The sequence below is a fragment of the Euprymna scolopes genome, chromosome 2, assembly GCF_053919585.1.
Source record: "Euprymna scolopes isolate OS-2025 chromosome 2, ASM5391958v1, whole genome shotgun sequence".
Lineage (NCBI taxonomy): Eukaryota > Metazoa > Mollusca > Cephalopoda > Sepiida > Sepiolidae > Euprymna > Euprymna scolopes.
Window position 1 is genome coordinate 27,725,382 of NC_136483.1, and position 110,736 is coordinate 27,836,117.

Here is a 110,736-nt window from a genome sequence, read left to right on the forward strand (position 1 = left end):
ACCGATCAACAATATGGATTTAGGCAAGCCTGTTCTACAGCAGATATCCTAACTGTAATCTCTGAACGAATATACCATACACTGAACAAAATAGGGGAGGGTAGAATGGTAGCTCTAGATATATCCAAGACTTTTGACAGGGTATGTCACGATGGTTTGTCAGGAAAATCAGATAATACGGTATTACTGGACGAATACTTAACATTCAATCCTTTTAAAATAAGAGAGTAATCCAGGTTGTTCTCAACGGTCGTACATCTAAAAAATATGATATAAATGCAGATGTACCTCAGGGGTCTATCTTTGGGCCTTTATTATTCCTAATATTCATAAATGACCTCCCTGATAAAATTGTCCCTGAGATGGGTATATTTGCTGATGATACCACGCTCTATAACAGGCATGAGGGGAAAACAAATGAACATATATTTGAGGAAATAGCAGAAACCCTAGAGGAAGACCTCCAATCTGTAATGGAATGGGGACAAAAATGGATGGTCACATTCAATACTACCAAAACTAAGCTTGTTTGCTTTAATAATTACAAGAAATTTTCTCAACCACAAATAGCTATAGCTAAAGATACATTACCTGAAAGTACTTCAAACTCCTTGGCTTAACGTTCACAGGGAACATGAGTTGGAACAGATACATTGTGAGCATTGCCATGGCCACTCTCTCTATCGTGCTAGAAAGGTAATCATGCCTGAAAGTATCCTGTACCTCTACATGTCCACAATTTGCCCATGTATCGAGTATTGTTGTCACATTTGGGCTGGTGCACCTGCTACTAGTCTCTTGCTCCTGGACAGCATTCAAAAGAGAGTCGCCAACCTGATAGGTCCCGAACTGTCATCTAAGCTTCAACCTCTGTCGTATCGACAAAATGTTGCATCCTTCTGCCTGTTCTGCAAGTATTTTAATGGTGGATGCTCTGACGAACTACAAGCCCTTGAACTCCCTTGACGTAAATACTCCTGACAAACTCAACAATCAGCAAAATCCCACCCCCACACAGTAGAGATCCCTAGATGTAAGAAGGCCTTCTACTCTAATAGTTTCTTCCCCAGAACTGCTAGACTCTAGAACTCCCTTCCGGGTTCCTGTTTTCCCAACTCTACTGACATGCAGAAGTTCAAGTGTAATGCAAACAGACATCTTGGTACTCAACTCACTACATAGTATCCTTGCATGTCCCCGATAATAGCCCCCTACATCAAAGTGGCACTGTACCTTGTTTGCAGTTAAAGAGGAATGAAAAAAAAAAGAAAAAAAAAGGCATATTGCTACTTGGATGTAAGAGGTTACTATTTATAGGGAGTTGAGCAAGAAGATGTTGGTTTGCAGATTAGTCCAAGCAGGAAGCAGAGAGGGAATTATAATGTTCGACATTTTGAGGGAATAAAATATTAGAGTAAAGGGTTTTCCAGAATCTAAGGACCTAAACAGGGAAGGGGTTAGATTTTGCTGCTTGTTGGGTTAGTTGGGGGTAATTTTGTCGAGGGAGTGTAACATGCATCCAGGAGATAAGCGCCCGCGTGTTTGCGTGTTGTGTGGGTACGTGGGAGAGACGGACGAGGGGAAAAGACTTACCTCGAGACCAGCTCGGCGTCACCGACCGAAAATACAAAAGAAAGACCAAGATGGCGGCCGCCGTCTTTTGTAAAGTACGATGTCTCGCAAAGTCACACGAATTCTCGCAATATGCAAATTTAGCCGGCCTACAACGACGATAAAAGCGGGTGATGAAAGAGACGTGAGGAGAGTGACGATTAAGTTGGTCGGGAATCCTGTTGCTGTTGCTTCTCGTGCCATGTGAGGATATTTTACCGTTGTTGGGTCCGGTCTGAGTAACTGTTCGCGTCCGTCTAGGCACCTTGCTAGTTGGATTCCGTGTAGAACCGGTGTATAATGGTTATTGAATTGCTGCAACATTTATAACATCTTTTCCTGAACTTACCATGTTAAAGAGAGAGTCGGGCGCCATCTTGAATTTTTCCTTATACATCTACAGAGGGCGCAGTAATTCTTTTTTTTTTTAAAGGACTTTCCTTACACATTTTTTTTTTTACAAGCTATTTCGGCAATTTGGCCTCTAGGACTATGACCGAGTCGAAAGTCGACTTAAAGCTCATACCCGAGTTTGACGGGTCCACGTCCATCGTCGACTGGGTTGAAAGGGTCGAGCTGACGTGCGACCTTTGTGAGGTGAAAAGGGTACACACTGTGATTACCCTGAGATTGGCTGGGGGTGCCTTGAGTGTATATCAGCAACTCAGTGCTGCCGAAAAGGGAGATGTCACCGCAATTAAAGCTGCGCTGTACAAGGCATTTGCCATGGATCCTTGTACGGCCTATGAAAAATTTGCTTCCCGAAAACTTCTACCGGAGGAAAGCGTGGACATTTTCTTCGTGGAGTTAAAGAAACTCGCAGTCCTGTTCGGTGGAGGGGTGTTGGAGCGGACGCTCGCGTACGCGTTTGTGGCGGGCCTTCCCACTCGGGTGAAGCAGCTACTGAGAGCCTCAACCAGCGTTTCAACAACAACCATGGAACACTTGATGGAACGTACTCGAGCCATCATCAAAGATGAGGAGGACCTAGGGGAACCAGTTGTGATGGCGACACAGACAGGCCAGATTAGCGCTCAGGAGATTCCGAATCAGAACCCTGCAAGCAATGGGAAATGTTTTCGCTGCGGCCGACGCGGACATTTTGCAAGGAATTGCACCAACAGGGGGCGTGTGCGCTGTTTTAATTGTGCCGGTTTGGGGCATCTAGCCCAAAACTGTGTGGGAAACGTATCAGGGGAGAGGACGTCAGCGCCGCCCTGCTCCCCGAGCAAAATTTGAACAAGGCGCAACCAGTGATGACCGTCTACGTAAACAGGATACCCTGCTCAGCACTTCTCGACTCAGGCTGTTCGCATACTATAGTGAGCGCCAGGCTGTGTCCAAGTTGGACTAAGAGAAAGATCAAAGTCACCACGATAGGAGGCGAGACCCAGACATGCTGTGGAGCTGGAACTGTCGAGATCTACACGGACACCGGTGCAGCCACTAAGATCAATGTGCTCGTGACCCAAGGAAATCTCCTGGGGTTTGACCTGTTGCTCGGATACGATGCCATCAAGGTGCTGGGGGGAGTCGCAATTCATCGGGATGGAAAGGTACGATTCTTGGAGGCCCCAGTGTGTGCAGCGCTCCATATCGATCGGCCGGATTTTACAGTGGACTACGACTCTCGCAAGAGGGCCTGGATTGCATCTTGGAAGTGGACCAAGGGAATGGCACCGACTAAACTCAAGAATGGGGTTGCAGAGTACCCTATACCCAGTGAGGCCCGAGCAGAATACGAAAGGGAACTAAAGGCGTGGATCCAAGATGGCTGGTTAATCCCCTACCCTGAGGACAAGCTTGGGCCTCCCAAGGGTCTAATACCCTTGATGGCAGTAGTCCAGCATAACAAGTCGAAAGTACGGCCCGTGCTGGACTATAGGGAGCTTAACAAGCATATTGAAGCCTACACTGCCGATGCTGACGTATGCGCCAGCAAGTTGAGGGAATGGCGTCAGAAAGGCACTAATGTCTCGATATTGGATTTGCGAAAAGCCTATTTGCAGGTGCGAGTTGATGAGACGTTGTGGCCGTTCCAGACAGTTTGGTTCCAGGGGCAGAGGTACTGCCTTACACGCCTCGGCTTTGGCCTAAATGTGGCACCACAGATCATGAAGACTATTGTCAACACAGTATTGTCCCAAGAAAAGCCCATGAGGGACTCAACGTCAGCTTACATTGATGACGTATACGTCAATGAAGATGTACAGTCTGCGTCGTGTGTCAAAGAAAAGTTGGCTCAGTTTGGTCTGGAATGCAAGAATCCCGAACATTTAAGGGAAGGAGCACGTGTATTGGGATTGGATGTTTATGAAGAAGATGGCACCCTACAATGGAGGCGTGGCAGTGAAATTCCAAGCATCCCCAACCTCGTTACAAGGCGGACCGTTTTTTCTAGGTGTGGAAAACTTGTTGGTCACTTACCGGTCTGTGGCTGGCTCCGCGCAGCTGTTGGTGTAATTAAACGCAGAGCAAATTTAACAACCACGGGTTGGGATGACATATCCGATGATGTCCTACTAACTCTGATGATTAAAGAGACACTGGAGAGAGTGAACAAGAAGGACCCTGCCTGTGGGCGGTGGTGTGTTAACGGAGACAACGTAGGTGTGTGGGTTGATGCCAGTTCTTTGGCGTTGGGAGTATCGTTGGAGCAAGGAGGAAACGTATTCGAGGATGCATGTTGGCTGCGGCCCGGAACAGATTCTCAGCATATCAACCTGGCAGAGCTGGACGCTGTTGTAAAGGGGGTAAATCTGGCCCTGCAGTGGCAGTCTAAGAAGTTGACCTTGTACACAGATTCTCTCTGTGTCTACCACTGGGTGTCTGACACACTTTCAGGACGGACACGAATCCGTACCAAGGCAGCAAACGAAATGTTAATACGGAGAAGGCTAGACATGCTAAAAAACCTGCTATCACTAAGAGTCACTCTGGTGCCATCACGTTGTAATCGTGCTGACCAACTGACCTGAGTACCTCACAAATGGTATGAAGCCGCGAAGATGGGAATGGAGATTACTGCTCGATCTTGTGCAGTTGCAATCGACCCATGTCAAATACAAAAAATTCATGCACAGAGCGGACATCCGGGTATCAAGAGGACTCTTTATTTTGTGAGGCGCGTATACCCAGCAGTGACCAAGATAGTGTCAGACAGATCGTCAGAAATTGTGAGGCTTGCCAGTCTATTGATCCTGCACCAGAGCGATGGCAGAAGGGTCGCTTGGAAGTTGAGTGTGTGGCAGCGGCTGGCCATGGATATTACCCATTAGTGGCAAGCCCTTTCTAACTCTCATTGATTGCGGGCCTACAAGATTTGCGGTGTGGCGGCAGATGACCAGACAGGATTCAGCAAATGTTGTTCGCCACCTATCATCCATTTTTTTTGAGCGAAGTGTGCCGGAAGAGCTCCTGACTGACAATGATGCAGCGTTTTGTAGCCAGCAAGTCCGGCAGTTGTTAGATGAGTGGGGCGTCCGACTACGGTTGCGATGTGCGCATGTGCCGTCAGGAAATGGCATTGCTGAAAGAAGCCATCGCAGCATCAAGAGAATTGCTGCCAGGAAGCGATGTACTATTACGGAAGCCACATATTGGTACAACATTACGCCAAAGGACGGGACGTCCCCTTCAACCGCACCTGCGAATGCTATTTACACGTACCGAGTCGGAGTGAAGGGAATCAACACTACGCAGCCAGCCGACAAGGGAACATATAACAGATATGAAGTGGGAGATCCAGTGTGGGTGCGGCCCCCAGGAAATCGGTGCACCGACAAGTTTAAGCAAGGACAAATATCTGGAGTGATTAGCCAGCAGTCTGTTTTGGTCGATGGAACCTCATGACATGTGCGAGATCTTCGCCCAGCTACCGAGGTGCGTCACATCACTACAGAAGAAAGCAGTGAAGCGTCTAGCGATGAGCTGCCGATGCACGGATTCAGTGAGCCCCCTCCAGAGACTGATAGCGATACTTCATCTGATGAGGCGGAACCAGATCCAGAGCCCGAATCTGAAACAGTGAATGTACTTCTTCGCAGAAGCACACGCACTAAAAGGCCCCCCCCCCCCCAGTGCTCTCTATGTGATCATTAGATCAGGGGGGAGTGTAACGTGCATCCAGGAGATAAGCGCCCGCGTGTTTGCGTGTTGTGTAGGTATGTGGGAGAGACGGACGAGGGGAAAAGACTTACCTCGAGACCAGCTCGGTGTCACCGACCGAAAATAGAAAAGAAAGACCAAGATGGCAGCCGCCGTCTTTTGTAAAGTACGATGTCTCGCAAAGTCACACGAATTCTCGCAATATGCAAATTTAGCCGGCCTACAACGACGATAAAAGCGGGTGATGAAAGAGACGTGAGGAGAGTGACGATTAAGTTGGTCGGGAATCCTGTTGTTGTTGCTTTTCGTGCCGTGTGAGGATATTTTACCGTTGTTGGGTCCGGTCTGAGTAACTGTTCGCGTCCGTCTAGGCACCTTGCTAGTTGGATTCCGTGCAGAACCGGTGTATAATGGTTATTGAATTGCTGCAACATTTATAACATCTTTTCCTGAACTTACCATGTTAAAGAGAGAGTCGGGCGCCATCTTGAATTTTTCCTTATACATCTACAGAGGGCGCAGTAATTCTTTTTTTTTTAAAGGACTTTCCTTACACATTTTTTTTTTACAGGGAGCACAAGTGCTGCAAGTTCATTAAAGTACCTGCAAAAGAGGCACAGGGATACAACATTGCATCAATGCCACAGAGGTTAAGAGCTTGGTTGTTAGTATTGGACCTATTAGATTGGAAACTCTTTTTGGACCCTGTCTACGAGGGATAGATGCACCACCAGCCCAAGAGTTTCCACAATACTCCATTCATGGACGAAATGTGGCTTTGTAAAGATATAGGGCACTATCTGGTGTGAGTGATTGTAGATTATAATTTCATTTTATAGTAAAATTACAAATAAAATATCCACCTCTTAATTTTTATTCATTTTTCTTCAACAAAATTTAATGAATGAATTACTTGGTTAAAACTTTTATAATTAAATTAATTAAAAAAAATAAATTGGCATCTACTTACTACCACTGTATAGAGTTACATCTCTTTGTATAATTATTAGCAGCATTACAATCGTGCTAACTAATTAGAGAGGGACAAGCAGAATTATTATATAGAAGATATTTGAACGAATGAAATCTTACTCCAATAAGCAACGTGTGATTTGATTTGATGGTTAATTCACTTGAATTCTATTCACAGAAAGAGACTAAACAGACTTTGGTAAAATGACTAAAACTGCCTAATGGCACTCATCCAGTTTTACCATAACATCTGTCTATATCCTCTTAGTCCGATTCAAATATCCCACCAATTGCACTATGAACAGTAAACTTCACTTGATTATTAGCGACTTCGTTCAGTACGAGATTATGATCACACCAACAAAGAATGAGCTCTATCCAATGACATAACCATACTGAAACCATACTGAACAAAGCCAAGGGTAAAGCATCTTTTCTCAGCACATGCTGAAAGAAAAGTTATAACCATGACATAGTATTTGTTACTTCCAAATTCAAACATGATTTCAAGAAATACTCAGGACAATCAATACTTAAGTTCCAGCACCATCCCATCGTAGCTGAGGTACAACCAGTTTTCCAGTTTATCACCACCAAGCCGAAGCTTCTATTTAAATATCTTAAAGCTAACTGGAAAAATTTCTTGTACACCTAGACAATAACATTGTCACTATCCTCCCTGTCTCAAGTGGATATGAATCATTTCAATCCTCTGTGTGGCAGTGTGCGAAGAATAACATCCCAGCTAGCAAAATGGTTAAAACATCCCCATAGTCAGTATCATCAAACCTCTTCTAAAAAATTGTCAATTTTATGTAGAGATGGTGAGGTGCAGAAAAGCAGCCTCCCACAGAGAATTCAACATGGGATATATATATATATATCTCACAGAGAATTCAACATATATATATATGATATGCCAATATTTTGCAATGTTCATAGGTTCATCTACGCAGTTGACATGTACCTTGCAACCAATCAAATGACTTTTGAAGATCAATTGATGCAAACATACAATGACAAGTGACATCTCAGGTGAAACTAAGGTATCTTCATTCTATTTTTAGAACCACCTAGCACAAAGAATTCCCAATATCATCTGAGGAGGTAAAGTCTTGGGAAACATGCTATACATAACTTATACTCAGTGTGATATTCGACAGGACACTGTCATACAGGACCCATTAAAGAGCTCTACAAGAAGATATTGATGCGTAATAACCTGCTCACAATTCTGGCTAACAGCTTTTGAGGAACAGATGCTATGCTTGTCAGCTTTAGCACTGTACTACTCGACTGTAGAATACTGCACAGCAGCATGAGCTCATGCTGCAAAGGTCAACATAAAGCTCAACAAGGCATGCAAGATGATTACTGGCAACCTATCAACCGATCTGCCATCTATCTATGGACTGTCTGGAATCGCTCCATTGTAGATTTGTCCAGAGGCGATAGTGTGACAAACAGAGCAATGACAATCACCATCCCCTATATAGATATCAAGAGGTGCCACAGTGACTTCCATCTCACAAGAGCTTTGTCACAATCACAGGCCTTGGACAAACTAAGTTTGTCAAAGACGAAAATAAAGAGGCTCACCTGGCACTGAAAGAAGATTTCCCAGCCAGCATTGAACTCACCCAGAAATTGTGAGTAACACTTAACTGGGCCTGAGTGAAAGTTGCCAAAGCACAGGACAACCTACACACAGTGCCAAGTGTAGACTTTCACACATCCCATGGGCTATCTCTTGAATAAGGCATGCTCTGATGTGGACCTGCAGGATAGTTTTTGAGATGGAGTGAAATACTATGATGATGACGATCCCAATAATAAAAAATCATAATTGCATATAAAACTTTATCATGTACCTATTAGGTTACAAAAAGGCTATACACCAAAATTCATGCAAATTTATTTAGTAGTTTTGTTTTTATAAAATAAAATCAAGTTTGATCGGTAAATGATTTCTAGCCGATATTATTATGATGAATGCGTGTTAAATTATGTCATGTGACATAAGTACATAAAGTTTTGTACAATTTTGCTTATTTTCTTTTTATGAATAGTTTTTAATATTTGGGTAAAACTGAATAAGCATTCGCCTAAATTCTAACTCCCAACCTTATCTAAATTCATTTCTAAAAAAAAATTCAAAATGGTTTGAAATAAAATATCTAACACATAACTTACAAACTCTTATAACAAAATTAAAGCTGCATCTCTAGTATTGTTTTCAGAAAATCACCTTTTTCTTGTTTTGATGGAATGTTTTATAAAACAATTATCGTAACTATCCACTCTTATTTCAGTGAAGATAAGGCAATTGGAAACTGGACAGAGGAAATTATTTCTTAGATAATCTTGTAAGACATATGTATAAAAAATTTAAAAAAAAAAAGTGATTCTTTTTGTTTTGATAAAAATATTGAAAATTAAATTTTATTTATTTTCTTCCGATAATTTGACTTTCTTCCATACGGGTTCGTTGTCGCTGTCATCATCGTCATCTTTCTGTTTTGACTGGGACTGAAAAATGGCTTTCGGTTGAGTCCTGAATAATATAAAATAATGATTTATTAGTTATTACTTGTTAAAACATAAAAAACTTAAATATATATTAATTGGACATTTCTAATAAAAAAGCATTCAAGGATTAAAATAAGATATTTTAAAATTTTCTTTTCTTCAATCATTCTATGTAGCCCAACCACATTCTACTATTCATACTGTGAAGTCAGATTCAATTTGTTGAATGTAGTAAATGCCTGTACTGTTTTATCATGTAGCTAAGTCAGGTATCAAAAATCTCAAATTTTCTATGATTATGATATAAAAAAAATATAGTGAAAAGTCAGCCATTTTAATTTAAGAAATGGCCTACCTGTTTACTGTGACCCTGTGAAATTAAAATCTAATTTCAAGCTTTTACACAGTTATGGCTTGAATGAAAGTTGAACAGGTATGAATCAAGTATTGTGGTTCAATTGTGCTTCCAAACTGGGAGAAAGCATTCATTTTCACATGTAAAATAAACCAAAATTGAACCCCAAATACTTTGAACAAAGCTGTGTTGAAGGTTTTTGTTAGAATTTGAGTTAAGCTGTCATACTATTTTTGTTTATGGCTTAATCTCATTTAAACTACACTCCAATCTCTGGTTCCTTCTTGTAAGACATTCATAGCCAGAACTTGCTTTGCTACCACAACAATATAAATGCAAGCTTTCCTTTCTTTTTCTACTTGCAGATTATTAGATAGAACTTCCACAAACAAAGCTTTGTCACAAGGGATTTCTGTCTGTAGAACATGTTGCCATCTTATCTGTATATTATGACAGGAACATAGTCATCTTTAAATCCAATGCTGCTGATAACTGTCCCCACTAATAATTTGAGCTTGGTCCATTCGATCATTTTTTCCAAATCCTCTCACAAAGTTCATCATCACTCAACTGGCAATCATTTCACCTTGTTTAACCTTAATCCTCGAGTGATTTTTGGCCTTGATAAGTGGTGATCATAAAAAATTAACAACAAAAAGAAACACATACACTGGAACTCATTAGCTCACCGATTGATAATTAGACAGGTGACCATTTGGGAATAATAGGTGCTGCAAGTAAAACACTCCACACAATTGTATGCTTGAATACCAGTCTATAATCAGTACAACTGGTAACAAGTTAACATTCTGTCACTGGGATGATAAAAGCTATTCGTTCTGCTAAATGCTATTAAACTTAGCTCAAAAGATTTACTTTGTTGATGAATCTTTTGTGGCCATGTCCAGAAATTTATGCAATATTTATGCTTTTGTTTTAAATCAATTTTTTATTAGGAATTGAAAAAAGAAAAAAATCAGTCTTTGATTTGAAAAAAGGGATAAAATTTTTTCCTATCAAATAATTTTTTCTGGAAATGGAAATCTCTCCAGACAAGGAATGAAGCCACTTGATGTAAGGAATGAAAAAAGAAAGAAAAGTACTACTTAAAAGTAAAAAAAATAGTCAATGATAAGTGTAAAATGGATACATTCCAACTCAGAAAACAGTAATTTTTCACCTTTTGTCAGAAACATCACTCACGGAATGTTAGAACTAAATGACAAAATAAGGGGAGCAAGAGTTACAAGGCTATCAAAAGTTAACCCAAGGTCAACTTTCTATTCTCCTTAATGTTTTTATTTTTGGTTTTTCCTTTGTTGTGTTCGGAGAAATTGTGATGTCAGGATTATTGGATATGCACAAGCAGACAAGTTCATTATAAATTAAACACAATTTATTCATGGCAGAAACCTTAAATTATTTACAGACGATATTGAATGTCCAGCCATACCCACAATATTGCTTTTGATTTTCTTGAACACTCTAGTCTTTTCACAAATTTATAAGGGGAAATAACTCTTTCTTTATTTAGAGTTATTCCTCCCCTTATCACTATAACAGCTCCCCTTTGAAATATGATGCTTGTAGGATGTTTGATGTGGGTCTATTTGTAGAGGTGAAGTTTGTTTGTACCTTTGTTGCCTCCTTTGGGTTGGACTTTTTGGTGCTTGTCTATAATTGGGCCGAAAACTTTTTTTTCGACATTTAAGAAAAAATTTTAAAAAGTCGATTGTCTGCCCTTGTTGATAGTATATTTCCGACAGGTGTCGTTAGTAGCGTATCATTCGAAAACAAGATGGCGTGAAGCAATTCTTCACTAAAATGTGTGATAATATTTGATTTTCTTACATAAAAAAAAAACTACTTGATTGATTTACATTATTTTTGGAATATGACATCTTCATGCAGTGACAAGTACGTACATTATGAAGATTTTTTTCGGATTTTTCTTGTAAAAATTTTTTTTTTTGCCCAATTATAGACAAGCATTGACTTTTCTTCTCCGACTTGCTTTGTTTATACCATGTTGCTTGAACACTTTGAGTAAATTAAAATATTTAATGGAATGATTGTGTTATTTGATTGTTTTTTTTTGGAAAATATGAGTGATGAAGTTGATTTGCATGTCTGACCCAAATAGATGATTCTACATCCACATCATAGATTACATTGCCAGAACGACATACTATGTTATCTTGTGTCTATTTTTATTTACCATTGTGGGTAGTCCAAAAATAATGTAAATCAATCAAGTAGTTTTTTTTTTATGTAAGAAAATCAAATATTATCACACATTTTAGTGAAGTCTTTTGCTAATACAGGTTGTCCTGGTAGAAATTTACGTGACTTTGCTCCTTGATGGTGATTGAACTGGTTTTCCATTGTCCTGTTTCAGGAAAATTATTTGATGATGGGTGAATAGCATCCATTAGTAAACATATTTTTCTGTTCATCAGTGCTTCAGCGGGAGACTTTCCATTCGGTCAATTTGGATTTGGAGTAGTTCCGTAGCTACTTAGAAATATTTCTATGATCTCTCGAGTAGTTCTTTCCCCTTTTAAACTTCAAGAGTGCTCTCTTAAATGTGTTGACAAAGCGTTCGGCTTGGCCATTTGATTGTGGATGTAAAAGTGGAGATCTGAGATGCTGAACATTGTTTACAGAAGTCAGAAAATTCTGTTGAGGTAAATGCAGTACAATTATTAGAAACTAAGATTCCCGGAATGCGCAACTTGCTGAAAATTCCTTGTAGTTTCTTTACAGATTCATTTGAGGTAGTATGGTTCATCTGAAAGACATCTGACCACTTACAGCAAGTATCAACCAATATTAAGTAATATTGTCCATTAATTGGTCCTGCAAAGTCCATGTGTAGTCAGGACCAAGGCATTTATGGAGTAGGCCATGCATGCAATGTTGTTTTTTGAGGAGACTTCGCAACCAGTTGACATTTGGCACAACTTTTTACAAGTTCCTCTAACTGCCTGTCCATATTTGACCAATACACATAGCCACCTGCCAAGGCTTTCATCTGATTAATTCCTTGATGTCCATAGTGAAATTGCTTGAGAACTCTATTCTGAAGTTTGAATGGGACAACAACACATTCTCCAAACAGAAGTCTTCCATTGATCTCAGATAAAGATCTCTGAAAAAATGGTTGAAGTTGTTGGTCAGTGCATATTTTTGGCCAGCTTGTGAGATGAAAATGTTCAACTTTCTGTAATAATGGATCTGCGGCTGTAGCTTCCTGGATCATCTTTGTAGTGACAGGTAGCGATTTCACTGTGGAAACAAGTGCAGAGACAATTTCAGGTTCCACAGATATAGCAGCGATGACTGTGTCTTACACTACTTTTTGATGAAAAGAAATGAGTCTGGATAACGTATCTGCTTGGCCAATTTTACTACCTGGTTTATAGAAAAGTCGTTATCAAAAAGCATAGTTGCCCATCTTTGTAAACGGTTTGCTGTATAAACTGGAATTCCTTTCCTGGAATCAAAAATACTTATTAAGGGCTTGTGGTCTGTGATCAAAATAAAATGCTGGCCACATAGAATCTTGTAAAATTTCTTTACCGCGTAGACAATTACTAGGGCTTCTTTCTCAATTTGGCTATACTTTCGTTCAGTAGGCGCCAATCACTTTGATGCATGTGAAATGACTTCTTTGCTTCCCTCAGGAAAAATATGTGATATTACTGCTCTGATTCCTGAGGCATCTGTCACAACAGTAATGTCTAATGATGAATTGTAGTGTGTCAGCAATAGATCAGAACTAAGAAGTGTTTTTTCTCAAATGATTCTTTGCATGTGCTTGACCAGTTACATTTGGTATTTTTTTGTAAAAGATTATTCAGAGGTCTCCCGTAACTTGTGCAGTTCGGATAAGAAAGAACCATGATAACTTACAAAGCCAAGAAAGAATCATAGTGTTGCAACATCCTTAGGAGCTGCCATATGAATCCAAGGTATTTCACAGAAGTTTAGAAAAATTTGCATTTGTCTGATCTTAAATGAAATCCATATTGTTGAACTAATCCAGCATGGAAGTAAAACAATGCAGGAGTTCCTCTTGGGATAGACTTGTAATGATATTATCATCAATGTAGGCGGAAACTCCTGGCAATCCTGTGAGTATTGTATCCATAGTAGTAAACGTAATTTCCATACGTCATCCACGGATGCAAACTCGTGTTGAAATGTATCCTTCCATCATCCATAGCAAGCAGTAAAAGTTTATTTTAGATCCAGATTGAATGAAAAATTCGTTATTGTGCTGGTTATGGTGTTCAGAAAAATTGATTTTGGCATTTCCATTGTTTGTGAAATTTTGCGGTTAAAGTTTCAATTAAATTGTCTTGAGCTTTTAAAAATTTAGCTTGCGAGTTAAGCAATATTTTATCTAAAAAATTTTGATCCATGACATAAATAATTTTTCTTTTTTCTTTTTGTTTCTGTACAAAATTTTCTTTTTTTTTTGTTTGTTCACAAAAAAAATTTTTGGAAAAGTTTTTTTTTGTGTTTATGCAGAAAAGAATTCTCCGACAACATTATTTTTTCTTTTTTTTCTAACCCATGTGCGTTTTTTGTTTTTAAGATCTGGTATTTAATCTCATCGCCAAATTTTGTTGTGTTTGGAGAAATTGTAATGTCAAAATCATTGGATATTTTGATAACAAGTAGAAAAGCTCATTATAAATTAAACACAATTTATTCACAGCAGAAACCTTAAATTATTTACAGACAATATTGAATGTTTGCCATGTTACTTTTGGTTTGCTCAAACTCTCCAGTCTTTTCAAAGATCTATAAGAGGTAATAACTTTTACTTTCTTTATTTAGAGTTATTCCCCCTTTTATCGCTATAACACCCTTTATTTAAATTGCTGTGCTACTCGCTAGCAAGGATTTTCAAACTGACATCCGATTGATTGACCAACCAACAGCACCATTTATAAAGATGGATAAATACATCTAAAAAAAAATGAATACCTAATCCCAAAACCGCTTCATAGCACTATATCTTCTCTTGAAGAAGTGCAAAGCTCCAATCTAATTCTTTGGAACAGTAAACATTTATATTTTTTATCATCCCACTTTCAATTGGTCATACAATTATAAAATCTCTTCACCTGACAAAAAAAAAAAAATTTGCATCTTCCACTCCCAAGGAAAAAAAAACAAAAAAAAAAAAAAAAAACAATTCCATTTACAGAAAATCTGATGTAATTTCATCCACTGGTTTTAATTCATCCGAAGACGTTTTATATTAAAAACTGTTGATGTTATTTCATACGAGAGACGCAAGACAACAACAAAAGATTCTTTGTTCACAGAAAAATCAAATAATTGTTTAGAAACACTGGAATGCAGGTTACTTACAAAACCATATATAATCTATTATTTTTTTTTTTACCTTTTTTTTGCCACTTGGATGTTAGAGGCTACTATTTAGGATTATGACTAACAGGAGTCTGTGAGGAGTTGAGCAGCAAGATGTCTATTCTCATGAGATTTAAACTTCTGCAGGTTAGTACAGTTAGGGAAGTAGAAAACAGGGAGGAAATTCCAATGCCTAGCAGTTCAAGGGAAGAAACTTAGAGTAAAAGACTTTCCAACATCTAGGGATTTCAATAGTTAAGGGGTGGGATTTTGCTGCTTGCCGGGTTAGTCAAGAGTATGTATGTCAAGGAGTCACAAGTGCTAGGAGTTTATCAGAGAACATTCCATTAAAGCACCTGCAAAACAGGCACAGGGATGCAAGCAAGATTGCGACGATGGGACAGAGGTTAGAGTTTGGCTGACAGTGCGGCACATTTGATTTGAGATTATTTTTCTGTCTTAGAGTAAGAGGCTAGTGGTAGATGCACTGGCCCAGATGTGGCAATAATACTCCATGAATGTACAACCTTTATGTCACCTTGCAAAGATTAAAATCAAGATATAATGCTGCTAAATGTATGAGACGATTTTGATTCTAGAAAATGTTTAAAATTAATGCATGAATTTAGGGAGTCTTAAAAAGAAATTGAAATTCACGGAATATTACTTAACTAGCATTTCAGCCCGGCATTGCTCACACACGCACACACATTGCATGCTGCACACGTGATGAGTAAAAACTTATAATATACGTTTTATTATTTTGATTAATAGTTGAGATTTCTTCACATTTGTCAAGAAACAATGGACAATCCACATTAACCATTCTAGTAACTGTGTTTCAATATTCGTAATGATTGATTAATTAGTTTAAAAGTGAATCTTATACATAAAAATGCATAAACAGGTACTTGTACAGTTTAATCAAGATATTAAAAAGTGAAAATATTGAAAAAAAGTTTATATTGTATGTATCCGTTATGGAATGAAGTTTCCGAAAAAAAAAAAAATTTCACTTAATTTGATCAAGTATTTTTTTTTTTTTTTACAATGAAAAAACAATTTGTTAGGATACCGAGCAAAAGGTAGTCATGTTTGGATTTTTAGGAAGAAAAGCTAGTATTTAAGAGTGGGAGAGAGTGTCGATGCTTTAAACTGAGTTATCTCCCCGTGGCGTGTTCTAAAGATCGAAACATGGCTACCTTCAGCGTGCTGTCATAAAAACATGTTTTTTACTGTAAAAAAAAAAAGAACAAAACTACTCGATCAAATTAATTTTTTTTCAGAGATCTTCAGTCCAAAATGGATACGTACAATATAACTTTTTTTTTTTTTTTTTTTGATATTTTCATTTTTTAATGCCTTGATTAAACTGTACAAGTACCCATAAACAAATACATATACATAACTTTATATAAATAGAAATAACACAAAATATATGCTAAAATATACTTTAGTTTTGGGATTGAGTTATGTTTTAAAAAATTATCTTCTAATTAACCATAATTTGCACATGAATATGTCTCCTATTTCTTTCATAGTTATCTATGTAGTTTTTGTGTCCTCTCATCATATATATAAAAAAAATCACATCCCTTTGAATTATGCTAGAATATATATATATATATATATATATATATATATATATATATATATATATAGTACTTATAGAGATATAAAGACCTGTATTATGCACTGTAATTTATTGGCTGCCAGATTTGTATGCATGCATGATAAACAAATCTACTTCTCTCCTACCGACACAGCCAACCCTCAATTTTTTTTTAAGCATTTGCAGGTGGGTATTCTGACAACGATTATCACGGTTAAATTTAGGGGAATTATCCCCCACTCCCCATCCCCAATAAAAAGGGGGCTATCTACTCTAAAACCCGGGATGTTGAGAGTGTCTATTCCAAACGCCGTTCTTAAGATGGGGAGGTTGATGATGTCTATTCCAAACGCCGTTCTTAACATGGGGAGTTTGGGATGTCTATTCCAAACATCATTCTTAACATGACAATACTCAAAGAAATCAAGTAAAGTGAAAAAAGTTGTAATTGTTTTATTTTACACGTTAAAAAAAGATGACATAAAACTGGAATTCACTTTAATACAATTGGTGGAAGAGTTGAAAAGAACAGGAAGACTGGAACAACAAACAGAAACAGCTAGGACTGCTACCACTGAGTTTGAACACTCTAAACAGTTCATATACAGTGAGAATCCCTAACTTCTAAAACTTCTGTTTTTACTTTCCATTAATATTCTAATCGACCAGTTTTCGTACTTTTATTAATTCATACTGATTTACACATTCCCTTAATTGCTTTTTTTTTTTTAAATTCAAACAGTACCTGTATGTTATCACCCCAATCGTCAGTGGAAGCCAGATTATTTCATTTCGGCCACAGTTGCCACCAGTGTCTGCAATTGTTCAGGAACGCCAGTGGCCACCAACAACAGCCGTAGTTTACTTTTTTGTGAGAAAGGGGGGGGGACTTCTACCAGGCAATGTAAAATTTCTTTATTTCTTTCTCCCAAGTTTTCAGGGTGTTTCTACGAAATTTCCCCAAATAAGAAGAATCTAATTGGGGAGAGAGAGCATAAGTGAAGTGTGCTAATCTACAATACCTTTTTATATATTTGTATATTGTAAGTATTGACGGATATGTTTTAACTTCATTTTTGCTTTCAAATTTGTTAAATTCTGTTAAAATTTTGTGTAAAAAGAATGTTCAGTTTATTTTGAAGAAATCTATATAATTATTAAACTCTGTGAACCGTGTGCCCTTGGTTGAATCTTGTCTTCGGTGATCGGGTGATTCCATCTTTTAAAAAAGGGATGACAGGTGAATATATATGTGTATGAGCATGGCTCAGAGGCTAAAGAATGAAGGTGGACAGTTGTGTTTTGGTTTCGATTATAGTTGATGGCACTTAGGTCATATATACATATATTTTTAATTTTGATTTCATTACTATATATTAGGCTCAATATAATAATCAATAGAAACTTGTCTCTATAATAATAATATGTTATTAAATGGATTAAAATATCATATTTAAGCATATCTTACGACTGAGCAACACCAGGCGGCCTGCTAGTAAATAAGAAAAATATATGGCCATTAGAAAGACTAAATGTTTATGTGGAAATTTGCTGGTGACAGTAAGTCACTTTTTGATGAAATAAAAGTCTTCTACCTCTCCCTACTATCATTATGAATTGTTTTAAGTATAGTGTAGGACAAAAGAAACCCAGCTGATGTGGAGAGAAGAAGAAATTAAAAAAAAAAAAACAGGAAAAGAAAAAGAAAGATGAGACAGGAAGAAAAAGAAATAAAATCGAGGCAAATGACAAAAAAATGATTGATAGAAATTTATTTAAAAAACAAAAAAAACTGAAATCAAAGAACAAGCGGAATTCTAATTTTTTGATTTGCTAAAAAGCATCAATTTCACATCGCTGATATATAAAGAAGCGTAAGGAATTTTCCCATCATTGATAAGTATAGATTTCTTAATAAAAAATTCTCATGTTTCGACCAATGTAATCTCTGACCTTCTCTAGGTAGATCTTGATAATGGGTTTTACTGGTAAATGCTAGAAAGAATGTTTTTGTTCTTTCTTCCAACAAATCATAGTTGTTAGAATGTAAAATCTGTGATTTGTTTATGAAACAAAAAATCAAATCATTTCCATTTTCATATTAATTCAGGTTCGTATTGATTTCTATAATCTTTCTGAATTTTTGAGATGAGGATTAATAATGCGGATTGTTTGGCCTACTATATCCCTGCACCTCCAATAAAATTTAGTGAATGACGTCACCGAATTTGGCTGTTCAGGATCTTGGTTGGTCTCTTGGTGTTTGGTGCTTACTCTGGCGAAGGCTCTGGATATTAAAAGGTCCTGTCTGGCGAATTACCATTTTCTAACCACTTTTTTAGATATTCGTGTTTGGGCAGAACTTCTTAATTAAGTCTGGGCGATTTTCAAGTTCGGTCAATGACTAAGTCTGAGTGTCAAGAAGAAAACAGAGTTATCTAGACGATTTACAAGTTCAGTTATTGAACTTAAGTTTGCTAGTCAGACTTTCAACAATGTGCAGTTTGGGTGTGGAGTAGAGGAGAGTCTCTCGTTTGATGGTTCTCAATCGCATTCTCTGACTGTTTCTCTCTTACTGTGTGGTCCTGTCTCAACGGGAACTCTTTTGTTCTCTCTATCTGACTGTCTTGTGGGATATGGTGGGGAAGAAAACAGAATGGTCTGGGCATTACTTTTTATCTTTAATGGTGATTTGTTCATTTTTATTTCATTAATGGGTTTTATATTTTATATATATCCACCCTCTGTCAAACTACTTCCCTATCCCCACTATTTGATAAAATCAAAAGTAAAACTCTTAAACTTTTTGGCCATGTCAAATGATCACCCACGTGCCTGTCAAAGTTATGCTTTGAGAGTATGTTAGAAGGCAAAAGAGGCAGAGGAAAACCAAGGTTTGGTTGTTTTTGTTTTACGGCATATCAACCCTTTTCAGGTTATTTAATGCTGAATCCAGTGATTTTGAAGAAAATTTTTTAATAGAATGTTTTTTTTCAAGTCGGTTTCTATTTAACCCATACTTGGGACCCTAACAGGCACTACCACTCAGGGTCAGAGTGGACCTGGGAGCAATGGCAATTAAGGGGTGGCTCCACACTCCCCAAAGCCCACAAGCTGGGGCCTCACCATCGGATATAGTTTAAAATCATATCCAGAACTCGGAAAACCAAGGAGAAAGTGGAAAGAAAATAGTTTTGATTGAACATCTCTCAACAGTTGAGCGTCCATCAACCAACTTGCCCTGGATGGGAAGGAATGGCAAAAAATAAATTATGTGGGTTTGCAATCTGCACCAAGCGGAATATGCAACTCATGATATTGTATTCTATACTCAGTCTGCTTAGCACGACATTGTCGCTCAACATATGCACTGCTTGTTTTCCACCATTCTAAATAATACAAATTATCAATCCACATCTAGAAAATTTAGAAACATAAGAGTAAAATATATAAAGAAATAAAAGAAATGTTTAATTTTTTTACCCTGTGTAGATGTTCACTTTAGCTAGTGTACATATTTGCAAGTATCTTGTAAGAAATCAAATGTAAATTGTTTTTGTTTTTGTTTTCTTATCTCCAATGACAAACTGTCCTCTCACCACAAATTGCCTTCTCATATTAGGAATGCTGAATCAAACAAAGCAGTTATTTGTAAATGAAAGGTCACACAAATACAACAATGTGAGTGGCCAGTAGCAAAAACGTCTGAAATCATGCCCCCCGCCTCCCAATTCACAAACCCAGTCATGTGAGCATTAAAAAAAAAAAAAATTCTTGTACATATGATTCACTTGGACAACTTTTCGTAATAAGTTGTAAGTATACAACATAATAATAAATAATATTTTGAAAACTTTTTCGTTTGTGAAATGTCAATGCAACTATGGACAAAACTACTGATAAAGACGATTACAGTGCTTGAATGAAATTTTGGTCAAAAACCAATTAAAAAAAAAAGGTTTTGTTTACTCCAAACAAGGCATATTGCCACCGAAATGTAAGGGGCTACTGTGATGGAAGCCACATTTACAGCAAGCAACCTGTGTAGGGAGTTGTGCGCCAAGATGCTTGTTCATGTGACATTTAAATTTCTGCATGTTGGTATGGTCGCGGAAACAGAGAGTAGGGATGGGATTTCAAATGCATGTGGTCAGAAAACAAAAAAAAGGTAGAAAAAAAAGAGAGAAAATCTTCCAACTTCTAGAGTGAAAGGGTGGGATTTTGTTGCTAGTCGGGTAGGATAGGGGTGTTTACATTTAGAGTTTACAAGTGTAGTAATTTCATCAGCACATTCCACTAAAGCAACTGTGGCAATGAGACAGGGGCTGGAGCTTGGTAGACAATGTGGTACCTGTTAGGTTAGAAATTCTTTGTTGCACTCAAGAGGGACAGACTAGGGGTGAGTGCACGGGTGAACCGTGGCTTTATGAAGACATAAAATACTGACAGGTGTGAGAAGTCTTATAAATAATTTTCTACCTTCTTTGCGTCAAACAGGCAAATTTACATGAAAGTTAATCTTAAAGATTATATAAATAGATAAAATTGACTTACTCGGTTTGAGAAGGAAGGCGGTGACAGGAAACTTTTCTTTGATAAAACAGTCAAAGCCATCTAATCCCTACTTTTATATTAATTTCTACATTAGTTACGAAAAAACAAAAAACAATTGAAAGCTTAGCAATATAGAAGTCAGCCAACTTGTCACAAAATTACTTTTTCAGCTCCAATGAAAGCAGAAAACGTTCATCTTGTCGCTTGAGAGCAAGAGAAAAATCAGTGTTGCATCCAAATAATAAAAAAAAAGAAACGTGCAGGTGATGTTGATAGAAAGTAGCTTTTGGCACTTATGCAGACTAAGAACTTATTTCATGGGTCCAAATTCCCTACATATAAAGTTTCAAGTCTGTAAACAAAAAATGGATAGAGTAGTTTGGTAGAGACCATTCCTCACACAGACAAGGTCACTTTATATATCTATCTATCTATATACATATATAAAATAGAAACTGAAATCTTGTTTTTAATGAGAAAAAATTGTTGTGTACCTGTTTGCTGATAAATTGCTGAGCCAATGTTATACTGATATGAGTGGATAGCCAGTGAAAACCTTTTTTTCTTGCCAATCTACAGAATCTGTGCGGCAAAATGACTTATGTTTCTGATTTTTTGAGATGAAGATTGATTATTTGTACTATTTGGATTGTTTGGACTACTTTTCTCATTTTGAGTGTTATTTGCAGGACCTATGGCATCATGGATAAAGTACTTGGTAAAATTCAGTTGCAAGTCTGGAGGTTGAATGTTCAATTCTAATTCAGGCGATGTTGCTAGAAATCTGCTTTTGGTACTTATGTAGAATAAGAACTGTGCTATCGCCAGAGTTCAATTTACATTGAAAAAAAATATAATTTTTGTTATTATGATTAATTTATAGGATTTAAATATCATTAACAGGAGAACCTGATGTTGCCCGGGATTGAATGAGGATCATCAAATGTTCCACACTTTAAATACTTTTATTGTCATCGAAAACAGTGAAATTGCTCATTTTTCAATCAAATTGATTGATTGCGTGCTCTACCTGAGAACCCTCCGTGGTGCACCAGGTAGAAGCTGCATATGCCTCCTCTCAGTGACTTAGTTTACAATACATTGTAGTCTACATTGCACTGTAGAGAAACTACTGTTGATTTTATAAAATTATTTTTATATTATGGTTTGAATTAAAGTTTAAAATGCAAAAGTCAAGTATGATGGTGTAATTGCACTCTAAACAAAAACATTAATTTCGAACACACCCCTGTCTTATCAAAGAACCTAATGTTGATTTTATATGCATGGCCCTTCTGCTTGTGTGGTGATAATACTTCTCAAATGCACTTGAGATATTAGACTGTATAAAGTATTAAACTTTTGTAAAAATCGAACTGTTCTTTCTTTAATCAGATTTTTTGGATTATCAATTTATTTCGATATTTATTGAAGGCATAAAAGTATCTCTAAGGACACATGAAGTACATGTAGCAAAACAAAAAAGAAAAGGTCTAATGAAACGCAAAGTAAATTTCACTACACGGGTTGTATCAAAAGGTCTGATGAGACGCAGAGCACTGTTCACGGTACACAGGCCTGAACGCTTCCCCAACTTCCTCCCAGCAACCTGCTTTTATCGTGTCTGGCAAGCCTCATTAGCACGTGTGTCATGTGACCATGCGAGAACTGTGCGAGACGAGGGCTTTAAAATATCACAGACTTCATCTGGGCTCTTTTTGATTCTTCTTTCTTCTCAGTCCATAGGACAGAAAGACGTTTCCGATGGGAGTGTTGATTAATTAATTATCCTTTGTACAACCACACAAAGCACAAATGTGTGGTCGCTTGTTTGTTTGATGAACATCACAGTACATTTGTGTGAAATTAAAAAAATAAAAAATCAGCCCAGTTGTTTTGGAGTCTTTAAGGAATGAATTCATATGCACAGAGGGAAAAATGTACCTTTTATATATAAGTAGAAATAGTGCTCCCTATAAATCTAGCTCCTAATTCTTAGTAACCGCTTACATGTCAGTAGCTATATGCTTTGAATCAAAGTTAAAAAACAATAACTGTACAGTCTATAAAAATTTCTACTTTATTTTACACTCAAACTTAAGGAAATGGTTCTTGTCCAGAATTACTGAACATTAAAAAACAAAAATAAAGAAAAATCTGTATGATGTACGTACTCGTGATGAAATGAAAATATCACATTCCAAAAATCAAGTAATTGTTCACGTAATTTAATTTTTTTTTAAATAAGAAAATCAAATTTTATGAGTATCCGAGGAGTAACTTGTTTCGCCTGTCATTTTGAAAAATCCTAAAAATAAAGGGAGATAACTCCACTCTAATTCATACTTACTAGATTTATGTTTTCCCATTAATCGCATAAAAATGAATTCCTTTCAAAAACAGAACTACTTGATAAATTTGTGATTTTTTTTGTTACATACAGATTTTATTTTTGTTTTTCAATATAAGGGAGATTCTGAACAAGGAAACTAGTCTTGAAGGAAAGCTTATCTATCATTCACTTCAAAGAAAATACAGATGTTAAGGAAACGGTTCAAATAACTAAGTTAATAAAATAAAACCAAAAATTAAATTCTTTTGGCTTCCTTACATATAAGAGCATTGTTCCTTCTACTGACTGAAAAGACAACACTGATCTTGAAACATGAGTTGACAGAAGAAACAACCAATGATCCCAGTAAAGGGTTATACAACATTGTGAAAAATATCGACCAGAGTAAAAAAAATGAAGTAAAATAAAAAGTTACATGTCATAGAGCAAAACTGTTTAAAGACTTGAATTTACCACATATGTTGGAAATATTCTTAACAAGACTTTTTAGGGCAATTTGCATAAGTGACTTTATACAAATTATCCACTATTATTTGAGGAGAAGCTAAAAGAACGTTCTCCAGAACAACTGTTTTGGAAACTACCAAACTTCAAACTGACAGAAGTATTGCCTTTAATTATATTTGTAATTATAATTGAATATAATTTGTTTTTGAATGCAATAACTTGGTTTTTAATTGCCTTCGTCCAAAAAACTGAAGGTTGTTCTGCTACAAAAGATTGTTCTTTTCTATAAACCAAAAAAAGTGTTATAAATAACTCAAGAAAATTTCTAATATTTGCAGCAAAGGAATCATTGTTTTAAAACCTGTATCAATACTTCTGTATTAGCAACATTTAACTTTGTTTTGACACCAAGTAGAAACAAGCAGTCAATTAATGTTAAGCAAGGAAGGCCTACTTTGTTTTATTTCAGTCTTCTAATTAAATCTTGTTATTGTCATTATCTTTGAAAACAAAAGATTAATTCATATTTATATAAGGTTCTTTTTTCCCAATGTTGAAATATGTCATGAACTCTTTTAATCTAAGAATATGTATATAAAGTAGTAGTGTGTGTACAACTCTCCCACAACCCACATCACTCGACCAATCATGACCAAACTTGGCGTGATGATGGTCTCCCACCTAGGAATGGTGTACACTATTTTTTAAGATTAAGGTCAAGGTCATAGTGTATGTATATATACTCTCCTGCAGCCTACAGTTATATCTCATAGGATTAGCGAATCCCTCGATGGAGGCTACCTTTCTAGGGCAATTGCTCTTGATAGAGTAAGGCATAAAGGTTTACTTCACAAGATCTCCAGCTATGGTATAGCTGGAAATGTTTTCTCAATTATTAAATCATTTCTCTCTGATAGGTTCATAAAAGTAGTGGTTGATGGGCAGAAATCAGAAGCTCTTAATATTAATGCTGGAGTCCCTCAGGGGTCCACCCTGGGCCCTATTCTCTGCCTGATCTATATTAATGATTTTTCAAATCACATCCTTACATCATTCGTAGACATCTATGCTGATGACACTACTATGTATGGTAGCACATCTAAGACCGTAAATGACCAAGTTCTCTCTGATTCTCCCTCCTCTGATCTTGAGCAAGTGGTACAATGAGGAAAGAGGTGGCTTGTTACTTTTAATGCAGCTAAGACCAAGCTTTTATCTTTACATCATCAACGCTCTGATCCCCATCTGGTATCAATTGAAATGAATGGCTCTCATCTTGGGGAGGCCTCATGTTTTGACAAGCTTTTGGGCTTGACCTTTACTCCTGATCTGAAATGGAACACGTACATTAAATCCATTGCCAAGGCTGCTGGAAAAATGGTGGGATCCTTCTATCGATCCAGTAGATATCTCACTGCTGATGCAATTCTCTATCTATACAAGAGCCAGGTACGTCCAAGGATGGAATACTGTTGCCACATCTGGGCAGGAGCTGCTAGAAAGGACATCCTGCCTTGATAGAGTTCAAAATAGACTTCGTAGCCTTGTGGGGGATGTCCTTTTCTCTTCCCTGCAACCTCTTTCTCACAGAAGAGATTTTGCGAGTTTGTCTCTGCTTTAGCGTTATTTTCATGAAAAGTGTTCGACTGAGCTTCAGTCTATGGTCCCCCCCTCGCCAAACTTTCACAAGAAACACTCGTCTAGCAGAAAACATTATCACTAGTTTCCCCCCACTCTTTATCTGTGCCTAAACCTAAGCGTAGATTCCATGAGCAAAGCTTCTTTCTTAGAACTGCACGCCTGTGGAATTGTCTTCTGTTTTTCTGCTTTCCAACTGACTACAATATGGTTGTCTTCAAGTCTAACGTAAACATGTTTTTGATGAACCGTTCAATATAAGTTAACAAATTTACCGAATCTCGATTACTAACGGTTACTATATTGTCCAATTTCTATTGTACACTCTTTAACCCTTATCCTCGAGTGGCCTCTTGGCTTTGATAAGTGGTGATGCCTTTGTTAAAAAAAAAAAAGAAAAGAAAAAAAAAAGCCCACACCATTGGAGTGATCATGACCAAACCTGACATGATGATAGTCTCCGATCTAGAGATGATGTGCACTATTTTTTAAGGTCATGGTTGAGACTTTTCTGTATGCTTGGGGAACCACGAAGCGGGTACTCGAACATACAGAAAAGTCACATGCAAAGCGCGGTTATCTTTGCTAGTTGTCTAATATTTGACACTAAACTTTAAGCTCATTAAAGCCTGGAGTAAAATAGCAACTTGTGCTTAACTAATCAGACACAATAACTTGTTTATAATAAGTATTGGATTCTATTATTAAATAAGCTAAAAGAGTATAAGATGATTATTTATGGGTGTTTGACAGTTCTAATATTGATTGTTCAACCACATAGAGAGAGAAAGGGAGATAACCAAACTGGTTTAATAAGAACAAAAAAAAAATCATTGGTATAATAGGAAGTTCAAAAGTTCAATATCATTTTCTTCTTCAAACTTATTTCTTTAAAAACTTGATAGGTTGAAATAGTTATTCAAGAGTATTGTTTCAGAATTTTTGAGAGGATTGATCCTTCGTATTTTTTAGATTATTTGAACTACTGTTCTCATCTTTGATCTTATTCTTGTAACGTTTTGGCCAATGTAATCCCTTTAGGTGTGTGTTGTCAAACTTGGGAATCTGTACCTGGAACTGTCATGCAACAGATAAAGTGTTAAGGAGTAATCGGTTCTAAGTAACAATCAGTTGAAAGTTCAATTCTCAGTACAAACAATACTAAGAATATAATTAAGACTTTTTTTTACTCCTATTCACCCCAAAGAAGGCACACAGCCACTTGGAAAAAAGGGACTACTACTTAGGTATATATCTACATGGACACTATGTAAAGAGTTAAGCAGCAAGATGTCTATTCAAATTGCATTTAAACATCTGTATATCAGTACAGTTAGGTAAATAAGAAACCAGGAGGAAATTCCAAAGTACAACAGTTCAAGGGGATAAACTATTAAAGTAGAAGGTTTTCTGGCATCTAGGAATCTCCATAGTGGAGAGGTTAGATTTTGCTGCTTGTCAGGTTAGTTGTGAATATTTACATTGTGGAGGCACAAATGCTACGAGTTCACCAGAATACTTGTAAAGCAGATGTAACATGGTTGAAGATTAGTTAATAGTGCAAGATCTATTAAATTGGAAAGTCTTTTTTTTACCCTAACAGTAAGAGACTAGTGGTAGATGCCCCAGTCCAGATGTGGCAACAAGACTGCATGAATGGGCAAATGGTGGCTTTCTTGCAGTTGACGAAATAACAGGAATCTATTCCTGTTGATTAAATAAAGAGTTCTGTTTGAAATTCTGTATAAATGTCAGCGTTCGACCAGATGCACTTTGAATCATTATGGGAAAAACATTGAAGACGAGAACATAAAGTCTGAATAACCTAAATGCAAATTAGTTATCATTTCAAATATCTGAAACATCCATTTTCATATACGCACTTTTCATATACGCACTTTTCTAAATAAATCATGTTTATTACTAAAGTAGATTCAAGTAAAGATAAAAAGTCTAAATGATTTTCTTCATAAGTATATTTCAAAATTTATCAATTTTCAAACACTCATAACATCATAATTATGAGAGAATATCAAATAAATCACAGATTTCAACATTTTTTTTGCAACAATGTAAATAAAGTAAGTACATATGTTAGACAATCTGCTCCAAAATAAAAATTAAAGAGCTATAGAAATAACAATTTTCTATAGCGTTCAATGCATAAAAACTGCACAATATGCACACATTATAAAATATATACATTTCATTTTATTAAAAAAATGTTTTGGTACTTGTCCAGAATTCCTTCTATATTAAAAAACAAAAATAAAGAAAAATCTGTATAGTGTATGTACTCATGATGAAACAAAAATATTCTAAAATTTACGCAAAGTGGTCAAATAGTTTTATTTTTAAATAAGAAAATTCAATTTTATCAGAAGAGTGACTATTTTGCCCACTATTGAAAAAAAAATTTTTTTTTAAACAACAAAGGCGATAACTCAACAACAATTTAAACTTGCAAGACTTATGTTATAATTCCTACAAATTCTCATTAACTGCTTAAAAACTATTTTCTTTATATATATATAAAAAAAAACTGCTTTATCAATTGACATTTTTGGAATATGATATTTTCGTTTTGTCATGGATACAAACATTTTTTAAGTTTTGTTTTTTAATATAGAGATAATTCTGGACAAAAAGTTTTTTGATGCTGTATCTGCATATAGAAGTATGTTTTATAAAACCTGTATAAATGAAAGAATGCTATCCAATTATATAAATTTATAAGAAAACAAAACTGGTTCAGTTGTAAAAAAGAAAGATGGATGACCAATTTTTAATTTAGATTTTAAGGGAGGTTTAACTTACTTGAGGTAGGCTGGTGAGACCCAATATGGGTTTTCTTCTGCTTCTTTGGCATGTCTCAAAATGGCTTCTCTTGGGTTGAATTCACTCGGATCTGGTTTCTTCAGCACAAGTTGTTGTACAACATACTGGGACAATGTTGCTCCCTGAGCACCAACACGGCCACCTTGACCTATGAAGAGACATTTTTTTTTGAAAATCATATCTTTTCTTTTCTTTTATGTTCTCTTAGGTTTCTAACATATTTAATTCAATATTCTAAAGTATTAATAATGATAATCAGTTGTAACTTTGTGAATACATAACTAATGTTGAACGATTAAGGCAAAAAAAAAAGTTAAAAAAAAATGCAACTTATATACCAAAATAGGTAAAAATAATTACCCAAACAGAACAGTTTTGCACAACTTCACAAAGATTAAAATCTCTACTATTATATGAAAATCACTTTGGGATGGGTGTGTGTGCTGACGACAAACAGACACGACAGGAAAACAAGTGGGCACATATCTGGGAAAATGGCAGAAACACTAGAGGAGGACCTCCGATCCGTGGTGGAGTGGGGACAGGAATGGATGGTCACCTTCAATGCTGCGAAGACTAAACTTGTTTCCTTCAATAATTACAAGAAACCTTCCCTACCACCAATAGCAATGGCCAATGACTCTTTGTCTAACACTGTTGTGTGTGTTCTTTCCTCATAGGTTCCGAAACGGCTGAGCCAATCTTTTGCAAATTTCACACAAAGCTAATAATGTCTGGCAGTGTTCTTAGATATGTTTTGTACAAAAATTTATCTGATAAGTATCAAAAGTCGAAAAAAAAATCCAATCTTAAAAATAGTCTTTTTCTCTTATAGATAAAAAAGAAGAATTTTTACAAGGGAATATTTTAATGTTACACCGGCCGAGGGAGATAATAAAATTTCAGTAGATTATTTCTTTTTAAAAGATTTATTATAATCTGGAGATATAGCTCAGTAGTACAGCATTCGATTACAGACCAAATGATCCTTTGTTCAAGCCCCGGTGTACCTCACCATTTTAATTTTTTTTATTAATGAGTTCAATTTACAATAAAAGAAGAGGTACTATTTAAAATCGACACAAATCATTTCTTTGTTTACATATTTTAAAACTAAACATTAATCAGAAGTGACTTTTCCAGGGCATCCATTGTTAAGCCTAAATATCAGCTGACATGATGTAAATAAATAACGGAATTTGATGAACGACATTATCATTATTATTTTTTGATTATTTTCTGCGAATTAGTTCATCGGCCAAATTATTCTTTGTAATATATAATAATCAATAGAGAATTGATTCTATAATACATACATACACAAACATATTTTAATTTATGCAGATTAAGTGTATTGTACGATGCCGGGCTGCCAGCTAGTCCACATATAATTATAATGCTTATATTTAGAATCCTTATTCTAATTTTGTTCAAAATCCATTACATGATTCTGATTCTAGAAAGTGTGTAAAATTTAGAGCATAAGGTTAACGGGTTTTAAAAAAGAAATTAAAATTCAAGGAATATTACTTAATTGGTGTGTAATGAATATGTATCAATTTTAATGCAAATTTGAAATATTTTAATTTTCAAATGGGAAGTTGTGCCCATATTATGTCTCCTGAAGCAACATGTAGAAATTTAAATGTAATTTGAATAAACATCTTGCTATCCAACACCCCACCCAGATTGCCCCTCTATAAATCTGGCCCCTATAACAGTAGCTCTTCAGTGGCAATATAACTTGTTTGTGTGTAAGAGATGTTGCAAGCCTGTCTCTGCTCTATCATTTTTTTCATGGCAAGTGTTTGACTGAGCTCCAATCTATGGTCCCTCCCCCCCCCTCTCGCCAATCTTTCACAAAAAACACTCATCTAGCCAAAATCACTATCAATAAATTCTCCCACTCTCTGTTGGTGCCTAAACCTAAATGTAGATTCCATGAACAAAGCTTCTTTCCTAGAACTGCCCATCTGTAGAACTCTGTTCTGGTGGTCTGTTTTTCAGCTGACTACAATATTGTTATCTTCAAGTTCAATGTAAACAAGTTCTTATTGAACCATTTTCTTAAATAATCTAATTATACCAAATTTCCACCACAAACGATTACTATACTACTGTCCCAATGACTACAATACATACATTAACCCTTATCCTCAAGTGGCCTCCGGGTCTTAACATGTGGTAACTCCTTTGCAAAAAATAAATAGTTTATAAAAAAAGAAAGAAAAGAAAAAACAACACTTAAACTTATAATATACTGTGAGTAAGATTAAAAAAAAAAATTACACTGAAATTTATGAACTTGTAATATAAATTAAGTTGAAGAATGACAAAAATAAAATATCAATGGCAATCATTTTCCACTTACCTGGTCCTGAAACAGGAAGGTCGGGTCTTCTGGTTTTCAATGGATCCTTTCGCACTTTCTCTTCTTGTTTACGTGTGCTTATTGGGCGCCCTTCTCGGAACATGGGCAATGCGTATGCTGAAATAACCAAGAAAAGAGAAGAATATGTTATACATCCAGAAAAATAAATTTACGTGGACATTTTTTGAAATTCATCATCATATTCAGCCCAACATCTATTTTACCTGCTGACATGTGTTGGATGGCTTTTAGAAACTGACTTTACAACTAACCTATCTCAGGCCAGGTCTTTATTTATCCTTCTTTCTCTCAAATTCATTCTTATTGCGTCTTTATGTGTTTTTTCCTTGGCCTTCACGTGCCAACAGGCCCTGCTACTTCAACTGTTGTACATCTAATTCTCATCCATTCTTTCAATATGACCATACCAACAAAATCTCCAACCATGCACACATCTATACTGTCCTTACTTAAGTTTCCTCCAAAGTCATTAAAATTAAGCCTGTCCTTAAAACTCACATTACATATTCATTCTCATATCATTTCTCTTCATGCAACACATGTCTTCAACCATCATTACTCTGCATACACATGCCTAATACACTCTTACCTCACAATAGTAATGCTCTATTGGTTTGAATTTACTCTATCCTCTCTTAACTCTTGCTATCATACCAGCATCGGTTTTTCCATGTGCATTAATCGTATCACTAAACTAACTTTTGAACAACATCAATAGCCTGACCATTCAAATATACCTTCTCAATATCCAAGTTCTCATCTGTTTCCATTGTCTTATATTCTTGCATGCAAACTGGTTATCATATCTCAATCAATTTGTAATTTCACTTGTCTAACCAATTCTTATAAGAACCACAAAAATAGAGATGGTCTTAACTACATATATTCATATTATATATTGTAAAATTATAGATACGGTTAAACCCTAGGATATGGTGGCCCTAGGATACAGTTTTTTCAGGTTATAATGTGAAATACAATGTTTTTCCGACCCATGGTTACGGTATTTGCCCTGCCCTATGATGTTATTTATAACGTTATTTGATGATATACATGTATATTATATACTGTACTGTACTTTGTTACTAATTTCTAAGGCCATCTCCCATGGTTCTACTGTAGTTTATATGTAAATGTGTATGCATGTGTAATGAAAAAATATTTTGTTCATTAAAAGTTCAAAGTTCATTATTGGTTAAAAGAAGAGACATGATAAACAATATGTATGGCAAAATCACGTTGATACACTAGTTTTTGTTAGATCTGCTAAAGTTAAGCAAAATTGAGTTTAGTCAGTACAAGATGAGTGACCATTTGAGAATATGAGGCATTGTAGGTCATCTACCCAGACTGGGATGTACATGTGACTGGAGATTGCATGTGAATTTAATATTCCTAGAAACATCATCTTTCAATGAAAGCTGGATGCTTACCCAGGACATATACTGCACCAGGTGTTACTAAAATAGTTATTAAATAAATAAAATTAAAGAATTAAGAAAAAAAAAAAAGCAAAATTTTATATTTTTATTTTTTTTTTCATCTTTCTTCCTCATTCTGACGTTACATGTTTTGTGAATAAGAAAGATGGGCATCAGTAACTGGATGATAAAAACACTGAATGAGAACCTTTACTACCCTGATATCAGAGTTGCAAGGATCAACTTCTCACTGCCAAGGCCCGAGAGAACCTAAAAAACTCTTCAACAAGGTTATATATTCAACTGAATTGAGAATAGTCCAGTTTTTCTCAGGACAATTTGTACAACGCGCAATACAACAGGGAAGGGATTAACTAATCGTGCACCTCATGAAGACCAAGTTTCCTAAAACTGTAATGGTCTTTGGATGCGTTTCCAGCAGACATGTTATGCCATCCCACATCTTTGAAAAAGGACTCAAATTCAATTTTGATGGTATACTGAATTGTTGTCCACTTTTGTCATGTGCTAATTGGAAATGGTTGCTGCAAGAAAGCCATACATGTGGCAACAGGACTCAACTCCATGTTAAACCTCTGGGAAAACCTAAGTGTCGTAGAACTTCCATGGCATCACTAGTCCCAACATCAACTAGCCAGATTATTATGAGGAAGTTGAATTGAGAAAGACACCAATCATAGTGCCTTCAACACCAAGGATAAGCTGATGTCAGGATCAAACTGGTTTTAAGAAACACCAGAGAAAAAGAGAAAATGGGAGAATAGTATCAGATATGCAGTTAAATAAGCTCCAATTTTTACATAAATCAAACTTATTTTAATACATTTTTTTTATAAGGTTCATTTTAACATAATAGAAGTCTGGAAGAATCAACCAATGCAGAATATGAAAATTTGGTATTTTTTGTCAACAAGTGTCCTATATTTTTTAGTGAATGTGATGTATGCTATGAATCGTGCCAAAGAATCATTTGAAATTTATCAATGAAAATATCAAATAATATGTATTGAATGCTTCTTTAATCTCACAGCAAAAAATAACCCAAATGTATTTTAAGATAAATCTTAAGTTTTAAAACATTTTTTTGTTAAACTGTACCAAAGAATATTCAGTTCTTATTTAAAATTCGACTTAAAAAAAAAAAAATACAGAAAAATCTTTATGATGTATGTACTTATCACCGAAGGAAGATTATTTTATATAGATAATCATTTTGTTTTTTTTAAAAGTTTGAACTATTTTAAGAGTAAATTGTATCCATTACAAGACTAATTTTGATCTCGATAGGTCGGATTGAGTTATCTTCCCCTTATAAAAATAGCAGAAAAAAAAAAATCTCGCATCATAATAAAATTTGATTTCCTGATTTAAAAGAAAATATTTGATGATGTGATTTTTTGAGTATGACAACTTCATTCTCTGATAGATACCGTTATCAAAGATTTGTCTGTATTTTTGTTTTTTTTAATTTAGTTGAATTCTAAATAACAACCGAATATTCTCCCATTATCAAATTATTAGGATATTTTACCAAATTATTTTATTAGATATACTTAATATTTTTGATAAAAGATGTCATATTTACTTATTTGTTTGTTCGTCTAATTTTGTTATTTTTAGCAAGTTTTAGCAACTTTATGTGCAAAAAAGATTTCCCAAATCTTTTTTGCCAAAACTGTATCTTGGTCCATTAAATTCTGGATGTGATCTAGTTGAATTTATGAATCTAGGATTTTTTTTTGAAATTTGGAAAATCTCTATCTTTCATTGTTGTCAAATTAAAACAAAAAAAATCACATATCAATCAATTTGCTGTGTATTCATTTGAAATTTGGGTAATCATTAAGAAAAAGGGGAAATTTATAAAGACTACTTACGCGTGATGATGTGTTGAGCTGTGATCATCTCAATTTGTTTAGTTTTACGTTCCTTCTTCACAACACACAGCATAGCACCTCTACAAGATAAAGAGACACAAAAACTATGCTTTTAAAATTATAGTAAAAAAAAAAAAAAAATGAAGCAAAATACAAAAAAAATGTAAAACAAGTTCGCATTAAATAGAAGTTACTATAGAACAATTGTGCAAGTCATTAAAGAGAAAAATGAATGTGTTGACATGTAAAAAACCTTAAGACTTTCATGGATAGTTTTGCATAAATCAAACAACAGATGTTGACATTAGCATGTTACTTCATAATTATTATCTATATTAACCTTTGTGAAACCTCATGTAAATAAAAATTGAGGAAAAAGTAATATAGTAATATCAAACACAGGTCATGTATAGAGTAAAACAAAATAAGAAAACTATGGCAATAGAAAAACAAATAATATAGTAATAGAATACCGAAAACTAACTGACCACTTCAAATGTCCAACTCCAACAGGCTTATCACTCCTCTGGAAAGTCAGCCTTGACTGCTTAGTCTTCTCATCTGAAATCTTTTCACTCCTAACTGATTCTGGCCTTTGTTAGTGGTTACCATTCGACCACCCAGAAGCTGACTACTCAAGATATCCACTGAAGACAACAGCTAGACAGTCTTAATTCAAAGCGGCTTAACTCCAGATAATCTTGGACATTGATTTTTCTCACATAAGTTGATTTCAGCAGGATTTCCTAGTCAATGAGATTTTTTTTTTTTTTTTCAAATAAAAAAAATCTGCTGGGTGATATTTTCAATTATCTCTGACTCCCTCACGCCTCACACACAGACACATTGGTCAAGCATCTTGGAAAGTTTGCCATTCATATGCACTACCAAACTATGGCACTCATCGCATGGTTACAAGACTTTCAGACAATTCTGTATGATAATTAGTTTAGGAATAATAGCTATCTTAATGCATTTGATGGCCATCTTGGGCACTATATTGAAAAAGCACATGATAGAAAATTTGGGAGATTTTGTGTCATAACCATCTAAAAAATCAGCTTGTTAAGAAGTTGAATATTATAGTTACTGCCATCTTGAAAATATTTTTTATAGTGATAAACAACAAGTATGTTGTTAAGTATTAAAAAACTTTTCTGTGTACAATGAATATAATTGCTCATTTTACCTGTGACTTTTCTTTTCATCATAATAAAGAATGGCATCACCATTTCCACAACCAACAACAATCTGGTTTAGTTTTGGATGCCATAAACAACGAATTACACTCTGGAAAAAAAAAGAAGAAAGTCAAATGAAATTGATTAATATAAAATATATAAAATATAAAATATATAATTGATATTTGAAAATGAAACTTAGAATGCGTGCAATGCAAAATCAAGATAAAGGATAAAACAATTCATTTATAAAAATAAGTTGGAATTTTTAAGTTTAATTATTAGATACATTGTTACATTGAGAAAATTGCCAAGACTTCTGCAAAGAAGGTGGGCTTCCTCTACCATGCTAGAAAGTTATTCACACCTGAGAGTATCCTGTATCTCTACAAAGCCACCATTCACCCATGCATGGAGTATTGTTGCCAGATCTGGGTTGGTGTATCTACCACTAGTCTCTTCCTTTTAAACAAGGCCTCAAAAAGAGCCTCCAATCTGAATAGATCCAACACTATTGCCCAAGCTCCAACTCTTGTCCCACTGTTGCATCCCTGTGCTTATTTTACAAGTATTTTAATTGAATGTGTTCTGATTCAGCATTTGTACCTCATCAATGTACGAAATTTTGACTAACCTGACAAGCAGGAAAATCCCACCCTGCTGAGGTCCCTAGATGTCAGAATGCTTAATACTTTATTAGTTTCTTCCAACAGACTGCTAGATTTTACAATTCCCTCCCTGTTTCTCGCTTCCCTGAATGTACTAATATACAGATGTTTAAATGTAATGTGAGCAGACATCTTGTGGCTCAACTCCCCAGTAGTCCCCAGTAGACATGATCCCAATTAGTAGCCCCTCACGTCTAAGCGGCAATACACTTGTTTTGGAAGGAAAAAAAAAGAGAGAGAAGAATTTGACTTCTAAGCTGGGTACTGATAGCCGCAAACATTTAACTGATTCTTATTTGTGTAATTAGAAACAATCTTTCATGTGAACAGAGATAGGTACCAGTGTTTATAAAACATTATTCTCCTTCTTTCTTAGCCATGAAAACGCACAGCTCTGTGCATCATAAAACTCTTCTCTTGACCTGCAAACCTCCCAGCGTTAGCAATGGCAAATGGCTTCAACAAGAAGACTCCCACACTCAACATGGTAATCAGCTGCATCCACATGGTTTTCTAGCATTGAAGCACACATTCTTACAAACCAAACATGAACTCAGCCTGCCCTTAAAAAATTAATACATACTTATGAACTTTCTCCTAAAACATTCGCTTAATAGAAACTTTTTGCTACAAATAGGACATCTATTTACCATGAAAACTCTCCAACCTTATTCTCCAAACACCTGAGGTTATATTCTCTTCTCCTATTTTAATATTAACTTTTTTAATGTTAGCAAAGATTGCCTAATAAAGTTGTTATAAATATTATAAATAGATAAATTTTCTAAAATTGAGGGCATATTTAATTTTATTAAACATATGCTTTTTATTCATGTTTTTAAAAACAATTTTTTTTTAACAAGTAAAAATGCTTGTCCTGCTTATTTTATATCATGGGAAGCAACTAACAGGAGCTGAACAAACAAGTTGAGTTGTTTCCCTTAGACTCAACACTTTTATACAGTTAACAGGTTTGATTCAGGTCGATTATGTATATTTCACCGGCTAGATATGATAAAATATCGATTTGGCAATGCAATGAGAATTCTAGAAGATAACTTTATGTTTAGCATTATCGGTTGAATCACTGGTCATGGCATCAAAGACATGTTTCGCGTTTTGACCTTCGATCTCATCCTGTCAACATTTGTATCTAAGAAAATATCAAAATTGTTTGAAATCCTAGCAATATAATTCATCCTTACCAGAGATTTAATATTCTTAGTTAAAAAGCACAAAACTAAAAGAAACTGTTTTTTAAATGCAGAAACTCCTTGACAATATGGGTGAGGATTTATTTTAGGTAAGATATGGTAGTGACATGGGAGGGCTAGACAGTCAGAAAGCAGAAACAGGTTTTTAGACAAATAACAGAGAAAAATAAAAGATTTGGTTCTTTTTATTACCTATATCAAATCTTAAAAAAAAAAAAAAAACAAAAAAAAAAAAAAAAACGATTTTGCTTCTATTTACTTGCTTATCCATGAGAGCAAAGTTAAACACAAAGTCTATTTTTTATGTGAAGGATATCCAGCTCCCCCAAAAGGACACTTTAGATAGTACAAAAATAAAAATGGCCCCAGCCAATAATATTTTTTCCTGACTGACAACAGAACAGATAGTACCCTTTGAACATAGCACAAAAACCAGGGAGTTTATCTTCATTCCTTTTATCTTTGTCTTCTATCTCTCTCAGTAAAATCTTATCTATGAATGTAAGTCAATTAAAAAAATATAACTACAAAAGCAGATTTGATTGTATTGCTTTGGTATGTCATGCTTTTTCTAGTCATTTCCAGGACAAAAAAAGAATTGCAATGAAAAAGATCAAATGAGGTCAGTTCTTTATAAAAAGATGGCCATTTGTTTTATCAAAATAAGCAGCATTTGAAAAGAACCCTGTTTATGAAAAAGCAAAATAAAGAAAAATTTGTACGAGGTATGTATCTGTGATGGAAATTATACACCAAAAATCATGTAAATTGATCAAATAGTTTTACTTTATACAAAATATCATTTTTAAGTGAATTTGAGTTTCCGATGCTCCTCTCTCCATGTTTAGAATGGCTTTCTAAAATCTCGCAAATTTGAATTATTTGGAGTTATCTCCCCTTTTTTCTTCAACAGTCGTTCCTCGTTTAGCCGTAAAATTTGATTTTCTTATTTAAAAATAAAACTACTTCATCAATTTATGTAATTTTTGGAATACAATATTATTTTTCCATTGCAAGTATGTACATCATACAGATGTTTCTCAATTTTGTTGTTTTTTCACAAGAGGGGAACTTTAGACAAACAGCAAATACTAAGCATTTTTGATAAATGACAGAAGATTGTTGCAAAATCTTAAAATTATAACACCTACAATTTACAAATAGTAGAGAGAGAATGTCAGTTTTTCTTGTTTAAAAATAAATATGAAAGGATATTTTTGCTAATTAATGGAAAATTTACTTATGTATAAAGAAATAATAAAACAATACAAAAACAATGAAAGCTGTTTATGAAAATTCTATGATACTTACACTTTGAGACACTTGTATATGAGTGACTGGTTTCAAATTGTCTCGCTCAAAGAACATTAATTTGCCCATTCCACCACTTTCTTTACCCACCGACACACCTGTAATCAACATCTTGTCATTTGGGCTGAATTGGCAGTCCGTTCTGAAAAAAGAACAGTTTTTTTTTAATAGAAACGCAGAAAAAAATGTACAATCAAAAGTAACCAAACTCTACAATAAATTCTCACATTTTCAATATATATGTCAGCCCCTTTAAGAAACTCATTTCTTATCGTTGAGCACTTTACAGTTGAAATAAAGTTGGTCACTTTAGCTGTCATGCGCAGATCATGATATTATCACCATTAGATCACTCTCACAGATGTTAAGATATTTAAAAAATAAATGTTTAAATTTCAACATATTTCTCATGGATGACGGTGGCCGTGTGGATTTTTTTTTTTTTTTTTTTTTTACACAGAGATCACCACTTATCAAGGCCCGGAAGCCACTCAGGGATAAGGGTTATTGCAAGTACATTATGTTAGTGAGGAGATTTGATGAAGTGTTTACTTAAGGGCGCGGTTCATTAGGAATTTGTTAACATTAGACTTGAAGACATCCAAGTTGTAGTCCGGAGGGAAGCAGGCAGACGGAACAGAGTTCCACAGGCGTACAGTTCTAAGAAAGAAGCTTTGTTCATGAAATCCGCGTTTTGATTTAGGCACAGATATAGAGTGGGGGAAATTTTTCACAGTCGATTCAGCTAGACGGGTGTTTTTCGTGAAAGATTGGCGAGGGGGGACCAGGGATTGGAGTTCAGACGAGCACCTGCCATGATTTGTTCCTTGCTAATGGAGTTAGAGATGGCTTCATTGCCGGGTTTGAATCTCCCGACCGGCGATAATCGTGGCACCATGCACTGATGATTCCCGAAAGGATGAAACACTACTGTCTGTAGGTATTTAATAATTATTATTAATTAATTATATAACAAATAAATGACAAAAATCTATATTTCAAATTTCAAGATGTTGATCATCTTGCCGTTTATTTCTTTAAGTAAGTTGAAATACACAATTAACAGCACCTGTTTTGTAGTGCAAAATCATTCATGTAATTATTATGTTGATTATTGAATTTACTTTGCCCTTAACTCATCAGAAGAAAAAGCACTTTTTAATTTTAAAAATTAAAAGAAAATAATGGCACATGGGCATGATTACAAAATCCGAAAATTGGAGAGAAGTTGCAATTACCTTTTTTCATTTCAAAAATGGTGTCATAAAAAATAAAAAATGTAATTGCAATTTCTCTCCAATTTTCAGATTTTGTAATCATGCCCATGTGCCATTATTTTTTTTTAATTTTTAAAATTAAAAAGTGCTTTTTCTTCTGATGAGTTAAGGGCAAAGTAAATTCAATAATTCACGTAATAATTACATAAATGATTTTGTGCTACGAAACAGGTGCTGTTAAGAATTGTGCATGTCAACTTAAAGAAATAAATGGTAAGAAGGTCAACATTTTGAAATTTGGAATATAGATTTATTTGTTTGTTCTTCATAAATTAAAGGATTGGTATAAATAAAAGGTAAAATATAATTGAAAAAACATATTTCCACGTAAATATATATATCTTTATAGAATTAGGTTTATTTATCTATTTGTATGTACAGAAATGACTCTTAACTGATCATTATGAATTTTGGAACACAACTGCTAGGCATAAGAGATGGAAATGTAGTTGAATTTAGTTTTATGCAAATGGAGTAAAATCAGGCAGAAGCAATTCATGAAAATTCAAAATTTTAATAATACGTATAAGACATCAATTAATATTTTGAAAAATTGCAGTTTCTTTAGAGTATTTTAAAAAGTTTTTAGGAGGGTCTAATTTGAACACAACCTTTTAATTTAAAATTCAAATATTTCAGATTTGCATTGAATTTGATCGTAAGTATTTGGATATCAGTGAAACAAAATTACCTCACTTTTCATTCTTTCTTAAGACTCCATTAAGTTTCAAATTTGAGAGATTTTCTAGAATTAAAATAATGTAATGGTAACACTGAAATTAACAGGAAATAGTAATCATACACCAAGGATGGTTTATAACGAGTAAAAGTTTTGTTTGGATGAACGAAAAACATGTACAGAAATATATCAGCAAGTTGACATACAAAATGTCGACATATTTCTATTACTTTTATGCATGCGCAAATTCATTCATAGCATGAAGTGGCTTAATTTTAAATCTTTCTTATCTATCTGTCAATAGCTCGAATGGTAGGAAATGTGGTTAGAGTGCTAAGTGTTTTCGTTTTGATTTTAGCTGATGGCAACCAAGTCACTTTTTTAAAACTTTTGAAATTAGTACTATATATATAATATTCAATATAGAATTGACTATAATAAAACATATGTAATCTGCATGAACGAAAATATATTTAAGTGCATTTTATGACCGGGCAAAGCCAGGCACCTCCCCCATTAGTCTAAAATAATCAAACGTGAAAGGTGCATAGACTTACACAGGAGAATAGTTAAGAAGATTTTCAGCAGTGGCAACAGGCATTTTAAAGTTTCTGATATCCCATAATTTGAGTGTATCATCACCTGCAATGAAAATAATAATAATAAAAAATAATAAAACTCTTGAATGCAGAAAATAGCCCAAATAATGCTAACTCATCAGAGATGAATTGGAATCAAATAACACTGTAAATACAATTAGAAAAAACAGAAGATATATTATACAAAACCAAGGAAACTGAAACTACTACTACTAAAAAAAAAAAAAAATCACACAGCTGACTTGATACTTGACAAATGAGCCAAAGCAAAAAACACAAGACAATGTACATAAAATAAAGTATTGTTAATAATCAAGCAAAAAAAAAAAAAAAAAAAAAAATTTTTTTTCTAATTCTAGCAATTTTTAAAACGTTTTATTCATCCCTAGCTAGGCACAATGGCATTGAAATGTAAGTGACAACTAAGAATTAGGGACCACATTCACAGAGGTATCCTAATCAGAGTTGTGCAGAGAGATGTTTGTTCACATTTAAATTTTTGCATGTTGGTAAAGTTAGGGAAACAAGGAACAGGTAGAGAATTCCAAAGGCAAGCAGTTTGAGAAAAGAAGATATTCAAGTAGAAAGCTCTCCATCATCTAAAGACCTTTATAGTGAAGGGTTGGGATTTTGTTGCTTTTCAAGTTGATTGAGGGTATTTATGCAGCAAGTTCACCAGTCACATTCAGTTGAAGTATTCAAAAACAAGCATAATCATGCAACATTATGGTGATGGGAAAGAGGCTAGAGCTTGGTAGACAGTGTGGGACCAATTAAGTTGGAATTATTATTTATGGCATTTTCCTTTGTACTTATCTTCTAAATTGAACCATTAAAAACAGACAAAATATTTACATTATCAAATATATAGTTTATTGAGTAAAAACCAACGAGAATTCATTTTTTGATAAATCTGAAAATTTTCTTAATTCCAAAATTATTCTCATATTTCAGCATTTTGAATGATGTGTCGTTAGTAGTAGGAACAGAATTGAGATTTCATATTTTTTAAAATGAAACACATATGGGGGGGGGGGGAGGAAAAGATTTAAAGGTTTCAGTGATTTTACAGTTTAGAATTCAATGAAATTTTTATTTTTTTATTTTTGGATATGTAACCATGCTGAAAAGAATTGCCTTCAACATTACTTGTTTTTCTAAGAGCAACAATCAACCACATCAGTTTACATCTTACCTTAGTCTAAATCCCATCCCTATAAATAGGATTACCCAATTTTTAAAATACAATTAGGATATCACAGTACATGTTTATGAAAGTTAACTCTTGATTTTCATATGTAAAAATTTTAATTTCTAAAGGAGAAAGAATTATTCATGAAACAGATTACAAATTATTACTTGTACATACATTCCCTTTCCACAATCTTAGGCCCCCAAAATTCAACTTGCAAAATTCAATATATATATATATATATACAATGTGTCCACAAAGTCTGACTACATTATGTAGCCAGACTTTATGGGCACCCTGTATATATATATAATATTATTACTATGATAATTTTTTTAATACCTATGGACATTAATGTTTCATCCTTTCAAGAATCTATCAATGCAGGGAGTTAGGATTACAGCTGGTTGGGAGATTCGAACCTGGCCACAAAACTATCTGATTCTATTAGCAAGGAACAAGTCTGGCTACATAATCTACATGGTGCCCACAAAGTCTGACTACATAATGTAGTCAGACTTTGTGGACACTCTGTATATATATATATATATATATATATATATATATATATATACACACGAAAAAAAAACATATACAGAGATTTAAGACTATCAAAATGAGTGCCCTGAAAAGTCCAATACTTTAGCTGCTAAACTACCATAAAAAACGTGATAGTAATATGTATTATCATTCTTGATAGCATTGATAATACTGGGTAACCTTTCTCATCTAAAATAATTTAACAATAAATTCTATACTAAATGTGTAATACATAATAAAAACAAAATGCATTTAAATTAAATATATAAAATGGAGAGAAATATTAAACATTTTATGTTGCACTAAAATATCTTTCCCTTTAAACAATGAATTTTATCAATTTTCATCAAAATTAGATTTATCCTAAATGTTTATTGCTGCTTTACAATAAGCAACCAAAAACAAGTTTAAATTTATATGATACTTTTAGTCAGTTGCTCATGACATTAAATGCTGAATTACCTCCCTTAGTATTATCTCTACAATTATATAAATGCAACTTTGTGTGTGTGTGTGTGTGTGCGCACGCGCACGCACATGTGTGTTCGTTCCTTATAGACTCTGAAATGGCTGAACAGATTTTCTTTAAAATTTACAGAACTTTAGTGTATAAGTCTGAGAGTGATTTTAGTTAAGTTTTTGTCTTAGAATACCCCTAGTAATTACTGAAAATCGATAATTGAAATCGTTATTTTAATTTATCTATCATCAGTAAAGCCATTTTTTCTATGTCATTGCTTAGCAACAATGATAGAACAATGGGCTGTGAAAATTCTACTGTGGGTAAGTTGATAGCATGTTTTTTTTTTGCATGACATGGTCTGTAGGTTCAAATTCTGCATGTAAATTTCTTAATTTTTTTTCATTAACTGCAAAAAATTTTATAAGACTTAAAAATTTATGTGTTTTTTAGCAGTGCAAAAGTAAATTATGCTTCTGTTTTTGAACGTCCATTAAATAAGCAACTGATCCTGAAGAAATTGCAAAGTCTACACACATATTTAGCGAAAATATGATTCATAGGTTTCTTATATGTTGGCTTAATAAAACATAGGCAAAGCACAAGTAGTATGCCTAGCAACATAAGGAATTTTTTGACACAGTTGATTAATTGTAAAACTATACAGCGACAACCACATAAATTCTTACAACGAATAGATAGTCGATGTTGATCCTGTGGTTTCTTTCGCATACGGCTCAAGAAATCATGCCCCCCCCCCAAAAAAAAACTCGCCAAAGTAGTTGGTTCTGAGCTGGAAGAATAGCTGCTAAGGGGATAAATCCGAGAAATTGGATTGTTGCTGGCATGTTGCATCCACTATGTGGGAGCTATGTTGATCAGTAAGGTGTCAATATAACCGAAATTTACTAAAATAATTTTAGGATTACAAAAAAAAAAAAAAAAAAAAAAAGAAAAAAGAAAATATTGTAATTACCAAAGATACAGATCAAAATAAGCATAAAAAAGACGTCAAAGCAACCTCCAAGCAAGGCCGGGTAATACTGCTAGTACACTATATATATAGTAATAAATATGCTAGAAGAATACCCATTCCAGAACTAATAAAATTAATTCTCTAAACAGAACAGTTTTATACCAATATTATATCCATGGAAAAAGGAAGCAGTTTTTGGTTGTTGTCCAGAATTTAACCTAACAGAACAAAAAAGGTACAGAAAAATCTTTATGATGTACATACCATCACGGTATGAAAATGCCATATTCCAAAAAATCATATAAATTGATCAAGTATTTTATATATATATATATATATATATATATATATATATATATATATATATATATATATATCTATAAAAACAGAGATGTGTGTGCCACAGACGATTTCTGATTGGTTAATCCAATAATCACATCTCCTAAAAAACTATGGTTCGTAGGCTCTTAACTTTACCATAAAATATTATGGCTTTATTTATTGTCCATCTTGGAAGGGTTTAATTTTTTCCTAACTTGCGATTTACAAATTACAAAAATACGAAACTAACTTACAATCTAACAATCGAACCTCCGACATCACGGCCGCCATTATGAAACTAAACTAAAAAAAAAAAAAACGCGTGTTCACTCGTGGTCTTTACATTTCGGGTTTGGGTGCAGTTTTCCATTGACATTAAAAAATGGAAATATTTAAAAAAAAAATATATTGTACGTACTCGTCATGGGATAAAGTTTTCCTACAGAAAAAATCACGTAATTTCATCAAGTAGTTATTTTTTTAAAGCGAAAAAAGAAAAAAAATCAACGCTACAAGCGAAATTAAACAGAAAGTTCAAGTAGGGGGATTTCCCTTTTTTTTTTTATAGCGAGGCCAAATTTCGCGAATTTGGCCTTTTTTTAAAGCAGTTTGGCCTTCAAAATTTCTGTTTGGCCATTTTCTTCACCGATGAAATAAAAAAAGCAAATAAAAACAACGCAATAAAACTTTTAAAAATACGGCACACTTTTGTTGTTCTTGTTTGTTTTTTTTGGTAATTTTCCTTATTTTTTTATTTTTTCAAGATAATACTATTAAATGGACACTATTATGCCAAATTAGCCCCCCCCCCAAAAAAAAATACACAAAAATTCGAGATTTAAGGTTTTGACGAGATAATTTAGCGAATTGTCCGGACTATTGCGAGATAACCATCCATTAGTTTTTCCTGAAATTTTGCCACAAATTGTATTTCATTACATAGATGTGCATAGTAACAACATTTTTTTGCCGAAAATTCCCATTGCGTCTCCAGATTTCATCGGTGAAGAAAAAGGCCAAACAGAAATTTTGAAGGCCAAACTGCTTTAAAAAAAGGCCAAATTCGCGAAATTTGGCCTCGCTATAAAAAAAAAGGGAACTCCCCCTACTTGAACTTTCTGTTTGGTTAAGAAATTTGGCGATTAAGTGGTCAATATTCAACGATTTGACCTTTGAGAACTCTACCAAACTGCTCCTACAATTTTGGGTCTAAACAGTAAACACGTGATATTTATTAGATATAGATTCCTTGGACATGGATCTAACTTATTAACTTTACTTGATCCCTAAACAATAAATGTTAAGATGTCATAATAGGGGTAAAAGTTTAAAAAAATTGACCGTTTTTTTTTTCTCAGCATTAACCTCAAAACACCTGGGCAACGCCGGGCATCGATTGCTAGTATATCTATAAAAACAGAGATGTGTGTGCCACAGACGATTTCTGATTGGTTAATCCAATAATCACATCTCCTAAAAAACTATGGTTCGTAGGCTCTTAACTTTACCATAAAATATTATGGCTTTATTTATTGTCCATCTTGGAAGGGTTTAATTTTTTCCTAACTTGCGATTTACAAATTACAAAAATACGAAACTAACTTACAATCTAACAATCGAACCTCCGACATCACGGCCGCCATTATGAAACTAAAAAAAAAAAAAACGCGCGTTCACTCGTGGTCTTTACATTTCGGGTTTGGGTACTTGTGCAGTTTTCCATTGACATTAAAAAATGGAAATATTTAAAAAAAAAAATATATTGTACGTACTCGTCATGGGATAAAGTTTTCCTACAGAAAAAATCACGTAATATCATCAAGTAGTTATTTTTTTATAGCGAAAAAAGAAAAAAATCAACGCTACAAGCGAAATTAAACAGAAAGTTCAAGTAGGGGGATTTCCCTTTTTTTTTTATAGCGAGGCCAAATTTCGCGAATTTGGCCTTTTTTTAAAGCAGTTTGGCCTTCAAAATCTGTTTGGCCATTTTCTTCACCGATGAAATAAAAAAAGCAAATAAAAACAACGCAATAAAACTTTTAAAAATACGGCCCACTTTTGTTGTTCTTGTTTGTTTTTTTTTGGTAATTTTCCTTATTTTTTTATTTTTTCAAGATAATACTATTAAATGGACACTATTATGCCAAAATAGGCCCCCCCCACCCCAAAAAAAAAAAAAATGCACAAAAATTCGAGATTTAAGGTTTTGACGAGATAATTTAGCGAATTGTCCGGACTATTGCGAGATAACCATCCATTAGTTTTTCCTGAAATTTTGCCACAAATTGTATTTCATTACATAGATGTGCATAGTAACAACATTTTTTTGCCGAAAATTCCCGTTGCGTCTTCAGATTTCATCGGTGAAGAAAAAGGCCAAACAGAAATTTTGAAGCCCAAACTGCTTTAAAAAAGGGCCAAATTCGCGAAATTTGGCCTCGCTATCAAAAAAAAGGGAACTCCCCCCTACTTGAACTTTCTGTTTGGTTAAGAATCAAGATGGCTGAATTATTAATTACTCGCTTATAAGACTATCATTACACACAAAAAAATATAGATTTATTTTTGGGTAAAGTTCCCCCGGGTTTTCCTTTCACTTGAGTAAATAATGGCCTTTTGTTATATATATGGCGTACTATTATCCTTATATATATGATGTTTATGTTTATAACAACATCTTAATACGGCGCTGCTGATCCATAGTCGTTTCGACTGACGGATGCCACACACATGTTTATTATATAAGTGTCTGTGTGTGTCTGTGTGTCTGTTTGCATTTCCCTACGCTAAAACTCTGTCAATTTTAAGCCTAGAGATTCGAAATTTGATATACAGGGTACTGAGATTTGGGAAAATCGATGTGATAGGTTTTCGACAGAAATTTGGCGATTAAGTGGTCAATATTCAACGATTTGACCTTTGAGAACTCTACCAAACTCCTCCTACAATTTTGGATCTAAACAGTAAACACGTGATATTTTAGATATAGATTCCTTGGACATGGATCTAACTTATTAACTTTACTTGATCCCTAAACAATAAATGTTAGGAGGTCATAATAGGGGTCAAAGTTTTAAAAAATTGACCGTTTTTTTTTTTTTCTCAGCGTTAACCTCAAAACACCTGGGCAACGCCGGGCACCGATTGCTAGTATATATATAAAAGATCGATTTTTAAAATATTTTTAACAATTTTAATAGTTAATTGTATCCATTACAAGGCTGATTTTGATATCGGTAGTTTGAATTAAATTGTCTACCCGTATTTAAAAAACAACATGGCAGATCAAAACACAAACTCACACTACTCATAACATTTCATTTTTAGTTAAAAAACACCCAAAAAATTACTTAGTCAATTTACATGATCTTTGGAATATGACATTTTGTTCAGTGACGAGTATGTACATCATAAAGATTTTTCTGTATTTTTATTTTGATTAGGTTGAATTCTTTATTTTCATGCTAACTGCATTATTATTTGCCTGCACAATCTGTTTGTTTTCAAATTACACAAACGATTGCAATTGAGGGTGTTGTCTGCACAATTGATGCTCAAATTGTTGCACATGTAGATGACACTCTGCTTGATGTTGAAGTTACTTTGTCTACCCTGGTGTCCCGGACACTTGCCGCATCTTAAATACTAGATAATGATGATAGTGGTAGAAGAGGAGAAGGAGCAAAGTTTCTTCATTAAAAATTATGCAGTCCCAAAGAGATAACAATATTCTTAGTGACATCAATATTTTGTTTCAATTTTTCCTTAATTCTGTTTCCATTTTTGGTAAATTCGTTTTTTTTTTTTCATTTCTGAAAAATTCTGTTTTTCCAGAAGAAAATAGCAATCTATATTCTATAATTATGTAAATTAAAATAAAAACAAAATTCAAAGTTTTATTACATAATTAAAGATATAGCAGCTATCTTCAAAAACAGTGTTGCCAAAATGAATATTTGTGCTTGATGAATCTTTTGTCGTCACCAGAAAATCAATAATCACTTTTTTCTCTTAATGTAAAAGCATTCTTTAAATGTTTTAGATTTCAGCTTTAAAAAAAATAATCAAATATTTGTAAAATTAAGTTTTTAAGTTAAGAAAATATCTACATTATATTTGTATTCATTACATTTTGAAAGAATTACAAGATTTCATGAGAAACCAAGTTCTCTTTCAACTTAACAATTCCATGCAAGATTCTAAGAAATTGGTCTTCCTATAATCTCAAATGTAATTGAATTATAGGTGTTTACTCACCTCCTCTTGAAGCCAGGATTCTGCCATCATATGAGAAGCAAAGTGAGGATGTATCACTCCCAATTGTATGTGCCGTTCTGTTCAGCATGCAAGTGGTTATCTATATAGAAACAGAAGCAGAGATTGTTTTATTTACCTCCTCTTTAAAAGGTCAGACGTAAGGTCAAGTGTTGGTTTGGTGAAAGTGTTTCTGTGGAATGAACTGGATTCGAACTTAGCATACTAAGGTTTTCAGATCATGTCGTTAACTTGAAACATTATTACAGGGTGGAACAATAAAATTGTCACTCTAGAAAAGACAACATGATTCCATTTCCATTTGATGAAACCGATTTTCTTTTTTCGTTACAAACCATCCACTAGTTGATCAGTTATGTGCAAATTTCAAGCGCGATATGAGCCTTCTATCATGTCTGAAAGTGACACAATGTTCAACGAGCAAGATCAGAGATGTGCCGCTATACAACTCATGCTCTCTACCAAAATCCAAGTTATAACAACAGGACCATTGCCAGCATCCTCAAAATGCAAATCTGGACGGTTCAACATTTGAGGGCACAGCTCAACACATCGGATGATCCACGGTTATGGTCTTTGGTGTGGTTTCAAGTGAGGGCCACATCATGCCACCTCACAACTTCAAAGTCAGCTTAAAAGTCAACACCAAAGTGTATCTGGATGAAGAATGTAGTGATTACCTGGTGCAATCAGGTAACCGTTGGCAGACCTTGGGTGTGGCAGTAGGACTTGGCGCCGGCTCACAAGTCCAAAGAGACCCAGGCTAGGCTTGAGAAGGAGTGCTATGACTTTGTACCCTTCTTTCACTGGCCTCACTCCTCCTGACCTGAACCCGCTGGACTACTTTGTTTGGTCATACGCCGAGAACATCACCAATATGACCTCCCACAACATCAAAGCCAGCCTGATCACTGCCATCTGCTGAGCTCCTGCCGGCGCTTGTGGAAAATGTAGGCTTCCAGTTCTGAACCTGTATCAAGCTGGTGATTGAGGCTGAAGGTGGCTACATTGAATAGATGTCAGCTCTAGTACATAATCAAGTTACCTGAATTGATTTTCTCAATAAAAGTTTTAAAATAAAACTGTAGTGATGTTTTCTTTAGGGCGACAATTTTATCGTTCCACCCTGTACAATAGACAAAGTGTGTTAGAATGAAAATGGAAGGAGTAAGAGTTATTATCAAATTTGACAAAAATACCTATTTTAAAAATAGGTTTATATATAAAATTCTCGTACATAATTTTATTTAAGCTATGTCTACGTGCCACAAATTCTGACAAAAAATTCTTCAAAAGTGTTTTGCAATTCCCTATCTAGATGTTCAAAATACTCCATTGTATGTTGAAGCAGTCTATGAGATATACTGGAATGCAACATTAAATGATATAAAATAATAATAGTTACATATAATAATTAAGTATGAATGTGGATATGTAAAAATAATAAAAATGTTAAAAACAGTATTTTTTACACAGGAGATAGATTAAGCATATTCATATCAAAAACCCTTTTTTCTATTTATTTAAAAAGAAAATACAACTTTCTTATATATGGGTTGTGGAACTGCGTTCATCGGCAACAGATCTAGCTAATTTGCATAATTTTTAAACATTCATTTTAATTAATTCCCTATTAGTTTTTTTCGGTTTTCTTATGGCAGGATCATCTTTAGTTAACTATTACGTGTAATTATATTCATGCAGATATTCTACATGATTTATACTTGTGCAATATTTGCATAAAAACGTTATAGTAAACACAAAACTCTTTTTATATAGATTTATGTATATGTATAGTTTTGTTTTATTTATGTATATGTATAGTTTTGTTTTAAAAATTTTGCCTACCCAACTTCTTTGTCAGTTTTCGGTCTATAGACATGAAACTTAATATATAAGGTATTCGAACCCATGCAAAACTTTACATTTGGGTTTTAGCCCGGGAAAATCGGTACAAAAGCATGCAAATTAATAAAAAATGAAAATTTCCAGGTGAAGGTTGTATGCCGGCATTACGAATATGCATGCATAATGTAGTAGCTAGTGGTTAATGTTTTAATTTTTAGCCTTACAGCAAACATGTCTTCATAACTCAAGCATTAATGGCGAAAGAAAAAATAAATCATAAGCTAAATATTTTGGTTTCGATTCTCGGTGGTGATGCACATAATTTAAAAAAAAAAACTTTTTAAATCATTACTCTATATTGGGTCCAATACAATATAATAATAAATATGAAATCTGCATTAATCAAAATATCATATTTAAGCATATTTTATGATTGGGCAATGCTGGGCACCCTGCTAGTAAATGAATATTTCTAACAAAGAAAACTAATAGTTTAAGACAAGAAAAATACACAAACCATTTTGTATTTGTAAATTTCTGCAATGAATTGATATCGATTTTAACATGGTACAAACATTTGAACAATGTCATTTTATTCGGTACTTCTGCATCGTTGTGCAAATATTTTTGTCTTTAATTTAAAAGAGTAAGATAAGGGGAGATAAGTCAAAATTATCTTTTTTCTACATTTTGTTCAGTTAAACTTCATTTCAACTACCTACTTTTTATTTATTAAAATTGGTTTATTAATTATTTGATGTTTAATTTCAATAAATCCATTTAATTTTAACACATCCGCAGAAGTTTTACTTGATTTTGTATTTATCTTCCACTTTCACCACCTTCTAAAGAATGTTTGAATTATCTCCTTGTCACTCTTTCAAATTAAAGACAAACATATATACATGTACACACTGACATAGACAAAAAAAAAAAAAAAACAAAAAACCTTGATCCAGTATTAAATAACAAAAAACGATTAATATGCTATAAAACAAACCAATTAAAATGCGAGTTTCCAAATTGCCTCCACCTTTCTCCTCCTTTTCTTTGTATACTTACAAATTTCCTGTTACAGTCCCATAGTTGAATAGATCCATCCTGACAAGCTGCAGCAACATAACGTGCATCACGTGAGTATGTACAAGCTGTTGCATTGGTCTTCCGTCCTTGTTTATTCTTGGTTTTTATCACGACACGCTGGCTGTATTCATTGCAAATGTCCCAAAGACGAACGGTCCTAAAAGAACAGAATCACAGTATGAAGTAGAAGTTTTATTTTTTCAACATCTATTTATTCTTTGTGTAGTTGTATTTTTAATGTGCTTTTTAATATTTCATTCTTATTTAAATTTATCTCATTCCCACGAGCATCTCTGTAACATGAGATGAAGCTGAATTATGAGTCTTATTGAAGTTTATGTTTTCATCCTCATCAGCATGTAAATTGCAGATGATTATTTCTATTCATTTGCATAATGTATATCTGCCCTTATTTGCAATATTGTTTATAACACAATAGCAAATTCTGGTGCTTGTGTGATGATCTTTTAAACCAGGGGTCAGCAACTCATTCAACCATGTGGACCAGATCGTGTCATAATAACGAGTCATGGGCCAGATGAAAGCCATTAATGACAAATTATGGAAAATTACCTACGCAGACTCTGGTTAACCTGTATATTTGAAACTATAATGAAAATAAACATTGGGAAATCAGAAAAAGAAAAAAATCTAAAATTAAAAAAAAAACACCTAAAAAAATTAATTTTTCTTAAGAAATGTCAAAATACTTCAAAGTGAAAAGAAATTAGTGAAGCAAAATGGATGAAATTATGACATGTATGTTTGAAACTGTGATTGAAAAGATAAAAACATGGTCCATTGAAAGATTCCAGCAAATTACATAGGGTAGATACAGGAGTAAGCAAATGTTGAAAGAATGAAATAGAAAATCGATTGGGACAACAATGTTCCTTTAAAGCTGTCCACACCTAATGTCTCTTGCCGGGCAGATGGTCAAATCGGCTCTCAGTTTTTGTTTTACATTTATTTTTTAAAACTTTTTATGCAGAAATGGAGGTGATTGAATTTTGATAATGTCTTTGCAGTCATAGTATTCAAATTAGGTTGGGTGGATCAGAGAAAGATAGCAGTAGGCCATTTGTTGAATTCGAAAGCCTCATCTCTCATGTTAAAAATAGAGTCATTGGTAATCAGGCTCACAGGCTAGTCAAAATACCTTTGCAGGCCGTAAGTTGTCGACCATCATTTTAAACCAATGCATTTCAGGTAAAAACACTATTATATATTATATGTTATGTCAAAATTAGTATAAATTCCAACAATTATGAAAAATGATTCAAAAGAAAAATAATTACAAGTAAAAAGAAAAATTATTGAGTTTAGCAATTTATAGAGTTTTATTGTATGTATTAATGTAGGAGAGTTTGCAAGGTCCAGGGGGAGATAACTAATGGATAATTTTGACTTAATAAATATATACCACCATTTTTCATTGGAAAGTAATTGTGACTGATTTTTTTTATTTCAAATACTTGAAACACATAATCTACTGGAAAATTTTTCATAATTCTTTGAATTTATACTAATTTTGAGATGACACATAAGCATGTAATAATGTTTTTACATGAAACGCACTTGTTTAAAAGATCACTAATCAACACAAGTGTCCAAATTCCTACACGCTATGTTAAGAGAGATGTCTTGTGTCAACTTAGAAACACAATGCTCTTTTGAACTCTTTTGAAGCTAAAGAAGAATTTTCTTTTTTCTTTTAAATGTCTAAGTATATAAGAGTTTGTGATTACTGTCCCAAAACAAATGCTTACCTATAATGCCAAAACTTTAATAAAATTCCGGAATTCTCACTATATTAAAAACCAATAATGCATAAAACATTTTTATGATGTATGTACCAATCACAAAATGAGAAGATCATATTTAAAAAATCACGTAAACTAATCAAGCAGTTTTTTTTTTATACACAAAATCATTTTTTTTTAACAATTTTAAGTGATTAATAGTAAATTGTAGACATTACAAGACTGAAAACAAACAAAAAACATCTCAGAAGTTCGAATTGAGTTATGTCCCCTTGTTTTAGCCAAGGTAGTGGAGAGAGAAATTTCAACCTCACTTTCTCATAAAACTTGATTTTCTTAGTATATAAAAAAATACTTGATCAATTTATATGATTATTGGAATATGATATTTTCGTTCCATGATAGGTATGTGCATCATACAGATTTTTCTTTATTTTTACTTTGCAATATAGTGGGGAATTATGGACGAGAACAAAAATGACTAAACATTTGTGAATTACTTTGCCATATAAAAGTTTTCATTAAAAAATTATTGGACAGCAAAAAGATAAAATTAAAAATACTTAAATATAATAAACTTAATATTTAAATAAAGACTGGAATTCTGCCAGAATAATCATTAATGAAGAAACAAATAACTAAAGAATAATTTGTTTCTATTTCTACATTTATTTATTTATATTTTTTTTTTTTTTACACAGAACCGCTTTGATGTTAAAATATAAATGATAAAACATTTCATATTTTTTTCTACATTTTGAATTTTTTGTATAGCTGTTTTTGATGTTATAACATATATGGGAATTTTTTGTATAGCTGTTTTTGATGTTATAACATATATGGGAACTTAGTTCTCCACACGCGGATACACAGACGCAAACGAAGGATCTTAAAGTAAACACGATTATCGCCCTTCAACTCTGGTAACACCATGCCTTTCCACCAGGGGGCGATACAGCTTTGTTGACTTGCGTTTTATGTATTTCATCCTCTTTTCTCTCAAACTCTCAACAGGTGAAGATGTGATGATAATGCACTCCGATCTAGTCCACTTTCTTGATCTTGCCGTCGACCTCTCATCAAAATACAACAACGCAAGTAACATTACTCATAATCTCTTCTCACTGAACTTTTATTATCTCTGCTTTTATTTTATCGTATAATGGCATACCACATGTTTTCATTATGCAACATTTGCTTCTTTCAACTACTCTTACAACATGGAGGATGGGATTGCCAATTACTTAAGCAGGCGAACCTGTCCTCCAGACATAAATGATAAAACATTTCATATTTTTTTTTACATTTTAAATTTTTTGTATAGTAATATCTCGTCTCCTTCAATAATCAGTGAAAAACTTACCCATCATTTGCACAAGTCATAAACTCTTGACGATCTTTTGGATTCCAGCAACCAGAATTCAACATGGCAACATGACCCTAGAGAGAATTTGAAAAAAAAAAAAAAAATAAAAAATTGAATTAAATCCATAAGAAAAATTAATAATTTATTTATTACACAACAACCAGAGACAAATTTATTTTCTTATGGGTTGTTCAACCTTATCATTGTGCCTCATATTTTATGAGCTCCTCAATTGTATAGAATGTCCTAATTGATTTCATGAAAGGTAATAGCATGATCTTTAACAACATCTAGTAGTGAAGACACAATTTGCAAAGGTTCATCCTTTTGGAATTTTGAGATGTCTACAAAAACCCATCGCATAATGGATAAAGTACTAAATAAAATTTACTTTAAGTAACATTCTTCTGGAAATTGAAGGTTCAATTTTCAGTGTAGGCAATACTAAGAATACAATTGTGAATAACTTTACACCTCTATTCAACCATGACTGACGGAACAAGAGCATACTATGACTGTGGAATAAATAGAAGGTTTCATTCAAAATTTTGTACAGATTCCGGAGTTCAATAGAAAGATTCCCAAATTCAACAAAATATACCTGAAGAAGGCTAGAGGTTACATCGAAGGAAACATTGTAAGAATAACATTCAAGATAAGAACAGCAGTGTGAATAATACAAATAATACAAACTCATGCTAGTTCAGAGTTGTCCTGTTTGAATCCTATCTATAGATTAGAAGAGTAATATCTGTAAGAATCTTAGTTATGTGTTAAATAGAATATGTTCTGGACATGACATGAAACTGCATCTAATGAGATGAAGCCCCAATTTAGGAAGTTTTAAGTTAATATTTCTTAGTACTAGGACTTGTATTAGGTTGAGAAGAAAATTCTTGCAAAATTTTTAATTTTGATTTCAAATAAGTTTTCCTTATAATACCTTTATTTTATACATCATTTTAAAGAATGTTTTTTCACTCTATCTAATTGTTTAAATTACAATCGTTTTAAAACAATTGTGTCTTCTTTTCAGAACGTTGAATATAAGATGGAAGAAAAGCAAATTCACACAATTTTCTTATTTCAATCCAAGCTAGGCTGAAAAGCTGGTGAAAAAGCTTGCGATATTAAAGAAGCGTTTCGTCCAGGAACCACTACTGAACGAACACCACTATGGTGGTTTAAGAAATTTTGTGGTGGCAACAAGAGTCTTAAAAATGATGAGTATAGTGGTCAGCCATCAGATGTTGACAACGATCAATAAAGAGTCTTAGTCAAAGCCAATCCACACACAACTGTTTGAAAACTTACTTTTGATTTAGACGTAACGTATACAACGATTTCTAACTACTTGAGAGAGATAAAAAAAGACAAAAAAAAAACTGATAAATTAGAACCTCATGAATTGAACAACAACCAAAAGAAATGCTGTTATGAAGTATCATCTTTCCTTCTTTTATGTAACAAGAATGACCTGTTTCTCAACTGGGTTGTGACTTGCTATGAAAAGTGGGTTCTTTATGACAACCGGCAACACTCAGCTCAGTGGTTAGATGCAGACGAAGCTCCATGACACTTCCCAAAGCCAGAGTTGCACCAAAAGAAGGTCATGTTTGGTGGTCCGCGATTGGTCTCATCCATTACATTTTTTTGAATGCAGAGAAGTACCGTCAACAAATGGATGAAATGCATCAGAAACTTCGACAACAACATCCAGCATTAGTCAATAGAAAAGGTCAAATTCTCCTCTACGACAATGTCCGACCGCATGTTAATAAACCCTGCAGGAATTGAATGATTTGGGCTATGAAACTCTGCCTCATCCACTACACTTTCCAAACCGCTCATCTACCGACTGCCACTTTTTCAAGCATCTCAACAACTTCCGGCGTGAGAAATGCTTAAAAAACCTAAGCAATATCAAAACCGACTTCAGCGATTTCATCGCCACCAGAACGCAAGATTTTTAAGTTACTGGCATAAATACATTTGTTTTGCGTTGGCAAAATCGTGTTGATTCTGATAGTACTTATTGTGATCAATAAATGTTTGTTTGTGCCGAGATATGTTCATCTGAATTTGAAAGTTAAAAACTGCAACAACTTTTTTGTCAGTCCCGAGAGTCACCAAACTTTTGTATGCCACTACTAAGTGAAAAGATAACTTCAGCATTTATTTCATCACAAAAGCTAACAATCTGATAAATCTCCATCTAGTGATAGTTCTGTCAATAATGTATTCGTTGACAACAATCAGCTATAGTATAGCAATGCAGCTACAAACAGCTATGTATGACGCAGCTTTTATCTTCATAAGCGGTTTCTACATACAAAAATCTGTAAAGTTCTTTAACTGATTATGCGTGATGTTGTTTATTGTTATATGTTGTGAAGTCATAATCTTCATTGAGGAGATTTTCCTACAACTAATCAAGTGGACACATTAAATAAAACTGAAAAAAAAAAAAACTGCACTTATCTGTTTTCTTCAACCTGTGGATTTGTCTAGTATTTTGACACACATTTTTAATTTGCAAATTTGATCATAAATGTTGACTGAAAAACTGAAAAGCGTTTAACAATGTTAACTTTTATTGCTGATGTTGACATTATCCTATTTTCACACCCATTTCTTATTATATGGATCACCGAAGTTAAGCAATGTTGAACCTGGCCAGTACTAAATGGGTGACCATTTCAGACTCCCCAGTGCTGTATGTGCCCTCTGCTTATCTCAGCATTGTTTTCAGTCATCCTGGACTGCTCCTTACCACTAGACACAAACAGTGCCGATTCAGGAGAGGTGTGGTTGGAGATTATGCAACTCTTGCCTCACAATTACATGCGCAGCTGCCCCTACAGGGGGTAACCTTTGTCTTTCTAGATTGAATGGAGGCATCATGATGAATTTAACCACAAAGATTGTTAAGTGAAAGTACAGAATAGTTACCAATTTATTTTTTAACCATACAGCTCAAAGTGGTGTATCTGCTTAGTCTCAAAAGAGTATCCTACCAGGCATAAAAATCTCCTTTCAGAGGTAAGATGGGTTTATTGCTTATTGCTTGAAGTTCCATCATTCATGAGTGAATATCATTGCTAGTTTAAATCCACAATGTCAATTTGTAGGGAACCAGATTTTATTAAAAAAAAGAAATCAACCTTCTGTTTAATGTTTCTTTCTTGTAGAAAGACAATTAAAAAGAGCAAGCTTGGCTCGTTAAAAATAAAAAAAAACATTTACCTTTGTAAATGCCATGTCAGCAATGTATTGATCACCTTTGACACATTCTATTTTCTCAAAACCGTCTCTGTCAAGAACTTTGGCCTGAGCATTCCCAGCAATTACCAGAATCACATCTCCTGTGGTGCTATACTGAATATTACGGATTTGATGGCTGCAAATATAAGATACAAAATGATAATTTTTTACTAATATCACATTGCCATAAAAAAGGAAAGTTTCTTACAGGTTTTCCACTTTTCATAGAGAAAGACACAAAGGAGATGTTTGCTGAGTTTTCTTCAAGGTTTTATTATTTTGGAGAGAATTTACTCAGGAGAGAGAGATTAATGTTAGATAATTATTTAGTTTTTAACTAAAATGAGTGATGCGCAAACAGAGATATCACAGTACACACGGCTTTCACAGATAGACTGATTTGAAAACCTTTGTTTCTCTCAGCTCGAAAAACATAACATCGTTTGTCATCTCATTCTGTTTTGTCTACATCATTTATCTTTAACTTTGCATGTCAGGCATCCTTGACTCAACGCTGAGAATGATTCTGCTTTGCAGATTTGGTTTATCATGTACTCAGTATGACCCTTGTCAAAATTCACACAAGCTGACAAAGATTCCCTAATATGTAATCTATCTATCACTAGTCTGTCCCTCTTAGGCAGAGTTCAAAATAGAGTCTCCAATCAAATGGCTCCCACACTATTAACCAAGTTCCAACCCCTGTTGCATCCCTGTGCCTGTTTTACAAGTACTTTAATGAAATGTGCTCCGACAAATTCATAGCATATCCCCCTCTCAACATAAATACTCCCGCCTAACCTGACAAGCAACAAAATCCCACCTCTTAGCGTAGAAATCCCTAAATGCTGGAAAATCTTGTATTCTAATAGTTTCTTTCCTTGAACTGTTAGACTTTGAAATTCCTTCCCTATTTCCTACTTCCATGACCGTATAACAAGTTGTTTAAAGCTGTTTTTACAAATGATTTACTTTTCAAGACATGCAACAAATTAACAATTTGTTTTTACATTAAAATAATAAAAAAAAAGAATAGAATAAAAGGAAAGAAAAAGAAAAAAGGAAAGAAAAAGTAGCATTTTGGTACTTTCTATTAGTGCATCAGATTTCCATGATGTTGGCTTGTGCTCAACTGGGAACTAATTTAAACCACCAGAATATGTTGAGCCTGGATCAAGTTGATCAGTCAATTATAAAGTGATAAACACAACAACTTTTAAAAAATTTGAAGAAAAAAAAGTAGTTTTTAATCATGCACAAATTTAATCATTCTAACCGCCTTCCACCTACAAAAAAAAAAAAAAAAATGTCAAGTTTTCTTACAATTAAAAAAAAAAAATTCAAGTTTTTCTAAAAATAAATATTAAAAGCTTAAAAAAAAAAATCCAACTTTTAAAAAAATTCTCTTAAAAAAAAAAAAAAAAAGAAGTCTCTTCCTAATGATTTAAACAAAAAATATTTACCTATGAAACTTACGGTAGGTGATTGTCATTTTTTTTAATGGTATTTCTATTTCTTTTTCATTGTAATTAGTATCTGATAAATGTTATTTTTTGTTTCCGAGCATTTTTAAATTTGATCAGCATTTAGCATATTCCGATGATTTTATATTAGTTCAGCTCACCTCAACATCACGGAAATCCAGTGTGCTAAGTGCAAAAATACCAAAATACTGATTATTTGTTTTAACGTACAATTAATGTTTTACTTATTAGTATTATTAACATTTCACTAGATCAATTTTGGTGAATGGCTTTCATCTATAAAAAACTTTAGAAATTATTTTTCTAAACATTTATTCACATTCAAACAATAAACTCTTTTTAATCACTAATTTCTACTCAGATAAAAGGAGGCAACTTCAAGATATGTCTCAATTTTTTCCTTGATTTTAAGATTATATCAAGGTTGATAACTCTTTAATTCCAGTTAAAGCAACATGCAAGGTCCTCAGAATTTTTGTATGATATAAATGACTAGCCTGGGTGGGTGATCGGCATTGCCTGGGTGTTTGGAGGTGTGTATTGAGCAAAAAAAGAAAAGAAAAATAAAGTGGTAGTAGGCAGGCAGTCTCGAACCTGTACCGCGAAAGAGGAAAGAAGGTGAAAAAAAAGTGATGTCTTTGCTGTTGTACCCATCGCCAAATTAGAAGTGACAAATGTTGAAGCTCTAGTCAATCGAAAAGAGGGGTTGACTTTCGAAAATATTGGTGAAAAAAGCGACCCCTCCCTGTAGAAAAGTGCGCAGTTGAGGGTGAAGGAATTAATGTTTTTTTAGCCAATTTTTTAATATTTGTTGTCCGAGGGGTCAAGCTTCAAAACGCTACTGATCTCGTGAAAATCCTTCGCTCTATTGAAAGTTTTCGGCAGACATAAATACATACATACATACATTTAAACAGACAGGTGAGATTTATATTATAAATGAAACCATCTGTGTTTAGAAAATATCTTGTTTACTTTTAATTTTTTATAGTTGGAGTTTAAATTTGTAGGTAAAAAAATTCCTTTGGATTATTCAATTATTTTAGTTAAAAGTACAAAAAAACTTATTTTCCTTAAAATATCAATTCCTGATCATCCTAATAGAGAATTTGCTTTAACATTCCCCTTACACATACAAATTCTGCTGGTAGTTCAGTTCTCACTGAGGATAAGGGTTAATGAGGGTATGGTAGCTACTGAGACAGTTAATAGTGGTGGAAATGGGGTAGAAATAGATTTTTTATGGGGTGGGGGGCTCAATTGGATTCGAAGACAACCATATTGTAGTCAGCTGGAAAGCAGGCCAGTGGAACAGAGTTCCACAGCTGGGCAGTTCTAAGAAAGAAACTTTGTTCATGGAATTTGCATTTAGATTTAGGCACAGATAGAGGATGGGAGAAACTGTTGATGGTTGTTGTAGCTAGATGAGCGTTTTTGTGAAAGTTTGGTACGGATGAGGATCATAGATTGAAACTCAGATGAGCACTTGCCAAAAATTACAGAGACATGTTTGCGATGTCTCTTCTATGAGAATGAGGTTGCAAGGAAGATAAAAGGGCATCACCTATAAGTTTTGAAACTAGTTTTGAACTTTGTCAAGTCAGGATAGAGCATCCCCTACCCACATATGGCAACATTACTCTGTTTTAGGATGTACCTGGTAGAAGATTGCCTTAAGAGTTAGATACCTTTTGGAATGATAAAATGATGCAACCATTTTTCTGGTAACCTTGGCAACAGATTTAATGTGAGTCTTCCATTACCGGTCAAGGGTAAAGGTCATATCCAGAATTCTATCAAAACAGGGAGCCTCTTTTAGATGAGAGCCATTCATATCAACTGAAGTTCAAGTTAGGAGCAGAGCATTTATGGCAAAAAGAGAAATGTTTGGTTTTGGATGCATTAAAATTAGCCACTTTTTACCTCATTACATCACATGCTCAAGGTTAGAGGAGAGAGAGATTCAGAGAGATCTTGGTTGTTATTGACCTTTAAAGTGTTGCCATAGATCGTAGTGTCATCTGTGTATATGTTTATGAATGAACTTAGAACATGATTTGGGAGATTATTGATGAAGATAAGGAAGGGAGTTGGCCACAAGATGGATCCCTAAGGCATGCTAGCATTGAGCTTCAGACTTTTGTCCATCGACAACTACTTGTATAAACGTATTGGAGAGAAAAGATTTGATGGTTGAGAAGACATTTCCATATATTCCATAGTTGGAAATCTTGTGAAGTAGAACTTTATGCCAAACCATATCAAATGCCTTTGATATGCAATAAAGGAAATCCCTGTTAATACATTCACTGATCCTATGTGAAATAATTTTAAGCAATTCTGTAAGCACTCACCATTCACATGGCCGTAAGGTCCTGAAAGGTTTTAAAGATGCATCCATGCCAGAAAAATCCCAAAATCGTATATCATAGTCATATCCTCCTGTGACAAGACGAGCACCTGAAGGGTCCAGGGCCAACGCTGAAACCTAAAGGAAATAAAATTTCAACAAATATTAAAAATAAAACTATAAAATCATATTCTACATTTTTTTTTCATCTTGTATATAGTTTACAAGTGCAGTGCTGCTAGCACGCTGGCATTCAATAGAGATTTTGCTTACTCACAGTAGATGACTGATAGCAGAATAGTCAGAAGTGGAGACTTGACGAGACGATGGTATTTCAATCCTTGCTTAAGGCACTTGCTTGTTTAATCACACTGAAGAGCTATGATACAACGAAACAGTCTCTTGATGACTAAATATGTCCTCTTTCTTGGGTTCGGCTAGCTGGTAAAAGTAAAATCACAACTGACATCAGTGTAAACAAATGGAAACCTCTTTTACAGAGTTTATATAAACATTGCGATTTTACTTATTCACTGCAAATGACTGATAGTCAAATGATTAAGAGTATCAACTGTCGATTTTGATCATAGCTTGAGACACTTGCAGGTCTAATCACGCTAAAGAGCTGTAATAGAGTGAAATAATGTGAATGACATATATACTGATCATTCACAGATATATTGTTTTGCTGTATCACAGCTCCTCAGAGCAGCTAAACTAGCATCTACCTCAAACCAGGATTGAAACTTGACTGCCTAGGTGACAGTCGACACTTCTAACTGTTACACTATTTGGCTACTACCAAGGTGGATGTGTGAAATTACAATGATCAAACATTGGACAAACGCCTAAGCTCTATTCATATACACAAAGAGCATTGTATTATACTCTAATGGCAGTTTGTTATTTCACTTCCCAATATGCTCAACCCAAGATAGAGAGCATTTATAGTCATCCACAAACAGACTGTTTCGCTGTATCACATGTCTACAGTGAAACTAAACTAGCAACTACCTCAAGCCAGGATTGAAACTTGACAATCAGTGCTTCTAAGCTTTATGCTATATATATATATATATGTGATGCTTGCCCAGAATCCTCCGTCTCGAAAAAAAAAAAAAAAATTTTGCATGATATATAACAGAAAGAAAATATTGTACACAAAAAAAAAAAACATAATTTGATCAAGTAGTTTTGTAGGCCAACTTGAAAACAGGTTGAAGGAAAAAGGGAAATAACTGCAAATAATTAAAACTTGCAAAATATCATTCTTAATATGGGGAATTGAGAGGCACATTAAAAAAAACACAACTCAATTTTGCTTAAAAACAATTTTATTTATAAAAATAACATTACTTTATCAATTTATGTAATTTTTTAGAATATAATACTTTTTTTCTGACACAGGTATGTACATCATACAGATTTTTATTTTTGTTTTTTGTTGGGAATGAATTCTGGACATATTTTTTTTTTTACAAATTGACAGATCACTTAAGAGATATTGATTATCCAAGACCATGCCTCAGTAAATATTTATTCACATTAGACTTGAAGATAATCATGCTGCAGTCAGTTGGGAAGCAGACTTGTGGTACCTTATTCCGCAAATGGAATGTTCTAGGAAAGAAATTTTAAAATTTGCATTGTTTTAAGAAATCATTCAAATTTGAATAAAAGAAAAAAAATTAACTTACACTTTTATCGCCATGTGCCAAAGTAATTTCTAAAGATTGTGGAATTGACTGTTCAAGAGTCTGAAAATTAAAAATAAAGTGTTTAAAAAAATTAAAATGTTAAAAAAAATAAAGTATTAAAAAAGCAGAACACAAATTTATGTAAAATAAATGTTTTAAGTTGAAAGACTTTAAAATAATTTCAAAAAAATATATTTACTAAAATTCAGCACATTGATTATAATTAAAGTTGAATGAAAATTATTCAATTCAGAATAAAATCAAAAGTGATGAAAAATAAAAGAAATCAAAGTCTTTGTTTCTTTTTTCTTTGCTTTTCATTTAGGGAAATCGCTTCAGAAAAGACATAAAAGCCACTTGGTGTAAGGTGTTAAAAATAAACAACAAAACATAAAAAAATAAGACTTCCAGGTCAAAAACTAGCCAATGAAAAGTGTTAGATAATGATCCAGAAAAGAGATTTTTGCCCCCCCCCCCCTTTGTTAAAAACATCACTCATGGAATATGAAGACTAAAGGGATACGCGAAGTGGGAGTTACAGGGTTGTCAAAAGTCCACTTTCTACACTCCATAGTTTCATTATTAAGTGGTGGTCATATTTTAATGCTTTTTCTTGAAAAAGAAAATGAAAAAATTTTTTCATTCACAAATAACAACAAGTAAAAATTTTTTAGACAAGTTTCAAAGACACAAAATACAAAATCAAGCTCATTTTTGTGGTCATCTAAATAAATTTTCCTGTCATTATTTTCAGTTTTTTTAATTGAATTATTCAGTTTTTATTTATAGAAAATAAAAACACACCAAAAATGTTTAATTCTTTGAAAATTACACTTGTCATCTTTCAAATTAAAATGCTGTAATATAGTATATATTCTATATAATATGTAATATAGTATATATTCTATATAATATATAGAAAAGCAAATTATTACAGCTGTGATGTGCGAAATACTATAGAAAACTCCCAATGCAAGCAAATTTGTACTTCCAAGGAAATACAGAAATCTCTCTCTATATATCTGTCTACAGAGACACTATGTAGGGAGTTGAGCAACAAGATGCTCATTCACATTACATTTAAACTTCAGCATGTTAGTACACTCAAGGAAACAGAGTGAATTCCAAAATTTAGCAGTTCGAGTAAGAAACTATTAGAGTAGAAAATTTTCTGACATCTAGGGATCCCTACAGTGAAAGGGTGGGATTTTGCTACTTGTTGGGTTAGTTGTGGATATTTATGCAGAGAGGACACAAGTGCTACAAGTTCATCAGAGTACATTCCATTTAAGTACTTGTAAAACAAGCACAGGAATGCAACATTGCGGCAATGGCGGAAGGGTTGGAGTTGGGTGCGAGACCTTTTGATTGAAGACTCTTTTTAACCTTATTTAAGAGAGAGAGACTGGTGGTAGATCCATCAACTAATATGTGGCATGCATGGGTAAATGGTTGCTTTGTAGAGATAGCGGATACTAGCAGGTGTGTGCAATTTTTTAACACAGTACAGAGAGACCACCTTCTGGGAGCTTTTGAACTACCCCCTCTGACCTATTTTCTCAACTCAAATCATTGCACAGAATATTTACAATATAACATTTTTGGAAATATTTCATGTGTAGTTCCCTCAAATGCCTTTTTAGTTTTAGTTCATATCTTAATTTAACGCCATCTTAAAATGGTCAGCATAAGCTATCAACCATATATTGTCTCCTTTAAGTGTTTTTTTTTCGTGTTAATCATTTTTCTGTCAAAGATATCAACATTTTTCCACAATGGAAGTACATTGAGTTGTTGAACGCAGAAGGTCTGACTGTCTTTCTTTGTGCAACACATGGCTTACCTAACATCGTTAATGAAATAATATTACATAACATCGTTAATGAAAAAATATTACATAACATTGTTAACGAAATATTACATAACAGTGTTACTGCAGTAATATTACATAACATTGCTACTGAAATAATATTACATACCGTTGGCAATGAAATAATATTACATAACATCGTTAATGAAATAATATTACATAACATTGCTAATGAAATAATATTACATAACATTGCTAATGAAATAATATTACATACCGTTGGCAATGAATAATATTACATAACATCGTTAATGAAATAATATTACATAACATTGCTAATGAAATAATATTACATAACATTGCTAATGAAATAATATTACATAACATTGCTAATGAAATAATATTACATAACGTTGCTAATGGAATAATATTACATAACATTGCTAATGAATAATATTACATAACATTGCTGATGAAATAATATTACATAACATTGCTAATGGAATAATATTACATAACATTGCTGATGGAATAATATTACATAACATTGCTAATGGAATAATATTACATAACATTGCTGATGAAATAATATTACATAACATTGCTAATGAAATAATATTACATAACATTGCTAATGAAATAATAGTACATACCGTTGGCAATGAAATAATATTACATAACATTGCTAATGGAATAATATTACATAACATTGCTAATGGAATAATATTACATAACATTGCTAATGAAATAATATTACATAACATTGCTAATGAAATAATATTACATACCGTTGGCAATGAAAAAATATTACATAACATTGATAATGAAATAATATTACATAACATTGCTAATGAAATAATATTACATAACATTGCTAATGAAATAATATTACATAACGTTGCTAATGGAATAATATTACATAACATTGCTAATGAATAATATTACATAACATTGCTGATGAAATAATATTACATAACATTGCTAATGGAATAATATTACATAACATTGCTGATGGAATAATATTACATAACATTGCTAATGGAATAATATTACATAACATTGCTGATGAAATAATATTACATAACATTGCTAATGAAATAATATTACATAACATTGCTAATGAAATAATAGTACATACCGTTGGCAATGAAATAATATTACATAACATTGCTAATGGAATAATATTACATAACATTGCTAATGGAATAATATTACATAACATTGCTAATGAAATAATATTACATAACATTGCTAATGAAATAATATTACATACCGTTGGCAATGAAAAAATATTACATAACATTGATAATGAAATAATATTACATAACATTGCTAATGAAATAATATTACATAACATTGCTAATGAAATAATATTACATAACATTGCTAATGGAATAATATTACATAACATTGCTGATGAAATAATATTACATACCATTGCTAATGAAATAATATTACATACCGTTGGCAATGAAATACTATTACATAACATTGCTAATGAAATAATATTACATAACATTGCTGATGAAATAATATTACATAACATTGCTAATGAAATAATATTACATAACATTGCTAATGAAATAATATTACATACCGTTGGCAATGAAATAATATTACATAACATTGCTAATGGAATAATATTACATAACATTGCTAATGAAATAATATTACATAACATTGATAATGAAATAATATTACATAACATTGCTAATAAAATAATATTACATAACATTGCTAATGGAATAATATGACATAACATTGCTAATGGAATAATATTACATAACATTGCTAATGGAATAATATTACATAACATTGATAATGAAATAATATTACATAACATTGATAATGGAATAATATTACATAACATTGCTAATGAAATAATATTACATAACATTGCTAATGAATAATATTACATAACATTGCTAATGAAATAATATTACATAACATTGCTAATGAAATAATATTACATAACATTGATAATGAAATAATATTACAAAACATTGCTAATGAATAATATTACATAACATTGCTAATGGAATAATATTACATAACATTGCTAATGAAATAATATTACATAACATTGCTAATGAAATAATATTACATAACATTGCTAATGAAATAATATTACATACCGTTGGCAATGAAATAATATTACATAACATTGCTAATGGAATAATATTACATAACATTGCTAATGAAATAATATTACATAACATTGCTAATGAAATAATATTACATAACATTGCTAATGAAATAATATTACATACCGTTGGCAATGAAATAATATTACATAACATTGCTAATGGAATAATATTACATAACATTGCTAATGAAATAATATTACATAACATTGCTAATGAAATAATATTACATAACACTGCTAATGAAATAATATTACATACCGTTGGCAACGAAATAATATTACATAACATTGCTAATGAAATAATATTACATAACATTGCTAATGAAATAATATTACATAACATTGCTAATGAAATAATATTACATAACATTGCTAATGAAATAATATTACATAACATTGCTAATGAAATAATATTACATAACATTGCTAATGGAATAATATTACATAACATTGCTAATGGAATAATATTGCATAACATTGCTAATGAAATACTATTACATAACATTGCTAATGAAATAATATTACATAACATTGCTAATGAAATAATATTACATAACATTGCTAATGGAATAATATTACATAACATTGCTAATGAAATAATATTACATAACATTGCTAATGAAATAATAGTACATAACATTGCTAATGAAATAATATTACATAACATTGCTAATGAAATAATATTACATAACATTGCTAATGGAATAATATTACATAACATCGTTAATGAAATAATATTACATAACATTGCTAATGAAATAATATTACATAACAATGCTAATGAAATAATATTACATACCGTTGGCAATGAAATAATATTACATAACATCGTTAATGAAATAATATTACATAACATTGCTAATGGAATAATATTACATAACATTGCTAATGAAATAATATTACATACCGTTGGCAATGAAATAATATTACATAACATTGATAATGGAATAATATTACATAACATTGCTAATGAAATAATATTACATAACATTGCTAATGAAATAATATTACATAACATTGCTAATGAAATAATATTACATAACATTGCTAATGAAATAATATTACATAACATTGCTAATGGAATAATATTACATAACATTGCTAATGAAATAATATTACATAACATTGCTAATGAAATAATATTACATAACATTGCTAATGAAATAATATTACATACCGTTGGCAATGAAATAATATTACATAACATCGTTAATGAAATAATATTACATAACATCGTTACTGAAATAATATTACATAACATTGCTAATGAAATAATATTACATAACATTGCTAATGAAATAATATTACATACCGTTGGCAATGAAATAATATTACATAACATTGCTAATGAAATAATATTACATAACATTGCTAATGAAATAATATTACATAACATTGCTAATGAAATAATATTACATAACATTGCTAATGAAATAATAGTACATAACATTGCTAATGAAATAATATTACATAACATTGCTAATGAAATAATAGTACATACCGTTGGCAATGAAATAATATTACATAACATTGCTAATGAAATAATATTACATAACATTGCTAATGAAATAATATTACATAACATTGCTAACGGAATAATATTACATACCATTGCTAATGAAATAATATTACATAACATTGCTAATGATAATATTACATAACATTGCTAATGAAATAATATTACATAACATTGCTAATGAAATAATATTACATAACATTGCTAATGAAATAATATTACATAACATTGCTAATGAAATAATATTACATAACATTGCTGATGAAATAATATTACATAACATTGCTAATGAAATAACATTACATAACATTGCTAATGAAATAATATTACATACCGTTGGCAATGAAATAATATTACATAACATTGCTAATGAAATAATATTACATACCGTTGGCAATGAAATAATATTACATAACATTGCTAATGAAATAATATTACATAACATCGTTAATGAAATAATATTACATAACATTGCTAATGAAATAATATTACATAACATTGCTAATGAAATAATAGTACATAACATTGCTAATGAAATAATATTACATAACATTGCTAATGGAATAATATTACATAACATTGCTAATGAAATAATATTACATAACATTGCTAATGAAATAATATTACATACCGTTGGCAATGAAATAACATTACATAACATTGCTAATGAAATAATATTACATAACATTGCTAATGAAATAATATTACATAACATTGCTAATGAAATAATATTACATAACATTGCTAATGAAATAATATTACATAACATTGCTAATGGAATAATATTACATAACATTGCTAATGGAATAATATTACATAACATTGCTAATGGAATAATATTACATAACATTGCTAATGGAATAATATTACATAACATTGCTAATGAAATAATATAACATAACATTGCTAATGAAATAATATTACATACCGTTGGCAATGAAATAATATTACATAACATTGCTAATGAAATAATATTACATACCGTTGGCAATGAAATAATATTACATAACATTGCTAATGAAATAATATTACATACCGTTGGCAATGAAATAATATTACATAACATTGCTAATGAAATAATATTACATAACATTGCTAATGAAATAATATTACATAACATTGCTAATGAAATAATATTACATAACATTGCTAATGAAATAATATTACATAACATTGCTAATGAAATAATATTACATAACATTGCTAACGAAATAATATTACATAACATTGCTAATGAAATAATATTACATAACATTGCTAATGAAATAATATTACATAACATTGCTAATGAAATAATATTACATACTGTTGGCAATGAAATAATATTACATAACATTGCTAATGAAATAATATTACATACCGTTGGCAATGAAATAATATTACATAACATTGCTAATGAAATAATATTACATAACATTGCTAATGAAATAATATTACATAACATTGCTAATGAAATAATATTACATAACATTGCTAATGAAATAATATTACATAACATTGCTAATGGAATAATATTACATAACATTGCTAATGAAATAATATTACATAACATTGCTAATGAAATAATATTACATACCGTTGGCAATGAAATAATATTACATAACATTGCTAATGAAATAATATTACATACCGTTGGCAATGAAATAATATTACATAACATTGCTAATGAAATAATATTACATAACATTGCTAATGAAATAATATTACATAACATTGCTAATGAAATAATATTACATACCGTTGGCAATGAAATAATATGACATAACATTGCTAATGAAATAATATTACATAACATTGCTAATGAAATAATATTACATAACATTGCTAATGAAATAATATTACATAACATTGCTAATGAAATAATATTACATACCGTTGGCAATGAAATAATATTACATAACATTGCTAATGAAATAATATTACATAACATTGCTAATAAAATAATATTACATAACATTGCTAATGAAATAATATTACATAACATTGCTAATGAAATAATATTACATAACATTGCTAATGAAATAATATTACATAACATTGCTAATGAAATAATATTACATAACATTGCTAATGAAATAATATTACATACCGTTGGCAATGAAATAATATTACATAACATTGCTAATGAAATAATATTACATAACATTGCTAATGAAATAATATTACATAACATTGCTAATGAAATAATATTACATAACATTGCTAATGAAATAATATTACATAACATTGCTAATGAAATAATATTACATAACATTGCTAATGAAATAATATTACATAACATTGCTAATGAAATAATATTACATACCGTTGGCAATGAAATAATATTACATAACATTGCTACTGAAATAATATTACATAACATTGCTAATGAAATAATATTACATAACATTGCTAATGAAATAATATTACATAACATTGCTAATGAAATAATATTACATAACATTGCTAACGAAATAATATTACATACCATTGCTAATGAAATAATATTACATAACATTGCTAATGAAATAATATTACATAACATTGCTAATGAAATAATATTACATACCGTTGGCAATGAAATAATATTACATAACATTGCTAATGAAATAATATTACATACCGTTGGCAATGAAATAATATTACATAACATTGCTAATGAAATAATATTACATAACATCGTTAATGAAATAATATTACATAACATTGCTAATGAAATAATATTACATACCGTTGGCAATGAATAATATTACATAACATCGTTAATGAAATAATATTACATAACATTGCTAATGAAATAATATTACATAACATTGCTAATGAAATAATATTACATAACATTGCTAATGGAATAATATTACATAACATTGCTAATGAAAGAATATTACATAACATTGCTAATGAAATAATATTACATAACAGTGCTAACCAAATAATATTACATAACATTGCTAATGAAATAATATTACATAACATTGCTAATGAAATAATATTACATAACAGTGCTAATGAAATAATATTACATAACATTGCTAATGAAATAATATTACATAACATTGCTAATGAAATAATATTACATAACATTGCTTATGAAATAATATTACAGAACATTGCTAATGAAATAATATTACATAACATTGCTAATGAAATAATATTACATAACATTGCTAATGAAATAATATTACATACCGTTGGCAATGAAATAATATTACATAACATCGTTAATGAAATAATATTACATAACATTGCTAATGGAATAATATTACATAACATTGCTAATGAAATAATATTACATAACATTGCTAATGGAATAATATTACATAACATTGCTAATGAAATAATATTACATAACATTGCTAAAGAAATAATATTACATAACATTGCTAATGAAATAATATTACATAACATTGCTAATGAAATAATATTACATAACATTGCTAAAGAAATAATATTACATAACATCGTTAATGAAATAATATTACATAACATTGCTAATGAAATAATATTACATAACATTGCTAATGAAATAATATTACATAACATTGCTAATGAAATAATATTACATAACATTGCTAATGAAATAATATTACATAACATTGCTAATGAAATAATATTACATAACATTGCTAATGAAATAATATTACATACCGTTGGCAATGAAATAACATTACATAACATTGCTAATGAAATAATATTACATAACATTGCTAATGAAATAATATTACATAACATTGCTAATGAAATAATATTACATAACATTGCTAATGCAATAATATTACATAACATTGCTAATGAAATAATATTACATAACATTGCTAATGAAATAATATTACATAACATTGCTAATGGAATAATATTACATAACATTGCTAATGAAATAATATTACATAACATTGCTAATGAAATAATATTACATAACATCGTTAATGAAATAATATTACATAACATTGCTAATGAAATAATATTACATACCGTTGGCAATGAATAATATTACATAACATCGTTAATGAAATAATATTACATAACATTGCTAATGAAATAATATTACATAACATTGCTAATGAAATAATATTACATAACATTGCTAATGAAATAATATTACATAACATTGCTAATGAAATAATATTACATAACGTTGCTAATGGAATAATATTACATAACACTGCTAATGAATAATATTACATAACATTGCTAATGAAATAATAGTACATAACATTGCTAATGAAATAATATTACATAACATTGCTAATGAAATAATATTACATAACATTGCTAATGAAATAATATTACATAACATTGCTAATGAAATAATATTACATAACATTGCTAATGAAATAATATTACATAACATTGCTAATGAAATAATATTACATACCGTTGGCAATGAAATAATAGTACATAACATTGCTAATGAAATAATATTACATAACATCGTTAATGAAATAATATTACATAACATTGCTAATGAAATAATATTACATAACATTGCTAATGAAATAATATTACATAACATCGTTAATGAAATAATATTACATAACATTGCTAATGAAACAATATTACATAACATTGCTAATGGAATAATATTACATAACATTGCTAATGAAATAATATTACATAACATTGCTAATGAAATAATATTACATACCGTTGGCAATGAAATAATATTACATAACATTGCTAATGAAATAATATTACATAACATTGCTAGTGGAATAATATTACATAACATTGCTAATGAAATAATATTACATAACATTGCTAATGAAATAATATTACATAACATTGCTAATGAAATAATATTACATAACATTGCTAATGAAATAATATTACATAACATTGCTAATGAAATAATATTACATAACATTGCTAATGAAATAATATTACATACCGTTGGCAATGGAATAATATTACATAACATTGCTAATGAAATAATATTACATAACATCGTTAATGAAATAATATTACATAACATTGCTAATGAAATAATATTACATAACATTGCTAATGAAATAATATTACATAACATTGCTAATGAAATAATATTACATAACATTGCTAATGAAATAATATTACATAACATTGCTAATGGAATAATATTACATAACATTGCTAATGAAATAATATTACATAACATTGCTAATGAAATAATATTACATAACATTGCTAATGAAATAATATTACATACCGTTGGCAATGAAATAATATTACATAACATTGCTAATGAAATAATATTACATAACATTGCTAATGAAATAATATTACATAACATTGCTAATGAAATAATATTACATAACATTGCTAATGAAATAATATTACATAACATTGCTAATGAAATAATATTACATACCGTTGGCAATGAAATAATATTACATAACATCGTTAATGAAATAATATTACATAACATTGCTAATGAAATAATATTACATACCGTTGGCAATGAAATAACATTACCTAACATCGTTAATGAAATAATATTACATAACATCGTTAATGAAATAATATTACATAACATTGCTAATGAAATAATATTACATAACATTGCTAATGAAATAATATTACATAACATTGCTAATGAAATAATATTACATAACATTGCTAATGAAATAATATTACATACCGTTGGCAATGAAATAATATTACATAACATCGTTAATGAAATAATATTACATAACATTGCTAATGAAATAACATTACATAACATTGCTAATGAAATAATATTACATAACATTGCTAATGAAATAATATTACATAACATTGCTAATGAAATAATATTACATACCGCTGGCAATGAAATAATATTACATAACATCGTTAATGAAATAATATTACATAACATTGCTAATGAAATAATATTACATAACATCGTTAATGAAATAATATTACATAACATTGCTAATGAAATAATATTACATAACATCGTTAATGAAATAATATTACATAACATTGCTAATGAAATAATATTACATAACATTGCTAATGAAATAATATTACATAACATTGCTAATGAAATAATATTACATAACATTGCTAATGAAATAATATTACATAACATTGCTAATGGAATGATATTACATAACATTGCTAATGAAATAATATTACATAACATCGTTAATGAAATAATATTACATAACATTGCTAATGAAATAATATTACATAACATTGCTAATGAAATAATATTACATAACATTGCTAATGAAATAATATTACATAACATTGCTAATGAAATAATATTACATAACAGTGTTACTGAAATAATATTAGCACTTTTAAGATATCATCGGACTTCCACCCTTGAGAAATTTTTATATCTCTGACAGAAAAATGATTAACAACAACAAAAAAGACCTTATATGGTTGAAAGTTTGATCATTCATATTTTAAGGTAAATAATTCATTTTAGAGAATAAAAATTATATCGTTTTTGGCTTTCTTAAATTTTTAATGATAATTCAAATCAATTCATTTACTTACCTCTTCTTTTTCATTGTCATCATCATCATCATTCTCGTCGTCATCTTTTGTACTTTTGTTTTTCAAAGAGGAGGGAACAGGGGGACCAATAAGATCATCATCATCATCATCTTCGTCATCATCTTTTGCACTTTTGTTTTTCAAAGAGGAGGGAATAGGGGGACCAATAAGATCATCATCATCATCATCATCATCATGTACCCCTTTTTTTAAACTACTCTTTGAAGCAACCGGAAATGGTGGTCCAATAAGATCATCATCATCTTTCCTCTCATCTTTCTTGTGATGAATGACATCAGACATTTTGCTGGACAAAGGTTTAAACTTTGGGAACAATGGTGGCCCCATCGACTCTTTGGCATCTTTTGATTTTGAGATTTCCTTTCTCTCTTCCTTTTTCGAGAAATGATGAGTTCGCTCATCTGAGGTGAAGCATTCAGAATCTTGCAGAAGAGATAAAAGTAAATGGAAATGGCAAGAAATACATAAGTTCACAATATCGAAAATGTTGTTGATATTAATGTTGACATGAATTCAAATTTCAAAACAATTTCCTTTTATCATGTTTTCTTTTTTCTTTCATATATCCAGTCATTATAATGGATGCATTTCATAATATATATATGTGTGTGTGTGTGTGTGTGTGTGTGTGTGTGTGTGTGTATATATATATATATATATATATATATATAAATATTATATAAAAAAAAAAAATACACATCTGTAATGTGTAGTGATAAGTAGTAAGATTGTGCATCTAAAAACAGAATCGATTTAAGCTCCCCTCCCTTGGAAAAAATTCATACTAGAATTGTCCTTAAGGACCTGTGTAGTAAAGGATAAAGTACTAGGTAAAATAGGTTGAAGGCTCAATTCTTAGTGTGGCTAAAGAATACAATTGAAGATTGCTTAAGGCGAAATAAAAGCATGCATAAATATAGGGTTCTATTTAATATTTTGTGTAGATTTCAGCTGTACCTGAAGAAGGTTGAAGGTTACATTATTGAAAACATTGTGAATAACACTCAAGATGAGAACATCCAAATACAAATTATAAATCTTCAAAAACTCAGAAACATAAAAAAGAAATATAAAAAAACAAAAAAATATATTATAGAAAAAAAAACATAGTAAAAAAACATAACATAGATAAATACTACCATTGTCTGCATCACACAATAAGGTCTCCTTTCACTCTTGAGAGACAATGTATACTCCTGTTTCGATGCTTATGCAGAGAGAATCTATAATGAAGCAAGGGTTGCACAATCTCTTAATAGCATAATGAGTCCAGTGGCAAGAAGTCTAGGATAAACTGAAAACAATGTTGGGAAAGACTGGTGTTATTTCATTTTCCTTTTTTTGTATTCTTTTTCATCCAACACAGGACATATTGCCATTTGGAACATAAGGAATCATGTCTAGCAGGGGACTGTGGGGAGTTAAGCAGCAAGATGTCTGTTCACATTACATTTAAATTTCTGCCGGTTAATAGTTTTCCTTTTCCTAAACTGGTTGAAAACCAAAGTTTGAGAGTCTAATTCAGCTAAAAATATTTAACCCAGAGTGAATAGATAAATGCATATCTTTTCCAAGGATATTAATGAAAGTAATATCAGTGCTCTACAGACAAATTTATCTTTAGTTGACCTTTGACAACTAAATATTTTCGTTTACTAGTCAACTAGAAAAGTTACTAGCCAAACCTACATGATTTTTAGAATATGACATCTTCGTTCCGTGACGAGTATGTACATCATAAAGATTTTTCTGTGTTGTTTTTAATAAGTGTAATTCTAAATATACAACAAATTTTATGTTGATACTTGAAGGTATAAACCTTCTAATTTCTTCAGATATTTTTTGTAAATAGCCTTCACTTTAAAAAAAAAAAAGAGCATATTGTTCTTTTAAACTTTTATTGTTTAAATAACTTCTTTTTTTTTTTAATAAAACGAACAAAGATATTTTTCACTCACCAAAAGATAAGTGTTTCATTATTTCTAGTTGCCACTTTGAAAAATCACTCGCAAATGCGACTGTTTCCCTTACAATATAAAGCCCTCAATACAGTAGTGGCTACAGAACTTGAACCTGGCATGCCATGCACATGGTTCATGTTTAAAAACATCACACAATACCACTTTCATATATCATACAGTATATACACATAATATAGAATGAAATACCACTATTGTCCATGAAATAACTGATGTATTATTGTCAAATATTTCTTCCTAGAAAAATAAAATTATCAACTTTGGAATGCACCTTTTGCACAAATTTCAGTTTTCTAAAATATGTAATCTTATTTTTCCCAAAACAAAAAAATAAACAAAATATTCAATAATACAGGGTAACCCCACCCAAAAAAACAGGCCCCAACTCTAATTAGGCCCCGTTTCTTAGTGTTTTGTCTGAATGAAATGAAACTTTGGTCATAACTAGTTTATTATATTCAAAACATCACATCAAAACACTAGGGTCTTTGGCCTTTTTTTCTCCATTGACTGTAAAAATTCAAACGTAATAGATGTATGGAAACTAAAGCCGCTTTCAGGACTGCCAGCAACCATTGTAAGAAAGTAATAAAGAACGCAAGAGAGTTGTATGCTCAATCTGTTAAGTCCAAAGTAGCTGAGCAGCGGCTTGGTTCCCACCAGTTTTGGCAAATAGCAAACAGAATCCTGAACAGAAGCGTGTGCTCCATCCCAACTATTATCAATGGACCTGAGGTAATCTCGTCAGCATCAGACAAAGCCAAACTCTTTGTCAAGAACTTTGCAGCTAATTCTACCCTTTGCTACCAAGGCCGCCAACCCCCAATATTTCCTCCTGTATCAGAAAACACGCTATGTGATATACGTATATCTGTACGTGATGTTGCCAAGCTAATCAAAAACCTTGATTCCAGTAAAGCAACTGGCCCTGATGGTATTCCAATTATAGTACTCAAAAAACTTCAACCTGAACTAGCGCCCATACTCACAAAACTGTTTAAACGTTGTCTTAAGGAGAATAGTTTCCCATCTCCCTGGAAAATCTCATCAGTATGCCCTGTATTTAAGAATTCAGGTGATCGCTCATCCCCCTCTCAGTACAGGCCAATAAGTCTCCTGTGCGTCATGAGTAAGTTGCTAGAATCTGTGTTAAATACAGAAGTAATCAACCATCTCAACAAAAATAACCTTCTTAGTGACACTCAATATGGTTTCCGTTCTGCTAGATCTACAGCAGATGTGCTTACAGTTATATTGCATAGGATTAGCAAATCTCTCGATGGTGGCAATCTTTCTAGGGCAATTGCTCTTGACATATCTAAAGCCTTTGATAGGGTATGGTATAAAGGTTTACTTCATAAGATCGCTAGCTATGGTATAGCTGGAAAAGTCTTCTCAATTATTAAATCATTTCTTTCTGATAGATTCATAAGAGTAGTAGTTGAGGGGCAAAAATCAGAAGCTCACAGTATTAATGCCGGTGTCCCTCAGGGGTCCATCCTGGGCCCGACTCTTTTCCTGATCTACATTAATGATCTTTCAAATCACATCCTTACATCATTTCTAGACATTTATGCTGACGACACTACCATTTATGGTAGCACATCTAAGACAGTAAACGACCAAGTTCTCTCCAATTCTCTCTCCTCTGATCTTGAGCACGTAGTACAATGGGGAAAGGAGTGGCTGGTTACTTTTAATGCATCTAAAACCAAGCTTCTCTCTTTACATCATCAACATTCTAATTCACATCTGGCATTAATTGAAATGAATGGCTCTCGTCTTCAGGAGGCCTCAAGTTTTGACAAGCTTCTTGGCTTGACCATTACTCCTGATCTTAAATGGAACACGTACATCAAATCTGTTGCCAAGGCCGCTGGAAAAATGGTGGGATCTTTCTATTGATCCGGTAAATATCTCACTGCTGATGCTATTCTCTATCTATATAAGAGCCAGGTACGTCCAAGGATGGAATACTGTTGTCACATCTGGGCAGGAGCTACTAGAAAGGACTTGTCCTGTCTTGATAGAGTTCAAAATAGACTTCGTAGCCTTGTAGGAGATATCCTTTTCTCTTCGCTGCAACCTCTATCTCACAGAAGAGATGTTGCGAGTTTGTCTCTGATGTATCGTTATTTTCATGGAAAGTGTTCGACTGAGCTTCAATCTATGGTCCCCCCTCGCTAAACTTTCACAAGAAACACTCGTCTAGCTGTAAACACTATCAATAATTCCCCCCACTCTTTATCTGTGCCTAAACCTAAACGTAGATTCCATGAACAAAGCTTCTTTCTTAGAACTGCACGCCTGTGGAATTGTCTTCCGTTTTCCTGCTTTCCGGCTGACTACAATATGGTTGTGTTCAAGTCTAACGTAAATAAGTTCTTGATGAGCCGTTCCATATAAGTTATCAAATTTACCAAATTTTCATTACTAATGATTACTATATTGTCCAATTTCTACTGTACACTCCTTAACTCTTATCCTTGAGTGGCCTCTTGGCCTTGATAATGTGGTGATGCCTATGTAAAAAAAAAAAAAAATGCTCAGGAAAACAATTGAATGTCCTCTGTTTTTTTGGGGGTCACCCTGTAATACTAGGCATGTCAAATGAATTTTTTTTTCAATATACCAAAACCTTATAATAGCAAATTTATCTTGGTATCTCACTTAGTACTGGAGTTATAACCATTCCATATCAGTTGGCCATTGCATGTTGTGTGGTAGTGAATACAAGACCAAATTAAGCAGTGTGTAATTGAAGAAAAAAGTTTCAAATAAGTGAAAAATCATTGAACTTCTGCATTTCAGTACAATTGGGAAAGCAGAATCCTGGAAGAGAGTTCCAAAGGAAGAAACTATTGGAGTAGAAGGCCTGCTTACATCTAGGGATCTCTACTGTGAAGGGGTGGGAATTAGCTGCTTGTAGGGTTTGTTGGGGGTATATAAAAGGCACTTTGTCTGTGTGAGTTCATTTCCTATGAACTCAGAAACAGCTGGGATGATTTTTTATTTTACAAAAATGTACTTTATGTGTCTAGTAGTGTTCTTAGATTTTATATTGGAATGCCCTCAATAAGTAAAATCCGAAGAGTCCGATTTTGACCAGCGTTAATACTCTTATACAGCCTAACATCATAAGTGCATTTCAAAAGTTTTATCACTGCACAAGCAGAAGAGCCCAGCATATAAATTCAACAGTAAATTCTTTGATAAGACAGGGCATGCTCGAAAAGGTTTCTGTTTAGAGCACAATTGAAGCATGATACTTGACTTTTGCATTTCAAACTTTAATTCAAGTCATTATATATAAAAAATAATTTTATAAAATCAACAGTAGGTTATCTACAGTACAATGTAGATTATAATGTATTGTGAAGTCACTGCGGGGAGGCATGTGAAGTTTCCTTCTGGTGCACCATGGTTGGTCCTCAACTAAAGCAGGCAATCAATCGATTTGATTGAAAAATGAGCAGTTTTTACCGATTTTGATAACAATAAAGTCAAATATCTTGAAAATATACCTTTTTTGCTCCTCTCTGAAGCCACCTGTCTTGCTTCCTGAAACATTTCCATGAAATCAAATGTACGGGCTTTTTTTTCCGATTCTGAAAAAAAAAAAAAAAAAAAAAAAAAAAAAAGAAGGAAAAGAATTCATGAAACAAAAACACAAAACAAGGTTGGACTAATAAAATATAAAATTTCATACATAATTTCAAGTTAGAACAGATTATTAGTTTTGAATTTCTTTTGTTGTAACATTTCGGCTGATGCATCTACCACTAGTCTCACTTCTTGACAGGATCTAAAATAAAAAAAAGAGTCTAAAATCATCATGCACTATCAACCAAACTCCAACCCGTTCGATCACCGCAATGTTGCATCTCTGTGCTTGTTTTACAAATATTTCAATGGAATGTGCTCTGATGAACTTGTAACATGTGCCCTCTTGACATGACAAATCCGACAAGAAGCAAAATCTCACTCCTTCACTATAGAGATCTTTAGATGCTGAATAGCTTTCTACTCTAATAGTTTCTTCCCTCAAGCTAATAAACTTTGGAATTCTCTTCTGATCTCCTTACTGTACTGACATGCAGAAGTTCAAGTGTAATGTGAACAGACATCTTGCTGCTCAACTCCCTACAGTGTTCCTGTAGGTATGGTCATAAATAGTAGCCCTTATGCACAAATGGCAAATATCTTGTTTAGGATAAAGTAAAAAAAAAAAAGAAGATATCATCATTTAATAGACAAGTGTAAAATATCTCTATTTATATATAAATTAGGTATGTGTATGTGCTCATATTTATACGTATAGGATTCACTTAAAAAATAACTAATTATTATGAACTTTGGAACACAGCTAATAGGTGTAAGCAGTTGTAGTGAGCGCTATATTTAGTTTAGTTTCATGTGAAGGAGATGAAAAGGAAATGGAAGAAAATTCAGATACCTTTAATGCCTGTGAAATTACACACTAGGCATTAATTAATAAATATTCCTCAAACATTAGTTTCTTTGGAGAAGTTAAAGTTTTTAGGGTGGTATAATATCGGCACAATGTTTCATTTGAAAATTTAAATATTTTAGATTTACATTAAATTTAATCCAGATATTAGACACTAATTAAGCAAGATTCCTTGAATTTCTTCTAAAGATCCCTTAAGCTTCAGCTAAGATTTTTAAACATTTTCAAGAATCAAAATCATCAAATAGATTTTGATCAAATAAGCTTTTTAGATATTATTTTTAGATATAAATTTTAGTACAATTATATCTTCATGTTTTTTTTTAGTTTGTAAGGGGATATAAATATGGTGCAAAATGCAAGGAATTAATTTTTGCCTATCCTGGGACAAGTATTATCTTGAATTATCACGTGTAATAAAATGCTTTCTTCCTCTCTGATGATGTAATTCCCATCCAGTATTTCATTATTTCACATATTTACTTAATTTTAACTGATGACCTCATCCAGACTGTGCATTCTTGACGGATGAATTAAAAATTACCCATTGAGTAAAAACTAGCTAACTTACCCAACAATATACGTGATCTACAAATCATCAATAAACAAATATACGATTAAAAAAAGTTATGTCTTTGGAGTTTGTTCATAAGCAACTAGAAACATGTCGCTTGTTGACAAAAACAGATTAGAAAGACTACACATTACTAAGGCATTAGTTTTTACATCAAATGGCCAAAACAATGAAATTAAATGGCCGTTTGTGAAGATGCTTGGCTTTTTTAAAAACTTTTATTTACATCAAACAAGCCACATTGCGACTGGGACGTAAAAGGTTACCATTATGGACCATGCCTACAAGGACACCATATATGGAGTTGGCAGTGAGATGTCTGCTTGCATTACATTTAAATTTCTGCATGTTAGTACAGTCAAGGAAGCAGGAAATAGGTAGGGGGAGGGTAATTTTTAAGTTTAGCAGTCTAGGGAAAGAAACTATCAAAGTAGAAAGCTTTCCTGCATCTAAGAACCTATACACTGAGGGGGGAGGGATTTTTACTGTTTCTTGAGTTGGCGGTATTTATGTCGAGGGGGCTATGAGTTTATCAGAGCACATTCCATTAAAATACTTGTAACACAAGCACAAAAATGCGACAGGGATTGGAGCTTGGTGGACAGTGCAGGACTTAAAAGAGAGAGACTACTGGTAAATGCATCAACTCAATATGTGGAAACAATGTTTGATACCCCTGGCACTCAACCCATTTATCAATTTTAGTCAAGTGTTTTAAAACAAGAGAAAACAAGTCTATAAAATTTAATTTAGTTTTATTTTAAGAATCCTATCAAACGCAGAATTTTAAAATTTCTTTTCTTTCTTTGAAGTATTTTGGGATTCAAACATGAAATCAATAAGGTGTTCTAATATTTTGAACCTGTCTTAGGATGGATGTTTCACTTAGCTGTAAATATGTATACAAATATTTGCAATGGACTCAACCAAAAATATAAACGGGAGGTTACTTATGACATCTGCAATAAAGAGACCAAGTTCATATTTACAGGCCGTACTACAGAGGCAAACACACAAAAGTTCCAATTTTAATGTGGTGGTGGTGGTGATGATGAAGATAACAGGGTATCTCAAAGTGGCATTTTGGATGGAATTAAAATAAAAATAATCCCAGTCAAAAAAGGATATTTGTTTTGAATAGGTAAGATCAATAAACAACCAAAAGAAATGGATAAAAACGTCATATCCTGACATAAGAAGAGCAGGACATACTGTTTTTTGGTTCATTTTTGGAGTATGACGATACAGATTTCTTTTCACTGGAACTCTGTCCATGGGAAGGCTTTTTATAGATGTGTGCCGCTGCAAAAATAACCAGAGAAACAAAATGAAAATTAAGAACCAAAAGTATATTAAAAAAATACAAACAAAATCAATATTAAAAAAAAGATTTTAAAACATATTCCAATGTATGCAGAGTAGTGATGTTTTAAACCAATGCATTTCAGATGACAACATTATTGAGTACTTATATGTCATGTCGAAATTAGTGTAAACTCCAAAAATTATGCAAAATGATTCAGTAGAAAAATAATTACAAGTAAAAATAGAATTTATCGAATTATTGAGTTTTATATCTTTTAATTGTCGTGCAACCAATTCTGCATGATAAACTGACTTATCTTCCTTGATTTTAATTTAGAGTTCCCCATTTTCAAACACGATGTCAGAATTTTTTTTATTACAAATACATCTAACGTATCTTCTACTGGATCATTTTTCATAATTTTTTGAAATTTTAGTATGAAATGAATGTAATAATGTTTTTACCTGATATCACTAATCTGCACAAGCACAAAAAATAGCGTTAAGAAGTGTGGTAGAGTGAGGTGGATCTGGCTTGAGTGTATAAGAGGTAATTTGCCTGCAATATTACCATTTGAATTAGACCACATGGAGAGTCGGTATGAGACATTGCTTGGATTCCAGTATGCTCACAGCAATTTAAATATCAAAACTGGATTATTATGCTTATGTCCTGTTTTCAATTAATTTTTTTTTTAATGAAGATGACTTGAAAGAGAGCATTTCACCAAACTAAATATTTATTTTATTATTAAAGAGCAGGTATTTAATAAAAACTAAATAAGTAGGTGTTATGAATTTATAATCCACAGCATATATCAACAATAAATTAGCAATATAGCATTTATTAATAATTTTAAAATTTATTCTGATTTTGTCAGTTGATTGAACATAAAAGCAATCCATTTAAATATTTTAAATAATACTAGTAAGGAGACCCGATGTTACCTGGGATTGAACGAGAATCAATGAATGTTTCACACCATACTGTTATTGTCATCGAAATTGCCCACTTTTTAAACAAATTGATTGGTTACCTGCTAGTTAGGGATCCACTGCAATGTACTAAGAGGAAAATTCACATGCTTTTCCGCAGTAACTTAATTCACTATACATTATAGTTTACCTTGCAATGTGGAGAACCTAGTGTTTATTTTTAAAAATTATTTTATATAATGGCTTTAAGTTTAAAATTGACAATGTCAGGTATCATGGTTCAATTGTGCCCTAAAGAGAAACATTCATTTTAAACGCACCCATTTTATCAAAGAACCTACTGTTGATTTTATATGCCAGGTCCTTCTGCTTGGGTGGTGATAAAAATGTACCCATGATGTTAAGCATTATAAGGTGTTCATTTTGTTCAAAATCAGACTGCTCCTTCTTTAACTGGATTTTTCGATTATTAATACCCATCAGAGATATTGTGATACAAAACATATCTAAGAACACTTCCAGACACAAAGTATATTTGTGCAAAATTTCATAACAATCAGCCCAGTTTTTCCATGAGGAATGGGCTCACATATACACAGGCAAAGTGCTTTTTATATATAAGTAGTAATACACACGGACGAAAAAACGCTTTGGATAATCACAGATTTCAAGGTAGTTCTACTAAAATAGCCATATTTTTTTAACCAAAGCACTTCAAGTCTTCAAATTACTACTGTTTTGTTCGGAAATGAATATATTTTCAAATGAATTAATAAATATGAATGTACATAATATATTTTAAGAGTTTTAAGCAAATAAAGTGATAAAAATGTGAACGTCATAAAATGGCGTTTTCGGTAAGGTTTTGTAATGACCCCCCCCCCTGTTTTCTAAGCAGAGATTATTGTGAGTTTTTTTTGTTACTCAGTACTTCTGCAGAATTGGAACTGAACTATTTTTTTTTCTTTTTAACTCTAACCCAACCTTTTAGGTTTGATCTGGTTCAAAATCTGTAAAAACACTTTATTTTATCTGTCTGAAAAAAAAATAAAACAAATCGTTTCTTACTAAAAATTCCATTACATTCAAAAACAAAAATAAAGAAAAATCTGTATGATGCATGAAATGAAAATATCATATTCCAAAAATCACCTAACTTGATGAAGTAATTTTATTTTTTATAAAGAAAATCCTTTTTAAATGATTAATAGGAATTTTTAAGCATTATGAAATAAATCTCAAAAACAAAAGTATATACATTACCACAAACCTTAAGTCCAAGTGGCAAACACCCATCTCAACAAAAACCCTCGTAATTGACAAAGTTTAAGAGATTCAGAGTTTACTATGAATTATCTGTTGATTTCTTTTTATTTTCATGACTGTTAACTATTCTGTATTTTATCCGAATTATGTACTTAGGTTATCATTCTTAGCTGTTCTTTTCTTTCGACTTGTTTATAAAGATAATTATATTTTTACGGGCAAGTTTTCATTTCAGCATTTCATGCATACAATATATGAAATTTTCTATAATTTAGTGTTTTTAATGTCATTTTTTTAAATACTAAAACCTCGTTTAAATGAAAGAAGTTGTTTGGAAGTAATGCCGAAACCAATTTCACTTGAAATAATTTGGGTGACTAAAATAGGAATTGGTAATTTTTGCAGAAAAGATACTGTGCTAAAAATAACATTATTACTTAGAAACCCATTTTAACATGGGAAAGGGAGGATATTTTGTAACGATTCTGTACTTTTACCTAACAATTTAATAAACAAAGGATATTGCAAAACTTGGATTTAACTTGAAAATATTATTTAAAAAAAAAAAAAAGCATTGCATTGACTCTGTATAAGCACCTAGGAATCAACTGTTTAATTAAAAAAATGATGTTTGTACAGAATGGTGGATTTTGAGTGCTTGTGCAATTTACCAAAAACATTAAAAAACGAAGATAATGAAAAAGAACTATATTATATGTACCTATTATGGAATTAAGTTCTCACAAGAAAAAGAAAAAAAGAACGCTTCATTTGATCAAGTGTTTTTTTATTTTACAGAGTAAAATCAAATTTTAATGAGATAAATCGTATCCTGCCATCTTCTTTATTGCGTGGACGAGGAGGGGGGGTGCCTTTAAATGAAAAATGGATTAACAAAAGACAGAGAAACTCTGTTAAAATAGGTGAAAAAAAACCCCAAAAAACTAAAATATTTATCTACGTATTTTTTCTGCCCATGTTTCAAAATAATCTCATCAAATTTTGACAAAATTTAAGCGGCGATTGAAGTTATCTCCCCTAACGCCCTCTCTTCCTCCGCAAGATGGCAGGATACAATCGACCTCATTAAAATTTGATTTTCCTCTGTAAAAAACTATGTGATCAAATTAATTGAAATCTTTTTAAGAGAGATCGATTCCATAACGGTTACATACAATATAATTTTTTTTCCCCCCAATATTTTCATTTTTTAATGTCTTGATTAAACCAATACCCTAAAATATTTATGAAACTGTTTTTCTGCACGTTTCAAATCAAATTAATCTTTTCAAATTTTTACAAACTTTTACAAACTTTAAGCTAAGATTGGAGTTATCTCCTCTGGTGTCCCCCTCCTCGTCCATGATTTTTTTTTTTTTTCATGCGAAAAACACGTTTTTATGAGAGCGCGTTGAAGGAATTTTTTGAACACGCCACGGGGAGATAACTCAATTTAAAGCGCTGACCCCCCCCCATCGTTAATACTAGCTTTTCTTCCTAAAAATCGAACCTTTTGCTCGGTATCATAACAAATTGTTTTTTTTCGGAGAACTTCGTTCCATAACGAATACGTACAATTTAAAATTTTTTCAATATTTTCATTTTTTAATGTCTTGATTAAACTGTACAAGTACCCCCAAAATCATCCACAATAACACTTCGCTATTTTATCTTTTGTAATGATCTCTTGTCGAATTGCCTCCCTTGTGTTTTGAGAACTTTTTCACATTAAAACTCTATAAATCGATAACTTTTATTTTTACTTGTAATTATTTTTCTACTGGATCATTTTTTTTTCACTGTTCTACACAAGCACAAAAAAATTGTTGTACTAACATTTAAAACATTTATTTTTGTGCTTTATCGATAAAATAAACGGAAATTCAATGTGGAAATGGAAAAAAAAAAAAACCCACAAGGAAATGATAGAAAACATTCGATTATTATGGAATTCACAGAAACATATTAACCATGGGTTTTATTAATTTTTCTGTAATTTTCAAAAAACTAAAATGTAAACCATATTTAATAATTAAAATAAAAGTCAAACCTCTAAGAGCGCGCATTTCTTCTAAATCGTCGTCAGCCATGTTTGTTAAATTGTAAACAATCTTTCCTTCATTGAAGAGTTCCTTGGCGGTGAAAAGTCAAAAACCTTTCTCTTTGAATAAAGGGCCAGAATGCGACCTATACCGCTAAATTGATCACACACTCGTGGTGTTTTTAATTAAAAATTAAAATTAATCACAAATAAGCTCATTTAAATCACCCCCCCCCCGTAAAATTTTTATTCATTAAAAAAGAAGAAAAAAAACGGTAGTCATGCAGAATACGAACCGTGCTGAAATAATAACGTTATACAAATGCAACTTTGTCTGTGTATGTGTGTGTGTATGGAAGTTCATTCCTTATAGACTCCGAAACGACTGAAAAGATTTTCGTTAAAATTTACAGAACTTTAGTGTATAAGTCTAGAAGTGATCTTAGTTAAGTTTTTGTCTCAGAATACTCCTGATAATTACCGATAATTGAAACTGTTATTTTAATTTATCTATCATCGGTAAAGCCATTTTTTCCATGTCGTCGCTTAGCAACAATGATAGAACAGCAGGTTGTGAAAATTCTACTGTGGGTAAGTTGATAATGTTTTTTTTTGTTTTGTTTTTCTTGCATGACGTGATTTGTAGGTTTGAACTCTGCATGTAAATTTCTTATTTTTTTTCATTAACGACAAAGAATTTTGTAATTTATATGCTTTTTTTTTGCATGACGTGCTCTGTAAGTTCAAACCCCGCACGTAAATTTCTTAATATTTTTTTTTGTTAAATGGAAAGAAGTTTATCTCTACAATTATATAAATGCAACTTTGTGTGTGTGTGTGCGCGTGTGTGAGTATGTGTGTGTGTGTGTGTGTGTGTGTGTGTGTGTGTGTGAGTTCGTTCCTTATAGACTCCAAAACGACTGAACATATTTTCTTTCAAATTTACAGAACTTTAGTTTATAAGTCTGGGAGTGATCTTAGTTAAGTTTTGTCTCAGAATACCCCCGATAGTTAGCGATAAGCGATAATCGAAATCGTTATTTTAGTTTATCTATCATCGGTAAAGCCATTTTTTCCATGTCGTCGCTTAGCAACAATGATAGAACAATGGGCCATCAAAATTCTACTGTGAGTAAGTTGATAGCGTGTACTTTTTTTTTTTTTTGCATAACATGGTCTGTAGGTTTAACCTCCGTACATAAATTTCTTAATTTTTCTTTCATTAACTGCAAAGAATTTTATAAGACTTGAAAATTTATGTGTCTTTTTTTTTATTTGCATGATGTGGTCTGTAGGAGTCCCGCACATAAATTTCTTAATGAATTTTTTTGTTTACTGGAAAGAAGTTTATATAAAATAATTTTATAAAAGAAACGGTAGGTTCTCTAGAGTGCAATGAAGAATAACATATATTTTGGATTAAATTACTGCATGGAGGCATGTGAAGCTTCCTCCCAGGCGATTTCACAAATTTCAATGACAATAAAAAATATAGGCGTGTGAAATATTCGTTGATCATCATTCAATCCCGGGCAACGTCGGGTCTCTTTGCTAGTATATATATGAAGGGAACTTTGTGTGTGTCTGTGAGTGTTCGTTCCTTATGGACTCCAAAACGGCTGGGCCGATTTTTATGAAATTTTACATGGATGTACTTTATGTTCTTAGATAAGTTTTGTATTGGAATGTCTTCGATAATTATCGATAATTGATAATTGAAATAATCCGATGAAAGAGACAGGTGATAAACACCTTTCATAGCCTAACATCACAAGTGCATATCAGAAGTTTTATTACCAAATAAGCTAAAAGGTCTGCGCGAGCCTTTTCTAGTCTCACACAAAAACACGAGTTCACATCTCAAGCTATATTACTTGTCATATACATACGCACACACAAACATACGCGCACATGTACACACAAGTAGATATATTAACGTTCGTGTATATACACTCACATTCACGCACACACATGTACTCACATACGTGCACACATACGCACAGATGGACATCGTCACTTCCCCTTTCAAAGGAAATCCACACATGCGCAAAAGACCACCGGAAACACCTATAAAAGAAAGAGCAGTAAGCAGCTTCTCCCTTTTCGGACTGAGAGGTTCGACGAACCAGCCGCCTCCCTTTCGGGAGGCGCGTGCCTCACGCCACTTGCTACCATGTGAGGCAAAAGACTAACAAACAGTACGTACACTTTATACGCATTCTCTCTCCTTGGACTGGATTGACATTCTCACTCTTTCTCTCGCTATATATACAACTTGTCCTTGAGAATATCTTCACGTAGCTGACTGCTAACTGATGTCAACCCTCTATCCTTTGTCTTTGTCTACACGCTGGACTATCATTCTCATTTCCACTACATTACTCACTCCTTTTCTCACGTGTGAACAAACGATAGTGACCCGAACGTGAGATGAACCCACATTTCCTTTTCTTTCTACACCACCAGTCCCGCAACAAACGATGGTTACACCCGTGTGAACATGAACACGTGTTATATCTAAAACATTCATTCTTTCAACAGTAAATAAACGACACGTTTATCTTATCCATCAATTGAGTTTTTGTTTCCTTCAATTCCATTTGTTTCATTATTTTCTTTTGTAACGGGATTAGGATTTATATATCCTAGTCCTCCACAGGTCCAACATATAAAATTAACAGTAGGTTCTTTGATATGGTAGGGGCGCGTTAAATGTTTCCTTTTTAAGTAGAATTGAACCATGATACTTGACATTTTTATTTGAAACTTAAATTCAAGCCATTATTACTGTACAACCAGTAAGGCCAGGCATATAAAATTTGCAGTAGGTTCTTTGATATGACAGGGGCACCTTCAAAGTGAACGTTTTTGTTTCATCACAATTGAAGTATAACACTTGATTTTTGTAAATTTATTCTTTAATTCCAGCCATTATATATTAAAAATAATTTAAAAAAATCAACACTCGGTTCTCTACGGTGCAATGTAGACTACAATATATTGTGAAATAAATCACTGCAAAAATCATGTAAAACTTATCTCAGGTGAATCGTCCTGGGTCCTCAATTAGAGCAGGCAATCAATTGATTTGATTGAAAAATGACCGATTTCACCGATTCTGATGGCAATAAAAAATATGGGAGTGTAAAATATTTGTTGATCATCATTCAGTCCCAGGCAACGTCGGGTCACCCTGCTAGTTATTTATTCTTAACGTTAAGAGTTTTCTATATTTTCACCGGCTGCATGAGCTTTTATTGGTTGATTAACCGACATGGCTGACTGATGCTGATGTCACGTGGAAATTTAAAATTGCGAAATGCAGATATAGGAACAAAATGCGTTTTAATAATTTTTGACCCCCCGCCCACAACGAAATAATTTGTAAATGAAATAGTTATTTTGAAATAATTACGCTACTTTTGTTTGTTATTTCATTTTATATCATTTTATCTCATCTTATTCCTAAAGTTAAAGAAAAGGAAGTTGAAACTACTTTTTTTAATAAATGTTATTCTTAAAAAAAAACCCAACTAAATATTAAAAATAATTAAAATAATATTTCTTCAAAATTTTAATTTAACTTATACAAATAAAGTAATCTCGTGATGAATTTAATAAAAATATGTAGTTACAATTTCCTTTTCATTCGCTGTTTATTTTTTTTTAAATTTGAATTTTCTGTAAACGCAAAAGATTTCAGTAAAACATTTTTTTTTTTATATGGAGGTCACCACTTATCAAGGCCCAGAAGCCACTCGGGGATAAGGGTTATTTTGTGTACAGTAATCAATGGGATAGTGTTGCAGTATTCATTAGTATTAGAGATTTGATAAAGTGTAATTACTTAGGGGTGGGCGGTTCATCATGAATGTGTCTATGTTGGACTTCAAGACATCCATGTTGAAGTCAGGAGGGAAACAAACAAGCGGTAGAGAGTTCCACATGCGTGCAGTTCTAAGAAAGAAGCTTTGTTCATGGAATCTACATTTTGATTTAGGCACAGATAAAGAGTAATCTCAATATGTATGTATGTATGTATGTATATATGTATATTTATGCATATATATGGGTCACCACTTATCAAGGCCAAGAAGCCACTCGGGGATAAGGGTTATTTTGTGTACAGTAATCAATGGGATAGTGTTGCAGTATTCATTAGTATTGGCGATTTAATAAAGTGTCATTACTTAAGGGGGCGGTTCATCAGGAATTTGTTTATGTTGGATTTGAAGACATCCATGTTGAAGCCAGGAGGGAAACAGGCAAGCGGTAGAGAGTTCCACAGGCGTGCAGTTTTAAGAAAGAAGATTTGTTCATGGAATCTACGTTTTGATTTAGGCACAGATAAAGGGTGGAGAAAATTATTGACAGTGGTTTTGCATTAAAAACTATTAAAACATCTCTTGTTTTTGTTGTACACACGTTTTTCATACAGATACGCAAATAAATATGTCGCGCAGACATGCACACAAATATTCATCAATGATGCAACGGTTATTTGCTCTTGTCTTAGTTTTCGATTTGTCTACTTCCTGTTTGGCATTCTTTTTTCTGCTTCTGTTCTCTCTCTCTCTCTCTCTCTCTCTCTCTCTCTCTCTCTCTCTCTTTCTCTTTTTGCCCGAACTTCTGATGTGATCAGATGTACATTCCTTTCGCCTCAGTAGGCGTATACTTTTGTTTTAAGGTAAAAATGCAACACAGCAATCAACTTATAATAATTACATCTTTCCCACGGTAAGACGAAACAGACGAACTGAATCATGATTTCCACGTGGTAACATCAAAGAACTTACACACGTTTGTATGTCGACATACAGAGAATACATCGTACAAATATTAATTCCTTTGTTTAAATAAATGTTTACTCTTAAATAATGTATCTTGGCTTTAGCATCCTCCCCTTTTGATGTCTCTACTTTAAATTTACTTTCCTTGGTGTTGTCGATCCTTTTTATCTGAAGTCGTACAAACATGCATATCTAGCATATAAAAGATCCCTCTCCTCAACATACTTACCGACCTTCCACAATTTCTAACAACACCTTTGCAACATTTCTATGTCCGTAGTTCACAATTTTAAATTAGCACGTGATGTCAGGATCGGTGAACCATCTTCGCTAATCAACCTATGAAAACCCATATTGCCCTGACAAAGTAACCCTGGTTGACAGTACCTTCTGTCTGTCTCTCTCTCTCTCTCGTTTTTTTTTTTGTTTTAAAGTAAATCTCTTCAATTTAGCAACAATTATTCATATAATATATTTTTAAAACTCAACTTGTTCAATTTTAACAGAGGGTTTCGATTTACTATTTAAGCTTAACATAAAATTATCCTCCTTGAATTCATATTTGTCAAATAAAAAAATTAAATAACAAAGAAATTAGATGGGGGTGTCACACTGATTCTGATTATCATTTAAAACATCTAACAAAAACGCATGTTTAATCATTGAACATTGTAGCTCTTGGTACCCTTTACTACTACCAGAACGACAATCATCATCAGCAGCCTTCTCACCTCCTTCTACAGCTCATCAACTATGAATGTCTGTAATTGTCAACATCTTGCGTTTGTAAATTTAAGTTTAAAAGAACTTACAATTGGTTAATGGATTAAATTAAAATTTAGTTATAAATAATTTAGAAATAATATTCCCTAGCGTTTTGTTTGATATTTTTTTTATTAACTTTATGCAAAAATAATGTCGTTTTTTTTTTCGTTCAACTGTATGTAAAAAAAAAAAAACGATGTTATTTTTGCAACAACCTAATAATTTTTTTTAGTAAATTTACTTCCAAATAGATCCCAAAATACAAAACCCCGGTGTACAGAGTTAACCCACTTTTCTCTTTTGCCAAACATGACGACTTATACACTTGAAGACAGTTGGAGGTTACATCTACCGAAACATTGTGCAGATAATACTCCAGATGAGAACAGTAGTCTGATTAATGCAAATAGGGCAATTGATTTTTATTTACAACTTGTTAAGGAAATTAGGTTTTGGTATAATTAAGATTTCTGGGTGTCAGATAACATTCTATATGAAAGAATGCGTGTACATATATAATAGAAATCATATATGTCGTACCCCTGCCATCCATGCCAAATATGGCGTGATAATAGTCAAAAGACAATAAAATATGCCAACTAGTAGATTTCGTCAGAAGTTCGTAGTGTGAAGATCAAGGAAGTAGAGAAACTGAACAAATACAAAAAGTTTGTTAAAGAGTTGGCGGCAACATAGAATATGAATAAGACTACTGTGATATGAATAATTGTATGAGCACTAGGAACATTTTCGAGAAAAGACGAAGAGAAATTGGAAACATAGAAAGAATTGACACATGTGACTGATGAGAACAGCTGAAATATTAAGAAAATTCCTTGAGTGAGGTAGCCAATCAACATAGCCAGCAGATATCGACCGACAGCATGTGAGTTTGTATTAGAATAACACTGTTGAAAAGCAACTAAAAAGGAAAATACAAGGGTAAATATCTAAAAAAAAAAAAAAAAAAAAATTCACACAAAATCATGGCGGCACTCAAAATGATCAAGAACATTCTAAAAGAATAAAAAGAATTGAAAGATGTCTTTGTATGATATCGAAAATCCTGGAATGAACCAGATGTGTTTTGTTGAGTAATTATTTGTAGCAACAACAGTGACGATGCTAACTCATCAAATCAACAGTAACAACAATCCTGGTTTCGTTTGGTCACCGACAACACAAGAGGTGAATAATAGCCATCAAAACGCGTGTGTAAAAAAAAAAAAACAACAAAAAACAAAAAACGCTGTCTCCTTTTATTTATTCATTTTGGACTCCCAATAGCGCTTATTTTGTATAATCACTCTCGCCTTGCAATGATACTGTTTTAGGGTCGCGCCTGTGTGTAGTCACTGTTTTTTTTTTAGTGGGCACATGCTAATTATAGCTGCTTATCCCTTGGTCTCTGCACACCATCAATCACATTTCCACCTAATCTCATGATCACAAAGGCGAAATTCCTGCAGCAGTTGCTTTTGTTGTGTGCTCCTGCGCGAGCCTTTTCTAGTCTCACACAAAAATACACGTTCACATTTCAAGCTATATTACTTGTCATATACATACGCGCACACAAACACACGCGCCCACGTCCACACACGTACATATATTCACGTTCGCATACATACACTCACATTCACATGTATACTCACACACGCGCACACGTACACACACAAGGACAACGTCACTTCCCTTTCAAAGGAAATCCACACATGCGCAAAAGACCATAGGAAACACCTATAAAAGAAAGAGCAATAAGCGGCTTCTTCCTTTTCCAACCTGCCTTCCGAGGTGGTTGGTCGGCGCACCAGCCACCGCCGTTTCGTCAGGTGCGTGCACACGCGTACCTCACACCACTTGCTACTATGTGGGACAAAAAGCCAACAGACAGTATGTACACTTTATACGCTTTCTCTCTCCATGAACTGGATTGACATTCTCACTTCGGCTTTGGTCCATCAACACAGACATGAGTGCGACTCTCTACTGAGCTTAACCCTCTTTTTCTACAGGCCAGCTTGCCACTTCGTATTTCTCTATTGCATTCCCCTTTCCTTCCACACGTGTAGTCGTCAACGGCCGAATGAACACGTGTACACCCAAGACTTTCATTTCTCAACAGAAAATAAACGACATGTTTATTTTATTCCAGCATTTGAGTTCTTTATTTCCTTCATTCAATTCGTTTCATTATTTTTTCTTGTAGCGAGTTAGGGTATTTATATCCTGGTCCACAACACTCCTTCACAAAAGTAAGGCTTATGAGGTGTAGGCTTTTTTGTTTTTGTGTATTTTTTCTTTCCACGAAACTCATAGAAACGTTCTCAATCAATGCAGTTGGTGAATTTAGATACAAGTCATCAGTTGCAAATGTTATATTTGCAGCATATTTTCGAGGATATTAGAAAATCTTTAAAAAAATATTATTCTTCATAGTCAGATGATAAAAAGATCAATGATAGCTTGGAAAATTCAGAACTAATGAACATTAAAAGTATACTTATTATCGAAATTCCTATCAACAATCTAAGGAGCCATTTTGTTGATAGGAAAACCTTTTAACAAAAGACGTTCATTTTTCAACATACTTTGGCAATGCTTTATTTGAACAAACAAAGTGCAAAACATGCTACAGAGAAATGCAAAAAATTCAAACAGCAATTTTTTTTTTTACAAAGGAATCACCGTTTATCAAGGCCCTGAAGTCACTCGAGGATAAGGGTTAATGAGTGTACAGTAGTCAATGGGATGATACCATAGTAATCGTTAGTAGTTGAAATTTGGTAAATTGGATTACTTAAGGGTTCATCAAGAGCTTGTTTACGTTAGACTTGAAGCCAACCAAATTGTAGTCAACTGGAAAACACGCGAACGGAAGAGAGCTCCACAGGTGTGCAGTTCTAAGAAATAAGCTTCGTTCATGGAATCTACGTTTAGGTTTAGACACAAAAAAAGAGCGGGGGAAATTATTGATAATGGTTTTGGCTAGATGAGTGTTTTTTGTGAAAGTTTGGCGAGATGAGGACCATAGATTGGAGCTCAGACAAGCACTTGCCATGAAAATAACGATAAAGCAGAGACAATCTCGCAACATTTCTTCTGTGGGAGAGAGGTTGCAGGGAAGAGAAAAGGGCACCCCGCACTAAGCTACAAAGTTTATTTTGAACTCTGTCAAGGCTGAATAAGGTCTTTCTAGCAACTCCTGCGCAGGTGTGACAACAGTACTCCATCTTTGACCATACCTGGATTTCATATAGATAGAGAATTGCATCAGCAGTTAGATAGCTAATGGAGTGGTAGAAGAATCCCATCATTTTTCCAGCGACCTTGGCAACAGATTTGATATACATGTTCCATTTCAGATCAGGAGTAAAGGTCAAACCCAGAAGCTTGTCAAAACATGGAGCCTCCTCAAGACGAGAGCTATTTATTTCAATTGATGCCAGACGGGGATCAGAGTGTTGATAATGTAAAGATAGAAGCTTGGTTTTAGATGCATTAAAAGTAACCAGTCACCTCTTTCCCCATTGTTCCACATAATCAAGATCAGAGGAGAGAGAATCAGAGAGAACTTGGTCATTTATGGTCTTTGAAGTGTTAACATAGATGGTAGTGTCATCAGCATAAATGTCTATGAATGATATTAGGATGTGATTTGGAAGATCATTAATGTAGATCAGGAAGAGAGTTGGGCCCAGGATGGACCCTTGAGGGATTCCAGCATTAATACTGTGAGCTTCTGATTTTTGCACATCAAAACTACTCTTATGAACCTATCAGAGAGAAATAATTTAATAATTGAGAAGACATGTCCAGCTATACCGTAGTTAAAGATCTTGTGAAGTAAACCTTTATGCCATACCCTATCAAAGGTCTTTGATATATCAAGAGCTATTGGCTTAGAAAGGAAGCCTCCATCGAGAGATTCAATAATCCTATGATATAACTGTCAGCACATCTGCTGTAGATCTAGCAGAACGGAGACCATATTGCATATCACTGAGGAGGTTATTTTTTACCGAGGTGGTATATTACTTCTCTATTTAACACAAATTCCAGGAACTTACTCATGATGCACAGGAGACTTATTGGTCTGTATTAAGAAAGAAATGACCGATCACCTGAATTCTTAAATACAAGGCATACTGATGAGGTTTTCCAGGGTGTTGGAAAGCAATTCTCCTGAAGACAATGCTTAAACAGTTTTATAAGTATGAGCGCTAGTTCTGGTTGAAGCTTTTTCAACACTATAATTGGAATGCCATCAGGGCCAGTTACTTAACTGGTATCAAGGTTTTTTATTAGCTTGGCAATATCACAAATTACTTCGGATTCAACTATCCTATATTTATGAAAAAATTTTTTTTAAATACCAAAGATACTTAAATACGATCATCTGAACTAAAACCTACAAACAGTTCGTATTTACAAACAGTTGTTATATCCTGCTTTTCCAAAATTACGTCAAAGACTCCTGCTACATGATTCCAGTACACAATTGTGGTTGTCCAAACTGTGCTGACTCCTGTTTCCTCACTATGGTGTTATAAGCTACTTTCCTCGCTCCAAATTAAAGTATTGATGGTAAGTATATATATATATATATATATATATATATATATATATATATATATATATATATATATATATATAGGAGTGTAACTAATCAGCAGAGATATAACCTCCACAAACTAACCCAGTAACACTAACTAACCATGCGGGGTCGTAGAAATACCTGGATTAGAACCTAGGCGCGGAGCAAACCCTCTCAGTGCTGACTGACCCAGTAGGTCTTCCCAGATCATCCGTCTAGGAGAAGGAAAACTCTGAAACTAAACCAAAGGAGAGGGAGGCCTCTTCAGTCTTGGATGACAACCTTCCTAGAGCTGGTGACTCAAACAAATTCACTGGTTTGCAAACCTAAACTGCTAAAGGAGTAGATAGGCTCTGTCTATCGCCCGGCTTCCATACTCCTTCTTTGCCTATTAGTCAAGCGCAGAGACACTATCTCAGTGATTCAACTTGCCTCCCCCCTTGAGGCTTGCATTCACAAATATCCGTGGGCTGAGAACTAATTTAGCTGATGTTGAAGCATTTCTCTTAACAAATACCCCGGATATCTTAGCACTAAGTGAGACTAACCTACACTCCTCCATCCCCTCTAACCACTTTAACATGCCTGGATATCTCCCACTCTGCCGTAAGGACTCTGACAGACACATGGACGGACTTGGAGTTTACATTCGTAATACTCTCCCCCTGACGAGAGAAACAAACCTAGAAACAGATGATCAAGCCTTTATGTGCTTTAGACTAAACACGCAACACAATATTAGCTACTATTATTTTCTCTACCGCTCTCCCTCGACTCAGGACTGCTCCATAATAAACAAAGTATCTGACAGCATAGACACGGCACTGTCCCTCGACACTAGCGCACAAATACATGCATTTGGTGACTTTAATGTCCACCACAAAAACTGGCTTGGATTCTCTACTTCTCTACTTACACAGATGCAGCAGGCAGCACAACTCATAGCTTCACTATATCTCACTCCCTATCACAAATTGTTACATTTCCAACCCGTTTCCCTGACCAGGAAGAACAACACGCATCACTTCTAGATCTGTTTTTGACTACAGTTCCCGATGACTGCATAACGAAGGCCTACAGCCCATTCGGGAACGCTGATCATGCAGTGATAATGGTTGAAATCGCCCTAAACTCTAGAGCCAAAACTGAAGAGCCAGTGCTCAAAGCAACGAGATATTATAAAAAGGCTGACTGGAAAGCCATCAGGGAACAAATCAGAGATGCCCCATGGAGAAATATTTTTTCTCTCCCTGCTGAACAGTGTGCAACCGAGACCACTGACTGGTTCAAAACTGCAATCGAAGCGCATGTTCCCATGCGGAAATTTTATAGTAAGCCCCACTCTCCCCAATGGTTTACGTCGACTTGCGCAACTGCCATTGCTCAAAAGCAGCATGCATACCGTAGGCTTAATGGACATAAATCCAGTTCAAACAGACTGAAGTATATAGAAACTAGAAATAACATTAAGAAAGAAATAGCGACAGCTAAGAGAGAATTTACGGAAACCACTAAAAAGCGCATCGACGCACAAAAACTAGGAACTCGAGACTTCTAGAAAATCTACAACAGTGTAGTAAATAATGGGCAATCAACAATTCCCCCACAAACCAACAATCACGAGGTTGTCTCCTCAGCAACCGACAAGGCTAACATACTTACCAGTCGGTTTGCCTCAAACTCCACACTGGACCCTTCCAACCACCCCCTACCTGACTTTCCTATGCGGACACACGCCACGCTAGACGATCTGAAAATCACCCCTGCTCAGATGCATGCTATCATAAAAAACCTTGACACTTCAAAAGCATGTGGACCCGATCTCATCCCAGCTGTGCTATTAAAAAAGTGCTTAGCCGAAGTAGCTCCAGTTCTCTCCAAACTCTACAACAAATGCCTTAATGAAGCTTGCTTTCCGGGCTGTTGGAAAACTGCTTCTGTTGTACCAGTATTCAAGAATTCTGGCGAAAGGACTGACTCATCAAATTATCACCCCATTAGCCTCCTCCCACTTTTTGCCAAAATATTTGAGACCTTAATTAACCATGCTCTAGTCCATCACCTTACCGATGCTAAACTTCTGACTGACAAGGAATATGGATTTAGACAAGCCCGTTCCACAGCAGACATCCTAACTGTAATCTCTGAACGTATATACTATTCGCTGGACAAAGCGGGGGAGGGCAGAGTGGTAGCTCTAGATATAGGCTTTTGATATAAGGCTTTTGATATAAGGCTTTTGACAGGGTATGGCATGAAGGTCTCCTCAGGAAAATTAGATCATACGGTATCACTGGTAGAATACTTAACATAATTAAATCCTTCTTAGATAAGAGAAAAATCCAGGTTGTCCTCGACGGTCATACATCTAAACAATATGATATAAATGCAGGGGTGCCCCATGATTCTATCCTTGGACCTCTATTGTTCCTGATATTCATAAATGACCTCCCCAACAAAATTGCCTCTGAGATGGGTATATATGCTGATGACACTACACTCTATGGCAGGCACGACAGGAAGACGAATGAACACATTTCTAAAGAAATGGCAGAAACACTAGAAACAATCTGTGGTGGAATGGGGACAGAAGTGGTTGGTCGCGTTCAATGCTGCCAAGACTAAACTAGTTTCATTCAATAATTACAAGAAACCCTCTCTACCACCTATAGCAATGGCAACTCTTTATCTGAGAGTACATCTTTCAAACTCCTTGGCCTAACGTTCAGAGGAAACATGAGTTGGAACAATTACATTGAAGGCATTGCCAGGGCCGCTGCAAGAAAGGTGGGCTCTCTCTACCGTGCTAGACAACTACTAACACCCGAAAGTATCTTGTACCTCTATAAGGGCACCATTCGCCCATGTATGGAGTATTGCTGTCACATTTGGACTGGTGCATCTGCTACTAGTCTCTCGCTCCTTGACAAGGTTCAAAAGAGAGTCGCAAACCTGATAGGCCCTGAACTGGCATCTAAGCTTCAGCCTCTGTCCCATCGACGAAATGTTGCATCCCTCTGCCTTTTCTACAAGTATTTTAGTGGTGAATGCTCTGACGAACTGCAATCACTTGTGCCCCCACGACGTGAGCACCCTCGACAAACCCGACAGGCTGCTAAATCCCAACCCCACACTGTAGAGATCCTTAGATGTAAAAGATCTTTTTACTCCAATAGTTTCTTTCCCAGAACCGCTAGACTCTGGAATTCTATTCCAGGTCCCTGCTTCCCCAACAGTACTGACGTGCAGAAGTTCAAGTGTAATGTGAACCGACATCTTGCTGCCCAAATCCCTACATAATACCCCAGTAGTTGTTGCCCCTGTGCCCCTGATAGTAGCCCCCTACACCAAAGTCGCAATTTGCCTTGTTTGGGGTGAAAATGTAATAAAAAAAATAAAATATATATATATATATATATATATATATAAAATAAAAATTACAATTAAATTTACCAAAATGATCGAAGACGGTAAAATTAAAATATATTATAAATATTGAAGAAATAATATTTATAAAATTATCTCAGCCAGATGTAAAAGCTCGATGAAACCAAATAGGAAATAGAGCTTATAATATGAGCAAATAGTTAATAAAATATGTTAAAAAACACTTTGAAATGAGTTAAAAACATATTTAATCTGAAAAGGAAACACTAGATAAATGGATAGTCCTTAATCCGCGGAGTTTCGAAAAAATACTTTCCTTCTCATCAGAGGATAGGAATTAGCAAAATGCGGGATCGGATTTTGCATGCAGAAGTATTTGATGAAATAACAAGTAAGTCAAAGATCTTGAAAACAAAAAATGTGAAGCAGAGGGAATATGGTAAAGAAAAAGGTGATTACACATTAATGGATAGTCTGGTGGAAGATAAAAAATTCAGTGACGGTAAAATCCAAATGTAAAACTTCAAGAAAGTTAAAAGAATTTCCATTTGTACAAGTAAAATCCAAGGAAATCCCGTAATTGGAAGAAGATGGTCCATAATAATCCAAAGGCAGAAATCCATGGAATAATTCACAAAAATGTGTACAAGGAAAAAAGAAAAGATTCCAATAATATTAATAAAAGAAAAATAAGATATGCTTTTCACTCTACTTCCGAGACATAAATATAAATAAGAAAGATCAGGGATACTCTCAAAGTTCTGATATTTATGATTCCCGATTCTGACTCCAATTAATCGCTCAACACTACAAGGTATACTATTGGCAGTATAACAAAATCATACTTTTACATGGAATATTTATTTTGAAATTAAGCCACCGTCTATTTACTATAAATATTTGAGTCAAAGAAAAACATAGCAGCTCATACTTTGAACTGCATTCAACGATAAGAAACATTCTCCTATTGTAGAAAATACATGTAGACAAATATTTTGTTCTTGCGATGGTACAAGGGACGTTCCAAAAGTAACGCCTCCTATTTTTATTCCGCCCGAATGGATCAGAAGGAATTGCAAACTGTATTGTTATGATGACCGAACTTATGCATTCATGACCTGAAATTTTCATCACGCTGTTACAGATATTAACGGTGTGAGACTAAGAAAAAAACCCCTGTCATAGAATGCGTCAGAAGCAGAGATGTGTCATTGAATTCTTGGCAAAAGAGCATTGAAAATGGTGGTGACTGCACAAAAGGTCGTTTGTTTTAATGGTACCACTTCTGACATCATAGCTCTTCAACATTTTGAGTTAAAAAATAGGAAACTTTACTTTTGGAATGACCCTCATATGACGAAACGTGCTCTGAATCCCCATGCACAGCCATCATTCATCGCTGGCAAAAGTGCATCGAGAACAGTGGTGAGTATGTAGAAAAATAAATTTGGCATCACAAAATGTTGTTCGTTTTAATGGTATCATCCTCGTTTTCGTAGCTCTTCAACTTTTTGATTTAAAAAATAGGATGTTTTACTTTTGCAACGATTCTCGTATTATAATTATGTGATGTTTATAATTGATGACTACACCGCTTGCACTACAGGGTGACCCCCCAAAAACGGGCCCAACTCTAATTAGGCCCCGTTTCTTAGTGTTTTGTCCGAATGAAATGAAACTTTGGTCATAACTAATCTATTATATTCAAAACATCACATCAAAACACTAGGGTCTTTGGCCTTTTTTTTTCTCCGTTCTACAGCATATGTTCTAGATGGCCTCCATTTAGCTTTTGTTTTTTTTGGGTCACCCTGTATAACTTCAATGGGAGCACAAACAAGACTCAGAGAATTAAAAAAAACACCTAAAACTTTAAATAATGGATTTTAAAGTTTGGCCAGAATATTGAAGGAAGAAATCTCGACTTAAAGGAAAACAACCTCTCCTAACTGGTAGCAGAAATAGCAGAAATGGCAGAAATGGGAATATACCCGGAACTAAAACACACATCTGCACTAAAAGCCCTTTATCCCTAACTTTTGTGTTGATAGCATTACATCCATTAAAATAATAAATCAAATGATAAATTATGCCACTTTTTATTGAACTTGAAAAACGACTTATTTAAATACATTGATTTCTACCAGATTCGAAAGTTAAAATATTTCAGATTTGCATTAAATTTGACCAATAGTCATTAGACATCAAGTAAGCAAGATTCCCTGAATTTCAATTTCTTTTAAAAAAACCTAAAGTTTAAACCTAAAATTTTAGATATTTTTCTAAAATCAAAATCATTTAATCTCATAAAAATTGAATAAGGATTCCAGACATAAAGTTCAGTATCATTATATCTTGATTAACATCTTTTTAAAGGGTCATATAGGTGGTGCAAAACGGTTCTGTTTGAGAAATTTATATTATTTATTATGAGACTGATATTCTAGAATGTTATAGTTTTTATTTTGATCTAATACCAAACGTTAAAGCCTGGCTGGTTTCAGTCTGAATGTACCTTTTCTGGTTTTATGTTGGTAACTACTATATTATTGCCTCACAAGCAGTTTATGATAAACATTTTTTTTTTAACTTACTCATAATAAACTGCTCAATTTGATCTTTTGTTTAATTTGATTTAGTTCAGTAATCAAATACTCAGGAATAGTTATCGCTGTTAAAGCAAGCTCGAGAGATTTCAATTACTTTACTCTTTGTGCATGTATCACAATTGATCTGACACATTAATAATGGATTTTATATCATTTACAAGAGAATATAATCTGCAATAAAAAAATTTATACTCACTCAGTGATCAACTTTAGTTTCTCATCGATTATCTGCAAGTAGCTAACCAAGCTGAACATTCACCAGAAATATCAAATAAAATTTTTGTGTCTGAAAGAAATTCGATCGATCAAATCCATAAGATATCTATGGATTTGATAGTAAGTGATTAGCTTCATGTTAAGTCGCACATGATAGCACAAGTGGCTCTTTTCTACCTTTTACCTTAATCGATATAATCGATTTGTGATCACAGATAGTTTTACTTTGGTGGTGAATCATAAGTGAATCACAATATGCGTCATTACATTAGCTAAGGATGTTATTTTTTTGATTGAGTTTGTTGGCTTGTCACTTTGTTTCTGTACAGTCTAGTATCCACATCGCTTGACCAATCGTCACCAAACGTGGTCAAAATATTGGTCAGGATCTAAGTTAGAACTGATTTAATTTGGCGATATATAAATATAAAGATAAGGCCAGAAAAAAAACATATCCATTGCTCCTTCTGATTCTTATAAAATCGGTTTTCTCTATCGCTCTAAACACTTTCTCACAGCTGAGGCTTTTCTCCATCTCCACAAATTTACTATCAGAGTAGATATGGAGTACTGTTATCATGAATCTCTTTCCATTTGATAAAGTGCAGAAATATATTTGTAATCTGATTGGCCCACTCTTTCTTCTGTATTGCAACCCCATCTCATAGACGTAATGTTGCTAATCTGAGTCTTTTTTATTAATACTATTATAACATGTGTTCTTCAAAATTTTCTGATCTATTCTCTGCTTCCTTTGTTCCAGCTCGTTCAACTGGTTGGTCTAGTAGTCCCAATCAATTCATTGTTTTAATACCTCATTATAATACAGCTTCTTACTTCAGTAGCTTTTTTCCAAGAACTGCAAGTTTGTGAAACTTTCTACCTGCTCGCAGTTTTCCTTTTACATATACCTTGGTCTTTCCAAAACTAAGGTCAATACGCATCTCCTGTCTTTATAATAATCATATGTTGCTCTTATTAACTCCTTATATCAAGCTTCATGCTTTGTCTCGAGCGATTTCTATATTAAAAACTTCGGTTCTGTTCATCATAGAGACGCGAGACTTATAATAAATGAAGTCTGCCATCTTAGACCTTTGGCGTTGAAAATGTTAATTAATTTTAAAATTCTGTCGAAATTTCAGCCTCTGATGTTTCCAAATGTAGTGTATGGATTTAATTCGCTTTCGTAAAAGTAGCCACCATGAATAATGACAGCTTGATTAATAAACTAATTCTTGAATTATTACAGTTTAAGAGTTTGTCGGTTAAATATTTACACCCAAACAGACACGCATACACACAGTTACTTTTTTATTTAAATAGTGAGGGAATATATTGACGAATTAGATTCATTATTGGGTTGCGAACGGCACCTTCTCCATTTGTTTATTTGTTTGTCTGTATTTTGAATTTTGGTAAATGGATATCTCAACTTCTTTTATAAATCTAAGTGAATAAATGAGAATGTTTCTACTCGTTTAAAATAAATCCTGCTTAACAAAATATTTTAAAATACTGCATACATGTAGGGAAAAAGAAGTTTAAGTGAAATTAAATTTCCCTACCTCAAACAAAATAATAAAAAAAGGAATAAAACAAAATGACACCTCCTTCTTGTTTAAAATGCGCTGCATTATTTTTCAACAAAAATAACAAGATGAACAAGCAAAGGTCTGATTGGTAAGAGTTCTTGAGAAATCATTATGATTAGAATGCTAGATGAAAGTCCTTCGTTTGAATGAATAAGATTAGAAGGTGAAAGTCTTTTGTGAAAATAATGTCCTTATTTCAAAGTTTGTGTTTTAACTGGCAAAGTTCGCCTTATTCAAAAGTCACAGGAGGAAAGTAATCCGTTGTTATTAATTCTTATAGAAAATGTATGGAATGAGTGAGTGTGTGCATAAGTGTGATTTTTTGGTGTCCGCGTGGCATGTGTAATTATGGTTTCGACAGATTTGAAAACGACGAGGAAAGAAAAACGAGAGGTATGTTCTCGTGTCACGTCGGAGAGAGAAGAGAAGAAGAAAGAAGGGGAAAAAAGGAAAGAAAGAATGTTTGTTGCGTTTAAATACTTTTTGAACCGGCTCCAGCACAAGATTGCTGCTGCTGGTATTTGGCTTTTGAAAAAGCGTTAAAAAGACAATCTTCTAAATTTTCTTATTGGTCGCTTGTGTCACATGGTACTGTCTTCAACTACGTCTACCAGAAATATGTCCATTTTACTTTTGTTGTTGTGAGAAAAGCGCGTGGGCGTATTTGAAATTATGTCGTTACTGGAAGAACTTATTTTTGTGCAAATACGTGGAGAAAATGAAATGAATAAACGTTCGTTTATTTGCGCACGAGCGTGTGTGTGTGTGTGTGTGTGTGTGTGTGTGTGTGTGTGCGTGTGAGTGAGTGACAGCACATACATACTCATTCTCAAACTCTCATACAAAACTCGATGTGACTCATCTACATATGTACTTTATAAAAAGTTTCTCACAAGTTAATAGCTATATAAAGAAAACTGTAGATGTATGTATGTATGTATGTATGTATGTATGTATGTATGTATGTATGCATGTATGTGTGTGTGTGTTTAACTGATAAAATTTTAAATTACTTTTCATATTTCGGCTGTTTTTATCATTGTCGTTCTTTGTTTAGTTCAATCTTCCCGTCATTCCAGTTTTTCCTAGTTTTTCTTTCAGGACCATTCCTAGTTCTCTTATATTTATTTTTATTGGTTACTTTTTGTTTGGTTGTTTTGTTTTACGGCACATCAACTCTTTTCAGGTTATTTAATGCTGAACTCGGTCATTTTCACAAAATTTTTTATGCTTCAAGTTTGTATATTTTCAAATAACACATTTGCCCTCAACCACTGCTTTCCATCATATTTTGCCGGGTAATTATTAATGGGGATGTGAACTAGAATTGTTGTGAGTAAATTTGTGAGGGTTTTATTTGGCTTGGTGTCACGTGACCAGCCGATTGATTGGATAAGGACGCTCCAACTACCTCTCTAGCCTAAGTTAGGGACAAAATATTGCAGTGAGCATAGTCACTTTCTAGGGCGATAGACTGCTCAGCTACCTGGATCTAGTCCTTAAGCGTCACGGGTTGTTAACCACAGCAAACTGTTGGCTCATTTGGGTTTATTATTTACTCGCTAGGAGTAGTCACACAGGCCACAATTAAAGATTTCTCTTTGAGAACAACTTGTGACGTTTTCTAGAGTCTGAGTGACGACAAATCTCCCCAGATTTCCAGTACTCTCCACCTCTTTTGATAACCATTGCAGATGAATTTGCATTATTGTAACAGCCGATTTCTCATTGGCAGCGACTATTGAACTTCACTGGAATTTGGGTGGCAAAAAACCTCCCCAAGATCCAAGTCCTCTTTTCACTCATTAAGCGGAGGTCTGGCTAGTGCTTTCTCTTCTCAGTCTTTTCAATCCTCTTTTACTCTCGTCACTTATTTGGTGTGGCATCAGTTTTTGGAGGCACACACATAAAAATGGGGATAAGATAAGGGTGCAGGGGGATTAACTTTCAAGTATACAGTTTCAATTTTCATGATTCCATATGATGCTATTTTGTGTTTTACATCTGTAGCATTTTCTGTATTATTTACTAACTACCTTGTGGTATTCTCTCAAGTTTGAGTGAGAACAAGTCTCCCCAGATTTCGAGTACTCTCTCCTTTTTCAATAACCTTTGCAAAAGAATTTGCATTATCGCAACAGCCGCTTACCATTGGTTTCTTGTTGGCAGCGACCATTGGTCTTCACTGGAATTTGGGTGACAATAATCCTACTCTATTCTACCTATTCTTACAAACTATTGAGAAAACCTGGATCTATCTTTAATACCTCATCAACAACGTTGTCCACTTAATTACATTCATTGGGATCTGTGCAATATGGCTGCTTCTTTATAGATTTATGCTGTTTGGTATTGATCCTCATCTTCACACTGGCCACTTTTACCAGGTCTCCATTTGCATTAATAAATACATTCAGATTTTTCTTGGGACTTCAACTTTTTCTAACCCCTGGTTTGCAATGTTATAATTTTCTTTGCTAGGGACATTTTATTTATGGAACCAGTTCTACTTAGCTTAGTTATTGAAAAATCCTGTCTAAATTTAACTGCTTTAATAAGATTCCTCATGACTCATTTGCTGTAACAACCACATTGCTTACAAATATGCTATTATACCATATCTACTTATAAACTCCGACCTTATTTCCTATGCCTGTAAAATTGATCAAATATCTTTGCTATTCTTGTTTTCCACTCACAGGTGTACATGTTTTGGAACTTCAGTATTATTGATTTCTGTAATGAAGAAATCTTTTTATTTTATCTAGTGCCACATCATCTCTCCCTCTCTCGCTATATATATATATATATATATATATATATATATATATATATATATATATATATATATAAATAATAGCAATTATAGACAATACAAAGTAATATGTTGGTGTACATAGATTTATTTGTCAATGTAATAAGGAAACACAATAACTGTGTTCCCTTATTACATTGACAAATAAATCTATGTATACCAACATATTACTTTGTACTGTCTATAATTGCTATTATTATATCTAATATATATGTATATATTTTTTTTTACAAAGGAGTCACCACTTATCAAGGCCTGGAGGCCATTCGAGGACAAGGTTTAATGAGTGTATGAAAGTCAATGGGAAAATATCATAGTAATAGTTAGTAGTGGAAATTTGGTACGTTGGATAACTTAAGAGGACGACTCATTAAGAACTTGTTTACGTTGGACTTGAATACAACCATGTTGTAGTCAGTTCGAAAGCAGGAAAACGGAACAAAATTCCACAGGCATGCAGTTCTTAAGAAATAAGCTTTGTTCATGAAATCTACATTTAGGTTTAGGCACAGATAAAGAGTGGGAAAATTATTGATATTGTTTTCAAATAAATGAGGGTTTTTCGTGAAAGTCAGGCAGGGAGGACCATAGAATGAAGCCCAGATGAGTACTTGCCATGAAAATAATGATAAAGTAGAGACAGGCTCGCAACGTCTCTTCTGTGGCAAAAGAGGTTGCAGGAAAGAGAAAAGGGCATTCCCCACTAGGCTCCTAAGTCTATTTTGAACTCAGTCAAGGCAGGATGAGCTACTTTAGCAGCTCATCCTGCCCAGATGTGGCAACAGTGCTCCATCTTTGAACGTACTAGGCTTTTATACAGATAGAGAATTGCATCAATAGTGAGATATATACTAGAGCAGTAGAACGATTCCACCATTTTTGCAGCAGCCTTGGCAACGGATTTGATGTACATGTTCCATCTCAGATCAGTAGTAAAGGTCAGACCCAGAAGCTTGTCAAAAAATGGAGCCTCCCCAAGACGAGAGCCATTCATTTCAATTGATGCCAGATGGAGATCAGAGCGTTGATAAAAGCTTGTTGTTAGATGCATTAAAATGAATCAGCCACCTCTTTCCCCATTGCACCATGTGCTCAAGATCAGAGGAGAGAGAATCAGAAAGAACTTGGTCGTTTACGACCTTTGAAATGTTGCCATAGGTGGTAGTGCCGTCAGCATATATCTTAGAATGTGATTTGGGAGATCATTGATGTAGATCAGGAAGAGAGTTGGGCCCAGGATGGACCCCTGAGGGACTCCAGCATTAATACTATGAGCTTCTGATTTCTGCCCATCAACCACTACTCTTATGAATCTGTCAGAGAGAAATGATTTAATAATTGAAAAGACATTTCCAGCTATACTATAGCTAGAGATTTTGTGGAGTAGATCTTAATGCCATACCCTATCAAAGGCCTTTCATATGTAATGAGCAATTACCCTAGAAAGGAAGCCTCCATCGAGAGATTCGTTAATCCTATGAGATATAACTGGTAGCAATCTGTTGTAGATCTAGCAGAACGGAAACCATATTGCATGTCACTGAGAAAGTTAGTTTTACTGAGATGACTGACTGCTTCACTATTTAACACACATTCCAGCAACTTACTCTGTTGTTTTACAACATTGCCAGTCGGAATTAATGTAACTTTTGCTTATATATAAATAGTTAACTATGCTCTCCCTTGGCTTTTAACACTGTTGGGTCTGGATCGCAACGCACCGCTCGGGTTGGGCATGCTCTTTCCTTAGTTAATCTATTTTACTGGGCAACCCCGGAACACAGCTA

At 33.1% G+C, this 110,736-nt stretch overlaps 1 protein-coding gene across 1 annotated transcript; it reads right to left on the bottom strand.

Annotated features, from left to right (window-relative positions):
• Positions 1-9,098: 9,098 nt before the first annotated feature.
• On the bottom strand, positions 9,099-88,324 carry LOC145290240 (WD repeat-containing protein 70-like). The gene is made up of 17 exons (XM_080136470.1): positions 88,188-88,324; positions 83,843-83,932; positions 81,110-81,193; positions 75,586-76,028; positions 63,664-63,723; positions 61,971-62,104; positions 58,115-58,268; positions 54,866-54,942; positions 51,719-51,896; positions 48,791-48,890; positions 41,003-41,087; positions 38,490-38,631; positions 35,305-35,405; positions 34,116-34,195; positions 30,776-30,892; positions 28,384-28,552; positions 9,099-9,244 (listed from the first exon to the last, which is right to left on the bottom strand). Exons 1-17 carry the CDS (start codon positions 88,225-88,227, stop codon positions 9,133-9,135), a joined length of 2,166 nt encoding a protein of 721 aa, XP_079992596.1. The 5' UTR covers positions 88,228-88,324; the 3' UTR covers positions 9,099-9,132.
• Between the last annotated feature and the right edge of the window lie 22,412 nt (positions 88,325-110,736).

Bases quoted from the DNA above. Each gene is read 5' to 3' on its own strand.
- LOC145290240 (XM_080136470.1), bottom strand. From the start codon at position 88,227: ATGGCTGACGACGATTTAGAAGAAATGCGCGCTCTTAGAG. The intron at 51,897-54,865 runs GTAAGTTTTTCA...CTGTTCTTTTAG, and splicing joins ATGACTTGTGCAAATGATGG to GACCGTTCGTCTTTGGGACA. The intron at 34,196-35,304 runs GTAAAATGAGCA...TTTATCTTGTAG, and splicing joins GATGAAAAGAAAAGTCACAG to AGGTGCTATGCTGTGTGTTG.